General features: G+C 42.1%; 5 protein-coding genes across 7 annotated transcripts; 2 read left to right on the top strand and 3 right to left on the bottom strand.

Annotated features, from left to right (window-relative positions):
- Positions 1 to 230: 230 nt before the first annotated feature.
- Positions 231 to 4,692, bottom strand: ostc (oligosaccharyltransferase complex subunit). The gene is made up of 5 exons (XM_080741748.1): positions 4,662 to 4,692; positions 4,437 to 4,630; positions 3,456 to 3,549; positions 2,584 to 2,781; positions 231 to 1,253 (listed from the first exon to the last, which is right to left on the bottom strand). Exons 2-5 carry the CDS (start codon positions 4,573 to 4,575, stop codon positions 1,235 to 1,237), a joined length of 450 nt encoding a protein of 149 aa, XP_080597874.1. The 5' UTR covers positions 4,576 to 4,630; positions 4,662 to 4,692; the 3' UTR covers positions 231 to 1,234.
- A 1,356-nt stretch (positions 4,693 to 6,048) lies between these two features.
- On the bottom strand, positions 6,049 to 9,410 carry LOC308298738 (large ribosomal subunit protein eL34-like). Its single transcript, XM_080742397.1, has 5 exons — positions 9,379 to 9,410; positions 8,819 to 8,890; positions 8,577 to 8,676; positions 6,500 to 6,603; positions 6,049 to 6,180 (listed from the first exon to the last, which is right to left on the bottom strand). The coding sequence occupies exons 2-5, from the start codon at positions 8,881 to 8,883 to the stop codon at positions 6,096 to 6,098; spliced, it is 354 nt and encodes a 117-aa protein (XP_080598523.1). The 5' UTR covers positions 8,884 to 8,890; positions 9,379 to 9,410; the 3' UTR covers positions 6,049 to 6,095.
- Positions 9,411 to 12,699: 3,289 nt separating this feature from the next.
- On the bottom strand, positions 12,700 to 19,006 carry LOC308298358 (large ribosomal subunit protein eL34). 3 transcript variants are annotated; one of them, XR_013962701.1, is made up of 6 exons: positions 18,955 to 19,006; positions 18,405 to 18,476; positions 18,168 to 18,267; positions 16,142 to 16,245; positions 15,077 to 15,780; positions 12,700 to 14,974 (listed from the first exon to the last, which is right to left on the bottom strand). XR_013962701.1 is itself a non-coding variant. In XM_080741941.1 (5 exons), the coding sequence occupies exons 2-5, from the start codon at positions 18,467 to 18,469 to the stop codon at positions 15,696 to 15,698; spliced, it is 354 nt and encodes a 117-aa protein (XP_080598067.1). In that variant the 5' UTR covers positions 18,470 to 18,476; positions 18,955 to 19,006; the 3' UTR covers positions 12,700 to 15,695. The 3 variants fall into 3 exon arrangements, 1 of the variants encoding a protein (XP_080598067.1); XR_013962702.1 differs by having other exon boundaries at positions 12,700 to 14,723; positions 14,885 to 15,780; XM_080741941.1 differs by having other exon boundaries at positions 12,700 to 15,780.
- A 29,979-nt stretch (positions 19,007 to 48,985) lies between these two features.
- Positions 48,986 to 121,503, top strand: LOC308298330 (solute carrier family 24 member 2; the record flags this gene model as incomplete). The annotated part of the gene is made up of 11 exons (XM_080741911.1): positions 48,986 to 49,900; positions 75,520 to 75,561; positions 78,174 to 78,282; positions 81,728 to 81,742; positions 93,129 to 93,179; positions 101,109 to 101,207; positions 105,657 to 105,739; positions 117,007 to 117,141; positions 117,365 to 117,454; positions 118,814 to 118,980; positions 121,254 to 121,503. The coding sequence occupies 11 exons, from the start codon at positions 48,986 to 48,988 to the stop codon at positions 121,501 to 121,503; spliced, it is 1,956 nt and encodes a 651-aa protein (XP_080598037.1).
- LOC308298331 (protein YIPF5-like) lies at positions 70,044 to 70,745 on the top strand (the record flags this gene model as incomplete). The annotated part of the gene is made up of 1 exon (XM_080741912.1): positions 70,044 to 70,745. The coding sequence occupies one exon, from the start codon at positions 70,044 to 70,046 to the stop codon at positions 70,743 to 70,745; it is 702 nt and encodes a 233-aa protein (XP_080598038.1).
- Positions 121,504 to 139,151: the final 17,648 nt, after the last annotated feature.

Here is a 139,151-nt window from a genome sequence, read left to right on the forward strand (position 1 = left end):
CTGCTGCTATTCAACTGACTCCTCCAAACATTTTATATTATGTACCTTATAGTAAGTTTCTGCCTAGATATCTGACCTGTGACTACTTTCTTCAAAACCGCAACGATGGAACCTTTACTCACAACAAAGGGTGAAACAAAGAATTTCACTCACATGACTTACAACTGTAAACCTGTGATGTGATAAGGTTTCGTGATTCTGATGTTGAGGAAGCAAAGGTCGACAAGACGTAGTGGAAAGAACATTTATTTCACTCCCTCGTACAAAAAACAATTTTGACAGTTTCAAGGCATTTTCAAAGCTTTGTTTACAAAATACACCATACCCACCCCTAAGCCCAACATGTATCACCAGTTGTAATTCACAATTTTGCTCCCTGCCTGGTTGTTTTATGAGGCTGCATCTCAACAGTCTAGAGTCGCTTCCTCTCCTCTTCCCCCGATCAACCATCTGACTCCAACACCATAATCCTCATGATGATACCGCTGCAATATCTTTCATGTTTGTTTAGAGCAGAGCATAGATCGGACAAATCTACCAGAATACACACAAAAAATGTGTGACAGTAGACGTAATAGTTTCAGATATAGTACAATGCAATCTGGACTTTAATTCGATTTTCTATGCTATAATGATCATGTATCATGTTCATATTTTATACAAGGATCATCATCACATCCAACATGGTTCTCATTCATTCATTCATTCAATGCAGCTACAGTAACATAGTTTTGTCACCAGGTGTCATTATAATTGCAAACCACACTACGTTTATTAACCAGAAGTGCATGGTCCTGTATGGTGTGTACATTGATGTATTGTTTTTTTTAGTTGTGAACAAATTCTGACATGTCAGTTATTGTTATCAGTCTTAAAGAAAATGGCCGTGCCCCCACATAACATGTCTCAGCCACGTGACATCAGAATGCCATATTTGTTCAAAGTGGTCATGTTATTTAGACCTGAAAATTCACAGATTAGGATATGAGGATGCTCCATATTGCCTTTTAAAAGTTAAACAAGATGAGGAAAGGAAGACAGATTATACTATTGAGACACAGCCATATGCGAGTCCTGGTCAGATAACAATTCTAATATCCTTACTCCAACCAGTGCCTTCTATCATTGAGTAGTTGATTTCATTGAAGCTTGAGTGAAAACTGCTTTCAGGCCATTTGGAGGTCCTTCACCCATCCAAATCTTGTGTGCTGATTGATGCTCGGTGGACATGCCTTTAACCCATGAGGTATCCGCTGAAAATGGGAAAAGGGGGGAGGCAAAATCGTAAGCACTACTAACACACCAAAAGAGCCATTTGTGTGACACAAAATAAAATATACATTTAATGATTAACGTAACTTGTGAGCGTCCTCATCGTTAACACTGAATATTTTGACAGTGCAGCATTTATTTCATCCATTTTACACTTACACATACTAAGGACTTATGGTTTGAAGCTGGGCAGTTTAGACACATTTTTCAAAACAATGATGGCTATGTTCATAAAACGTTCTTCCTGTTCCTACAGGTTAGTCCCGTCTGCTACTTTGGTGCTCTGTCATCCTTTCATCCAACTGATCCCCAGCATCCCTATTCTGGGTCAGACATACTGCGAACATAGTTAATTCTTCTTTTTTTTTTACCTTTAGCCTATTTACACAGGCTGAGCGCAGGCTTGCAGGCCCGTGAGACAAAGCGCGTCTCTTGGATAGACTGCTGCTGCGGATCCTAAGCTTTATTAAAAAAAGACTCCTAAAATTACAGAGAGGATTGTCTTTATAAGTATTATCTGAATGTCTGCACCCAATATATCCTGAACCTTCCCAGACTGTCCTTGAGTTGAGCGAGCATTTCCCTTGAAGTGAGTTGCTCTTGTTAAGCAACACCCTGCTTCACATTCACAACTGACTCTGTTACAATCTGGGAGCTGCCCAGTACAACCGCAGCTCAACTGGAGTTGAGGCTTCAGTGACTTGCTCAAGGGAGGGTAAAGTGGTGACCATTTGCTTCCCCAACTTAGCTTTTTCCTGCCAGTGCGGAGGATCGAACCAGGAAGTTACTTTCCGGTCACAAACTCGCTCTAACCTTGAGGCCACTGCCGGCGCCGCACCCAAAGGTACAAGATATTTAATGAATAAGGAAAAATGTTAGAACCCTGGGGGACTGCGGTCAACCAAGTGGTTGACTATAAGTCAAGTGGTTGACCCCAACTGCTCAGTGGCCAGCAGTATAAGACTGGGGTTGTACTGGGTAGCTCCCATTTTTTAATTTGTGTGTCTGTGTGAATGTGAAGCAGGCTAAAAAGAGAGAAGAGAGGTGCACTGCTCAGCATACCTACCCTGGGCTAAAAAAGAAATAGGTTGGTTATTTTCACAGCATGTTTGGCCCAGAATAGGGATGCTGGCGTTCAGGTGCATAAAAGGATGACAGAGCGCCAAAGTATTATTAGCAGACGGGACTTCAACTCCCCAGCAGGAAGACAGTTTTATGAAAATAGCCATTACATTGAAACCCAGAGGAGAGTTGGCAGTCTTGACCTCAGGCTGCTGCAGCGGAAGACATTTTGGCTAGAGCAAGACTTACGGTAGTTTCATCCTCATGAACACCCTGGCCATGAAGAAGCTGAGCAGCACGCTGACGAAGCCGATGAAGAGCAACAGGAAACGGTTGAGCTTGGGAATGTTTGGCGCGTTGGAGCGGTCCAGGATGATGAAGCCCAGGCCTCCCATGGTGAAGAGGAAACTGGAGGCCAGTCCTTCCATGATATACTGACCGTTTACTCTGTCAACACAAGCGATGTATGCATATTAGATCAGTGTTTCTCAAACTTTCAAATGTCAAGGTCTCCCCTTAACTCTGACAGTACATTTGGTTCCATGTGTATGCTTTTAGAGTTACAGACTTGTATGGGTCAATGTAGCCCCCCATAAAGGACCCCCACTTTGAGAACCACTGTGGGCCTATTAGTTATTAGATAATATTAATATGCATATCTAATACATCAATAGGTTATCTCACCAAAGTAACATGAATAAAATACAAATATTAAATAAAAGGCAGGTTGCTTGGTGTTTGCAGATTTCAACCAAGCAAAATGTAAAGACTTCACAATTTAGCATTAAATTACACTAATGTGTCAAACATAAACAAAAACAAATAAACAATATACTGTATATATATCTGCTAAATGCCTCGATTGTATATCCTGTGATGAACGCTGCATTTTCTTAATCAAACCTCAATAAATGTACGTTACATGGGGACAATGCAAGAAGGCCAAGACTCTCTCTTCTCTTAGTGTAGTCGTGCAGAAGTCTGATATTGTTTACATTCTGACACCTCTCTCAATAAAACAAGCAAAGTGTCAGAGAGCGATCATGAGTTTTCCTCTCAGCCAAGACAGGGGTTTTGAGATGCGTCCTTGTAACGATGTCCTTGTGTTCTGATTCACTGACCTGTAGGCCAAAAAGGCAACTGGCCGCTGGTGACCGTGCTCATCTGTCATTGAACCCACACTTGGTGGTTCCACAATGACGTCATAGATGATTCCTGCAGGAAAAGAGTCACAGACAAACTTTAGAGGAAGAGTCGAGCAAGAACACAGACATTGAGCTATGAGGACATTACAACACGAGGACCACACTGGAAATACGAGTTGTTATTGTACTTTATGAGTGGTACTTATTTATATATTTAATAATATTTAATACATTTTTATATCCAGATTTTTACCAAATAAAAGATTGACTTATATTTTGTTTGCATAATACTATATTGTTTATAAATTTATATTTGTCTGTCATTTAATGTTGTATGAATTGAGTACAAAGGGACCACAATGCAAACAAGCCTAACAGCTTTCTTGTGGTCTTTATCCTTTTAGTTGACCTTGTATCAGTGAACTGTACTGTGTACAGATGTTTGCATAGGAAAAGCCCGTACCTTTTCATATGCGAACATCTAATAGAGTATTCTATTCAATCAATCAACCAATCATCAATCAATCAAATCAACTTAGAAATCTAGCTAAGCCTAGTAAGTAGGTGAAAGCTAGCCTAGAGCCCACTGAGCAGCAATTCCAACTTTTAGGAAGCTCAAAATTATCATCATTTAGAGTAGACAGTCCAACATTGCCATGCATGCTCTCCCACGATAAAAGCACATTTCTTTTTTTTAATGTTGTTTTATTATTATAAATACAGAACGAACAACGAAGTCAACGAACAATTCCATTTCAACAATGGATCATGGAGGCTCATTAAACGGGTGTTTTATTTCCAACAATGGGTCATGTTGAAAGAGGGCGAGTTTTCTATTATTCATGAAAAGCACATCAATCAGGTCAGTTATAATAAGACCCGCCGTTGTATATTTCAACAGTGGATACACACATTACACATTATATTAGCTCCTGTAGCGTTAGCACGTCCCCTTACCTCCAGTGATGAGAAAGTAGGATACAATAACGATTGCATAGACCGTCATTGCAGACGGCATGTGCAGCCAGGACGGTTTCTTTAGCTTGATGTTTGGACATTCTAGCACAGCGAACGGTAAACCGTATAAGGACTCCATGTTGATTTATTGTATTATAACGACCAAAACCCCGTTCAGAAAATAACCAAGTCTTCTTCGGGATGGAGACGAGTCTGAGTTCGCACGCAGCAGCTGAGTTGACGTGACGTGTCCAGGAAGCACAGGGTCCTGTTTGCTATTTACCTTTGTATACTGAACTGCGACCAATTCACTTAGCGAGTTGCAGATCCGGTCTAGAGCGGATACGGAAACTGAATGTTTGTGTGCTCGCATGTGTACGTGCAAATGACCGGATACAGTATGCGGACTTCAAACCGGATCTAACCACTAAGCCCGTGATAGAAACCAGGCGTTGCACATTGCAGTTTAGAGCTTACAGAAAGCCTGGAGTGTAGAGACGCATTTTAAACCATGTTTGTAATACACCGTTTGTTTACACAAAACAGTGACCTTTTTCTGAAACAAGCATGTTTTATGTGAATACAGTTGTTTTATATACAACTCAAACACGAGCAACATCAGCTTCTTCATGAGATTACATATTTTGCAGGTCTGCAAGGACCTGGGATAATACGTCATAATTGTGCGACACTACAAGTGACCATGAGAAAATGTGTTTAGATTACCATCCAAGTTTATAATTTCAAACATGTCACATTAAAATATATCTGCTCCTGGCTGATTTCTATGTATTGAATTTTTATACTACCAAATACACACATTTACTAGTTTCCTTCCATCTAATGTATTGCACCTGTATTGAAAATACTACACAATCGTTTCTATATTTCAAGATATGATTCTGTCTAGTAAAACATACCTTTAAAGGTTGACATCTGGACTATTTTAATAAGCCTGGCTTAATGCATCTCAACATCTGTCAATACAACTGCAAGTTTGTCCAATTCTGGAGTTACTACTAGGGTACAATATTGACTAGTCCTAGTAGATCTTCACTTTATAACATGTCAATCAAATCGCTTAATATACATGTCCACTTTGACTATTGTGAGATTTATATATTTGATTTCACTCAAAACATTCATAGTAGTTATGACCATTTCCAAGACATTTTGTTTTACCATACAAAGCAATAGCAATAGCACCAATACCATGTGTCAGAAAGCAGGTCAACTAATTTGTAACTGAATGAACAATTTAGTTGAGCATCAGTGAGATGAAAACAATTCATGTTGAACATTTTGACCTCGCTAACATTTGGCATGTTTCAATTCATTCCGAAAGCGTTTACTTTGACAGGGTTAAGGTGAGATCCTGTGCAGGCAGTCAAATCTTTCCTCAATGATCTCGAACCCAATTGTTTCTGTCATTTTCAAACCATCAACTGCCTTCCCTCAACTGTTGCCTCAAAATTGGAAGCACACAATTGTCTAGAATGTTGGGATCACTGTACATTGAGATTAGGATTCACTGGAACAAACATAACTAATTAGAAATGGTGTTTATTGACATTTGGCCATATTGTGTATTTAAAGTAACGACAACCAAGTATTTTTGTTAACAACTGTCAGGGGCATCTTTTATTTAAACAAATACATTTATTTTGCTTTCTGTGCCTGTGCTTGGGCCTTCAGAACCTTGACCACGATTTTCTGCTCCTCAATCAAGAAGGCGCGTTTAATCCTGAAAAGACACAAAACAAAGATTTTACGTCGATGCAGTTGAAATCCAGAAGTTTGGACTACTAGTATATTGACTGAATTCATCTCTATCACTTATGTATCTCAGGATTCAAGGAAAATGAAGGAAGGGGGTCTTCAATTCAACACATTATTTTTTGAGGACACAGGACAGTAAGAAATGTTAAATTATATGTTTGAGACATGACTGGATAACTAACAATTGGACTATACTGCATGAGTTATTTAAGATTCATTTAAACATGCTACCCAAATAATAATAATGAAGTAAAAATCCATGAAGTGGTAAATGTTCCTCATACCTGTCACGCACGCTGCTGGCGCACATGGAGCCACCGTACGCCCGGCTGACGTGCTTCTTGGTCTTGGAGAGCCTCTTCAGCACCTGAGGTCTAACAGCCCGGACCTACAAGACACAAGCACATCCATGTTGAGAACGAGGTGGTGTCGTTCAGATTAGATAAGAGATGATTGATAGCTGATGATAGACAACCGTAATTGAATATGTGATGCACACAGAACAGCTCTCCTGCAGGTTACACACATGTACAACACCACATATTCACATAATGCTACTTTGTGGTGTGGGGATCAATGGGAAGCTGCATTTCCAGACCACTCTTCCACAGCTCATCTCTCCACCCTTTAAACCATTTACACACTTCTTTCAATATCATCCCTCAAATAAGTCCCCACACACACACAGGTCAGAGAGCACTGGCAGACAGTTCTAGCATGACCAATGTTTAACATTTTGTTAAACATTACACTCAGTCTGAATGATGAACAGCCAACATTCAGATGTTCAGTGGCTTTGATGCCGACATGCAGTGATGTTAAACACTGAGCACGGTCTTGCGTCTGATGCATATTAAAGGGCTGTCCATACCATCTCCGACCACCAAACTTCATCGGAAGGGTCCGGTTCAACTACAAAATGACATCACTCACAACTTCCGATAAGCATTACCCCGAAAAGTTTGGTGGTCGGAGACAGTATAGTCAGCCTTTAAGGACATTAAACTGACCAATGACCATTGAAGTTTTACCCTGCTACAACAATCTTCAACATCCTACATATAATTTTAGAGATGAGGTCAGTCACTCAGTCACTCAGTCACAAAATGCATTATACTGCAGTGACCAATACAGCCCAGTAGAGGGCGGAATCATTCCACAACAAAAAGAAAAGAAAGGAGAGTTTGCAGCACATATATTCGAACGGGTAAGGTCTAGTTCCAGCAGACACAGCAATTCTGCACAGACAAACTTTGACAAAGTACGTATTGCTGTTGGGCAGACACAAGGGGAAGTAACATTAAGAGGGGGGCACAAGTTTCAATAACAGCACCCTGAAGCATGATCATCTATGCTTATTTAACAAGTGTACAACCACCAAAATCAATCGCTCGCCAATAATTGATGATATAATATAATAACCTCCCATGGGTACTAACTTACTAAGGACTTAATAAATTGAAAACTGTTTAAACATCACCGATCATAATCTCTGAATCAAAACACTGGTCAATATCCAGCATACATACATGCACACTATTGATGTTTGATCAATGCTTTACATTATGACATGGAACTTCCATGATATGCACAGAGACACCTTGCTAAAGGCTCTGGCACTGATTTCCTATCAAGGTAGAGTGAGTGAGTACTAAGTACACTCACTGACCATCACAAGGTGACAATTAAACAATTGGAACATAGAGACATTAGGGCTCAACATCAATAGCTATGACTGTATAATTTAGAACAGTTATTCTCAAGGCGTTTTCATGTCAAGGATGCACTCAAAGGATTTCTTTCCCCTCCTAGATATAACTTTTATTGTTAGAGCACCCTGGCCTGGAACGGCCCCATTGACTCCTGGCCATGGGGGTCCCCAGACCCACTTTGCAGTGATGCGCATATTCCTTTGAAAGGACACATTAAACTAAGCATCACTGCAACCCGGAGATGCATAAAACTCTTATTCTTTCTGCTATCAGTCATTTTACTGCACCAGCTGAGCTGCATGTGATGGAGTCTCCACAGCTGTGCGTTCTGGCATTATTGATGAAATGATTTTGAACATCTTGTAAATCCATGCTTCTGTCCTTTATTAACTACATACAAGTAACTATTTGCCACCATTCATTTAAATCAAAGTCCTTTGTGATGTGTGATGTTTTCACATTTGATACATGATGCGTGTGTCGTTGCGGGACCCATAAAATAATTCTGGGAACCATTTGAATGACCACCTGTGAGTCCCGGGACCCATTACATTGAAAACCTAGCAACATCAGTACTTTGGCAATCAGATAAATTGTCACAAGTCTCAAATTACAAGGCGTTGTTATATCACATAATTAAATTACTTACTCCACGCAGTCTTCCTGGGCTGATGCCACATCCTGACTTGGGAGCCTTGCCCACCTTCTTAGTGTACAGGTACACAATTTTGTTACCAGGTGTGCGGGACCTGCAAGGAAACGCGTGAAATCACAACGAGTCAAGACGGGCAAAATGATGCTAACGAATCCTTATACCCAAGTTCAATTTAGAGATGATAAAAGAAAACACAAGAATTGTCTACATGTATAAAGAAAGTTGGAGGCACGTACAGCCTGGTCTTGTTAGAACCGGTATTGTAGGACAACCTACGACGGTATGTCAGGCGTTGGACCATCTTGAACCTGATGGAAAACAAACAAAAAGAAGGTTTGAGACATTAGCCGGACTCGGATACATCTGACTGTATACTGTGATGCTACCGGTGTAAATAGCTAGTTGTGTTAGCATGCTTGTTAGCCATCTCCCCCATTAGAGGCAGCTGAGGCACTGGCGTGGAAAACACGATTGAATGGCATTATTCCATACGTCGAGTTAGCTAACGGAGTTTATAAGTGCATTTTGTTGTTTTATTTGTTAGTTAAATACGAATGTGTCAATGGACTGGTAAATGTATTGCCGCGGACGGACGCCACTATTTCGGGGCACCGAGAATCACCACTGGAATTCTATCATTATCGAAGCCAAAAACCCTGTAATATTTACATCAGCACATGCAACGTGTAGTATTATTCCGTACCGTGGCTACAGAATAGTTTTATTTTCTACCAAAACGATAGATTACAATGGATTTGTGAGCAATGTTTTTGGGAGTAAAACGGGGACGCCATACCTGCTATGATCCTAACCGGAAGAGGAAGGGCAAACGTCGGTGTCAAAGTTGAAGTCTCCCCTGGCGGAGTTTTTGCACTCTGCCCCCTACCGTTTTTAATGTATTATTGCATGCAGATGTGGACGTACTGTACTTGGACCTGTATGTTTTTACGCATGTTTCGTGATCTCCGAAATATGGATTTGTGATTGTGTGAGTATTGTATTTCTTTGACCCTTTCTGTACATATAATAATATACAACAATTATTATTACTGGTATTATTATTACCCTTGTGATTATTGCCAATCAAATTTCTCTATCAGGGATATTACTTCACTTTGTTTGTTAGGCTGTTCATGTATTTTAATCTAGTAATAAATGTAGTCATATCATAAGACCCCAGTTTGAGCCAAGTCAATATGTGTGACATATGCAGTTCCCATAGTCTATAAATTAATAACACACTTTTAAAATACTGTAGTAGACACAGTCCCATGAAGGAAACATAACATTTGACATTTTTGTATCATTTATTCTTATTTCATGGTAAGAATAGACAAGGGATAAATCTGTGTTTAATTAGTTTATGATTTATGATGATGTCAGACGTCAGACCACATGAGACAAGCTTGACGTGAGGCATGCACGCACACACAGGAGCTGCAGTTTTTTTTTATAGTAAATGCGACATATGGTTGCAATAATAACTATTATAATGATAATTATTTCTATGACTTATGTATTGTATTTTTTCTTTTTATTCTTTGAAGACCGTACACAGACTTTTGTGACAACTTACAGTAGCAAAGTGCCTTTTTAATGATATACTGTAGCATAGAGTTACGTTTTTTAAATGTTTTGGTGAAATTTATACTATGACATTTTACATGTTCTTTACCATATAGTGTGAATATTAATCTTTTTGAGCGGTGCCAACCGCCTGGCTTTGAGTGTCCCTATGTCTGTAGTACGAGACTGACGTCACACGAGACTAACGTCAAAGAAAGTATGCAGAAACCGACATCGTCACAGCTGATGTCATGAGCAGAACGGCCCATACAAGGAGATATGCACGTGTGTCACCTGTTTCGAATGATATCAACGCACTTAATGCGAAATTCTCACGTGTTTCCAGACGCTTCAATGCAGAGGTATCCGTAGATACCGGATACTGGGTATCCCGGTATCTCACAGTGGATGGTTGAGAAAAAAACAATGAAACAGTGGCTTGATTAGTAGTGAAATGTCGACATCTAGTGGTCAACCTCAGAGGTACACAATAATAAAACCTGAGCTGAATTCCAGCTTCGAACTAGAGGCCATGGATTCTCTGTTCCCCGGTGTAATGCTCCACGCCACAGACCCCGACGGAGCGGCGCGGTATTGGGCGCCGATGACCCCCGTGAGTCGCCACCGAGGCGAGCACTAGCGAGCCGAGTTGCCGCGACGAGCGGTGGGAACGGCGACCAATCCCACTCAGCCGCGTTACCGAGATATGTGCCGTTATGGACAGAATAGTAAATATTCAGTCCCTCACTATCCACGTCTACCCCACTGCACGTCTACCCCACTATCCACGTCAAATATAAATGCACAAAAAAGGAGTCACATCATCCGTTCATTAGCTCAGTCAGTAGAGCACGGATGCAACAAACCCACGGCTTGGGTTGATTCCCGTGAGGGGAATATAATATTCAAGGTGACAGATATCGGCGCATGCGTACATCAAAGTGCACGGAAACAGTATACCCCGTGGATACTCTGTGGATACTCTTTGCATTCAAACGTCTGAGAAATGGTGAAAAAGTCCGATTGAATGGTCTTGTTTGATACCATGCGAAATGAGCACCGCTCACTTCGCACAGGTGCGATTTTTTTACTGTGATGATAGAAAGCACTTTGGCACAGGTTTCTTGCTTTAAGAATACATTTATTACAACTTTAGCGCCATTAGATAGCACAGCAGCAGATCATAAACCAGAAGGACAGAGGACACAGCCAGCCATTAATATTCTTGTTACGTTCAACACAAAATATTCTTTTCAGATTAATGCGCTGCCAGTAAATCTCGTCCTTCCTCTGCAGCCTAGCTACTGACTATATGCCCCTCAGATCAAAATGCCCCGTCACACATCACAGAAGTGCTGCCACAGACATTTACCACTGACATTTGCCAAGCTCATCCAACAGATGGTGAGCTTGGCATTCTTTTAGGGCATACATGGGCAACTGGCAGCACGGGGGCCACATTCGGCCTCAACCTTCACTTAATGCGGCCTGCAGGTTAATATCTGAATGTTACTGATTTCTAGCCGAGTGTTACAATTACAAAAATGCAAACATGACCTGCTTTTTTATGTCCAATGTATTTGTATTTAAGTTCATGAAGTTAACATAAGTATGCATTTTAAATGAATTAAAATTTTTAACTTTCAGGATTCCAATTCAAAAATAGCAAATTATTCAGGATTCCAATTCACAGATCTACAAGCGCAAATGCACCGCACTGTTGTTTGTTTTAAAGACAAAATACAGTGAAATGTTCTTAAAACAAAGGTTTTATCATCTAAAATGTAATCCTAATAGCCCACAGGTTGAGAATGGCTGCTATGTACTTATTGTGAAAGTTGGATATATTTTGAACCATAGCTATAAACAGATAGAATATCCATTTAAAGTCTCAAATCCTATTCCCATGAAACAGAGTAATTACCAAAGAAATGACACCAGAGAATGCCCAAAGTATAGGCTATTTGCAGATTAGAGAGAAGCAGACTGGGTACAGAAAATCTAATGGTAGTCTCTCTCCCACAAGTTTCTCTCTCTGGCAAATTGTACAATCACAGTATATGAATAATAGAAGTTATCACACTTCGGCTCTGACAATGACAGCTGGCCCGGTGGGGCCTCCTCATAGGTGGATAGAGATGGATGGTATCTTGACACGTGCATCCGATTATTGACCATTGGCAAAGTTCATGACCCAGAAGAGCGATGTTGACCCGACTTAACCCATTCAGGCCGGGAACACATTTTGCTGTTTGGGAGGGGCTTACAGTACATGTACAGTATGTAGCAACATATTTGTTTTGTAGGCTAATTTCTGATTTAGCCATATTCTATAGGTTAGGCCTAAATGATGGGCCTGTTGACTTGATTTGGTATCTTATTGTTGCAGAGAGGCAACAACCCTAACACTGCCAGTTATCTTTCTATGGGTAAAGATTATTTGACATGGGAAATGTAATTGTTGACACTTAAACAGTATGTGACAATGTCAGGGCAGAACATGGATAACACATTTTAATAGAGTGAGGAAATGTCATCTCCAATATCGTAAGGCCACTGCAACATTCATTTGACATACACATTTTTTACACAAATCAGTACTTATCAAAGCAGATCCATCAGTTGTCTATTTATGTAGGGATGAAATTCACCCATAGTTTACTTGTCGTCAGCTTCATTGGATTGGTTAAACATCTGTGAGACATTGTGGTGTAACAGTCGTGATAACATCTTGAGAAGAGTCATTATTGATAATTGATAGACATTGAATACCATCCATATGTATATTCAGACATGTTGAAATGTAGTATTGGTAATAATGAATAATGCAAATAATGTATTTGTATAACACTTTTTAACTCATACTGTGCCCGGGCCACAAGGTGCCGCTAGAGTGCCAGACATTTCTGTATAGGCCTTCGCTCTAACATCAGTCTACAGAGGCAGAAGTGCTTTGTGTTTTCACTGCACCCACTGTAATGGATGACGAGAGGAGGAAGTTAGCTAACAGTTAGCTATTAGCTTCTTTATTTTTTAGAAGCCCGATCTGAAGCTATTTTAGTCGCAAAAAAACTATGTCGCTGCACTGGGAACACAGTTCAGAGAAAAAGGTCTCTAAAGATGTGAGTTTGTATTGAAGTGGGCGGCGCGGTGCGGCAGCGTTGCCCGATTACGGGCCGATGTAAACAGTCTCGGCCCCGGCCATGGATGGAAAATTAGAACGGGGCTTTGTTGAGGCCTCCGATTAATTCATTCATTTTATTAAATATCCCGGACTAGTTCGGGATAGGCACCCCGGAATACGTCGCGCTGCCGACAGTATAGATTGAGTTTTTTTGGGGGGGCTCTAAACTTTATTTTAAACCATTTTCAATGGAATAAATCGTCGGACCATCTGGGATCACTCGTTGGAAAGCGTAGGACGAGCCAAGACCACCCACATCTCTACAAAACATTGTATTGGATTGAAATAAAGCCGAACTTGTTCGGGATAGGCACAAAAAGGGTTAAAACATGAGTTACAAAGTGCTGCACAAAAGATGGGACAGAATGAACATTAAAATAGCTAAATAACTCTAATTGGCAATTAACTAACAATTGGAGGAGGAAGCTTAACAAAATATTCCAATCAATAAGATACAATTTCAACGAATGTTCATCATCACTGACCTCTAGAGGTTTAAACACACAATGCACTGTCTGTTAACATTTGATTTGATTAAATCCAGATGTGGCAAGGCCTGGGATTAACCCTTTTTCCACTGGTAGGCCAAAGCTCAAAGACTGAGGTCATTTAATACCACTACCAGTCAGGATTGTGGTGGCCCTAAACAAGATTGTTTGGGCTCAAAACACTCCCAGCACAACCACCAGATCGCGTGCCCGCGCGCACAGCGCGCGCGCACACACACACACACACACACACAGTGTGTGGTAGTGTTGGTAGAATTGAGTACTATTGCTGTGTTGACATGAGATACTTGTGTTGCACTGACTAGTATTGACTGTACACTTTTGTTTGGCACTGCATTGTTAAGTTGTGCTTTGAGTATTGCTATTTGTCTGTGACGTGACACTTACGAGCGTTGAATGTTTCTTGGACACTATTTATATATTCTTCTTTTTTGTGACAGCTTTTTGACACTTTGTTTATATTCTTCTTTTTATTGTGTATTGTGTTGACTGAACAGTTTTTTCTTTTCTTTTTTTAACTTCTTCGTAACTATCTATCTATCTACACATGAAACATGGCTGCTCATCTTCTTGACAGCATCATCACAGAGCTTGATGCCTACATTATTCACATCCCTATGAGTCATCTCCTCAACCCTGCTTGGACTAGTTCCATCTGTCTAGTGCCAGGGAAGGTGTAACAATGAGCAGACGTCTTCATTGGAAATGAATAAAGCTGATCCGCCATCACCAGAGATGACTGAACAGGAGCAGACGTCACAGGAAGAAAGAAAGGCCAAGCGTTCTCAAGAAGTGTGATCTTCTGAGGTGGGAATGTTCACAGGTTTCTCAATTTGTCTGAACAGCTTCCATGACTGTAACAGGCTCCAGAAGTGACTTCACCTATATAGGAGATAGGACACCATTTTTTATTTTGATTATGTCTGTGCGTGTGTGCAAGTGCCCCCCGCCCCCCTAGTGGTTGTGGCCCTAAGCAACCGCATAGACCGCTTATGCCAGCAGCCGGCCCAAGTATATTTACAGTACTCAAGTATTGTACTTACAGCAAGGGTCTTCAACAGGGGGTCCGGGACCCCTAGGGGGTCCTCAGAGTTACAACAGGGGGTCCTCCAAATCTTTCAGTGGTAACCTGGCTAAAGAAAGTAACACCTCTGTAAAGAACCTGGGGGTGATCATTGATGCTGAATTGAATTTCAATACACATTAATCATGCCACAAAGATTGCCTTCTTTCACCTTCGCTGGACGATGCAAAAACGCTGATCCACGCTTTTGTTTTCTCTCGGCTTGATTACTGCAACGCACTTCTCTCTGGTCTGCCAAAGAAAACTACTGACAGACTTCAACTTGTTAAAAATGCGGCAGCCAGAGTTTTAACAAAAACTAAGATAAGAGAACATATTACTCCAGTCTTAGCGTCACTACACTGGCTCCCGGTTGTTTTTAGGATTGATTTTAAAATTATTTTACTTGTTTATAAAGCTCTGTCTGGCACCTTCATACCTCTATGACTGCCTGCATAGATATGTTCCAAACCGCCCACTCAGGTCCTCTAGTGCAGACCTACTTGAGGCGCCAACAATGACAAAAAATATGGTGGAGCAGCTTTCTGCTTCTACGGGCCGACAGCTTAGAATAAACTCCCACTACACCTAAGACAGGCAGCCTCTCTTGCTTTTAGCTGAATGTTTAAATCCCCGTGCTGCTAATTGACGTCCGCACTGTTCTAAAATTGTTCTTCATCTTCTGCTCTGTAAAGCGCTTTGAGCTGCATTTCATGTCATGAAAGGTGCTATACAAATAAAGTATTATTATTATTATTTATTATTATTATTATTATTCAATATAGGGTCATTTATTTAGATTTCTGGCTCTGTGCCTGGGCCTTCAGAACCTTGACAACGATTTTCTGCTCCTCGATCAAGAAGGCGCGTTTAATCCTGAGAAGACACAAAACAAAGATTTAACGTTGATGCAGTTGAAATCCAGAAGTTTGGACTACCAGTATATTGACTGAATTCATCTCTATCACTTATGTATCAACTTGATATCATTGAATGTGTTGCTTAGACAGGACTCAGGATTCAAGGAAAATTAAGGAAGGGGGTCTTCAATTCAACAGTATTTTTTGAGGACACAGGACAGTAAGAAATATTAAATTATATGTTTGAGACATACTGATCATATGACTGGATAGCTAACAATTGGGTTATACTGCATGAGTTGCTTAAGACTCCTTTAAACATGCAACCCAAATAATAATGAAGTAAAAATCCATCAAGTGGTAAATGTTCCTCATACCTGTCACGCACGCACTTGGCGCACATGGAGCCACCGTACGCCCGGCTGACATGCTTCTTGGTCTTGGAGAGCCTCATCAGCACCTGAGGTCTAACAGCCCGGATCTACAAGACACAAGCACATCCATGTTGAGAACAAGGTGGTGTCGTTCAGATTAGATAAGAGATGATTGATAGTTGATGATAGACAACCGTAATTGAATATGTGATGCACACAGAACAGCTCTCCTGCAGGTTACACACATGTACAACACCACATATTCACATAATGCTACTTTGTGGTGTGGGGATCAATGGGAAGCTGCATTTCCAGACCACTCTTCCACAGCTCATCTCTCCACCCCTTAAACAATTTACACACTTATTTCAATATCATCCCTCAAATAAACAAGTCCACACACACACACACACACACACACACACACACACACACACACACACACACACACACACACACACACACACACACACACACACACACACACACACACACACACACACACACACACACAGGTCGGAGAGCACTGGCAGACAGTTCTAGCATGACCAATGTTTAACATTTTGTACAAGGGGACAGATCAAATTGTACAATTTAATATATTTTACAGTTACACCCCTCTACACTCAGTCTGAATGATGGACAACTGCCAACATTCAGATGTTCAGTGGCTTTGATGCTGACATGCAGTGATGTTTAACACTGTGCGCGGTCCTGCATCTGATGAATATTAAAGGGCTGTCGATAACGTCTCCGACCACCAAACTTTTCATCTGAAAGGTCAGAGACAGCATAGACAGCCCTTAAGGACATTAAACTGACCAATGACCATTTAAGCATACACACGTATCCTACTTTACCGTGCTACAATAATCATCAACATTCCAGCAGACAACTTTTACCAAGTACTTATTACTGTTGGGCAGACGTAAGGTGTAACACTTAGAGGGGGGCTCACAAGTTTCAATAACAGCAGCCTGAAGCATGATCATCTCATTTAACAAGTGTACAACCACCAAAATCAATCGCTCGTCAATAATTCATGATATAATAAACTCTGCACAAAAAGAAAGGAAACTTGATTTCGGTCCATTATATCTCCCCTTTAATTATGCCAAATAGTATTGTGATTTGTCGCCTTTACAACAAGGTACAGATTTTAAGGATCTGGCATTTGTGGAATGAGCGACACAGCCAAACGTGTGGGTAGAGCCCCTCAAAAATGTGTCAAAATGGCCTGGCAGGCCTGCAATACTGTTCTTTTGGTGTTCACCTTTGTTGCTTGGTTCATTGAATGATTGCACTCCCTCCCACAATAATAAAGAAAAGAAACACATATTGGCCATTTTTACACTTTGTTAATTTTAAGCTCAGTGTCAGGGAAGCCCAAAACGAGAGTAAATGCCAGCAGAACAGTATTGCATTAAATTTTGGTAGGCACTACCCACATGTTTGGCTGTGTAGCTCATGCCTTGAATGCCTGATGCTTACAAGCTGTACCTCGTTGTAAAGGTGACGAATCAACAATAAAAATAATGATAAAACAATACAAATTGGTATTATTAAAGTGGATATATAACGGACCGAAGTCAGGTTTCCTTTCTTTTTGTGCTTAGTTTAGTTAATATAGGGACCCACAACGACCACCCATGGGTACCAAGAACTCACTAAATTGAATACTGTTAAAACATCACTGTTCATAACCTCTGTATAAAAACACTGGTCAATATCCAGCATATATGCACGTTGCACACTATTGATGTTTGATCAATGCTTTTCATTATGACATGGAACTTCCATGATATGCACAGACTACAGAGACACCTTGCTAAAGGGCCAAGGCTCTGGCACTGAATTCCTATCAAGGTGATAATTAAACACTTGGAACATAGAAACATTAAGGCTCAACATTAATAGCTATGACAGAATAATGTATAACAGTGTTTCTCAAGGCGTTTTCAGGTCAGGGACCCACTCAAAAAGGATTTCTTTCCCCAAGGCGTTGTTATAACACAAATAAATGACTTACTCCGCGCAGTCTTCCTGGGCAGATGCCACATCCTGACTTGGGAGCCTTGCCCACCTTCTTAGTGTACAGGTACACGATACGGTTACCAGGTGTGCGGGACCTGCAAGGAAATGCATGAAATCACAACGAGTCAAGACGAGCAAAAATGATGCTAATGAATCATTATACCCAAGTTCAATTCAGAGATAAAGAAAACAAGAGTTAAATCAATGTATTAATTAAGTGTGAGGCACGTACAGCCTGGTCTTGTTTGAAGCGGTATTGTAGGACAACCTACGACGGTAAGTCAGGCGTTGGACCATCTTGAACCTGATGGAAAACAAACAAAAACAAGGTTTTAGACATTAGCCGGACTCGGATACATCTGACTGTATACTGTGATGCTACCGGTGTAAACATGGGTGTAAACAGCTAGTTGTTAGTAGCTTGTTAGCCATCTCCCCCATTAGAGGCAGCTGAGGCACTGGCGTGGAAAACATGATTGAATGGCATTATTTCAGACGTGGAGTTAGCTTACGGAGTTATAAATGCATGTGTTGTTTTATTTGTTGTTTAAATACGAGCGTGTGAATGGTAAATGTATCGTCGCGGACGGACGCCACTATTTCGGAGCACCGAGAATCACCACTGGAATTCTATCATTATCGAAGCCAAAAACCTGTAATATTTACATCAGAACATGCAACGTGTATTATTATTCCGTACCGTGGCTACGGAATAGTTTTAAACGATAGATTACAATGGATTTGTGTGCAATGTTTTTGGGAGTCAAACGGGGACGTCATACCTGCTTTGGGGAGAGTGTTTTCTGCGGGTGATTCAGTCCGAGTGTATCAAAGGCGTGTATCAAAAAAGCATCCCGCTGCGGCCAGTGGAGAGTCTGGAGACGCCCCTCTCGATCCGCTTGCCAAAGCCCGTTGCCTTGTCAACAACTCCCGACACGTTATTATCTTGAGTATGACAACATAAAACATGAAACATAACATTTGCCATTTTTGTATTATATTTCATGGTAAGAATACCAGACAATTGGGAGACATAAATCTGTTGCGTAAAAAAAAGAAAAGAAAAAGAAAACAAGGTAATTGTTTATGAAATATTTATGAATATGGCAAGTAGATAGACAGAACACTAGGTGGCAGTAGAATATTATACCACTTGTCTACAGCAACATTGCACATTGTCCCATAATATAACTGTCAAAATTGTAAACTGTAAACATAACTTTGAAAGCTTTCTATTTGTCAACCATAATGTTTAAAGTGACGTTTATGAATACATCTGTGTGGTTGCTTCAGCAGCTGTTTATTATATAAAAAAGTTACAGTTAGTATAGTTGTGTACATCTTTGTAATGATATTGTATTTATTTTTTTAATATGTATATGTATTTTAAAGCTGCACTATGTAACTACTTTCCTCTTCTATGCCAGATTTTATAGCTGGTTTCCTGCGCAAGTGCTGAAATCTTTACCATTGAGCTGAGCTGCCTGCTTGCTCCAGGGAAAGGTCGACCTAAAACAAACTCGACCCAAACTCGTTTCCCAACGAGTCTGTGGCCTTAAGCTTGATGCAGAATAGACCGAAATCTAATCTTTGCTTCTGGGGTCCCTGGAACAAAATATTTTGCGATAGGGGTTCATCCGTGGAACAAAATATTTTGAGATGGGGGTCCGCGGCCAAAAACACATTTCGGGGGTCCACCACTGATAGGCACATTCTACAAATGTCTTCTAAATATAACAGTTTTCTGAAAATAAACTTATGTTGCTATCATTGTTTCTCAAACTTTGTCATGTCAAGGGCCACGGACCCCCATCGCGAAATATTTTGTTCCAGGGACCCCCAGCAGCAAAGATTTGATTTTTGGTCTATTCTGCATCTAGCTTAAAGGTCCTACACCATGCATTTAAAAATAATTTATATAACACTGTTTGTGTCCCAAAAACGTTTTTGAAAAGGTTTGAGGCTAAATTACCACTCCTGAATACAGAGCCCCTGTCATTTCTGCCTGGCTTTCAGAGCATTTTCAGCTGCAGTACCACCTTGTCCTGAGTGGGAGGACTGCGCTATTGAGCCAGTTTTGGCCCCACACTCCTCCCCACCTCCTGCTCAGCAGGCCTGCCCACCCCTCCCCAACCCTCTCCCAGCTCCTCCTTCCTGCCTCCTTCTCAGGCCTGCCCACCCCTCCCCAACCCTCTCCCAGCTCCTCATGCCTCCTTCTCAGGCCTTGTGACATCACAAATCTGACCTTTCACAATCAGGACCGTTCTGAGACATGCTAACATAGATCTGCCCATAAACTGAGAAAGACACAATGGTCAGAAATAGGACTTTGTGAGGATAGAAGTTGCTGGTGGGACACCAAGAAAATACATAAAAATTGGAAAAATGTAAATTCATGGTGTAGTCCCTTTAAGGCCACAGACCCGTTGGGAAACGTGCGGTCGTGCAAATGAGAATGAGGTCGACTTTGTTTTAGGTCGACCTTTCCTCCTACCGCTCCAGGTATCAATTTAATCTTGACCATAGAATAGACCTGACCTTTGACACAATCTAAACGTTGCAATAGAAGAGGAGGAAGACCAAATACAACGACTCAAATTATTATTGTTATTATACCATAATGCAGGCATTGACACTAAGGCTTGCCCACCTGCCCCCGGCAGGTAAATACAACTTTGGGGCAGGTGAAGTTTGCTTTCAGGTTGCCCTACCGGGCAAGTCTCATTTGAGAGGGGACGCAACCGTCTATAAACACAACACAAGATATCTGTCTAAACACCTGAACGTGGCCAGAGCGCTCTGTCTTCTGGTCTGTGGAATGTAAAATAAGAGCACTGTTTACCTATAATATGCTGTTTTTACTGTTGCTACACTTAAAATGTAAAATAACAAGTGTGAAACCATATTCAATCATAGCTATGTACTACAGTATGTAGGTATTTGGTATTGAGTATTGAGGTACAGTATGCCATTTTTTATTACACAGCCCCAGAAGGTAAATAAATAAGTGTTAAATTGAGCGGTAATTAAAATCTTAACTATTTACTTTTAGGGCAAGTGGGCATGACTTTTGGGCAAGTAGTGTGCTCAAGTGCCTCTGAGACCTTAGTGTTAACCCCTGCCGTAATGCCACTTTAACGACAGTATAAGATGACTTTTTCATCTTTTTATACAACATCAGATTATAGTAGCCTATGACATAAAAGAGAAGTAATTTGAAAGTGTCTTGAAGATATGGCATAGCATATTATGACAGGTTTTACATTTTTAATGGCATAGTGATAGTAGTGTGATATTTTCTTTCTCTTTTTGACCACCCGATCCCCAAGTTTTCATCCCATAGATTGGGATGAAATCAGCAGCACATTATCCTATAGCTATGGCCGGTTTGGGCCCAATCGCCCCAGTTAGTTGGGGCTTTGGGTCGTTTATTAGCCTTTCCTAACGCTGATAGAATGTGTTGTTTGGGGCAGATCAGCCTTCATTATGGGCAACTCGGTCACGTGACCGATGTCATCATGTTGGCGGTGGTTCGAATCTACTTGATTTTCTGAAATGATTTCCACCCCTTTTTTAATCCCAAAAGCTTTCCTGTGGCATTTTCGTGCCGACGTCTTTATTAGTATCAATACAAATCCAACCCAATGTTTTATAACCACAATTGTGACGTGGTTATTCCTCTGGTTGATTCCCGCACGGCCTGTGGGCCACGGGATCAATAAAGGAATCTATCTACCAATCAGTCAAGTCTGTACAACACGGCTTTTTAATGTACAGTACTTTTTTTTTTTTTTTAAATCGTTTTCGTACGTGTCAGCGTGTATTATGACATTCCAATTCTAATTTTAACATGTTAGATAGTGGTCAGTGCTGGTGGCTCTAAGAATTTTTGCCTCTTACCAAATGCAAATGGTAAGGCAGGTTCGAATCCGGGAGAGGAAAGAGGTGGTCATTTAATGATTTGACTGCAGCGTCTCTGCATTGGCTTTTTTTTTGCTTAAAAGTACATTTGATATAACTAATATGTATAAATAATGTAAATATAAATAGATAATTGCGACCGTAGGTCGCATTTACTACCAAAACCTCCACCGGCTGTCCGTCTGTCTGTCTGTGAGTCAGTCACACTTTTGCCCTGCTCATATCTCCACAACCGTTGCTCCCATCCATGCCACATTTTGCACACACACTCCTTACCTGCCAAACTACAACCTCCAAGGACCCCCGGAGCTTCAGGGACCCCCAGGTCCCTGGGGGACCCCAGGTGTAAAAAATGACCAAATGTGCAAAAATGACCAAATGACCACCCCAACGGGGCTGCTCACGGGGAATTCCTGGGGACCACCCACTCCTGCTGCTCCAGAACAGATGCAAAAGTGGTGACGCCCCCAGTGGAGGACCCCCTCCACTGCAGCTCACATAAAATGCCGTAACTCGGCCTAGGAGCGTCCGGGAGAGCCGGGGCCGGTACCTATTCGTCCGCCAAGGCAACGCGGAGACCCCACCCCTCATTTCTCACATGGCCCTCTTCTAGCGCCACCTTCAGGCCGATTTTTAAAACACATTTTTGGCCACTGCTCCTACAGTTTTGGCCCTAAAATCACACAAATTGCTACACAGTATGTCTACACTCATCCCATCAACATGAATCTGTCCCATATAGCGCCACCTTCAGGCCGATTTTTAAAAACACATCTTTGGACACTGCTCCTACAAAGATTTTGCCCTAAAATCACGAAAATCACTACACAGTATGTCTACACTCATGTCATCAACATGGATCAGGAAGATTTTGGAAAAACACATTTTTGCCCTATTTGTGGAGATAAGTGACCTACGGTCGCTTATCTCCCGATTAGGGAGTCTTACTGGTTAGATATAAATGCAAGCAAGCTGTGACCCTTGTTTGGAATGTTATGTGTCTGTCATTCAATATGAGTTTTTATAAGAGGCTTAATAACTTTTATTCTCAATTTACCATATTGTTAAATGGTGCATTGATCTACTAAGACTATTATTATAAGTGAGCTTGTAGATCAGCTATTTTTGGCAAATAGATTTGGTAGAGAGTGAAAAAAGTATCAAGTACGTATATTATTGCGACCGTCAGGTCGCAGTTACTATCAAAACCTCCACCGGCTGTCTGTCCGTCCGTCAGTCCGTCCACCAGTCTGTCACGTCACGTCACGTCACGTCACGTCACGTCACGTCACGTCACACTTTTGCCCTACTCATATCTCCGCCATCGTTGCCCCTATCCATGTGAAATTTTACACACACACTCCTTGCCTGCCAAACCACAACCTTCAGGACCCCCGGACCTCCACGGACCCCCAGGGACCCCCAGGGACCCCCTGCCACCGCCGCCAAATAGTGCAAACATGAACAAATCGATCAACGATACAGAGAATATTAGAGAAGACGATGAGAACCATGTAGAGTCAATTGTTGTGACCGTCAGGTCACAGTTACTATCAAAACCTCCATCGCCTGTCTGTCTGTCCGTCCGTCCGTCCGTCCGTCCGTCCGTCCGTCCGTCCGTCTGTCTGTCTGTCTCTCTCTCTCTCTCTCACGTCTCTCTCTCAATTTTTGGGCTAAAATTGGAACGATACAGAGAATATTAGTGAACCGCGATGAGAACCATGTAGAGCCAATTTTAGCACCACTTTACCACTAAGGCTGATAGAGACGTACCACATATCAAATGAAAGGTAATGAGGAGCTATGAATATAGGACTTGGTTGCAAATGGCTCCGCCCCTTCCTGTGGACGCGACACCCCTAAAAAGGTGCGCTGAATCTGAATATACAGGTTTTATTTCAATCGAGTAACAGGAAGTGCCTCAAATAGCCACTTCCTGGTGTGTTTTAGGTAGTTCCGGGTCACTAGGTGTTCCGGTATATTTTTTATCCAAAACTACATGTAATTTTAAGCCTCAGGTCGACACTCAGTAAACCAATATTTCTATTGTGATTTTCTAGTAATTAAAAGAAGGCTAAACCTAGCGTCGCACCGGGAATGTCGCACAGAAACGAAAAACATATCCACGCGTGCATCTCAATGCACTCTACAACATATTAAAAGTTGAGCCCATGAGATGCATCGGTTCGTGAACCAACGCCAACCCTAGTTAGCCTAGGGTTAGCCTTTTAGCCTTAACAACTCAAAGACGATAAGACGTCAGAACTCGGTTCTGAGATATGTTGTAGTGCTCTCCGAGACGAACGTTTTGATGTCTCACATGTTCCTCTACAACCTTCTTTCCCCTGGGATCTCCAATTTCACAAGGCTCATAGAGTCTATAGCCCTTAGAGGGCTTTGGCCAGCACGCCAAAGATATCAATCTCCTCACAGGAGTGTATGTGTGCGAGGAGAGTTATATAGGCGCGTTCATCTCTGCGAGACGAACACGCTGATGTGTGTGTCATCTCCCTACGATGTTCCTGTACGGAGTGAACGCTAACCCTAGTTGGAATTAGAGTTATCTCCCTAGGGGTCGCTCAGAAATGAAACACACATCAGCGCGTTCGTCTCGGTGAGCGGATCAAGAATCTGTTTGCCTTTTGTCTCTACGCCCTCTAGAACCCGCGCTAGCCCTTCTAGGAGTGTTAGAAACGGACCGAAAGATTTTCACACAACGGGACCAGCACCAACGGACTTGGCGTCAAAAAGTAAGTCGGAATAAGTGTTTTTTATCCAAAAAAATGTGTCATCGTGTTCGTGGCGCGCAAATTTCGTGTCTTTTTCGCAAACGGAAAGGGTTTAAAGTGTCGGAGAGACACGAAACCAATTCCGTTGGATCGGGCATCCTTCAAACATGAAAAGTGTGCCCTGCCTGAAACAGAAGGATTTTTTTTTTATTTTCTATTGATTTTTAGGACAGAGGGCCCGTTTTGAAGCCTAGATTGACCTTTCCTTGACCTTTGGAGTTAGGAGCGTTGTATAGACACGAGACCGGGTTAGTTGGATTCAGCGTCAAAAGGCGAGTCAGAATAAAGTGTAACTTGCACCGAACTTTGATACTTTAATTTACAGCCCCCCCGGACAGACAGGCGATGGAGGTTTTGATAGTAACTGCGACCTGACGGTCGCAATAATATACGTACTTGATACTTTTTTCACTCTCTACTTCTTCCTGATCCATGTTGATGACATGAGTGTAGACATACTGTGTAGTGATTTTCGTGATTTTAGGGCAAAATCTGTAGGAGCAGTGTCCAAAGATGTGTTTTTAAAAATCGGCCTGAAGGTGGCGCTATATGGGACAGAGTCATGTTGATGGGATGAGTGTAGACATACTGTGTAGCAATTTGTGTGATTTTAGGGCCAAAACTGTAGGAGCAGTGGCCAAAAATGTGTTTTAAAAATCGGCCTGAAGGTGGCGCTAGAAGAGGGCCATGTGAGAAATGAGGGGTGGGGTCTCCGCGTTGCCTTGGCGGACGAATAGGTACCGGCCCCGGCTCTCCCGGACGCTCCTAGGCCGAGTTACGGCATTTTATGTGAGCTGCAGTGGAGGGGGTCCTCCACTGGGGGCGTCACCACTTTTGCATCTGTTCTGGAGCAGCAGGAGTGGGTGGTCCCCAGGAATTCCCCGTGAGCAGCCCCGTTGGGGTGGTCATTTGGTCATTTTTGCACATTTGGTCATTTTTTACACCTGGGGGTCCCCCAGGGACCTGGGGGTCCCTGAAGCTCCGGGGGTCCTTGGAGGTTGTAGTTTGGCAGGTAAGGAGTGTGTGTGCAAAATGTGGCATGGATGGGGGCAACGGTTGTGGAGATATGAGCAGGGCAAAAGTGTGATTGACTCACAGACAGACAGACGGACAGCCGGTGGAGGTTTTGGTAGTAAATGCGACCTACGGTCGCAATTATCTATTTATATTTACATTATTTATACATATTAGTTATATCAAATGTACTTTTAAGCAAAAAAAAAGCCAATGCAGAGACACTGCAGTCAAATCATTAAATGACCACCTCTTTCCTCTCCCGGATTCGAACCTGCCTTACCATTTGCATTTGGTAAGAGGCAAAAATCCTTAGAGCCAACAGCACTGACCACTTCACTATCTAACATGTTAAAATTAGAATTGGAATGTCATAATACAGGCTGACACGTACGAAAACGATTAAAAAAAAAAAAAAGTACTGTACATTAAAAAGCCGTGTTGTACAGACTTGACTGATTGGTAGATAGATTCCTTTATTGATCCCGTGGCCCACAGGCCGTGGGGCGGTGCGGGAATCAACCAGAGGAATAACCACGTCACAATTGTGGTTATAAAACATTGGGTTGGATTTGTATTGATACTAATAAAGACGTCGGCACGAAAATGCCACAGGAAAGCTTTTGGGATTAAAAAAGGGGTGGAAATCATTTCAGAAAATCAAGTAGATTCGAACCACCGCCAACATGATGACATCGGTCACGTGACCGAGTTGCCCATAATGAAGGCTGATCTGCCCCAAACAACACATTCTATCAGCGTTAGGAAAGGCTAATAAACGACCCAAAGCCCCAACTAACTGGGGCGATTGGGCCCAAACCGGCCATAGCTATAGGATAATGTGCTGCTGATTTCATCCCAATCTATGGGATGAAAACGTGGGGATCGGTTTGACAATGTAGCATCAGCATGGCCTTTTTATTGTTTCTAACTAGAAAAAGTGCTCCTCTGAGCACAGGTCTCCGCCAGGCCATATTTGGAATTCAGTCATGTTGAGTCAATATGTTGATTTGTGTAGATAGAATATAGTTTTGTGTTTGAGTTACTGTTCGTGATTTGAGGCTTTTTGATCAAAACAAGCCACTAGATGCCAATCTTAGCCTTTCAGGATGGACTAGGATAGACAGATCCGTCTTGATCACATGATTATAGAGAAAACGCTAATAAATAGCTTCAATTTGGGAAAAAATGAATTTGGGCTTAGTCACGGTCTGTATAATGCTAATGGCCAATGGCATGTGAAAATTGGGATCAAGCGAGTGAATAGATAAAGGTGAAAATGCATTGTGTGACTGACCTACTGACCTACTGACTTCTCTATTTATCTGATAGATAATGTGTACCGATTGGGTGATATTTGTCCAAAATAATGTAGGAGTAAGATAGGCCTCCTATAGTGACGCTATAACTGGACAATTTGAAAACATTGGAGCAGAGGTTCTGCTCTGGTCTCAAGGTTTTGAGGTTTCACATCATTCAGGCTAACAGTGGTAGAGATTCCTGGTTGGTTGTTTAAGTTGGCCAAAATGTGTCCATATTTTCCCAAATCCGGAGATGACGTCAAACATCTATTGTGACAGACGTCATAGACCACACGCACACATAGGAGCTGCAGGTTTTTAAAGTAAATGCCACATATGGTCGCAATATTAACAACTATTATAATGATAATTATTTCTTATTAATTTCTTATTAATTGTTTTACAACATGTATTGTATTTTTTCTTTTTATTCTCTGAAGACCGGCTTTTGTGACAACTTACAGTATCACGTTTTGTAAATGTTTTGGTGACATTTATACTATGACTTTACATTTTCTTTACCATATAGTGTGTATGTTAATCTTTTTGAGTGGTGCCAACCGCTCCTACGTTTGGCTTTGTGTGTCCCTAATATGTCCGTAGTACGAGACTGACGCCACACAAGACTAATGTCAAAGAAAGTATACGCAGAAACCGACATCACCACAGCTGATGTCATGGACAGAACAGCCCATATAAGGAGATTATGCACGTGTAGCCTCGGAAACCCAGACTTTTATTTTGGTGATAGGAAGAATAAAATGCACGTGTGTCTTGTTTGATACCATGCGAAATGAGCACCGCTCACTTCGCACAGGTGCAATACTTTTACTGTGATAGAAAGCACTTTGGCACAGGTTTCTTGCTTTAAGAATACATTTATTACATCTTTAGCGCCATTAGATGGCACAGCAGCAGATCATAAACCAGAAGGACAGAGGACAGAGAGAGGACAGAGGACACAGCCAGCCATTAATATTCTTGTTACGTTGAACACAAAATATTCTTTCCAGATTAATGCGCTGCCAGTAAATCTCGTCCTTCCTCTGCAGCCTAGCTACTGACTATATGCCCCTCAGATCAAAATGCCCCGTCACACATCACAGAAGTGCTGCCACAGACATTTACCACTGACATTTGCCAAGCTCCTCCAACAGATGGTGAGCTTGGCATTCTTTTAGGGCATACATGGGCAACTGGCAGCACGGGGGCCACATTCGGCCTCCACCTTCACTTAATGCAGCCTGCAGGTTAATATCTGAATATATTATAGATTTCTAGCCGTGTTACAATTACAAACATGCAAACATGACCTGCTTTTTTATGTCCAATGTATTTGTATTTAAGTTCATGAAGTTAACATAAGTATAACTAAATGCATTTGAAATTAATTACAATTTTACATTTTCAGGATTCCAATTCACAGATCTACAAGCTTCAAATGCACCGCACTGTTGTTTGTTTTAAAGACAAAATACAGTGAAATGTTCTTAAAACAAAGGTTTTATCATCTAAAATGTAATCCTAATGGCCCACAGGTTGAGAATGGCTGCTATGTACTTATTGTGAAAGTTGTTGGATATATTTTGAACGACCATAACTATAAACAGATCCATATCCATATCCATTTAAAGTCTCAAATCCTATTCCCATGAAACAGAGTAATTCACAAAGAAATAACACCAGAGAATGCCCAAAGTATAGGCTATGTGTAGATTAGAGAGAAGCAGACTGGGTACAAGTACAGAAAATCTAATGGTATCTCTCTCCCACAAGTTTCTCTCTCTGGCAAATTATACAATCACAGTATACAGGTATATGCATAATAGAAATTGTTATCACACTTCGGCTCTGACGATGACAGCTGGCCCGGTGGGGCCTCCTCATAGGTGGATAGAGAATATGGCGAGGATGAGCAGGATGGTATCTTGACACGTGCATCCGATTATTGACCATTGGCAAAGTTCATGACCCAGGAAGAGATGTTGACCCGACTTAAGATGGGCCTGTTGACTTGATTTGTTATCTCTGTTATTGTTGCAGAGATGCAACAACAACCCTAACACTTCCAGTTATCTTTCTACGGGTAAAGATTATTTGACCATCTCTTCAATATCGTAAGGCCACTGCAACATTCATTTTACATTTTTTACACAAATCAGTACAATTATCAAAGCAGATCCACCAGTTGTCTATTTATGTAGGGATGAAATTCACCCATAGAGTTTACTTGTCGTCAGATTCATTGGATTGGTTAAACATCTGTGAGACATTGTGGTGTAACAGTCGTGATAACATCTTGAGAAGAGTCATTATTGATTGATAGACATTGAATACCATCCATATGTATATTCAGACATGTTGAAATGTAGTATTAGTAATAATGAATATTTTTAAAACATGAGTTAAGTGCTGCACAAAAGATGGGACAGAATGAACATTAAAATAGCGAAATAATTAACAAACAATTAGAGGAGGATGCTTGACAATATATTCCAATAACCATAGAAGGTTGTTCATCATTTGAAATACTGACCTCTAGAGGTTTAAATGCACAATGCAGTTAAAATTTGATTTGATTAGATCCAGATGTGGCAAGGCCTGGGATTAACCCTTTTTCCACTGGTAGGCCAAAGCTCAAAGACTGAGGTCATTTAATACCACTACCAGTCAGGATTAGCCCTATTCACGGCCCGCCCACTCAGCATCCCCCTGGTGCTGAAGTCACGTTTTGAAGGGTAAATTTGCTAAATAGAGTTAACACAGAAATCGCAAATTTAATGCAATTTCCGAATAGTAAAGTATAAAATACGGCTAGCATGATCAAGAACACAAGATAGTAAAAGGCGGCTTCCGGGAAGATGGCGGATGGAGTAACAGCCTGAAAAGCAAGCTCCCCGAAAGTCGGAAAATAATCTATGCAAAACAACATGTAAGATAAAAACATTTAAAAAAAAAAAGTGTGTGGAAGAAGCTAGGGCGACTCTAGAACCGGTAAAAAACACATAGTGGTGCTTAAAAACAAGTATTTGAGAGAAATAAGAAGAAGCTAAGATGGCGACAGCCGAGCAAATGGCGGAGGTGATCAGAGGACTCGCTGACATCAAACAAAACATGGAAACTTTTAGACAAGAAGTGAGACAAGACTTTGTAAAGTTGAAAGAAGAAATAAGGAGAGAGAACCAAGAAGAAATAAGGATTCTAAAAGAAGAAATGGACACGCAGCAGCAGAAGGTGAGCGGAGAGATGGAGGAACGAAAAGCGGAGATAGCGGAGGTCCAAAGCCGAGTGTCAGCAACGGAGGAGTGGCAAGTAGAGGTGAGCGAGTCGGTGGAATACCTGGAGGATCGGGTGAGGAGACTACAAGAAAGGCTGCTGGACATGCAATCGCGGCAAATGAGAAACAATATAAGGCTGTTCAATTGTCCAGAAACAGCAGAAGACGGGACAAACATGGTTGACTTCATAGAGCAACTGTTGTGGGCTGAACTCGACCTACCAGAGGACACGGAGCTACAGATCATGCGAGCCCACCGAGCCCTGACGCGAAAACCTCGGGACGACGCGGCTTCCCCACGCTCGATCATTATCAACTTCCACAGATTTGATGTAAAGGAGTTGGTTCTCAGAAAGGCGTGGGCTAAAGAAACAAAGGTGGCCGGGAAGAGGCTCGGATGGGACCATGACTACCCACCAGAAGTGGTCAAACTTAGAAAGGAGTATGTGCCAATTAAACGGCTGTTAAAACAAGAAAAAATCACGTTTCAATCGCCATATACAAAGCTAAGAGTCCAGTGGGACGACGGAACGAAGGTGTATACGTCCGCGGCAGAAGCAGCGAGGGATATCCGAGCCAGAGGCTACAGGGAGAGGACAACACCGCGGACACGGGCACCAGAATCGACGGCGCTGGGCGAGGAGACGACGCAGGATACGGAGAAGATGCAGGACGAGGGGGCGCAGCAAGAACCGGGAACGGAGAGGACGGCTGACACGGCGATGGAGAAGGACAGACGAAGGAAGGAAAACGTGGAGAGATGGCAGCGTGTGTTGAGGAGAAAGACGGGAGAAGAAAAAAGAGGAATGTTGAAAAAGGGGAAAGACAGGAGGCAAGAACAGTCAAAGAATTGGCACAGTGGCCCCCAGCTTGTGCGCCTGAGGACACCACCACCGCCGCCACCACCATCAACGACACCACCAACAACAACAACAACACAGACACGGGTCGTAGACCCGGCGGCGGGGGACGTGGAGGTGTCGCTGGAGACGGGAGCAGAGACGACAGGCGAGGCGGCGATGGACGAGAGACGGAGGAAGGAGGAGGTAGAGAGATGGCAGCGAGTATTGAGGAAGAAGACGGGAGAGAAAAGTGGAACGGTGGAAAAAGTGAAAGAAAGAGACAAGAACAGATAAAAAAGTGAGTGCGGGCACCGCATGCTAAAGGACAAGGGGAATCTAGAGTTGCAATAGAAGCATATTTGAATGACAGACGGGACCGACGAGGGGATGTTTAGTTTAGGGGGATTGTGTAGTTTTTGATATGTTTGTTGTTTTGTTTTTTTTACTCTTCTGTGTAGTTGGCTAGACGCTGGAAGGACCCAAGAGTAGGGAATATTTTCAGGTCTAGAGAGGGGGCCCTGTCCATGATGGGGACAAACCCCTCAGTTTAGTTAGAGAGGGTAGGGGGTAGTCGCCCCTAGGTCGAAGTCCTGTGTGTGTGTGTGTGTGTGTGTGTGTTTGTGTAGTGTAGTAGTTTGTTTGTGAGTGCAGGGTTGTTAGGGTTACTTTTAAAAAGGAATCCCCTACAGTTACAAGTTATTTGCAAAGATAATGTAGTCAGTAACGTAATCTGATTATCACAATTTAAAAAGTAACTACTAGTTACTTTCAGTTACTTTTGGATTACTGTTTAGCAAAACTCTTTAATTAAATAAAACAAGTTTTACCATTGATAACTAGACAAGAATATTGAGCCAATGAAATTAGGAAAAGGACAACAGAATTTTACATAAGCGAAGTGGCAGTACTTTACGCTGATTCGACTTGATTATTTTATTGCTTGGCGTTATAACTTATTTGTAAAATTGATGAGGGTAAGGGGAGAATGTAATCCAGCATGTAACCCCCATCATTCAGATCCGTTACTGTAATCCAGATTACACATTTTAAAATGTAACCTGAGACTTTACAAGTTACCTGTTTTTTTGTAATCTGATTACGTAATCCCGTTACATGTAATCCGTTACTTAACAACCCTGTGTGAGTGCGTGTATGGCATGACATTTGGATGTTAGCATTATATTGGACATAAACAGGTAGAACAGATGAGGGGAGATAAGTGAATAACTGATGGTTAATATTATGGGAATTATTTGAACAAAGGATGGTTAACAAGATGTGTATAGTGTCAATGAATGTAAATGTGATTAACTCTCCAGTATAAGGAGAAAGGGTATAACGACGGATATGATGGTGGAAATGTTCTAATGATAATGAAGATGGACTTGTGAAAAGGAAAAGAGAAAAAAAGGGAAAAAAATAAGACAAAAAAGTAAATCCTGTATATGAACAGTATGATGATGACTAATGTGAAGACTAATGTGAAGAGATGATGGATGCCATGGTGTATTTGTTTGTGTGAAAAAATCAATAAAAATTGAGTGAAAAAAAAAAAAAGATAGTAAAAGGCACAAAGCATTATAATTTACTTAACCGTTTGAAATAATGATTTGTTGGCTTTAAGTCCAGCTTCTGTTATAGTTTCCCCTTCTAAACTGACGTCAGCACCAAAGAAGGTCTCAGCAAGAACAGTCACCAACGTCATCTAGGCTCCATGGGTGGCGGGTGGCCACCGGTGGCCACCCAAAATAACATTAGCGTCTATGAGCACTTCGTCACTTCCGCCACCCAAAAGTGTCATGGCGGCGTACCATGGTGTGCCAACTTCCGGGTGTTGTCTGTTCCTGCCTAACCTTCCTTGGTCAGCACCAGGAAGTTGCTGAGAAATTTGCAGAGTGGGCGGGCCGTGAATAGGGCTAATTGTGGTGGCCCTAAGCAAGATTGTTTGGGCTCAAAACACTCCCAGCACAACCACCAGATCACACAGCAACCACCAGATCACATGCACGCACGCGCGCGCGCACACACATTGTGTGTGTGGTAGTGTTGGTAGAATTGAGTACTATTGCTGTGTTGACATGGCGGTGAGATACTTTTGTTGCACTGACTAGCATTGACTGTTATGTACACTTTTGTTTGGCACTGCATTGTTAAGTTGTGCTTTGAGTATTGCTATTTGTCTGTGACGTGACACGAGCGTTGAATGTTTCTTGGACACTTTATGTATAATCTTTTTTGTGACAGTTTTTTGACACTTTATGTTTATATTCTTCTTTTTATTGTGCCTTGCTTTTTTTGACTGAACACAACAGTACTTTCTTTTCTTTTTCTTACTTCTCTGTTCTTTTCATCTATCTATCTATCTATCTATCTATCTATCTATCTATCTACATACATACATATGAAACATGGCTGTTGAATCTTCTTGACGGCATCATCGCAGAGTTTGATGCCTACATTATTCACATCCCTATGAGTCATCTCCTCAACCCTGTCTTGGACTAGTTCCATCTGTCTAATGCCAGAAAGGTGTACTGTAACTATCACAGACAGTCTTCATTGGAAATGAATAAAGCTGATCCGCCATCACCAGAGATGACTGAACAGGAGCAGACGTCACAGGAAGAAAGAAAGGCCAAGCGTTCTCAAGAAGTGTGATCTTCTGAGGTGGGAATGTTCACAGGTTTCTCAATTAGTCTGAACAGCTTCCATGACTGTAACAGGCTCCAGAAGTGACTTCACCTATATAGGAGATAGGACACCATTTTTTATTTTGATTATGTCTGCATGTGTGCAGGCGCGTAGGCAGCGGTAGGCGAACGAGGCGACCGCCTACAAACTGAGAAATGATCTGGCAAAAAAAAAAAAAATCTAAAAAAAAAAAAAAAAAAGTCTCTTAATTTCCATTGTGTAAAGGCCTGACTGGGCAGTAGGCCTACAGTGTGGAGAAGACCATAGGCCTATAGAATGACGCTCAACCAGTTCCATTCATTGACTAGTAGGCGGCCTGGCCATTGAGAAAGTGTTACCCTTTTAGAGATGTAAATTTGACTCAAGTCGAAACAGCAGAGACAATAACACACTGAACAAAGTCCATTCTGCTTTCCTCCTACCTGTAGGATATCCTCTGTTCCAAATGAATAAAGTCCTTAATGTAGTAGGTAAACAGCTTCCAAACACAATACGTGATCATTGTGTTGTTTAAATCCAGCACTGCTGGATTAAGAATTGACATCTTTTTGTCTCTCCAGCTGTAGCATATTAAAACTCATTAAGCAAGCCTCTTCCATAAATGTAAGGCCCATTCCCACTGGGCCAGATAACAGATAAAAAATATATCTATAATATCTACCACAGATAAAAGTACCTGTGGCAAATATCTGTGCAGTAGATATATATTTGTTTTATCTGTATCTACCATCCACTTTGAATGGAAAAATATCTAAAGAAAGATTTTTTTTATCTGTTATCTGGCTCAGTGGGAATGGCCCTTAAATAAAAAATAAAATGTATTTCATTAAAGGAGTAGTTCACTCTCAAAATTATCGATATTTTCAAGCTCAAGCCCCGCCGCATGTTGTTGTGAGCCATGTATTTTGGGACATATTATGTTTACTTTGAACTAATTTAGCTAGTGTTGTAATCACAAGTTGAAATAGGCCTATATGTCACTATTTGGGAGCAATGTTCGCCTTGTTTGTAATGCTCCATACTGTGCTTTTTGAAAATAACTAGCCCTTACAGTGAATATACTGGAATAGTGTTTTAATTATAACCTTGGGGGGGGGGGGGGGCTGGCATTTCGCCTACCAAAATTTAATTCCTGGCTACGCCCCTGCATGTGTGCCCCCCGCCCCCCTAGTGGTTGTGGCCCTAAGCAACCGCATAGACCGCTTATGCCAGCAGCCGGCCCAAGTATATTTACAGTACTCAAGTATTGTACTTAGCAAGGGTCTTCAACAGGGGGTCTGGGACCCCTAGGGGGTCCTCAGAGTTACTGCAGGGGGAGTACTTCATCCACCACTGTTGAATACAAGAACATACACACCAAGAACGGGGGTGATACTGGGAGACATTCACACACTGAACAACATACTGTACACATGCAAGCATAGATGACGCTTACACTCACACACACACGCACATGCACGCGCACACACACACACACACACACACACACACACACACACACACACACACACACACACACACACACACACACACACACACACAGTCCAAACAGATACAAGCATCTGCAGGCACTAGGCAGTATGATTTAATTCCATCCAATTCAATTAGGCCTAATACAGAAATAAAAATATCAAAAGCAAAGACTGAATGGAATATTCCATTTATGGGTCCTCATCCAAGAGAATATAAGATATAGCAGAATGAGTATAATTACAATTCTGTGTAGATTATCTGAATACATTATGTAGATTCGTATTTTAAAGTGGACATGTTATCACATAACTACTACCATTAAAGGAGTAGTTCACCCCAAAAAGGACTTATTTCCTATCAGTTACACACCCCATGGAGACATGAATTCATGGAGATTTTTTTGTCTATGTCGCATTCTGCCAATAATTTGAGGAGAATAATAAAGACCCTCCTTTGTGTCTCCATAGGGAACCATTGCGAGGCATCAAATTATTGGCATGTGAATGAAATGAATGTGACAAAAACGAAAAATGACTCCATGGGGCGAGTAATTGATAGGAAATAAGTAATTTTGTGGGTGAACTATCTCTTTATGCATGTTAGCACTTTTAAGCACTTTAACCGATTACAGTACACCCTATACTTGGTTGACCGTAGTCCCAGAGCTCTATAGAGACTCTTTTCACTCTAAACATAATATCTCTTCGCTGGAAATAGCTGATCGTCAAGCTCACAATGGATCGCAACATGGGGCATTGTGAGCTTTTAGATCTTTTTCCGGAGAAAGCTTTGCCCAGAATGCGGATGCCGGGGGTTTAAGCACTTCAAAGCACTGGTTAAGCACTTTTAAGCACATAACTACAACTTCATTCCCTCACCTCACAGTCATACAACACACACACACACACACACACACACACACACACACACACAGAGACACACACACACCACTCCACACCCTCTCCCTCAAGCCTGATGTATGGCTACTTTATCAAGGACGGAGTCCGGCCTACAATATCACGATGTTACAACAATATCACGAGTACAAATAAAACATCAGTCCTTGTCAGAAATGGACTGTCACCTTAAGTGCACTTGCTTGCGCAAGCCTCTCTCCATCCCCCTCTCTTCTCTTCTCCTTGGTCCTGTCATGTAATCTGCCCAGATTTAGACCTGCTGCTTCTGTTTAATAAATCCCACTGTGATTAAAATAGGCTTACAGCTTCTACTTTTGCCTTAATAATATGTATATATACACCCTGATATACCGGTATATATATATATATATATATATATATATATATATATATATATATATATATATATATATATATATATATATATATATATATATATATATATATATAGCACATTTATTACACACATTTATTGTGATCGTCAGGTCGCAGTTACTATCAAAACCTCCACCGGCTGTCAGTCTGTCTGTCACGTCACGTCACGTCGCACTTATCCCCTACTCATATCTCCGCCACCGTTGCCCCTATTCATGCCAAACTTTGCACACACACTCCTTGAAATAATTACAACCCTTGATTTAATTTAACAATACTATATACTATTTAACAATACTATACGCGCACGATTTAAATCTTGCCATTAACAGTCATTATTTATCTGAAATATTCGAGTTGTCCAGAGCTCAAAAAAGGTTGAGAACCATTGATCTATTCCGAACCCTAAGTCCGTTCTCTACACTCATGTTAACTGATTGTAACTTATGAGTAGACACATGCAATTATATGGGCACGTTTCCTAATATTGATCACTAAACCAGTCAATCCGGTATACTTTCCCTTCTTGAGATTCTATCAACTTCTTTTTCTGTGGAATTTCTTGACGTCTGACTTCACAGTAACTGACAACACTGACACGTCATCATAGGTCACCGGGTAATTTATTGCACTGTTTCTCAACTAGTCTTCACTTCCCCACATTACTAAATGCATTAGTCAGGGACCGCATGCACTACCTTCACAGACCACCAGTGGTCCACGGACCACCAGTTGAGAACCCCTGTTCCAAATACATCATCTATCCTATGGGTCTTCAACAGGGGGTCCGGGACCCCTAGGGGGTCCTCCAAATATTTGAGTGATAGAAAGTTATTTTCTCCTTTTTTATATTAACCACTTGAACCCTAGTGTCCATATTCTGAGAACTGTAGCCAAAAATAGCAGATCTACAAGCTCACAATGCCTCACAGCACGAGGTGTTGTGAGCTTGTAGTTCGGCTATTTTCGGCAAAGAGGTTTGGTGTAGAGGGGGAAAAGAGCAGTACATAGTAAAATTCAAGTTTATTAGGTAGTGACGGCTCATGTGGTTAAATATCTGAAAATACAAATTGACATGAATCCAAAATACACTGACGATCGTGCTGTCAAACAATGAAACTATATGGAATCTATGAACAGGTTGTGGGGGTCCCTGCTTCATCTCTCTCTTAGTTTCAACTAAGGGGTCCTTAGCCTGAAAACGTTGAAGACCCCTGCAGTACATCATCTATCCTGTACCAATTCTATCCTCCCTCATCACGTCTCGAATGCCAGTGAAAATGTTCAGGTTCCACAAGGATTTGTACTCTTGTCAACAGGGACGTGCTGGCCATTGGGAAAAGCGGGACAACTCCCGAACGGCTGGTTCATTCCCGGACGGTCCAGGCCGGCCATTAGGAAAAGAAATACAAATCAAATGTCGGCCTTCGTTCCATTTTGGGGGCTGTGCGGCCAACAAAGTAAATCGTCACTGTCGGGCAGAAACCTCGTATCTCCAAGTTTCAAATTTGTACATTTTATTCGCAAAGCAAAGCCCTGCTTCATCATACAAGGCTGTCGCACAAAAGTAGTGAAAACAGCAGATCTACAAGTAGATCTACTACTTGTAGATCGGCTGTTTTCACTAGTTTAAATCATTTTTTAAATGATAAATACAAAACAAACGGTTTTGGACATACAAGGTTTCCACCCGACAACGACAAAATATAACTCATGTATAATTGGCCCACTGGCTTGTCACTTGTCATGATCTGAATATGGCAAATCCAATGAGGGCCTCTCCAACTCTTTTTCTGAATCATCTTTCCATGCAACCACTCTATAGATCCAGATCATAAACTTTGAAGCAAAGACATTTTAAACTCAGCATTCATGCTCCAGAGGTCAAAAGGACATGCCACACATGTTTGTCCAGGACCGCCTTTTAGCATATAGGCCTAATGTAATGTGAAATGAGCCACAGGGTGAGCAAATCAATAGGACACCGGCGACCGCTTTGTCCTTCCCCAGTGGGTGAGCATTGAAAAGGTCATAACAATTGAAGGTTGATTGGATTCTTTTACTTTTGCTATGAGCTCATGACCCGGGTGTTAAAATCTATTTCTAGGGAAATATTATTTAATGTGATTACACAACAGCAACTTATTACATACAGATAAATGTCTCAAATTGACTTGTGGAATTCTGTAGCAATCTTCTCTATTTAGTCATCTATTCATTTCTGAAAAACATGTTATTCCTTTGTTAAACCAGGAGACTTGGGGTTAACATTTAGTAAAACAAAAATACAACAAACACCCAATAAATAGTTTCTTTTTCTTTTTTGCACTTAAGTCCTGTTTACTTAGTGATAAGCAGTGAAGCAAAAGTATCAATACTAAGTAAATGTCGGGTAATCAAAATCTGCCTGAGTAAAAGTACAAAAGTAATGGCACCAAAATACCCAAATATCAAAATATCAAAGTACCAAAAGTAAGAGTACTCATTATGCAAAATGTTTTGTTTTACATGGTATCATATAAAATGTATTAAAATCTTTTGAAAATAGCAGATCTACAAGCTCACAACGTGTCATGATGCAACACATTGTGAGCTTGTAGATTGTCTATTTTGTGGTTAATATACGTTTTGTAATAATTCAAATCTATAAAGTACAGTAAAACGAGTAACTAAAGTTTTCAAATAATTGTAGTAGAGTAACAGTACAATATTTCCCTCTGAGATGTACTGTAGTGGAGAAAAAGTATTGAAAATTGGAAATACTCAAAATTTTACTTAATATTATATAGTCTGTGCATGGCCCATCCTCACATACACTATACATATGTGACTGGCACTGTATGTCATATAGAGCAGTGGTTCTCAACCTGCGGGTTGGGCCCCCAGCAGGATTTCCAAATTAGTTTGTGGGGTCCTCAGATGATGTGCATAATGTGCAACATTGTTCTCTCAATCAACAGTAAACAAACAGTACACATTTTGTGCCAATTTTTAAGACCTTTTTTAATTCCTCTTAAATGAAGAGGGGAGTAAAAAGTAAACTATACTATTAAAGAAACTAATTAAAAGTAATCAAATTACCTAAGAAAGAGGCAAATATTGTGAAAATAGCAGAGCTAAGCTCACAATGCTTCGTGTTTATTTATTTATCTGTGGAACTGTGAGACAAACCAAATGTAATGCATCAACTACAAAAGAGGGCTTGTCAAGGTGTGGGATCCCCAGTTCACACTCACACACACACACACACGCACGTGCACGCGCACACGCACACGCACACACACACACACACACACACACACACACACACACACACACACGCACACACACACACACACACACACACACACACACACACACACACACACACACACACACACACACACACACACACACACACACAGCCTATCCTACATAGGCTTGTCCTACAGCCTATTTCAGCACACTTGTCAAACAGTGCAAATCCAGGAGGTCCTGACCTGACCAGGAAACAATTCCCCCTTCCTTGTGTGTGTGATACTGTATCATTTAAAGCGGTGTCAATCTCACAGGACCTACATGTTGTCTTGGGTCTCTCTATATCAACAGTGGTTGAAAATGTCCAACACATAAACCAGAGAGGACATCTCATTTACTGTTGAAGTGTATTGTGAGATTAATGAATTGCTGTAATGCATTGGTCTCATAATAATGGCCCCCTTGGGCTCCCCCCCCCCCCCCCCCCCCCACACACACACACACACACAGAATAACATAACATGATTGATCAGCTGTTTGAAGAACATGTTGTCTTGTGTTTTCATCACTGACCCATCAACATAAAGTATTATAATTAGTATAACTTAGATTGATTGATTGATTGATTGATTGATTGATTGATTGATTGATTGATAGATTGAATATTTATTAACAGGATTGTTAAAGGTAGTACAGTCAAAGGATATGCTAAAAGGATAACACAAAAGGCAGAAGGGCGCTTGTTATCCATTGTAGTCCATTGTACTCAACTAATCAATGTAATATATAATAAAATACAACACAAAACAATACAAATATAAAAAGTAAATAAGAAAGAGAGGTGGCGCATCAGCAAAAGTATAGGAATTGAAAAAATCCTAAAAAGGTAGCACATCCAAAACTTTAATCAGTGGAGGACAAAGTACTCACTTTTTCCACTTTCTTTATTTTATTTCTATTGGCACACACCAACAAACGAACGCTTACACGTTTTGGCTATGAGCCTTCGTCAGAGCACAATAACATAAAATGTTGGAATAAAACTCAGCAGCATCGTGAGGTATATTTACAGCAGGGGTCTTCAACGTTTTCAGGCCAAGGACCCCTTAGTTAAGAGAGAGATGTAGCAGGGACCCCCACAACCTTTTCATAGATTACATATAGTTTCATCTTTTGACAGCACAATCATCAGTGTATTTTGGATTCATGTCAATTTGTGTTTTCAGATATTTAACCACTTGAACCGTCAATACTTAATAAACTTGACCTTTCACTCTGTACTTAGTCAGCTCTTTTTACACTCTACACCTACATAGCAGATCTACAAGCTCTGTGAGCTTGTAGATCTGCTATTTTTGGCAACAGTTCTCAGAATATGAACACTAGGGTTCAAGTTGTTAATAAAAGAATTGGAAGATTTGGAAGACCCCCTGTAGTAATTCTGAGGACCCCCTAGGGGTCCCGGACCCCCTGTTGAAGACCCCTGATTTACAGAGAAAGCAGGTGGTGGGGGAGGGGGGCAGAGGATTCTACTATCAAAGTGTTCAAGGAGTTAAACAATGCTCAATTGTATTGTAAGGTCAGCCGTTAAGGGGATTGAGGAGTTTGCAGCTGTAAAGCAGGCCGCTGTGTGAAGTTCGTGCCAAAAAACCGTAGCTGTTTTGGCCTTAGTTGTGCAACTAGCCTCATTTACAGTACATGTAACTGTAAATCAAAAATCCTATACTTTGAAATATTGAGGGGACTGCACAAAAGGGCCGTTGTAGTGCAACAGCTTTGCTAATGTTTCCGAAAAGACTGCAAGTGTCCTTTCGGTTTAGATGTGACACTTTCATCAAATGAGATCCCATCTTCTACAGTAGGATGTCAGCTCTTTTTCTACAATGGTCCCCTGGCCCGGGCCCGCCAACCCCCGCCCCACCCCACCCCCCACCGCCCCCCTGCCCGGCCCAATGCCTCTCCTCCACATGGCCGCTCATGATCTGGCTGCATTTCCAGCATAAAAGTGATGACTAGTCAGCCGTCATGTGGGGTGTAGCAGGGAGGGTGAGCGGGGCTGTCGGCAGTAGTGGCGGGTGTTAGAGGCAGTTGTTTTGATTTGCCTGAAATCTGCATTCTGACAAAACAACAGAATGATCCCTGACCCCACCACACACCACCAACACCACCCCTCCCCACCTGTCCCCCTGCTCGCTTTGGCCCAACAACTAAATCCAAGCCTTTGTTTCCTGCATGCTTGTGTGGATTTGTCAGCAATTGGGCAGTGGGTGGGGGGGTGAGTGTGGGGGGAGCCAGTGCTCAACAGATGGGGCTAGGTTGGTGATGGCTAAAGCAAGTTGTTTTTGGTACAGAAAAGGTTTTGCCAAAACACTAAATTCACACATGGGCTCGGTCAGGGTTCTCCTTTTGCAGGCCATGACCCCTCAAAATAATCATATGTGAAGTGGGGACCCCCCACTCTGACAAGCACTTGGAAATGTAGGATTTGAGGCATTACATTTAGTTTGACTCAGTTCCCACTGATAAATATTTTCCCCAATGTTTGAATCTTTATATATAATAAACATTGGCCAATAAACATTGGCCATGTTTGACCAGTTTTTATAGTAGGCCTGTATTTTGTTGAAAAGAAAGAAAAATCACGTGGGGACCCCACAGGATGAGAACTGGGCTAGATAACCTTGACACCTCTGTGAACTGGATTCACTTTAACTGTTCTTCATTAGAGTTCAACAGAAAAACTATTGCTGCACCAATTCAATTCCAGTTGGGAACTGTAATTATATTATAATCTGTGAGACCGCGTATGACACTTATTTGCCAATATCAACATAATCCATAAAACACAAAATGTGGTGTTGATGTGGAAGAGATCATTTCGGGCAGAATTAATTGTAGCGATACCTCTGACGGGATTAACAGAGTGATAATCCTCAGGCACCGGTCTCATCACTAAGCACTGGAGCTGATTAGATGCAGTCACAGATGAACGCCAGTCATGGTGCACGCAAACATAACTATGGCATAGGGATGAATTATGATCAACTGGAAAGCAATAGATAGTGATATTGGGTAGTCTGTCAAGTGTCATACACAAGTGTAGTCACACCCTTATGGGCAACGGTGATTGTTTGTGTGTCATTTGAATTATTTATAAATGTTCATAGGTTATTCTTGGTTCCATCAGATCAACTTCTGCATTGGTCTCATTGCACAATGATATTAATTGAAGCGTTATTATATTTACATAACATATACATAGTATACATACTGTACATACATACATACATACATACATACATACATACATACATACATACATACATATACTGTACATGTACATACATGTGATGTGATGGTGTGTGTGTGTGTGTGTGTGTGTGTGTGTGTGTGTGTGTGTGTGTGTGTGCGTGTGTGCGTGCGTGCGTGCGTGCGTGCGTGCGTGCGTGCGTGCGTGCGTGAGTGCGTGCGTGCGTGCGTGCGTGTACTGCATGTGTAAACGTATACGAAATAAAACAGGGCTTGTTTCCATTAAGGTCCTGTGTATTCAATTAATCGAGACATTTAAAGACAGACAATAATATACAGTAATATGCAAAAACATCATATATACAGTACGTTGAGTAGCAATAAAAAATAAAGATAGGCTATATTCATAATAAAACATAAAGATAGGCTATGTACTTGCATATTGGAATGTAAAAAAAAAGGATAAAGCTTGAATCTTACTGTACATCTGCTGCCCATCTGATAGAAAACAACATCTGGTGTCATGGCATGAATACACTGATTACCTTGGGGCCTGCTGTCGCAATGTTTGCCTTCTCCACCAAGTCGTAAATTTCAGCCACGGTAACCCATGGCGTCCCTATTTTGGGGCATGTCACTGTACTGCAGGTGGAAATGTGAAAGCATAGTTCTGATTGGATTAACAGCCAGAGCTGAATGGGTCCAGGGAGGCCATCTGTGAATCAGAAGGCCCCCGGTTGGCCCCCTGGAGCCTGGACCACCCACTCCATGAGTTGAACTGTCCCTGAGCAGGACGTTTAACCCCTGATAGCTCCCTGGGCACCGTATTAATAGCACCCGCTGCTCCTGATAATTAGCTTGTTATATATGCAGAGGACAAACGTGCACGTAAAAGCATCTGCAAATGTACGTACAGTGACAATAATTACCCCAAGTGGGGCATACATTAATCATTAAAATGTTCAAAAATCACAGTGAGTGAGTTGGTAGATCGGCTATTTCCGCTGCGCGACCCCATCATACCACCAGTGGTGTAAAGTACTACTACTAGTATCTACATTTTTAATCAAGTTCAATGGATGCAAACTCAGTGCACTTCACAGAAAAGAATAATACAAAACAGGGTAAATATAATATCACTTTGAAAGTAAATAAAAGTATTATAAAAGTAAGTGATATGGGGCACCTGCTGGACTAGCGGACCAGGCGCATACCACATAGGCTCTGATGCCTGACAGCGTGTCGTGGGTTCGAGTCCTGATCCCGGTGGCCTTTGCTGCTTGTCATTCCCCGTCTCTCTCTACATTTTTCCTGTCTACCTACTGTACTATCAATAAAGCCAAAAAGGCCCCAAAGTATCTTTAAAAAAAGTAAGTAATACTTACTTGTAAATAAAAAACATGAAAAAAGAAAATAAATTTGATAGAAACAATGGCAAAAAAAATGTTTTATTATCTTTTATAACATTTCTGAAATCCAAAGATCCTCTGGCAAGCTGTTCCAAAGGCAGGGACATAAACCGTGACCTTCTTAGTCACTGTGGTTCTCAACTTGTGGGAGTCACAACCCCAGTGGGGGTCACAGCCTGAAAAGGTGGAGAACTACTGTTTTTTAGAACAGTGTGAGAGGATCTAAGCTAAGGGCTCTGCTAGGGCGCGTACCTAAAAAGCATTTCAGATAAGGCAGGTGCCTTGCCATTTAGTCACTTAAGAAAAAACAAAAAAATGAAACGATCGATTCTGAAACTAACAGGCAACCCAATGCAGGGACTTCAAAAATGGGTGCAGGCTAATGTGTGTGCTCTCTTGTCTGGCCTTTGTCAGCAATATTTTGAGCATTGATAATGGAAAAGACAGACAAGTTATGTCTGCCTCTCTGTTTCCTGTTAAGTACGGGGAGGGAGGGGGGGTGGAGAGGAGAGTAGGGCTAATCAATGAGCTCAGTGAATCGTGATTTATACCATAGCCTAATGTAGGCTATATGGCAAATCACGATTCACTGACCACAGACATGGAATTTAAACAAGCATAACGTCACTGTCACTGTCACAAGTTTCAAATGTGTATGTTTTTTTCATAAACTAAAGCCCTGCTTCATCATACAAGACTGTTGCACAAGACTAGTGAAAATAGCAGATCTACAAGCAGATGTAGATCAGTTATTTTCACTAGTTTACATCATTTTTAAAATTATAAATAGAAAAGGAACGGTTTTGGACATTCAAGGTTTCCACCCGACAACAACGATAAAGTAGGCCCTGTGTGTGACTCAAAGGGTGATGTAGGCCCTAGCATCAGCCTTTGAGTCACACATACCGGTACTTTATGCTTCGTTTAGATTGCATGTCTATGTCCAGCCGGTCAACTAAAGCTATAAGCCATGATGGAGAGGGCTTTATATTTGAGATGGAATGGACTGGGTGTGTGTGTGTACTAGGGGGGGTGGGGGGCGGGGGGGGGGGGGGGGTGGGGAGGGATATAATAGTCATGTCAGTAAATCTACATGCATGCATGCACAATGCATGCGTGACCTTGAAGCTATGTGGAAATGTCATGTGACTGTCTGTCCCTCTCCATTTGATTTCACATACAGTGAAATCAACTTAGACTGAATAGCTTCACACACACACACACACACACACACACACACACACACACACACACACACACACACACACACACACACACACACACGGAATGGTACTGTGCTATAGTTAAATGGTTGGCTAGTTATATACATTAGGGTCGCCAGCTGTCATGATGCATTTCCATGTAAAGTTTTGACAAAGGCGTTTGATCTTCCAGCAAATGACCTTGAAATGACAGTAGTTATAGTAGGATGCCTACTGGCCTGGGAAATAAACAAGAGAACTGTACACACACACACACACACACACACACACACACACACACACACACACACACACACACACACACACACACACACACACACTGAATACCACCTGCTCAGTCATCACAGTCACGCGCACGCACGCACGCACACACACACACACACACACACACACACACACACACACACACACACACGCGCGCGCGCGCGCGCACACAAATCCCCCCCCCTGCCCTTTCCTGTGGACATCTCTCTGCCTTTCGCCGTGCAAACCAAACCCAACTCAGCTCCTCCCTCTCTTTAAGTGCAACATCACTGGTGCTTGCGGTCTGGAGCTGCACCACATGCAACAACCTAGCAGGGGAGGAGGAGGAGGGACTGAGGGAGCAAGCAGAGATAGAAGAACGCTTATGTCTCCACAGTTAGTCCGCTCACCACCCTCCACAACACATATACCTGGCTTTATTATGGTGACGATGAAACTACCCCGGCTCGCTCACGTGCTCTGACGGACCGATGATGGTGATATGCCCAGCCCCATCAGCCTTTAAGGGAGCATAATATTCATAGGATTTTAAAAGCCGGGGCATTTTTCTTTTTTGTGGACCAGAAGAATCTCTCTCTCTCTCTCTCTCTCTCTCTCTCTCTCTCTCTCTCACCAACCGAGAAGGACGGACGGTCGGTCGGGTCGTCGGATGATGCTGATGCTTTGAGAGGGAGAAGGTGAGCGCAGCGTGCGAAGCAGTTCTGCAAAAAAGCTCCACCTCTGGTGTTGTGTCGGAGAGGAGAGCGAGAGGACCGTAGAGGAGAGCGGAGGATCGGAGAGGAGAGGGGGGACGAGAGGATCCCTAATTTCTACCTGGCTGCTGGCTGCACCGCGGCTGTTTTCTCGCCTCTGATCAAAGGTAAGGAAGGACATATTATCAGCAAGCTTCTTTCTGCCTGCCCCGATCTCTCTTTAACACGCACTATGCGTCAGTCCACGGTCAAGCGGGCTGTAGCAGCATACCGCTGTGTTAGATAGATACATAGGGACTTGTTCTGGGGAGCTATTTGTTTATTATGACCAGATTCAAGGGGGAGAGACGTTGAAGGGCATGTGCGCATGTAACCATATTGCAACTGACTGGCAACTCTCTACACATTCTGACATATGTGCCGTGCGTGTGTGTGTGTGTGTGTGTGCGTGTGCGTGTGCGTGTGCGTGTGTGTGTGTGTGTGTGCGTGCGTGCGTGTGTGCGTGCGTGCGTGTGTATGTGTGAGTCATTATTCTGGTTAATTGAACATTAGGCTATTCAGAGGGCAGTTTCCCCTAATTTCCCAATAGCAGGCCAGCTAAACATGAATGGTGACATTTTCTAAAAATGAATAAGTTTAAACATAATTAAGTTCATTGATTTGGACATTTAATTTCAACACTGAATGCACAGATAAACAAACAAATCCCTTATGCTTGACCCCCCCCCCAAATTGCACTGTCAGTAATACGCAGGCTATGCTTTCGGGGAAATTCAGGGGCTGTGCTTTATGAAACCACAAGTTCTAGTTCTTATTCACTTATAATAGGCTGCTCGTCAGGGAGCAGTAGGCGTAGGTTATACAGCTGATTGTAATAAGTTGGTAATTTTATGGGGTTAAAATCTTTGATTTGTGGCAACCTTGAAGAGTGACAGGACAAAATCAGGCACATACTGGTGAAGAAATCATGTTTGATGGACAGTCGCACACCCATTGATTGCCCAATATAAAGCAAAAGTATTAGGCCTACTAAAGCTGGCTACTTTTGTCTTCTTCAGGTCAACTGGCCTGAAGAAGACTTCTAGAAATGTGTTTTGCATCGTATAATACCAGTGTAGAGTAGACTGCTCTCCTTCAACCTTGAAGAATGAATGCATGCATCAGCTAATTATTATATGCAGCCCACAGTTTAACATATTCGTTTGTACCACACTATATAGTGTCCTACAATTGAACAATCATACAAAGTCATATTCAGTCATTCTTATAGCTATAATACACAGGACATCACAATAGTAATAATAGTAATTAGCCGAAATCCAAGCGAAAGACAACAATGTGAACACTGTGTGAGATTGGTCAGAAATTAAAGGTGGCCCTTATTTATTTTGTTTTATTTGTAGCTATGTGCTTTAATTATGTAAAGGGCTGGTTACAGAGCCTGTCTGCTTGCTCTGAGGAGGAAGACGGTTTTGACCTTCAGGTCAAAACCAGAAACCGGATTGTGATTTGTGTCAAAGGTTGTGTCCAACCTAGACACAGGCTCTAAATGTCTCAGTAGAATAGCTGGGTCAGAAGACCAGATACAACCACCCCAGTTGCATATACAAAGGTTATATTGTATTAACTTAAAGATTGAACAAAATAACATTTTATTCTCTAAATCAACCTGGGTCCTTCTTTGTGAGTTAGGCTATCGACAAATCATAACAAGTGTGATTTTCTTTTTCTTTTGCCAAATCACAAATGGCAATAATATTTTTCTTTAATTGAGCATTTTTCCATGAGATGTTTCACCTTCTGAAGTAGGTATTCTTAATTTACAGTCTTGACTTCTGTCATAGCTTTTAGATAATAGTGGAGCAGCATTTGTAAACCCTTGTATGTTCACTATCCAAAAAATGTACGTGTACAATAATAACATTTGTAACACTTTCTTTTGTTTTCACACAATATTTGCAGAGGCTACTATGAAGACAGCGTTTGGCAAGCCAGACCCTGGAAAGCACCTGGAGTCCTCTCACCACATTTGAAGCCAAAGACAGCACCAATGTATTATCTCCGATAAGGCCTGTCTGCGCCACTCTCCCTCGTTCCCATCCAGCCTTTGAGAGTTAGGACACAAACAGTTCCACAGCCATGGGTTCGGAACAGCCCAGCATGGATGCCGCAGTGCGGAGACCCATATTGGGTGCCACATGCAAGCGGCAGGCCCACCAGCACCTCCGGAAGAAGCTGCGGCCTGTGCGAATCCTAGGGTTCGTCCTGAGCCTGGTGGCCATCGGCGCCGTCTCATTCTCCTTCAGTGCCTTCACCTGGAGTTCAGATAAACCACTGCTTCCTCAGGAAGCCATCAGCCTCCATCAGTCGGCGCCCCACAGGACTCTACTCTTCACTGAGCGCCTGAGCGACGACAATACGTCGGAGGAGGACATGCCCATAGCCATGAGATCATCTTCATCGGACGGCAACGCGACCCAGCAGGGAGACTACCCCACGGACCTATTCACCCTCGAAGAGAGGCGCCAGGGCGCGGTGGTCCTGCACATGTTCGGCATGCTCTACATGTTCATTGCCTTAGCCATAGTTTGTGACGAGTTCTTCGTCCCGGCGCTGACCGTCATCACCGAGAAGCTGGCCATCTCGGACGACGTGGCGGGCGCCACGTTCATGGCGGCGGGCGGCTCGGCGCCCGAGCTCTTCACGTCCGTCATCGGCGTCTTCATCTCGCACAGCAACGTGGGCATCGGCACCATCGTGGGCTCGGCCGTCTTCAACATCCTGTTCGTCATCGGGATGTGCGCCATCTTCTCCAAGGAGATCCTCAACCTCACGTGGTGGCCGCTGTTTCGCGACGTGTCCTTCTACATCATAGACCTGATCATGCTCATTGTTTTCTTTCTGGATAACGAGATTGTTATATGGGAGAGCGTGGCGCTGCTCTCGGCGTACGCCTCCTACGTGATTTTCATGAAGTTCAACAGCACGGTGGAAAGGTTCGTCAAGGGCTGCGTTAGCAGCAACCAGGTGGTGGAGGTGGAGGTGCAGCCAAAGGTGAGCATTGGAGCTTCTGCGGTCACATGCAAGAACACACACACACACACACATACCGGTACACACACACACACGCACACACACACACACACACGCACGCACGCACGCACGCACGCACGCACGCCACACACACACACACACACACACACACACACACACACACACAGTATACAGATATCTGCAGTCACACACACACATGCGCAATATCAGCACACAGTAAAAGTCATCAGTGTCTTATTTGTTTGACAAACTGGGACCCAAATGTTTATACACTCTCAGCAGAGTATTTGACTGCTTATCCTTCCGACTCGCACAAACAACAGCAGATCTCAGGCTTTGCAACACATTAAATAGTTGAAACAATATACTGTAGTTCTGTTGAAGTGATGGTGCATTGTACGACAGCCCTTCAGCAGTCCCGCTGTGGGATTAATAAAAAGCTGTCAAATGCCAGTGTCATTCTGGGTTAAGCTTGACTAACGGCCTCCCAGTTTGTCAAACAAATTCCTGGAAACCTTTTTATTTATTTCTCAAGTCAAAAGAAATTCAGATCTGCCGTCATATTATTATTAAATGTTGAGGGATTTTTATTGCATTTCTTCACGTCAAAACCGTCCTCCACCTTTCATGTGGCAGAAAACACAAGGTTTTTTGGCAAAGGAGTAGTGTACTTGTAGAAAGTCTTTATTGTCTATTGCTGATCTGAATAGCGATGTACCGTAAGTCATTCAGTTGCAAAATCATGACAACACTGGTATTGCCTCACATCACATACGCATGTGCCCTCAATGACACTTGAGGGCAAAGGAAAAACTGTGTCGCAATTTGATACCGGTGTAGAGATTAACCGGATGGATAGAGGTTTCTTTGTGACATGAGGGTTGAATTATCTTTTTGAGAATATGATCCCAGAAAGTTGGACCGGACTGTAAAGCTTTCACTAAATCAGGATTTGTTCTAAGTACATAAAGTGCCTTTAATCGGCGGGTCACACCGTGTTGGGAACGAAGCAGCCGCTAAACTAGAAGCCTCGATGATTTCAAGGAGGCTAGCTATCAATAATCACCATTCGAATTGTGATTTATAAACCGATACGTGTTACAGCAAAAAGAAAAGGAAAAAAAGCTGAAAAAGAAACTGACTTGACATGCTGGTATTTTGTCTTCATCTCAGTGAAATTGACTGAGTGAATTTGTATAGGTGCACAGGACTCAGGAGGAGTGCAGTCAGTGCTAATAAGACGACCTTGACCTTGAGCTTGCAATGCATTCTGGGTACATTGGGCAAGAATAGAGAATGTGTGTGGGGAGGGAAGATGTGTGTGTGTGTGTGTGAAGTGTGTGTGTGTGTGTGTGTGTGTGTGTGTGTGTGTGTGTGTGTGTGTGTGTGTGTGTGTGTGTGTGTGTGTGTGTGTGTGTGTGTGTGTGTGTGTGTGTGTGTGTGTGTGTGAGGGTACTGGCGGTGAAAAAGCTACTTTTGATAGAAAGAAAGGTAAGGTAGACAGATGAGTGCATGAGATTCTGCCACGTTTCATCCCCCTTATCGCTCTCAGTGGATTTAGCCTTTCCCCCCCTTCTGGCTCAGGCATTGTGGGTGATGCTCCCATGGCTACGCCACCATTACACCACCCTGCTTGGAGTCCCATCACACTCTCTGCAACTGGCTTCAGAAAGCACCGTTTGAAGTCCAGATCCGTTGTGTGTGACTGAACACTAAGTTGTACCGGAGGGGCATTGTTTCAGTGGGAACGTCATGCTAATTTAATAGCTTTTATTGGGTAGGTCGATCTCTTTCTTGGGCTTACATGATTAAAAGGGAACACATATTGTTAGTTTGAAATAATTCTTTCTTAATTTTCTTGGGACACAAGATGCAAGGGTTATTTTGAGATGTCATTGGCAATGCAGTGTTGTCCAAGTGTGTGTGTGTGCGCGCACAAGGAGTGTGTGTGTGTGTGTGCGTGACAAGGAGGGATAGGAAGAAAAAAGGATAAGTTAGCGAGGTGAGAAAGTATTGTATAAACTTGGCCGAGCCACAAGGGCTCGTCAATTGCAATTACACTTTCACATTTTGAGAAGCCATTGTGTGGGTCGCTCATTTAGTTGTTTTCCAAAAAACTTCTATCACAAGGAGGCTATTAACTTTCATAAACAGCTGTGCACAAGCGTGTGTTAATGTGGTGTAAGGATGACAATAATTGGTATCATTAGACACGATGCCCTTGTGCTTGATTGCTTGATTACCTGGAATGACTCCACACACACACACACACACACACACACACACACACACACACACACACACACACATGATGACATTTGGCGCTGGCTTACATTACATATGCTGGCATAGGCAGAAACTATACATAGTCAGCAGGACAGGGAGCGTGGGGGTGGCCTCGGGTCGACGCTTCAAAGACAGAAGCCTGCTGGTGGTATGGGACTGCCGGCAGGCCACCAGCATGCTAAAAAGGACAAGAAGGTTCAGAGGTACGGGCAACACACGCTGAGATTTGGGCAGGCGGTTGGCAAGTGTGTTGGTTGGTACCCATTGTGAGCTAATGAGAACATTATTCAGAGAGTTATAGGGGACGGGGAAGTGTAATGGAGTCTGTAAGTAACATGGCTGACACTGTGACATTGTGCTTCCAGAACTCATTCATCAATAACTTCCTGCTGTTCGGTGACCGCCATGCTTCATGTCATTACATAATTGATGGTCCCTGTGTTCTATTTTGGTCACAAAGGAAAGTATATTAGCCTACCGCAAATATGAAATTTGTTTATCAAGCCAATAATTGATTGCTGCGTTGTCTCTCGTTTCCTGAAAATAATGCCTTTTGCTCTCTGGTCAGGGAGCGCAAAATGCTAAAACCAGGGCTTGCTTTTCGATCGTTTGACAGATAAGAGGTGCTGCTGGATTTGTCTTTCAGCCCCAGGGGTGACACACAATGTTATCGATACTTTTTGCACTCAGATCTGTGTGTCTCCGGCCCTGCTCAGTCAGTGCGTGCCCCTTTAGCAGCATCACCCCCAAATCATGACCTCCACCCAGTGTTGTCTTTGACAGCAAGTTTTAGTCATAGTCTTTTGAATAAAATCTCATTTAGTTTTAGTCATAATTTAGTCACCTGAAAGGTTTTAGTTTTAGTCTAATTTTAGTCGACTAAATATCATAAGATTTTAGTTGACTAAATCTACAGTACATTTAATCGACTAAAATGTATTTTGGCAGGCCTTGATGGTATCGTAATGACACCTGGTTGCATGCTGAAAATAGCAGATCTACAAGCTCACAACGCGTCGCAACACCTGAGAGCAACCAAACATAAAATGACTCTCTTCTCCACTAGTTCCTCCTCAACGTTTTAGTCTAGGTTTTATTTTGTTGACGAAATTGTCAATATATTTAGTCATAGTTTTAGTCATCACAGTTTAGTTTTTATTTAGTTTTTATTTAGTTTTCGTCAGTAAAAAAAACGCAGTCGACAAACATTTTTCGTCATAGTTTTAGTCGACGAAATCAACACTGCCTCCACCACACCCACCTCCCATTGGGTATTAACCAAAAAGAGCATAATATCTGTGCTGTATAGTCGATAATAATATTTAATTTAGTTAAGATGTCAATACAAATACATGTTCACTACAATTTTGCTTCCAAAGTCATCATGACCAATAAAAGGGAGAATTAATTAATACATAATAATAGTAGTAGTAGTACAGTAGTAGTAGTAGTAAACATCAGATATTTAGCTCTCGAGTATCCAAATACTTCTAAAATAATTAGCCAATGAAAACAAATCAAGGCTCCTTATGGTGAGATTTGTATATCTGCAGTGTCCAGACCTTTATGGTAAATACGTTCTGTAAGTCATGTCGAATCACGATAGCAAATCACATCGTCCGAACACAAAGCTGCACTGGCATCTTGTCTGTATATATATGTGTGTGTAAAATATCATCTTGTGAAAGCTGTGTTGTAGTTGATAAACTTTATTTTAATAATTGACTTGTCCATTTACAGACAAGCCTAACTGACCTTGTATTGCCTCGCTGACAAATGGAGATAATTCGCTCTTTATAAATACTTAATTTACAAACTGCTTCAGAAAGAACAAAGTTGGAGTGAGTGATTCACTGCATTGTCACCTTGTCTCTTTGTGGAAATTAGTCATGAAGAGAGCGTGAAACCTATTAATAGTTGAATAGTTGATTTGTGCAATAAAATAAAAATCTGTGATTCTTATAGTTATACCAACAATTGTTCTTGTGAAGCGGTTTCGTTCATAGAGGTTTAGTATTTATTAAGATCATTACGTTCATTTATCCAAAGGGAACAACTAGTTCCCTGCCACACAACACCAGCTCCGACACCTACAATGTACCAGAATCAGACCCACAGCTGATATGCTCATCAGCTCTGTCAGTGGAAAGAAAGATATTATATATTTAATTGAAGCATCTGAATATTGAAATTATGTTCTAACACCAACCTGCTGTGCAAGTATCCAGATATTTGGGGCCAGCCCTAATACTTAAACTAATGATTATTATCATGGTCATTAGAATGCAGCACAGTAACTAGAACTGCACTCTGTCGAGGTGCCAACTTGCGTCTTGAGCACAAGTAGGCGATGTATGGCCTATTTGTGCAACAGCAGAGCGCGCCATGAGTGACATCACCACTGGTATCACCAGGATACCAGTGCGCGCCATGAGGTGGTGATGCCAGTCAGTGCCGGTTCTAGGACTCTAGTGGCCCTATGCAAGATTATTTTAGGTGGCCCCTCACTAACGGATGCGCGCAAATAATCTGTAGCACCAAATCGAAATGTTCTTTTTGGAGGCATATAGACTTGCTCATGAATCAAGTACAGGGCAGCCAGGCCTAGAGTGAAGTTTGGGATTATGAGGAAGGAGGAAGGGGAGCGCATATTAAAATAATAACGCTAGTTTTTGGATAGGGGATACATGACATAATGTAACACTATGTTTAAAAAATATCTTCTTCCTGTGATGTGGCCCCCTTATTGGTTGTGGCCCTAAGCGGCCGCTTATGTTGCTTATGCCAGGAACCGGCCCTGATGCCAGTGACATCACCACTGGTATCACCAGGAATGCTGGTCCCTCATTGGCTGTTAATGATGACATTGCCAGAAATGCTGGTCCCCGATTGGGCTATGGGCTTAAACAAACACGGACACCAACATACGTACATCCGAACGCAGTAGCGTGCAAGTAATGAGGAATAAACACAGTATTTGTATCGATAAATCTGCACCTATTAACTACAGTATGAACTATAGTGGTGGTTCAGTTGGCTAGCTAGTCCCCATTAAAAGGCATTCTTCCTTCGTCAGCTCAATGACCAGATACTTGACTGTGACCTAGCCTCATTAAAAGTGATCCTCAATAAGCCCTCAATCCAATTAACGCAACCATACATATGACAAAATGCAAAAGTTGACCAAAGGTCAGCCGAGGCAGTTTATTCCCTGGATAATGTAAAATGTATGCAAAATCTAGGCTTTTTGTCTCCGCCAATAATTTGATGACCGGCAGACCGATGACTCGGTCGTAAAATGATTGGCTTAGGAATGCGACAAAAAAGAAGATTATGGGGTGCGTAATTGATTGAAAATGAGTTGTTTTTTGGGTGAACTACTCATTAACCTCTGCGTACCGCTGATGGTTACCATGTAACAACCTGGATTCGAACACCCGCATGGGAAACCAGTCATCTACCGCTCATTCAAAGGGGAACCCCCCCTTGGCCACGGCAATATTAGGCTGCAGGGACATGGAGAGAATGTTAGAGAGGCAGGGGCTGAAATTTCGAAAAGGGCCTTTTGGTGAAAATATAGCAGACCTCCAAGCTCACAACGCGTCGCAGAGCTTGGAGGTCGGCTATTTTCGGTGCTTGATACGACACTGAACTAAGCATAATCATTTTCTTCCACCATAGTAAAAGCTGCATTCGTGGTCTGGAGAAACTTTTTACAGACGAATAAAAGGGCAGGGGCTCAAGCCCCGTTTGATGTCCACTGTATGTGTGCACGTGCCTGTTAGGCTGGGCTTAATATAGGGCTGCCCTGCTACATTCACCCCCAAACCCCAAAGCCCCTAACGACTAACGAGAGCCCTTTGCTTCGAATACCAAAGTCACTGTTGTCACCCGTGTGAACCTCATGGTCCCTAGCTAACTATTATATGGGACACAACCTCACAAACTGTCTGCTGTCTGTGGTGCTTGGGGTGCTAACATGCAGTTGTATTGTCGTTCTGTTGTTGTTATTGTTGTTTGAAGATTGGAAAATGGCAGCTTATCCCTCTGTATGATCCCCATGCTAATGAACAGAAAAGGATACAGACACTTAATATGTAGATTCAACAATCGGTGTCAGATGGAAATTGGCAGCCAACCTCATACATTTCTAATGCCTTAATTAATATCTTATAGAATGTAAAGGCGAAATCTTTATTTTTAGTTCACCCCGCTGTACTATATTGTCCAACTGTGCAATCTGTTGATGTCGCGTTGCTCAATGCTTGTCGGTACAGCACATGTCACATCTGTCACAAGTCTAACCCCTCCCCTCCCCCATTAGTATTAGTGTTTGCCTGATTAAGTGGACGTCTTAGGTGACCTCTGATTCTGTGATCTAAGTGTGTGTGCTATATACACTATATGCACAGAGAGGCAGTAATGGTGCCATGGTCAGAATGTCATGACCCGGATGGGAGCCATAAGATTGGACTGGACAAAATTCAATTTGGTACATGGTCCAATTCATTCATCTGAGTCTGGTTGCATGGCAGCTTAAGGGGACACTGTTGGCTCATGCCCATATAATGTACAGTATGTAGGGTTTTGAGCAGTAAATTGGGCCACCACTTGGAAGGTCAGGAGAGAGAGACTCGACTGGCTTCATACTAACTCAGAGACTCTTTCTCCAGAGTCATTCTCAGGTCAGGCGGTTTATGAATTGTGGTTTATATGCATAAACATTCTACCCTTGGTTATCTCTTGCATCTACTAAGCTTTTCTTACACGTGACGTGAATGAATTAATTAATTAATTAATTAATGAATTAATTAATGAATGACATTAAATGCATTTTCGTGAAAGGTTATGGGGAAACGCAAATGGTTAATGTGACGGTATAGTTTCATTGGTTTTTAGAGCAGGGGTCTTCAACGTTTTCAGGCCAGGAACCCCTTAGCTGAGAGAGAGATGAAGCAGGGACCCCCACTACACATTGTATACAATTGTGTTGCAGAAGAAAGATTTTCATAGATGTCTTAGACAGCTTAGACTTGTTTGACAGCACTGATATCATATTGGAGCAATGTGTATTTTCAGACATTTAACCACTTGAACCATCAAATACTTTAGTCTGCTCTTCTTTGACAGAAATAGCCGATCTGTAAGCTTGCAGATCTGCTATTTTTGGACAATTTTCCACTCAGAATAGGGATGCTAGGGTTAATGTAAAAAACTTCCTATCACACAAAGATTTGGCGGCCCCCCTGTAGTATCTCTGAGGACCCCCTAGGGGTCCCAGACCCCCTGTTAAAGACCCCTGTTTTAGAGATCTCTTGTGTCTTTCGTTTTGGCCCAAAGGCATGGGGCTAACCAAAATTGGTAGGGTTCATCCTCCGGGAAGCATGAAGATGCACGTACAATTCCACACCAATCCAGCCTGTAACTTTCCAAGAAATGTTATTTGGTACTGAAGTGAATGGATGGATGGATGGATGGATGGATGGATGGATGGATGGATGGATGGATGGGCAGGGCAACCGGCAGATATTGCCTCCCTACGTGGCATTAGAAAGGTCTTTCATCGGAGGGCAAAGACCCCCACCCCTCAAACCCCCCTGCTGGAGCACCTAGCCAGGCAGGCCTGAGCTTATCTTGTTATCTTGTGGCCTCTCTCATTGTTTAGCTGATGGACTGAATGGATGCCTTTGAAAATACTGGCTCAGGCAGATCAGATTAGCCAGCACTTTGTGCACCACGGTTTTAGGGAAAGGCAGCGAGCAGAGTTTGCATAGAGAAGGATTGTCGAACCCCCACTGGGTTTTCATTATCGATTCCAAAATTATTCCCTTGTAGTCTGTCCTTTTTACTGTGTGCTTACTGGACTGTTTCCGTCTGGGTTTGTTCTTTAGATCCTAAGACCCTTTTCCAGTTGCCAAACTTGAGGTGCAATAGATTTCATTCACAATGTACTGATTTGGTTCTGTTTTGTAATGCTAGCCAGATAATTGTATATTTATGTACTGTAGTGGGATACATCTGTAATTACTGGGGTTAGTATCTCCAAGCTGGGATCCAAACATGTGCCATTAGAATGTCACAAATCACAATTCACTGCAGCATAGAGATGTAGATTGGCTATTTTAGAAACTTTATGAATAGGGCTTAAGTGAAAAACAGTTCAGTTCATGGGTTTATTTTATATTTACTTACCTTTGCTTGTTCATTGTATAATTAAAGTTCATGTTCTATAGGCCTACTACATTTTGATCTACCAAAACACTATTTGTGCAGCAATTGGTGGTTCAAAATTGGGATCACATCGGACCAAAAACATCTGAGGTCGAACCAATGCTCAGTACCCCCCTTGAATGACTAAGTACTAAGTAGAACGTCTCAAATACTTGTTGGAATGGATACAGCAGGTGATATGGATGCAGAATGAATGTTCCACGCACAAGCACAATATTCGAGGCATGTTATTTTCTTGTTCTTCCGTGTTGGATAGGCCAACGTCATGCACAGAGGCAGCTGTTGGTTCCACAGAGATGGAAGGTGCAACCTCTGATGCATTACCAAGCTATAAATAGCATCACGGAGCGGAGGCAAGACCCCTCCAATGGGAGGACACGCTTCAAAGATCGGTTACAAAGAGGATTCTTTGCAGGCAGCCAAACTATTTCCTTCCTGGTGGATTTTGCCATTTGTGCACAGGTGTGGGCGCATAATGTATACATGCGAGCCAATGCTGTGAGTTGTTCGGGGGGCTGTCATGACCATGAAATTTGAAGATGAATTGTTGTGTAAATAATTGCGATTAACATTTGCATTGTTGGCTTTGGACATATTGTAAGATTACATTTCTGTTTGCCTTTTAGCTGTACTGGGCAGATAGAAACAATAACTTAAATATACAAGAAATTACTGACAATTACTGGTACCCATGCCATGATCAAAATAGGCCAGAACAGGCCATGCATTAACATAACTTGATGCCTTCAAAATGCCTTAAAAAAAATAGTGGAAATAGACGATTTACAAGCTTGCGTTGTGAGCATCTGGATCTGTTATTTTCGCTATTTAGATTAATTCATAAACTCGATTATGACGATTATGCAAAAATAATTGTGATTATCTCAGATTATAGTGATTATGTAATAATTGCGACGCAGGCCTAGTTGTGCGTGGTGACGTATGTATTCTGCTAATTTTCCACCTTTATCCAGGCGGCTCTAGCTAAAGCCCTTCACATTGTAGATTATAATTCCAGGCTACATGGGATGAAGTCACTACTCATTACTGATGTATTTTAATCATGCGTGGGATGATTATGGGAGTTTGGCCCTGTTTATTGTCACTGTTTTTCAGTGACACCCAGATGTATAACAATGGGCAACAACTCTAGAAATGATGATAAACTCCCATCTGTTTGAGATCGCTACCATTGCCATCTGCAGTTGCCGTACAAAAGCAGCTGTCAAGATAATTCGGTTGGTAAATATTTGGAACTAAACATATGTCCTTGTCCTTTAGAATGTAAATTATGTCCTCATGTACAAGCACTTACTGTATATACCGGTATACAGTTAGTAGGCATGGAGGTGATAAAAGGGCCGTGGGCTGCATAAAACCCTGTCTTTTAACAATGTGGTGGTAGCGATAAAGGCCGACCAGATGAGAATTATTTTCTTTCTTTTTATCTTTTTTCCCCCCTTGCCTGCTACAATCACATTCTCAGATCTCGGCAAGGTCACTGACTTGAGGAAATACTTTGAGAATGTAGTATGTGCGGCATGCGCTGGAGTATGTGTGTATTATTTTGTTCCTGAATAGAGAGATTGTCGTAGTAGCAGGGGCGTCACAAGGGGGGGGGGGGGGTAAGTGGGACTGAGTTACTAGGGCCCAAGGTGGAGGGGCACTAGTAATTTTAGCTATTGAGTGCCGCGCTGCAAGCTTGTAGATCTGCTATTTTTTAAAAGTCGTGAAAATGTGTGCAAATCTTTGAATATATGTATTTTTTAAGCGGACATTTGTAACTCAAATTTAGCTTCTGGGGGGTCCCTGGAACTAAATATTTTGAGATAGGGGTCCGTGGCCAAATAAATATCATCTTCGGGGTCCTTGACATGAAAACGTTTGAGCACCACTGACATGGAAACATATGTTTCTTGCACACATTTTCACGATTTTTCAAAAATAGCAGTTCTACAAGCTCGCTGTGAGCTTGTAGATCTGCTATTTTTCAATAGTTAACATTCATGGGGGGCCCACAGTGAATCCTTGTACCCAGGGCCCAGAATGTGGTGTGACGCCCCTGCGGTAGTAGTAGCAGACTTGAACCGAGCCGAAATAGAGTTTCTTCTTTTGAAGTAAGAAGTGTCTTTGTGCTTTATCTCTAGACGGTATAAGGCTAGTGATGCAGGAAATGAAAAAATAAATGCAGAAGAATCTCACAGTTCCATGCGGTGGATTTAGAAGCATCGGGTGCACAGAATGACGAGGCGGAAAAAAAAGAGGAAGGAGGAGAGAAACTCTGTCAAGGACAAACACGAGGCATTATGACCAGAGTTGGGTGTAACGCGTTACAAAGTAACGCGTTACTGTAATAATACTACTTTTTCCGGTAACGAGTAGTGTAACGGTACTACTCCTCCGAAATAGTAATAACACTACAAATACTGCCTGGTTGCGTTACTCGCTACTCGCTACTTTCGTGCTCCTGCTTCATGCCTTCAGCAGGAACCGATTGTAAACATCACCACTTGTCTTTTAGAACATTGGAACTGTCATTTCACTAAAATAACTATCCAGAGAAAAGGTAATCAAACACAAGTCAGTCAGTGCAGCAGGTCACGGCGACTTGCCTGCAATCAACAGCAGCAGCCAGCAGGCACCCGACATTTGATAACAGTCACCTTATAGATTAATAAAAAGACTAAATACAACAAAAACCCCAACTAAGGATATTTATAACATCAAGCTAAGAAATGAATTAGCCTACTTTAGGAAGAGAGAGAGAGAAAGAGAGAGAAGAGGGGAAAAAAAGTCACTCAGTAGGCAGCGCATAATACGGTGCGCAAACCCGACAGTTGCTTTAACAACCTAGATTAATATCCTACATGTGATACAATAACCCAAAACCCCGAAATAAGCAAGCCAAAGGAATGAATTAGCCTACTAATCCATGTAGGCTGAGAGAGATAGCCTAGAGAGAGAGGGAAAGAGAGAACTCTGACGACACGACAAGTGAACTCACTCTGACATGATGTCCTTGTGATGACGGAATAAATATAATCCTTAATCCTTATGCAAAAAACGTCGGTGGTATCGCTTTTTTAAGCATGAAGTTTCAGCAGGTATACAATCAGTTTGATACTGTTTGAACTATTTGAGTGTACTGGCCTACACAGTAAATCAATCGCCTCGTTGGTCATTCATTCTCCCCAGCTGCTGTGCTGCGCAGAGTGGTTAGGTCAGGGCCGGCGGCAGACCACAATGGCTGAGGGTGCCCACAATGGCTGAGGGTGCTATGTTTTAAGTGAAGGATAGACTACCCATCTCAAATCGGCCAGGTGAAAACAAAAGGCTACATTTGCATACCAATGGGAGTGTGTGCCAAACCTGTTGTGGCCAGCCAATGCTGATCTACTGTATTATAATGTACATTTCTGGAATTACTGAGAGCTAGGTGGGGGTGCTCCCTCGCCAAAATGAGGGTGCACCCCCCCTGGCCTGTAAAATCCATAGGAGCCAAATGGAATGAAATCTGCTTAAACTTACTGACAATTGACAAACGGAACAGAACCATATATAGGCTATATAATGTCAGGTGGATAAATGAATAAACTCATGAATGTATGGCAGCTGTTTTTTTTTGCTGCACAATGGGAGTCCAAAATTACAACAAGGCACCAGAGGCTCAGAAATAATTACACTATCATTTTTATTTATTGTTTTTATTATTATTATTATTATAATTAAACTAATTCAAATGACCACCAGTAAGCCCTGGGACTCAATTCATTTTCTTGAAAAAGAGATCATGTCTCAATGTTTTTTACTGGTTAAATAAAGGTTAAATAAAAAAATAAAAAATTGAACAATATAATGCATTGTATTAGATATTATTATATCGAATAAATATTAATATGTCTAATATATGTTGGCAATGCATCTCAGACTTTTTTTTATGGAGTAACGCAAAAGTAGTGTAACGAGTAGTGTAACTAGTTACTTTCTCCATGGAGTAATGAAGTAGTGTAAGGCACTACTTTTTTCAAAGGTAATATGTAATATGTAGTGCACTACTTTTTTGAGTAACGGATCCCAACTCTGATTATGACTCCATTCATACGAGTCATCAGTGAAATGTCGCTTCACATGAAGCCTGCCATGCTTACAAGAGCAAAAGGGGAATTCAAGCTGTCAAGGTCACACGTGCGTGTACTCATGCACGCCCCTTCACTCACACACACATAAACACACACACACACACACACACACACACACACACACACACACACACACACACGCACGGCACGCCGCGCCGCACACTGACTTGTCACACAGAGAAACAGATTCACTTGGGTGCATGAGCTCGTGCCAGAGAAAACAGAGCCAAAATCCAATAAGGTTTTAAAAATAGAAAGCCTGCTACTTTGATCTCACCATGACGATGAGGACTCCAAGTTGTATCATCCATTCCAGCTGTGGCTCCTTGTGTGTGTGTGTGCGTGCGTGTGTGTGTGTGTGTGCGCGTGTGTGCGTGCGTGTGTGTGTGTGTGTGTGTGTGTGTGTGTGCGCGCGCGCGTTTGTGTAAAGTTATCTCTCTTTATATAGCTTTACCTTGTTGTGTGCTTGGTTGACTGGACAATAGAGATACAAGTATTCTTGGGATTTAAGTAACAGACCAACCAAATGTAAGCACACACACACAGACATGTACACACGCACACACACACACACTCACACACACGCACACACACGCGCGCACACACACGCGCGCGCACACACGCACGCACGCACGCACGCACGCACGCACGCACGCACGCACGCACGCACGCACGCACACACACACACACACACACACACACACACACACACACACACACACACACACACACACACAGGAGAGTGGGCTTGTAACAAAACAATACAAACTAGGACACAGCACTGTTTGAGGCTAGATCTACATTTGTTGTTGTCTGCAGTTACTTTCCTTGTGCTTGAGCTCTCCTTGTGACGTTATTCACTGTCGGTTCCCTCTTTCATCAATCATTTGAATGGGAGTAATTGTGTAAGCGTTGCGCTCATTTGCATCATAAGTGATTGTGGCTGTTTTCTAAATGTTGCCCTCAATGGGGTACTGAGAAGCTACATAGTTTACTCATAGCTTATCATCGGGAAGAAAACCTTTACCTTTTGTAAATATCTAGCGTTCAGTGGTGGTTGAGGTCCGCTTATAGTCACTGAACACACAAATAGCCTGGACAGACACCTACTTAGTGTTAAGTAAAACTAGAACTAGTTCATTTACATTTCTAGTTTGACCTCTAGTAGACCCAGCGCTTCTGGTGTTCACATCTAACATGCTGGACTATCACTAGGCTTCTAATGCAAGTAGACCTTCCAAGGTCATATCCCCCAGGTCACCCCACATCTTCCATTGGACCATAGCAGTCTGAAAGCTCACCTCTTCAGACTCCATCTGATCCCCTAGTGCTGGGGTCGGCAACCCAAAATGTTGAAAGAGCCATATTGGACCAAAAAACAAACAAACAAATGTGTCTGGAGCCGCAAAAAATTATAAAAGTCTTATATGTTGTCGTTGTCGGGTGGAAACCTTGTATGTCCAGAACTTCATTTTGTATTTATCATTTAAAAAATGAACTAAACTAGTGAAAACAGCCGATCTACAAGCACACAACGCCTCGCACGGCGAGGCGTTGTGTGCTTGTAGATCTGCTGTTTTCACTACTTTTGTGCGTCAGTCTTGTATGATGAAGCAGGGCTTTACTTTGCGAAAAAAAGAAAATACAAATTTGAAACTTGGAGATACGTGGTTTCTGCCCGACAGTGACGATAAAAAAATCGTTAAAACAAAAAATACATACTTTTTCCATTTTCATACATTTTTTAAAAAGCTCCTGGGACCCACTAGGGTGGCACTAAAGAGCCACATGCGGCTCTAGAGCCACGGGTTGCTGCCGTGCTAGGTAACTAGAAAGATGCAATTGGAAATTGCAAGTGTGGTTGCCGATATGACTATATTCTGCAGCAAGTTAACTGTCATGTGAAGCTCGACCGATACTCGAGCTAGCACCACTCCTCAAATGTTTTTCCTTCAATTTCCAATTGCATCTGATTTCCATCAATTTCCAATGGCATCTGATTCACAAAAAAATCTAACCTCGGTTCGAAGTGAAGCGGTGAATTCTTATTCTATGTGTTCTAGAGCTATGAAATCTGTGTTCTAGATCTATACATTCTATCTTCTAGATCTATACTTTCTATGTGCTTTAGTTCTATATTTTCATGAATTCTGAATGAATGAATGATTTTGTCTGGAGGGCCAAATTGTCATGTGAAGCTTGACCAATCCTCAATTCTGCATGCAGGGGACAGACATGGGACAGACATCGGACAGACAAAACCACACCTTGGAAGCGGCTTTCACCGCTTCAAAAAGTGGTGAAAATAAAGTTTCCCCCAGAACTACAGTGTGTTGCCCGGTTGCACACTTGACCAATACTCGAGCTAACACCTCTCCCATTGATTCCCTATTGACTCACCTCTCCCATTGATTCCCTATTGATTCACGCCTCCCATTGATTCCCTAATGATTCACGCCTCCCATTGATTCCCTATTGATTCGCAAAAAAAGTGTATCTAGATTGAAGAAGAAGAAGAAGAATAAGTAAAGTTTCCCCAGGACTACAGTGCGTTGCCCAGGCTGTCGGGCAACCACACTAATAATAGCATTAAAATAGACAGACAGACGGACGGGTGGATCAGGACAGGAGACACAGCTAAGATTAATAACACAAAGAAACAAATACAGAAAACAAATTGACTTAAAATATAGTCATACAATGAAGGTCTCAAGGTGGTGTTTTGTCTATATTGGCTGTAAAAGGAACACGTATTGGCTGTATTATTAATCAAACAATCCACTTCTAGTGAGTGAACGCTTTCTTTGTTTTCTCTCTCCGTGGTTCAAGTTCAGCACCATGGAGAGCAACACAAGAAATGCTCCATTATTTAGCACATCGTCACTGTCGGGCAGAATCCTCGTATCTCCAATTAGTTTTTATGTTTTTATGTTTTTGAAGCGGTGAAAACCGCTTCCTATGAGTGGCTTTGTGTGTATCACGCCCATATATGGTGATTTTAGTCCAGAATGAACAGGCTTTTTCAAAAACAGAATGTCCGTTTAATTACCATATATGGTGATCTCAGTCCAGAATGAACAGGGTTTTTCAAAAACACAATGTATGTCACCTCATGTCCATATATGGTCACTCCAGGCCAGAATGAACAGGTTTTTTCTGTCCCGTACGTACAGAATATCAGTCCAGAATGAATAGGCTTTTTCAAAAAGCAAAATGTGTGTCCCATGTCCATATATGGTCATTTCAGTTCAGAATGAATAGGCTTTATCTGTCCTGTACGTCCAGAATATGTGTGCGGTCAGATGAATGGATACTTTGAGGATTGGTCAAGCTTCACATGATAATTTGGCCTTCAGGTTTTAAATATAGTAGGCCGAGTTGAAAAATGTAGTAGGCCACAAAGATAACAGGGCCAGATAACAGACCTGGGAAACTGAAATAATTATAGAGGGATGCAGTTGACAAACAACTAAGAGACCAGCAAGCAGGATTTTTTATATATTCTTTTAAAACCTATTATACGGGCTGTCATACCGGCTCTCCAGACAATTCTATACTAAGATTCACCGCTTCACTTCGAACCGAGGTTTGATTTTTTAATAAATTAAAACCTACTTCATTATACAAAAGTGTCACACAAAAGTAGTGAAAATAGCCGATCTACAAGTTTAAAATGATAAATACAAAACAAACGGTTTTGGACATACAAAGTTTCCACCCGACAACAACAGCATCTTAGCTGTTGGGAAGAAACCTTGTATATCCATATTTCCGCTTTTTTAGTTTTAGTTTTTTAAATGAAAGAATATCCTCCGGTTTTGGACATACCGGTACATGTTTCCGCCTGACACCGATGACATTCAAACATCACCCACTAGCCACTACTAGACAACCCACAGATAGAGGATGGTTTCCTGAAATAGATTAGTAGCTTTGGCATAGATTACGGACCTTGCGTCATGATATGGACGTTTTGATAATCTAGAGCTGGAAGACTAGATCCAGAGACGCAAGATGGTCAAAAGCGGCTTCGCTGGATGATGGCCCACGAAGAATAGCGTGTTCCATTTAAGGGTCAGACCACGGAGCCTCTCTCTTTGATGATGCCTAATGAGTGTGGGTGTGTGTGTGTGAAGTGCTCCGGGCAGCTCTGAATAGCTTAAACTGTTGTCTTTTCAACAGAGGCCATTCCCATTGATTCTGGTCATTTGTTTTAGGCCTCGGTGTTGTTTCAGCTCTTCGGGGAGAACAGATGGTCGGATGAATTTTTGCTCAGCGCCCATAGATAGAAGTCTGTACATTTCTATCATCCAAGATCCAAACAACGTCATGTTCAGACTCATCCTTTGGGATAAATGGAAAACGGGCTGACTAATTGTTGTTAGTCATTGTTTTAGGAATAAGTTACTACCATTTCCCGAATGCAACATAATTTGGCCACTATGGATCACACTGAAATTCATTCCTTTAACAGTCTTTTACTCTAGGAATCAGATGTATGCATGCTAATTTCCCAAGGACAACAAGGTTAAGACATTCTTCTCGCATCCATATTTAGATGTGCGGGCACCTCTGATGCAGGTAAAGCTATCCAGTGAGCTCCAGAGGGAGGGCTTGTTTTTTTCCTCGTGTACTGTCAGGGATATATTTGGTCAGGAAGGGAGAGACTGAAGCTATACGGTCAGGGTCTGGCGATGAAGAGGAGAGACTGAAGGTGAAGCACTGAGGCTATAGCAAGAAACTGAAAGCCCTATTGATTAAGGGCTATTTCTGTGAACCGTGGTCGAATTAGCTAATGTAACCGCCACTGTAAAAAAAAAAAAAAGAAGAAGCGAAGGACACTGATATCCTTATCTCAGGGGTGTATGAGATGACACCCAGGCTCATGAGACGGAGAGACGGAGAGATCCTACCGAGTTGTGGCTAACATTACTTCATTCGTCCTCCGTCGTTGGGCCACATAGATGCAACCTCCCACAGACGGCCACCGTTGAGTTTTCACCAAATGTCAGATAACGAAGCATACAGATTTCCATTGCCCTACGAAATGTGCATGATTGCAATCAGACGGTCTCTAATGAGCTAATTAGGAAAAGCTCCGTACGTGGCTCAACGCATTCGCCATGACCCTCTCCTCCCGGTCCTCTTCTCCTCCAAGAGAGCTACCACTCGTCTGGTCCATCTATGAATGAAGGAGGAACATGAGCATCTGGCTGCTCCGCCCCCCCTCCCCTCCCCCCACACACAATTGACCCCGTCCCCACTCCAGCCCACCAAGGTGACCCGTGCGGTTTCCGGCAGCAGCAGCAGCAGTCCCCCTCCTTCCCCACATTAAGTGCTGCACTGGTCAGTCTGGCCATGGGCCGCTGACAGTGATGGAAGCAGACGACGATGCTGTCTTCCTCTTCTTCCCCTTCCATCTCCGCCTCCGAGATAAGGCTCTTGATTTTGCTTAAGTTCAAGTGCTTTACTGTCACGAGCACAGCACAGCACGCGCACACACACACACACACGCACACACACACACACACACACACAATACAGCAGCCTGCGCAGCAACATTACAGGCAGTGGAATTGTACTCTGAGCTTTGTGTGAAGTAAACAAATACTATAAGATACGATAAGATATTAAAATAAGGGTAAAACACACATGCGCGCGCACAAACACACACACTCACACACAATTTGAGGAGGATATGCATTCAAATAATACACCCTTTAGTAAACTAACTAATCAATTTCAGCGTTCCCATTATATTATCAACAAAAGACAAAATACACATAGCTTTTGTGTCTTGCAGGTTATAATTTCAGGTTTCAACTAAACCTACAGTATATGGATACACCTTGAGATGGTTTTCGACTGTAGAGCTTGACGCGAGGGGTTCCTCTTTGTCTCGTGCACACAGTTTGCCTAACCACTGGACGACAACAAAACACTGGAAGGGGAAAACATACACAGGCCACCTTGATTAAACACCGCTTTTGGGGATTGCATTCATTCACTTGTGAAAATGACACAGCAGTTTTTGTTCCCCTACTTGCCTCCTAGCAGCCAGAGGTTCTGTTCTGATTGGCTTGTGGGCGGAAGGTAAGAAGAGGAAGCAATTCTGGTTTAGTCCTGGTGGGCATATGGAGCACCGCCTTGTGGGAAATCAGCACTGTGGCAGCTCCTGTAATTAGTTCTGCTTGTTAGAAAAATGAAGGGGTTACTAATTAGAAAGTAGATGGCTTCTTGACTTGTTGTGCATCTTTTCCCTCCTTCCTTGAAGATCATCATTATCGTCGCAAAACGGGTGAGAGAGGGTGACAGAGAGAGAGAGAGAGAGAGAGAGAGAGAGAGAATTGCTGGTGCTGCTCAACGGTTTTGCCCTCACACGATGCGTCTAGATGGACAAATCTCGAAGGAGCTACTGTCATGCTCTGACAGACAGGCTGCCTGAGTCCTCGCACGTGCCGGCAAATGCCTAGAGCTGTGCAAGATTTCAGCAATCCAGGTCCAAGACCGAGAAAGTACACAACCCTCACATGGACTGAAGTGACAGGATTTTAGGTTGAGTGCAAATAATATGCAATTGCTTTGGCAGCAGGTTTTTAAAGCAAGCACAAACGCACACTAATATATTTTTGTGCACTTTTAATACACTGAATATATACGCAAAGATATCTAGCAAATGAGTCATTTGCTAGATATGTAAGAGCTGCGATTATTATAAAGTAATGTTAATGAGACAGGGTCTAAATGCATTCTGTCGAGGTGCCAACTTCTGCCTTAGCACACTAGCAGGCCATGTATGGCCACAAGTAGGCCATACATAGTGCGCCATGAGGTGCGCTCACCACTGGCATCACCACTGGCGACGCCAGTGACATCACCACTGGCATCACCATGAATACTGGTACCTCATTGCCTGTTAATGATGACGTTGCCCGAGATGCTGGTCCCTGTTTGGGCTACGGTCTTAAACAAGAGAGGACTCCGACATACATACCCAGCCGATCGCAGTACTGCTCTGCTCGTGCAAGTATTCACGGTTTGGCTTCTACTGTACAGGTATGTGGATCTCTGACATCATGTGGCCAGTCAATGACGTATGACTCTGAATTTGGGAAATTTATTCTATCAATGATGTCATCGTGTGATGTCACAATGTCATTTAACTACTCTTGACATTAGTTGGCGACACAGACAGACTGACTGCTTTCTCCTGACACATGGTGACAAAGTCAACAGCAGGGCTTTGGAGTATATTTGGAACACAGAATACAGAGATGGTTGGGTTTGGTTTCTACCAGTCCAACTACAACATGGATGATGACCAAGGGCAGGGTGCCTTTGTCTACTGCGACATAGAAGACCAATTCAATTCAAACAAACCCTGCGGTGGTCAGTACACAGGACAGATATTCCGGCCCCATGAACAGACCTACACTCCCTCCTCATCACAGTGCAGCAACTTTAATAGAAGCGGTACAGAGCCAGAGATGGTTGGGTTTGACAGCTCCCGCACAGATTTCTACCAGTCCAACTACAACGTGGATGACCAGGACCGCTACTGCGACCTAGAAGACCAATTCAATTCAAACAAGCCCTATGGTGGTCAGTACACGGGACAGATATTCCGGCCCCAGCAGACCTATACTCCCTGCTCATCACAGTGCAGCAGCTTTGACGATGAGCCGCCACTTCTGGAAGAACTGGGGATCAACTTGGACCAAATCTGGCAGAAGACTCTGACTGTGCTCCACCCCATGAAGGCGGCTGACGGCTGTGTCATGAACGAGCCGGACCTGGCCGGACCGGTGGTGTTCTGTCTGGCTTTCGGGGCCACGTTACTCCTGGCGGGAAAGATCCAGTTTGGCGACGTGTACGGCGTCAGTCTCATCGGCTGCGTGGGTATGTACGCGCTCCTCAACCTGATGAGCAAGGTGGGCGTCTCTCTCTGTTGCGTGGCCAGCGTCCTGGGCTACTGCCTTCTTCCCATGATCCTCCTCTCCAGCTGCGGAGCCGTCTTCTCCTTACAAAACACGTTTGGAATGGCAATGGCGACGGCGATCCTGGGCTGGTGCAGCTTCTCCGCCTCAAAGATCTTCATCTCGGTGCTCGCCATGGACGGACAGCAGCTGCTAGTGGCCTACCCCTGTGCTCTCCTCTATGGGGTCTTCGCTCTCATCTCCATTTTCTAAACGATCCCGGGAAAAAAAAAAAGGAAAATGACTCACGACCACCCTGCAATCTCTGTAATGTCCGTCCAATAAGGCCCGTTCTTGATGAGTGTAGTCATTGTCTTAATAGAGTGATGATTACAGAATGTAAACCGGTAAACAAGCTTTACTGTTATTAGGATGTTTATGGCAGGGCGAGCCAGCTAGAAGATGGCATGACTTGTGTGTCCGTCCACAGCTAATCTCACAAAGTGCAAAATCGATCAACAGCATTTTTTTTTTGTGTGCAGGCCGCCAACAACGTAACCTGCCCCCCGATGTTGTTTTTTGATAGTTTTATGTTGTATGAACTCTTTCACTTAAAACACATTTTTGAAGCGGTGAAAACCGCTTCCTATGAGTGGCTTTGTGTGTCCCACGCCCATATATGGTCATTTCAGTCCAGAATGAACAGGTTTTTTCAAAAACTAAATGTGTGTTTAATTTCCATATATGGTGATCTCAGTCCAGAATGAACAGGGTTTTTCAAAAACACAATGTATGTCACCTCATGTCCATATATGGTCACTCCAGGCCAGAATGAACAGGTTCTTTCTGTCCCGTACGTCCAGAATATCAGTCCAGAATGAATAGGCTTTTTCAAAAAGCAAAATGTGTGTCCCATATCCATATATGGCCATTTCAGTTTAGAATGAATAGGCTTTATCTGTCCTGTCCTGTCCTGTCCTGTCCTGTCCTGTCCTGTCCTGTCCTGTCCCGTCCGTCCGTCCATCCGTACGTACGTACGTACGTACGTATGTGTTTAGTGTCCGTCCCGGTCTGATGATTGGATACTTTGAGGATTGGTCAATCTTCACATGACAATTCGGCCCTCCAGATAAAATCATTAATTCATTCAGAATATAAAGAATGTATAGATCACAGAGTTCATAACTCTAGAACACATAGAATAAAAGTTCACCGCTTCACTTCGAACCGAGGTTTGATTTTATACTGGACGTAAACTGTGGTCTAATCGGGCTGAAACCTTACCCAAATATGGAGTTGACTGGCATCGTAGTACCAACGTTCTAATTGATACTGATAACGGTTTATATCATGGATCATAAATAACAAGGACATAAAGTGGATATTCACCGTGCGATCACCCAGAAGAGGCTGTGTTTTTAGAATGCTTCGTTTCGTGCACTCGATTTTCATGAGACAAATCTATAATCTGGCTCTGATGTCTGAAAGTCAGGGCTTATATACAGTATATACAGTGCAATATGGCTCTCAGCGATTCGCGGGGGCGTTCGCATTTCCGACCAACCACCCCACCCCCCACACTATAAGCTGTGGGCAATTTGAGGCATGATAGCGGAAGCTGTATTTTTTTAGCATGATGTCACTCACTCCAGCTCGGTAATTCCCCATAATACCGAATTACACGCATTGGGCCCTCCAAGGGGCAAGCGCCCCCTCATGCGGCGGCTGATCCGTTTCCAAGAACGGTGTTGATGTGTCCATTACATAAGAACTGGGAGCCAGATCTGCTGGGATTAAAGCACATACACAGAATCCAAAGAACATACTCATCTCCCCGGGTGATTATTAGTCATAATATTTAATGCTGGCTTAATGAGTGAACTGTGGCATAATCCTTGTCTGGCACGATCACCTGTTCTCTCCCGACGTGCCAGAATTGCCTCAGAGGGAAAAGGGAGCGTGAAAGAGATTAACTACAAAAGCCACAAAGAATTATCCGTGATATTTGAAATGACAAATCTCTGGAGCCTGTTTAAAAAAAATAAAAAAAAATAAATGATGTCAGTGAATACTTTTGATAAAAGAAAATTGGTATTAAAAACACACACGCATGCGCACGCACGCACACACGCACGCACGCACGCACGCACACACACACACACACACACACACACACACACACACACACACACACACACACACACACACACACGTGCACACTGCACACATAGACATCAAAGGGGGCTTGAGCCCCTGCCCTTTTACCCTGTCTGTAAAAAGTGCCCTCTCCAGACCATGGATGCAGTTTTTACTGTGGTGAAAGAAATGCAAATGCCCTCTTTTCCATGCCGTACCTGAAGGCAGCGTTCAAGAGAATTGCCTTGTCCAAATTCTCCTAAATTTGAATGCAGCATCTTATGTTGAATCTGAATCTGAAACATTCTCTGCACGTCCCTGTACAGTGAACACACACACACACACACACACACACACACACACACACACACACACACACACACACACACACACATGCACACAAATATATACCGTATACATAAATACTGTACATACAGTACATTCCTTAAGCATCTAATCTAATCTGATCTGATCTAATGTGTCATTGAAACACTGCACTGGGGTAAATTGCATGTGAATGTGAAAACCGCCACCCTCTCGTCCTTGTTTTAGGCGTTACTCTTGGTTGCTCCGAGTCTGAATCATGTTTTGTTCGCTGTGTTTATGGCAAGATAACATAAGATATGACTCGGTAATAATGGTGACCTTGGAGCTGAAGTTGTAGGAATTGTCTGAAAGACCAAAACTATAACACATACCTGTAGGGGAACTATTGATGCTTCTATAGACTTTGATAACCATCTGCAATTAGTCCTTAATTAAAGTTTTGTTGGCGTTCCGTTACACATGGAAAATAAGCAATAATAATATTAAGAAACCCTTTCGTTTGAATGCTCACAGATTTTGGTGCTTGGTGATTTCATCCAGTGCTATACAGTAGATGCTCAGCAATGTACGTTTTACAGCATTGCAGATGAGCATTAACAGCATCTCCCATCTTTACTGACACATTGTACACATTCTGCCTGAATGTCCTGTTAAATTGATTACAAGCCACTCAGCACTGGAAGGCTTAATATGCTAAGATCGGAACAAAAGCGCGGTCCCTTGCGGTTGGGAACATAGGCCTCAAGTGATTGCTAATTCACCCACACATCACACTCACACAGCCACATAATATAATAGATGAATTGGGCACAGTCTCGTAAAGCAGTGAATAGGCTACAAGGCTTTTGTTTCGAAGATTGACTGACATTTTTCTACCCGGGTCAAGTACAACCTTTATGAATGACGCTGTTAACAATACACCGGCATCACTTCATCATGATTGGTTGTATCGGCTCATGTGATGTCCTCGTGAGGATTAGGTGTTATTATTCGTGTTTGTGAGAATAAGGCCCGACCGAATGCTGAGAGCATTTTCTCCCTTCTTGTAGTCTGTCACGTTCCTGTGGGGTTTCATAGACCAGTGGTTCTCAACCTGTGGGTCGGGACCCCCAAGGGGGTCCCCAAATTATTTTTTGGGGGTCCCCAGATGATTAACTTAATGTGCAACATTGTTTTCTCACTCAACAGTAAACAAACCAACATGAAGTTTAAGTGTATACAGGATATCTGCACATTTCTAAAGTGGCAATTTAAGGACTTTAAATACCTTTTTTGTACCTAACATTGGTAAAATTGTCAAATACTAGAGGCAGAAAATGTGAAAATAGCAGATCTACATGCTCACAACGACTCGCGTTGCGAGGCGTTGTGAGCATGTAGATTGGCTATTTTCACAATGGAATAGATCGAGTCAAACTAATGTATGCCAACTGACTACAATTCCAAGTGCTTGTGCAGGGTGGGGGTCCCCTGTTCAAATAATTATGATTATTTTGGGGGTCGCGGCCTGAAAAGGTTGAGGACCACTGTCATAGACAGTAGGTTCATTGACATGCACCTGCTGGTGTGGATAGCGAAAAGTGTGTATCCAAAGTCAGCCTTGGGTCACAGCTTGCATGCCTGTCCTTGGACAATATTATATAATGGACTTAAAAAGAGGTCCATGTTTACCGGTTAGGTCACCAAAGGTAGAGGTTTTTTATCCCTGATGTTGAAGGTGGGATGTACAGTACTATGTCTATGACTCACAGCACAGAGGGCAGAACTGATGGCACGGGATGTTTTCCCAACTTGAAAAGACTGCAAGGTCGAAGCGCCTTAGCTTGTTGTTAGCTGCTGTTGGGAATAAAGTTTGGAGAAATTAAAAGTGCGTTTTGAGCCGTTTTGTCAAGGGACATTTCAGTATGTAAAGAATGAATGTTTTCCCTTTATTTTAGTAAAGTAATAGCATCATTCTAAAAATAGATGTCCTTTATAAGCCTAGGTAATTGAGTTTATGCTTTTAGCATAACTGTAGTCCCAGGTTTCTAGAAGGTGGCATACCCATTTCCTGTTCCGGTTCGGTGTCCTATAGCTTCGTTTTATTGGCTTGGCAGCGGATATGGAAACCAGAGAACACAGTTCTGCACAGAGATTGTTGTAATAAAAGTAATCATATTTAAATTAAGTGTATATTTACCGGTATGTGTATAACTACTGACTAATTTCAATTGGAAGACCATATTTTAATGAAACTTTGAGGACACACTGAGATCACGCATGAGTTTAGTTTACCACTGATGCAACTGACTAGCACAGCACAGCACAGCACAGCACAGCACAGCACAGCACAGCACAGCACAGCACAGCACAGCTAAACAAAACACAGCACAATGCAGGGGAGGTATTTGTCCTTCAAGTCTACTGTTCGACCACATCACAGTCGATCATCACCATCATATGTTGCCGCAATGTTATGTCTTCTCTACTGTCGTTTCATCTGTCTGTCTGGTTTTGTGCGGCATGTTCACATCTATGTCCTGTTTTCTCTTTTTCTCCCCCCCTTCCCCCCTGTTTTACTTCCGTTCTCTTTGTGTTGGATGAGAAGCCAAGTCCTGGGGCACCGGAGGATGACAGCAGACTGTCGGTACGTCCTGTCTGATTGACGTTCTCTTTCTCTCTGTGCTCTTCTATGTATATGTCGTCCCTGTTTCTGTGTAGGTGTAGCTCTTTTTTCTCCCACCATACCGTGAGGAAGATGTATATGTTCTCTGTTATCGCCAGACCTCAGCCTCCCTGCATGCAGACAGTTTAGCCACTCTGCCGCAGAGTCGTTCTCCCAAGAAGGAGACCCAGTTTTCAGGGAAACGTTCTTGTAGCTGAGGCGACAGGTTTGAGTCCCCAGTGCAAGTCCTGCTGTCCTCCCGCTGTCCTTGAGGGAAGAACCCCTATACTATATACGTGCTCAGACATGAGAGCGTCAGCGAAATGCCTTAATGTTTTAAATGTCAATGGGTTCCTCCAGGATGCTCTTACCTCAGCTAATTCTTGTATACACAGCATGCAAAACAGAAAATAGCAGCATAACAATGTGTTGATCCATGCCATGTCTATCTATCTATCTGTAAATTCCAGGAATCTGTGTATGTACAGGTATGTACATTATGTCTGTCTGTCTGCATAGCTCGAGAACCGACCTCATCCGATCTGCTTCAGTCGATCGGGATGAGCGGTTCTCCGGAACCAGCCTGCTCCAAACAGCCACGCGGTACAGTATCTAGCGAACCGCTCATCCAATCGACTTCACACTCGGCGGGTGTTTTGCCGACTACCCGAGGAAGTGCAACGTAGAGTGTGGAGTCGATCCGATGAGTGGGCACTGCACGATTACTTATGAAAACACAGTGAACTGTGTTAATTTACCTCTTAGAGTGTAAAATGTTGCATTAACACTGCAGATTTTACTGTGTCTTTCATCAGTACTCTAACCTCTTCAGACAGACTTTCGATTCGCAATGAAAGTCTGTCAGCACGATCGCTGGATAGTTGAATAGAAGCTCTCCTAGAGGGCATGCCTTTTACCAGGAAGCCAGCTTAAGATTTGCATAAAGGGGCTCGGCTAAGCCTTATTTCCTGTTATTCAGGCTTTGATACAAGCTTGCCCCCGGAGGTTAAAAAATATAGAGATTTTTTTAACCGAATGGGTTCCCAGATTGTCAAAACACTAACGTCAATTCCTCTAAAAATAAGCCAATGGTTTTTCTTTCCATGAACACAGGAGCCAGATCAGCCAGCATTCTCAGTGGTCGCTACTAAACCACCTTCTTGTGTCATTTGGCAAGCCGTGCCAGGGTCTGTGTCTCTCCCTTGTCGCCCGCTCACACCCATATGGGCTTGTGAATTAGTAGCTGACACCTCCAGACTGTGCCCACGCATCGTCAGTGGGGGAGCCAAAGGCGGGCACACTCCAAACAGCTGCCCGCCTGCAATGGTGGCCGATTTCCCACAGTTCTCAAGTTCAGCTTGAAACTGCCAGAGTGACCTTGTGAGGAATCCCTTGGGTTAATTTGAGAGAAAACCCAAATAACCCAAAGGTGTACTTAACTGAGAATGCATGCCTTCAACAACTTAGTGGAGTATAGATTTGTCTGTAGTTATAATGGGTTGCATGTTACACTTAATGGGATTACTGCAAATGAGGATTTTGTACTTTCCTCAATAGTGCGGATAACAATACAAATAAAATAAAGTTGCAATAATAAAACAAGGTAAATTAATAATTCATCATTATTTTTATTATACTGTATAATAAATAATAGATGGAGTAATCGAATTGTGAGCAAATAGCTGTTATACATATTTTTGTAGGATGAGGAAATGAAGTGAAAGTGAAATGAAAATGTGGGGAAAATAATCAAAGCTTGCTTTCCTATCATGCTTTAGAATGTGACATTAAGCACCTCAGGAAAATAAGTACTATAGTGTTAGTATCTATACTTGGCTTTGTTGGCAGACTGCATTGATGCATAATCCCGGTGTCGTATTCATGAATTCATGAGAGAATTCATCTTTGAATGGCCCACACAATGTCCTTTGTTTAACCCATTTTCTGTAGGCCTAGAATTATTTAATGCTTTAACTATTGAAAAATAGCAGATATACAAGCTCACTCGGTGCCGCGCTGCAAGCTTGTATCTGCTATTTTTGAAAAATCGTGAAAATGTGTGCACATTTTTCAATATATATTTTTTATCAAAGCAAACCTTGTAACTCAAATCTCTGCTTCTGGGGGGTCCCTGGAACAACATATTTTGAGATGGGGGTCTGCGGCCAAATAAATGTAATTTTGGGGGTCCTTGACATGAAAAGGTTTGAGAACCAATGATTTAGAGGAAGGATTTAGAAGTCGGGTCAAAGATATTCAAAGACTTGCACACATTTCCAAGATTTTTCAAAAATAGCAGATCTACAAGCTCGCAGCGCGGCACTCTGTGCCACGCTGTGAGCTTGTATACCTGCTATAGTTAAAGCATAAAATAATGGTTAAAGTGGTTAAAATCTAACGCGACTCGGGCGCGTTCCAGGTCTTTGAGGGTTGAATGCATAATAATAGAAAAAGAAAAATCACAGTTCACAATAAAGAATGTTTTTAAGACTATTGTTAAACAGGTTTTTTGGCGATGCCTCTGTGAAGCAGATCCCAGGGTTCGCAAGTCGTGACGTCAGTGATTGACACTTTGTTCCCCGTCCGTCCGACAGGCCAGGCCCCGCCTTCAGAGGGGAGGGAGCTCTGCCTCTCTGCACAACAGCCTGATGAGGAACAGTATTTTCCAGCTGATGATCCACACTCTGGACCCGCTAAGCGAAGGTAAATCTGTCGCACAAACACAAAACCTCTGCTGCTTTAACGACGGCTCTCCTCCAGCCCCCACGTCTCCTCTAGGTCCCAGGAGATAACGGATGATCTCGCTGAATCTTAACGATAGCGTAAAACAATATGTAATTATAATGCTGAAGCTCCTGTTGCACATGAAGAATGTACCGTTGCTCAAAGGGGCCATTATTGTCGATGATATAGCGAGAAATGATGATCATTATAAAAGATGAATGAGTTAGAAAAGGAGGTTGTACCTCAACCGTGGGCTTTTCAGTGGAATGCTAAATCTCAAACCCAGTAAGCAATATTCCAAAAGATGAGAAATGACAAGGAGGGAAACTGCTCACATTTACGCTTGTTTATTCGGCTCACATCTCACACACACACACACACACACACACGCAACGCACACACGCGCACGCACACACACATATACACACACATCTTACATGTTTTGGCAAAGAGCCATCCTCAGAGTGCCTGAGGAAGTTTCTTTGTCGATACGCTTAAGCATTGTTTTTTGGTTGTTGTTTTTTACCGGGTTTCTTCTTTTTTTGAGAGCCAAATAAATATATGTAAATGTGACTATGTTTTCCTCCTTGACTAGTCTCAAAGACTACTTTTTTTCATATCTTTTAAATGGTCTTCACAGCAGTTAAATGCACCGGAAATTGTTACTGTGCAAAAGTAAACAGTAAAACGTTTCATAGCGTTACAGTAAGCCGCTGTGCGTGTGTTTTCTTCTGATGCGGGTACTTAAAGTCTCTGTCCTGAGAACATATATGGATGTTATGTGCCTAACATTTCCTTTTGAATCTGATATCATGATACGGAAATGGTCATATCGTCTTCATTTTCAGCTTGATCACTTTAGGGATAGATAACAAGATTTCTTTTTTACAGGCTTGGTCTTGCTCTCTCAAAGTAGGATAAAGGATAAAGATTTGGGGAATCCAAGCTGTTTAAGGGACTGTTGTTGAGCTTCTTGTTTAAGCTCCAGTTGGCGCGGCAATAATGTACGGCAGCTGTTGATCACTGTCTCTTTCACTGGAAGCAAGGCATTTTATAAGCAGCTAAAATGTCGATGGTTTGAACGTCTGTATTGCTAATAGTCAAATCAATGACGAATGTGACATCCTTGAATACCAAGGCCAAATCCAGTGTCTCTGTTAGCAGTTAGCAGGGATGAGGGTGTTTCAACCGCGTCAGCCCTATGTACAGTATACCTAGTTAATCCATATGGTATGTCACATTTATCCCTCTGAAGAAGAAGACCCTTTAGAAAGTGGCATCTGTGAGCAGATGCGGGCTCGGTCCCGCATCAAGACCAAAGTGTTGGGAAGAGACGATTTCCCCTTTAATCCAGGATGAAAGTCTATTAGCTTAGTGCCGAAGGAAATGCTAAATGGCAGTGTCGTAGCTTGGCACAGGGAATAAATATGTTAATACACCTGGGAAGACGTATGTGTCACCATATTCCCAAGCTAATGGGGAAAAGGAACGTATAGCATGCGATAAGCAGACAGCTATGCTGTACATGAGCCAGGCTGTAAGAAACGAAAGATATTGTCAACCTTTTTCTTTTTCTTTTTAGCTTTGATGAAAGTACAGTGAGTCACTTGTTGATGTGATTGGTGTTAATCCTCGTAAAACAAATATTAGTGTTGATATTAAGCCTGCTCACAGTTCGAGAGCACAGAGCTTTTTTAGCCTTGCCTTTTCTTCAGTGATTTCTTTGAAATGTGTGCATGTATGTAGTTTGATTATCTAGGTGAAAATTAGTCGATGATATGTCTTGTATTGCCCATACCATCTAAAAAAGGCACACAGGTAGATGGGAAAGAGATGACTACTCAGTCTTGTACATATAAGTAGGGCATTGGGAAAAGATATGTCCTCAAAATATGTGCTCAAACTGAATTGCATTATCCTTACGGTATCTATCAAAGCAATGCCTAATTTATACTCCTTCGCACAACGGTGTAATTTGCTGAAAAAGAACAGCTCTTCTACCAAGCATCAGCTTGAATATCTACTTTTCAGTAAGTGACACTGTCGTACAATGGGGTATAAACTGAGCGTAGGCCTACAGCACACAGTAGAGTACATGCTTCACATTTATTTTCTTTTTTTACTCTGTCTGTTCTGCAAATGACTGTCCACACAGTCGCCCTTGTCCAAACTATGTGTTGTCCCTGCTGATCAATGGTTTGCATCCTGAATTTAAAATGGTTTAGTAGGCAAATCTGCTTCCAACAATAGAACGACAAAATGGTGTAGGGTTTCATACTTCTTTCTGGATTTCATTGATTAGCTGCAAGACTGTGCGTGGGAATTTGCAGACAGAACAAACAGAACAAACTACTTATTGGTTAGATTATACTGTACCTTCTCAAGAGTCGAGCGAGCCTGTACCATGTGCATTTACCAACATAAAGACTGAAAAGGTGCGTTTTGTCTGTAATCGTTGCCGTGAGAATGTAGGGGGGGGGGGGCGAGAGGGAGAAAGAGAGAGAGGTAGAGCATTTCCAAGTCAGTGCTAAACTCGTCCTTGCGTGCTGTGAGTTCTATAAGTGTAGTTCAGTGGGGATGCAGAGAGAGCCAGCCGTGCTGCAGCAGCTATGCATTTTTCATAGACAATTCTGAAAATAAGTTGGTTGCTGGAGACTGGTTACTGTCCGTTCCACTGTTTCTGGTTATTAGATGTTAGAGAAAAGTGTGTGTGTGTGTGTGTGTGTGTGTGTGTGTGTGTGTGTGTGTGTGTGTGTGTGTGTGTGTGTGTGTGTGTGTGTGTGTGTGTGTGTGTGTGTGTGTGTGTGTGTGTGTGTGTGTGTGTGTGTGTGCGTGCGTGCGTGCGTGCGTGCGTGCGTGCGTGCGTGCGTGCGTGCGTGCGTGCGTGCGTGCGTGCGTGCGTGCGTGCGTGCGTGCGTGCGTGCGTGCGTGCGTGCGTGCGTGCGTGCGTGCGTGCGTGCGTGCGTGCGTGCGTGCGTGCGTGCGTGCGTGTGCGCGCGTGCGTGTGTGTGTGTGTGTTTGGGTGTGAGTGCGTGCGCTTACGTTTGTGTTGTGTGTGTGCGTGCGTGCGTGCGTGCGTGTGTGTGTGTGTGTGTGCACGTGCACGCGTTGTGTATGCTTCAGCATGCATGCACATGCACGTGTCACAAGCTCAAATCCCTGAATTAACATATCATCTGTTTTTAATCACCTGTTAATTAACCTAACTTGTTTAATTGTTTGGTTTCTTCTTTTCCAACTTTCCTTTCACTGTCACCTTTAATTTCATCTGACAAAGTTGACCTGTTCAGAATGTACTCTTTTCCCACCAACTGTAATGCGCTCCAATGATGCAATGTTTTCCTATATCAGCTTACATTACCGTGTGGTTTTATCTTTTTCTCTCTGTCTCTCTCATCTCTATTTTCCTCTACTGTCCCCTCAGAATTTGCTGACTCTGGTGAGTTCCTTCTCTAATTTCTGTTTCCTCTATCCCCCTTCCCAAAAAGATATGTGTGTGGTCATTCCAACAGTCTGGAAACAAACCATTTGCCAAAACCCCGTCCAACATGTACTGTACAACATCTCTCGAGTTATGTCCACTCTCTCTGTACTGTCCGAGTACTGTACTTACTCTCGTCTGTGGACTTTATTCTCTCTCTTGAAAACCTCCATGACCATCGTGTTCCCCCATGATCCCTGTTTCTCTCTCCTTTGTACCTGTTTAGTAGTTAATCTATGTGTTAGTGGTTCTCAAACCTTTACATTTCAAGGACCCCCAGAACTCTGGGAGTGTACAAATGGAACCAAATGGAATTGGACCTGTAAGCGGGTCCATATGTGTACTTTCAGAGTTAAGGAGTGCAGGAAACCTGAGGGTCCCTGGAACCCACTTTGAGGACCACCGTGTTCTACTAACCCACTTGGTCTGTCTGTATATTTTAATATCTGTCCCGTAGTTTACGACCACTATCATGTAATGTACCAATTAGGCTTTTTTTTTATTATTATAAAGTCAAGTGAAATACAGTGAAAGACCAGCGTTTCAAGAAGTTGGCAATGAGGGGTTGAGGGGGAGTTCAATAATCATTCAGCCTTGACGTGACACGGTTGTTGTTTTCCTATTCGTGCATAGAGCATTTGGAGAGAAGGTGTCAGCCCTTTTTCAGTGCCATTCCTTTGGACTCAAAGTCAATAGGAGCTTGACATAGCAATTAATGGCAACGGGCTAAAATTAGTTAGTCCTCAACAAGCTTTTTACCCCAAGCTGTTCTCATCAAACTATTATTGATTTACGGTATTTGAGCAGTCGGGCACATTCTGTACCCACGGTCTCCCTGAGAAACAAAGGATCTTTATTGAGCGGTGTAATTTTGTCGTTCTGTCTCCCAGAATTTGAGATCAAAAGACATCCGCAAATGAACGAAAATGTCCTGCAAATCCCTCAGAGAGAGAGAGAGAGGGGAAAAAAACAACCAAACTGACAGACATAATGAATCCTTTCTGATTGGCTCCTGATTTGTGCATTTCATTAAGGACCAATTCACATTTTATAAAAAAAATTAAATCCACCAATCCGTGCCTCGAAACCATCGTGCCTAGAAACCAAGGACTATCTTCTCTGACACCAAGCTGGAGAGTGAATGATGCTGGCTGTAAAGCCATGGATCTTGGTGGGAGAATGGTTAAAATGTGTTGTGTTGTTACAGACACAAGCTATATGGAGAGGACACATGCTCCAGAACATTACCCCATGGCCCAAACCCAAGTTGAAGAAAGAGAACCAGACTCTCCCGGTTAGCATGCCTGTTACATGTCCTTTTCCTGGAGATTTGGGGCTTTACCGTTGTTTCCTATTGAGATTGGCACATTCACTCACGTCACTTTGTCTGCTGACCTCACTCAGCAACGAAATAAACAGAAAAGAAACAAAAAATAAAAATAAAACGCTACATTGCAGGCACTTTTTTGAGAGGGAAAAAATAAGAAGACCCGTGTGACATGTGTGATCTGGGCAGCTTGCCCCAGGAAATGTGCCAAGCTCAATAGGGAACAACGGTAAGTGTCCTGAGGTGCAGTTCCTACTGTTTATCTCTATGAAACAGTTTCTTTGCATGACGTTTCATTGTTTTGGGAGAAATACCTGTGAGTTTCTCGCTGGAGAGAACCGACAGAGTGGCTTGTAGCAGCAAACACCAAGGGCTCAGCTGTTGATGTTTACCTGCAAACCACATACCAGCCTCTTTTGCCATGTAGATCCTCTGTCACCCTTACTTTGATAGGATTTAATTCTCAAAACAGTTTTTACATTATATGTTTCTGACAAAAGCCTAGTCATGATTGTTATTGAAGTCTAACGCCTGTCAAAACATATCTCTGCTGTCGGGCCGAAACCTCCTAACTCCAAAATGTTAATTTTCGGGAAAATTAGCTCAAGCGGAGATTTTCTTTCTCTTTTTTTTTGTACTACATTTCATTGGTTCTATATTATTTTAACCAACACACAGACGTAAAGGATGTTCAATAGCACATATTTATGAAAAAAAGAGAGGGCCAATCTGGTGGAGTTAGCTGCATGGTTTGGCAGAAAGTGTGGAGTTAGGAGGTTTTGTCCCAAGCACTTTTAACTACTTTCCATTGGTTCAATATTATTTTAACCAACACTCAGATATAAAGGTTGTTCATATAGCCCTGATTTAAGCAAAAAAAAAAAAAGAAAAAAAAAAACTCAAAAATGGAGTTAAGAGGTTTTGGCCAGACAGTGACGATATCTTAAAACTGTCTGTAGGTTTGATGCCCTCTCTGGGTGGAGAGATTTAATTGTAACACCAGGGATTCGAACCCAGATCTCCCTCACGGGAGATCAAAGATCTACCTACCGCTCATACGGGAGGGAATCCTCGCTTGTCAGGGGGAGATATTGGGCTTTATGTGCTCCAGGCAGGGCTACTTGTCAGTCAATAGGTGTCCCACCCAACACCAAGGTGAAAAATCTACATTGGAAATGTAGGGACACCACCTTCAACCACTGCAGGTGTGCTAGTTATATTGCATTAGCATACCATACCGATTGGTTAAAATAACATCCTATTCATTCAATGCATTCAAAGCATGGGATGTTGCCCAGCAATAATTCAGGTCCAGTCCTATACTGTAGCCTACATGCATGATGCTTACTTATGGATGGTGGGTTTGATGAATGAAATCCTATCAAAGAGGGCCACATGTCAAAAAGGGCTGGTATGGTCCTTTAAGCACGCAAATATTAACATTTCCCGTTATCATATAGAGTTGTTGTTAGTTTGCTTGTTTAGTTATGCTGGTTATTATTCAGTTTGTGTGAGTACAAGTGCAGTGAACATCGCAGATCATCTCAAACCTATACTGTATGTCACCATAGAATACTGGTTGAATAATACTTTCTTACTAGGCCAACTAAGAATTGTATTTTATTTATCTAAGTGAAATAATTGTTTAACAGTTTACTATGAGAAACGTCACAGCGTTTCCGCGTCCGTGTAGACGTGTACATATTTTCACAGTCTATGGAGATCCCTGATGTCCACATCACTGTGGCGCGACCTGTCGCCCTGAGGCGTCTTACTAATTATATCTTTAGGATGTCTTAATTAGTGATCTTAAAAACAAGAAAGAAAAAAAGAAAGAAAGGATAATCTTGTAGTTTTTTTCCCTTTTCTTTTGCTCTATTACTGCAAGGGAAAACCTTGCACTCTATCTTTTTTCTTACATTCATTGGCGTGGAGCTACAAAGAATATCACTTAGGAGAGACATCAAATATTGAAGTACAAAGAGGGATGGGGGGAAAGGGGGTGAAAAGGAGAGAGTAGTTGCTCTCACCATGCTGAGCTCTGAGCGAATGGACAAAAACAAGCCATCCGAACAGCACTCACATGGACAATGTTGACTTTGAAAGTGTTCACCTTTCACTAAGCTCCTTCTGGCGACACACATTTACAGATGTGAACTCTGCCCACGCACTGTGATGTCTGTATTGTTGGTGGTAACATTTAAGTTTTACTTCAGTGGCACAACCGCATCGCTCAGCAAAAATGCCACGTTCTCAACTAAGGAAAAAAACAACAACAACAAAAAACGTTGATGCAACTTCATCACTTTTTACAGTCGAAAGGTCACACTGTATTTGTGTAGCAACACTGGCGTACAACAAAGTATATATCTGTCGTAAAGGCTTTGCATATTCATTGCCAAAGCTGACCTCACCATAAAAACAGGCTGGCTTTGGCAAAAGTCAAACCAGGCTTTGACTTTGCCTTTTGCCATTTTTACTAATATTGAATGCCCCAATGTGTACATTGGATGTTTTTTTTATTTTTTTATTATGAACTTTCTCGATATTTACAGTATAGAGAGACAGGAAACAGGTAGAGCGTTGGGGAGCAACATGCAGCAAAGGTCCGCCTGGCCCGCTAAACAAACTGCTAACTGGCGGTCAGGCATCAGAGCATATGTGGCACACGCCTTAACCACTCAGCTCCAATGCTGAACTCCTATTATCAACTATTGCTATATATCTTGATTACAAACATCTGTTGCTCGCCTACCAAGATCTAGCCTCGCAACAGCCAGACTCTCCCAGGGGATAATCTGGGACCTGGCAATAGACAACTCATTAGGATGACGTAGTTACTCACTTTGACTGTCAGGTCCAGTCAGTAGCCATTAGCGCATCAAAACATCGTCGGCAGAACAGCAAATACGTCCTTTCCAGACAGAAATTCCAAAAGTGCAAACTGTTGTTCTTTTTAAAGTTCTGAGATGCCGTTGATTTCAGATAAAACATCTCTTAATGCAGCTTTTATTTGCGATTGCCGATTTGTGAACGCGCTCCCTGTTTGTTTACAAAATTGTGAGAGGTGCAGCAGCCACTCGACCAATCAGGAGCGGTGTGAGGCGGGTCGCTCCAAATGCAGCCATTTGATTGGAAATTAGAAAAAGATTTCTCGTAATGAGACTCTATGGGAGGGATCCCAGACCGAGAAAGGAAGCACATTGTTGATGACGTAGCTCGGGATGGCCATGCCATACCAAGACCCGCCTTGCGAGAGGTGCCTTCCCATGTTTCTGGGCTAGTGTAAAGCCCTAGGCTAAGGGTAATGTTACTGGCTTAGCCCAATGTTCACACACATTTTGTGCTGGTCCAGTACCTGCTACTTACTTAGTGTTGGAGTTGGCCGTGATCAAGGCATTCACAAATGAAGCTCTGGACTAAATTCTGCTCGACCAATTCATGCTGACCGAGCAGGTGCATGTTCAATACTACAGTTCAGCCACCCCGTTTCACAGCAGCCATTCAGTCACCATCCTAATTGACTGGGTGATTGTGGAGATAGCCGTGCTTACTCAGAGATGGGCAGTATTTGAAATACTTGAAATTTGAAAATACAAAAAAGTATTTAAAATACGTATTTCAAATACTTTTTTGTATTTTGAAATACGTATTTCAAATACTTTTTTGTATTTTGAAATACGTATTTCAAATACTATTTTGTATTTCAAAAAAAAAAAAAAAATTTAAAATACGTATTTAAAATACATGTATTTCAAATACTGCCCATTTCTGCTTACAGTACACTAGTCCTATGTAAATCTTGAGTGGATGTATGATTTTAATTGTTTACAATGGGAGTGTGTTTTTGGAAACGCCAGCAGCTTGACAAGGCGCTGATTGTGTATTTTGCACTGCAGTTTCATTTCTCCCGTTTTTATTGGGGTGCCGAGAGAGTTGAAGTTGAACTGAGAAGTTAAGTGTTAACCCTGCTCAAGAGTAGTGCCAACAATCCTAGGGCTAAATAAGTCAGTGCTGGCCCGCTTCAAAAGGGAAGTGTGAACATGCCCTTAGCCATAGGCTAAATTCTCCCTTTGGCTACGAACTGACTTACTGCTTTGCTCGTGTGAAATCATTTCCTTAGTGCATGTGACGATGTGTGACAAGGAGTGTTTCAATGTGACCACTGATGATTGAGTGGTGAAGACCTTTGCCCCTGATGCACTCATATACAGTATAGTCCCTCTAGTGCAGTGGTTCCCTAACTTTTCAGGTCGAGAGACCCAAAAGAGAGATTAGACGTTTGCCCGGGACTCAAACTAGAGATAATAGCTGATCTGCAAGCACACAACGCGTCGCTTCGCTCCATGTCGTGAACTTATAGATTGGCTATTTTCACTACTTCTTAATTATTATTAATACAAAAATGATATAGGCCTATATATATAGGGCTGTCACGATTATGACATTTTACATGACGATTAATTGTCACTCAAATAATTGTGATTAACGATTTAATTGTGTTTTTGTCGTTGACAATTACATTTCTGTTTGGCTTGTAGGCTTTGAAGTTGCACATGGCAGATATGACACATAACCTAAATATACAAAGAAATGAAGGGCATATTTGACAACTTTACACTTTAAAAAGAACATTGATAGTGGAAATAGCCGTTTTATGACGATTATCACAAAATAATATAGACGATTATGTAATAATTGTGACAGCCCTACCTATATAAAAAATACATTTGAAAGTATTCTTTTTTATATACAGTATATATGAAAAGGAAACGGGACTTTTTACTCAAGTCGTGACCCATAAAGATTGGTCCGTGACCCACACAAATGGGTCCCGACCCACTGTTTGGGAACCACTGCTCTAGCGGGGCATTAGGATTCAGTCCCTGTCCCCCCTCTGCTAGCTGTCTCCCTCCACTATCTATGTACCCGTCTCGGTGCAGGGACGAACAATGAAAACCACGAAGAAAGGATCACCTAAGCCCAGATAACGTGTTTCACTTTCAGCTCTGCTTGGCGTTAAATAGATCACATTCTACCGCGTGTGATTGGGCTGCAAGGTTGAGCGGGGCAGTGACCCCATTGGATGGCTTACGACAGATCATTATGTCATTGTCCCCGGCCTTGAAAATTGCTGGTGTCGTTATGTCACTTGTATTGACTGGACATTATGCAGTGTGTCCTGTATATGGGCTGAACATTATAGCCACGGTGTGTCCTGTATGGGGCTGAACAGACAGGGCAAGGTAATTTCTCTTAGCCGCGTATAGTAACACATTTTATGGCGTCTAATACTATACATTTACTATAAGTTTAATTTGTATTGTATTAAAAAAAACACCTGTCCCTAAATAAATATGGTTCTAAACCCTTAACCACTGCCAGCGCCTCCTCACTTGTTATTTCTTTCTCATGTTAGCTCTTTAGCAGCTCGTGTTGAAATCGTTAGATAAATAAGGTTATGTTATGTAAGGACCCTATCCTATCATTGGACAACCAGCAGCACCCAACATCCCATATAGCCCCCCCCCCCCCCCCCCCCCCCTTCCTGGCTCCTCCCAGTTTGCCGGCTGGGTGAAAGAATCAATGTTAAAAGCCTTTCGCTCCAGTACAGACTGTGAATTTCCCTGACACCCCCCAACCCCCGGCAGACAGACGCGCACGCGCTTACATGCATGCACGCACACACACATGAGCCTGCGCAGAGCACACGCACGCACGCACGCACGCACGCACGCACGCACGCACGCACACACACACACACACACACACACACACACACACACACACACAGTCAAACACTGTGCTCAACAGAGGTTTAGAGGTCATATCCCTGCAAGGACACCACACGAGGCATTTCCGTAAACAACATCAACTTGTCTCCGTCAGGGGTGTCGCACCACATTCTGGGCCCTGGGTGCAAGGATTCACTGCGGGCCCCCCCCGCACACTTATTTTGTGCTTTTAACTATTGAAAAATAGCAGATATACAAGCTCACAGCGCGGCACCGAGTGCCGCGCTGCGAGCTTGTAGATCTGCTATTTTTGAAAAATCGTGAAAAGTCTTTGAATATTTCAAATCCTTCTACGTTTTTTTGGAAAAACCCTTATGTCAGTGGTGCTCAAACCTTTTCATGTGAAGTACCCCCTAAATTATGTGTATTTGGCCACGGACCCCCCATCTCAAAATATTTAGTTCCAGGGACCCCCCAGAAGCAAAATTTGAGTTACAAATGTTCACTTAAAAAAATACATATATTCAAAGATTTGCACATATTTTCACGACTTTTCAAAAAGAATTGCAGATCTACAAGCTCGCAGCGTGGCACTCGGTGCCGCGCTGTGAGCTTGTATATCTTTCAATAGCTAAAGTATAAAATAATGAAAGCCCCTCCACCTTGGGCCCCTAGTAACTCAGTCCCACTCCCCCCCCCCCCCCCCCTTGTGACGCCCCTGTCCGTCGCTGCAGCTCTCGTTGCAAACAAGATGACTCCGAGTCTGTATGCCCAGCGATGGCATTGCGGGTTAATTGCCCTCAGAGCGGGAGTCAGCGCATGGTCGCTTGTTAAGAGGCCAACCTCGCGGCAGTAGTGCACTTCAGAACCAATTCGCCCCAATTTGTATGGGATTCAAGGCACTTGTCCGGGGGAGCCGGAGATGAACAGGATGCTCTTTGAGAGATGGGATGTGTGTTTGTGTGTGGTTTTTATTTTCATTTTTTTTTTTACTCATTAGATTGTGTCTCCTGGCTCTGCCAACAACACTTGTATCTGGCCTCAGAGTCACGCTCTAATCCCATTCTCTTGCACATGTCAGTGAAGTGGGAGTTCACTGCTGTGTTGGGGGGAAAAAGCTCAACCAATTACGGGCGTATGTGTACAGTGTGTGTGTGTGTGTGTGTGTGTGTGTGTGTGTGTGTGTGTGTGTGTGTGTGTGTGTGTGTGTGTGTGTGTGTGTGTGTGTGTGTGTGTGTGTGACCCTGTACATGTCCTACTTGTAACTACTGACTGTAGACTAAACGTGCCAAATTCATGTGTTTTGAAATGATGACCTACCATTGTACGTCTTGGGTAATGCTGGGAAGAATAGATGATGAAATAGAAAGCATAGGGAACAACAAGTAATGGTAGAGAAAGTATAATGGAACACAGGGTAATGGTATATGAAGTATAGGGAGAAACAGGTGATAGTAGATAAAGTATATGGACCCATACATACGTTAGATAAAGCATAAGGAAGGACCAGTCGATAATGGTAGAGAAAGTATAGGGAACAATAAGTACAGAGAAAATAACTTTATGGTACAGTATTGGGAACAGGATTTAGTGGTGCTGAAAGTATAGGGGACAATACGTAATGACATAGAAAGCAAAAGGAACAAATAATTATGGTCAAGGAACCGTGGGGAACAAAAATGTATAGTAGCAGACAACATATCGTCACTGTCAGGAAGACAAACCTTGTATCTCCAAGTTTCAAATGTGTATGTTTTTTGGTCAATTAAAGCCCTACTTCATCATACAAAAGTGTCACACAAAAGTGAAAATCGCGATGCGAGGCGTTGTGAGCTTGTAGATCGGCTATTTTCACTATTTTAAATAGTTTCTAAAACAATAACCAAAAAAAGTAATGTTTCGGACATACAAGGTTTCTGCTCGACAACTGCGATATAGAGAATAGAATACACGATGGTAGATAAAGTGTACTGAGCAATATGTAAGCGTAGACTCTATAATAAGTAACTCTGTATATGAGTAGCACAGCTTGGGTAACAAAGATGTGCAACAGTAAGTACTGTCTGTACTGTTCTGTTAGATGACGATAGGTGTGGCACTCCACCTCAGCCATCCATCTCCCAGGGGCCTAGCGCATTGTGCAAGGGACAGACACCCTCATTGCTCAGCTGATACAGACGAGAAGCCACTCCGACCTACTTACTTGTTCAAGCAGTGGTAGAGAGGGCACAGAGAGGAATACTTGATGGTAGAGAAGGTATAGTGAACTAGCCTCACATAGCCAGACAATAGCACTTTGCGATACGTATGTTAGTCTGGTTCTTCTCTGTGTTATTATTTTCCTCCAAGGGGCGGTTACAAGCTGCGTCTCAAGTCCTTAAATCAAATCCTATTTCCCATTTCCTAATTCCTTGCTTGTATGTTAGTCCCTTCCGTTGAGGAAATAGAGAAGAGGAGACGTCCCATTTCTGACAACATCACAGGTGATAGGGCCAACTCCCTTGCAGGGGCGTTCTATTGTTAGTGGGCGGGACTAACATACAATGAAATAGGAAAGAAGTGTAGGAAATAGCCTGTGCTTGTAGATCTGCTATTTTGACTAGTTTTGTGTGACGGTCTTGTATGATGAAGCAGGGCTTTACTTTACGAAAGAAACGTGCAATGAAACATGGAGATACGAGGTTTCTACCCGACAGTGACGATATGCTAATGCCACCATAGATAGTTTAGTTGGAGTCTTGCTGAAAAAGAACCAGCTCTTCCCTTTGGTTATTTGCTGTTTGGACAGCAAGGGCAATACGCTTTGCAGTACAGGTGCTGACTCCTTCCCCACACTAGCGAGAGAGAGAGAGAGAGAGAGAGAGAGAGAGAGAGAGAGAGAGAGGGGTGGGGGGTGGGGTGGGGCGGGGGGAGGTTATACAGTAGCACTCCTGCAGTGTCTTCTATTCCTGTGTTCCTAGTTCAGCTACTGCGTCAGGTTTTAATTCCCGACTAATTCATCACATAGATGTGCTGACTGTCTACTTACCGTACCATGAGGGGATCGCTACTGTAAGGGAATCAAAATAATTGTTGTTTCACTGTACACAAACAAAATGCCAACTCATCATCAATACCCCCCCACCCCCCCACCCCCTTCCCCCCCCCCTCCATTCCCCCCCCCCCCCCTCTCTGGCTTTGAACAACCCCATGTGTGTGTAGAGGAGTGGAGGCCTCATCTCTTTTGTTGCATGTCCAGTCTCACCCGGCGAAATTTTCTGTTTTCATCCTCTTTTACAGTATGGTACGTTATGTACATTAATCAATTTTTGGGGGCCCACACTAAGTGCCCCCCCCCCCCCCCCTTCCCTACGCCTGCTTCTGCTGGCGATCAAAACTGGGCCATTCATTGGCAGAGTCCCCATTGGACACATTTTTCAGTACTGTATATTGCATATCATTCAGTTAATGGAGCTATTTTTAAGCATTATACTGTGTTATACGTGCTATTTGTCATTGAGTCATTGCTGCTTTGTTTTGCACTTATGCAGTACTTGGGGAGGTCTTGCTGTATGTCCAGCACTACTTGTGCCCGCACTGCAAAATCCCGTGGGTCAATGTGGCTGTGAGAGAGCTTAAAAATAGACCTGAGTTTCTACACCATGATTTAAAATTGACACTCAGGACTCTGCAGTGTGTGCCACTGTGCCAGGGTTATTATAGTTTAGAATTTTTCATTAGTTTTTATTTTTATTTTTATATCATTTCTATTGCATGTTTTCGATTTCAGTTTAGTTTAAATTATTTTCTTTTTTTTGTGCTAGTTTTAGTTTTTTTTTTGTTAAAACCTTAGTCTAGTTTTTATTACGTTTTAGTGTCAGTTTTATTTGGATTTATTGTAATATGGATGAGTCAGGAGCAAGTCCACAAGCTAACAAAGTGTTGCACCATGCTGCTTGTGACCTGCTTTTTTTCTTTCTTTTTTTTTTTGCTATTTCGGAAGATGACAAAACTAAGGACATTTTCTTTATGATTTTTGTAAGTTTTGTAAACACAATACCAATTTGGTTTGCTACATTTCTTTTGTAACGCCCCGTTTTCATTTATATTTCAGTCAACTCCAGTTACAGTCGTCATTATTTCCTTTGTTTTATTTCACTATAATAACCTTGGTGTGTGCTTGTGTGTCGTTCTTGTGATAATAAGAAACCTGCAGAAAATGTTGTTTTTCTTGTTTTTTCATGTTCACTTTTCCTGTCTCTGTGTCGCTGCCTTACCCTTGTCTTTTGCTGTGATGTTGTAGAGCTTGGGACTTATGGAAAACTAAAATATTATCACACAATGAATGAGGAAGGTAAGCCTGAATGTTTTCACTCGACTTCTTAACCTACATCCCTATATTTTGGATTTTTCGTTTTTTTGCATTTTCCCCCTCCCCATTTTGATCACATAACAGTATCTCAAGCCCTCATTGTTTTGTGCTTGTGACATACGGTTTGATCTTTTAAGTTTGACAACCTCTCCTTAAGAGATTTCACTGACATAAGTGCAAATCGCAGTAGCCATGCCCATTGTATGGTTTTGTTCTCGTATGTTTTTTTCTTCTTTTATACATAACAACCTGGGTTTTTCTCAAAAATGTGCTTGATATAAAGAAATGGTTGCTGTGTGTGTAAGTGTTTGTTGAGAGATTGAATTCTGTTTGATGACATGGTTACCGGTACATAATTATGAACACAAGTAATGGCATCATATGATGCATAACTCTAAATAGATTAAGCTTTAGTTTTTTCTTTACCACAAGACACTTTAGTGGAGAGTTTCAATTTACGCCGTTGTGAGCTTCTTTCATTGATGTACCACAACTTAATGTTAATATGACTATAAATGAAGCTCAGCGCACGTACATACACACAGTAGAAAACACACAAGGGTTATTAACCACTTAAACCATCTTGTCGTTGTCGGGTGGAAACCTTGTATGTCCAAAACCGTTCGTTTCTATCATTTAAAAAGATGAACTAGTGAAAACAGCCGAACTGCAAGCACACAACGCTTACTCTTGTGCGAAGGCCTTGTCTGATGAAGCAGGGCTTTACTTCGCGAAAAAACATACACATTTGAAACTTGGAGATACGAGTTTTCTGCCCGATAACAACGATATGCTTTGTTGACTAGGGCCCCCCAGGGGTCTATACTAAGACCCCTTCCTCCCCCCCCCCCCCCCCCATAACAAATGTCTTTGCCGAAAATAGCAGATCTAATCTCTTTGCCAAAAATAGCAGACCTACTTGAGCTTAGAAGATCTGCTATTTTTGCTGAACTCGTTTTTCACCCCAGAATAGGGTTCATGTTGTTATTGAAAGTATATGAAGTATTGAAATATGGGAACTACTCAAGTAAAGTGAAATTATACCTCAAAATCGTAGTAGGCTACCTCAAGTGCAGTACGTGTACTTGAGTAAGTGTACCAGGCACGTGCACACATAGACATGAAAGGGGGCTTGAGCCCCTGCCCTTTTAACAGTCTGTAAAAAGTGCCCTCTCCAGACCATTTTAGTTTTACTAGGGTGAAAGAAATGCAAATGCCCTCTTTCCATGCCATACCTAAAGGCAGCATTCAAGAGAATTGCCTTGTCCAAACTCTCCTGAACTAGAATGCAGCATCTCATGTTGAAATCAAGAAATGTGTAGAAATCAAACGTCGAAAATAGCAGCGCGATGCGTTGTGAGCTTGGAGGTCTGCTATTTTCGATGTTTTCACCAAAAGGCCCCTTTAGAAATGTCAGCCCCTGCCTCTCTAACATTCTCTGCACGTCCCTGGAAGTATTGAAATATGGGAACTACTCAAGTAAAGCGAAATGATACCTCAAAATTGTAGTAGGTTACCACCTCAAGTGCAGGGCGTGTACTTGAGTAAGTGTACTTGGTTACTTCCCGCCACTGAGTGAGCGCGCGCAAGACGCACGTCACCGAACATGGCACAGTAGAGTGACTCATCCTGCCAGGAGTTGCATAACAGGCTGACGGGGGAGAAAACAAGGCGTGTGGGAGAGAGACAACCTAATGATGGTCAGGCAACAGCTGCTAATAACTGCCTGTCGGCGCGGTGTGGCCTGTCAACTATTGTTCCTCCGTATCAGGGGTCTTCAATCAACGTTTTCAGGCCAAGGACCCCTTAGTTGAGAGAGCAATGAAGCAGGGACCCCCCACAACCTGTTCATAGATTCCATATAGTTTAATCGTTTGGCAGCACGGTCATCAGTGAATTTTGGATTCATGCAAATTTGTGTTTTCAGATATTTAACCACTTGAATAATACATATTAAAGTTGACCTTTCACTCTGTACTTGGTCTGCTCTTTTTCCCCTCTACAAAACCTCTTTTCTAAAAATAGCTGATCTACAAGCTCACAACGCCAAGCTCACAACGCCTCGTGCGAGGCGTTGTGAGCTAGAGTTCTCATAATATGGACGCTAGGGTTCAAGTGGTTAATATAAAAAAGGAGAAAAAAAGGTTTCTATCACTCTAAAGATTTGGAGGACCCCTGTAGTGACTCTGAGGACCCCCTAGGGGTCCCGGACCACCTTTTGAAGACCCTTGCTCTATGTCAGTAGTTCTCAAAGTGGGCTCCAGGGACCCTCCTTGAAAGGGGTTCCAGGGGGTCCCCATCAAAATGAGAAACGGTTTAGTATGTTCTCGGTTATTTTCTTCTTCTTTTTTTTAATAGGGCTTGCAGTAAGTGGTTAATTCACAATGTGCGTCTTGAGCTGAAAAGCTTTTTGAAGCCCTGGTCTATATGGCCACAGGCAAAGTGTGTAGAGGTGTGTTTTCAAAGGTGCGTTGCCGCAATGCACACCTCCTAATCAATATGTTGCTCCTGATCAATATGTATCTTTGTGTTGAACCATCCACATGGGTCGAACCATGTGGTTTATCACTTCCTGTTATTCCCCTGCTTATGATTTGTTATACTTTTAAGACTTTAACATATACAGCAGGTTTTTTGTTTGTTTGTTTTGGTTAGGCACCAGGGATGTGCTGGCCATTGGGAAAAGCAAAGCAAAGCCCTGCTTCATCATACAAGGCCGTCGCACAAAAGTAGTGAAAACAGCAGATCTACGTTGTGTGCTTGTAGATCGGCTGTTTTCACTACTTTAAATCATTTTTAAAATGATAAATACAAAACAAATGTTTTTGGACATGCAAGGTTTCCACCCGACAACGACGAAATATAACTCATGTAATTGGCCCACTGGCTTGTCACTTGTCATGATCTGAAATGGCGAATATTTGAGTAGCAGCAGCGCTATAGCGCGCAATGAGGGCCTCTCCAACTCTTTTTCCCGGGCTGAATCAGGGGCCCAGCATGTCCCTGTTAGGCACTGCAAAATCCTTCACGGGTCCATTCTCAGATTTAAATGAACACTTCTACAGTGGATCAAGTAGCCTATAGCAGCAGCCATGATTTGCACAGGAGTCATTCGGTTGGAACAATGTACAGTGTTTACAGCGGTTACTTACGGTTTGCCAACCGGTGTGCTGAGGGCCACTGGTGTACCTTGGAATTGTGTGACAACCACACATTATTATTGAAGTATACAACTGTACAAAAAGTTATTGACCCGTTTAGGCCTAAGTCCGATTTTAATAAAGCCTTAAAATCCGATTTGAAAATTATTTAGTCTGAAAATAAGTCAGATTTTAAAATTACCCACTGTTTTTCTATTACGTATTACTCAGCCTCTGTCGCAGTTAGAAACAAAATTCCGAAACGATTTGATAGCGCCTTACACCTTTGGCTTTCATAGAAAAAAAATCTGAAAAACCTTTGTATTACATACTCTACATACTGTAATATACAAAAATGTGTTCCCAGCCTGAGGGGGTAATACACTTTAATGTGTACCCGTCCAGATTTTTTTTTTTCCCCCGATGTAACTGTGTAAGTACATTGTTGTACACCCATTCTCCAATACATAGGCAAATTCCATTACTTTTTTTTTTTTTTTTTTTTCAATCTGCCTGTCTGATTTTGGGCATCGAATTATAATCTATAAAAGCATGTCGCATCCTGACAAGTTGTGAGTTTGTAGATCTGCCCCCCCCCCCCCCCCCCTCCCCGATATGAATATGTTATGTTATGTTTTATTTATTTGATATGGACATCACAATCACATTGGACGAACCAGATGCATTGATATAAGTGATCTGACCCTTCAGCTTGTGGGACATACAACATCATAAATAGCCATAATCAACAAAGTCACACAGCAGGTAGAAATTCAGAAACTGTTCATGTGAACACAGTTGATTTGATTTCAACCATAACTTGAGTCCTCTGTAAAAAACATTACCATCCGTCTCTAGTTTTAAAACGGTAGGCAAGGAGTTCCAAAGGTCTACCCCCTTAACTGAGAAGGCAGACTGTCCAAATGAGTTACTGCAGTTAACTTAATACAGTTGTGCCTGTGAGATTTTCACCTGGCCCTTTGACGTGCCCCGGGCACGAGACGTTTGAAAGACGTGCTGTAGCTATTAATACTCCCTGCAGTCATAGAGGTCCATTCACCATGAAGCACAAAGCTCTCGTCCCCGCACCCTGCACAGTGGGGGTGTCGCACCAAATTCTGGGCCCTGGGTACAAGGATTCACTGCGGGGCCCCCCCATGAATGCTTTTGACTATTGAAAAATATAGCAGATATACTGCGCTGCGAGCTTGTAGATCTGCTATTTTTGAAAAATCATGAACATTTGTGCAAGTCTTTGAATATTGTTTTTTTTTTGAAAAACCTATGTTTCTATGTCAGTAGTGCTCAAACTTTTTCACGTGAAGGACCCCCAAAATGATCCGTATTTATTTGGCCACGGACCCCCATCTCAAAATATTTAGTTCCAGGGACCCCCCAGAAACAAAATTTGAGTTACAAATGTTCGCTTATATACATACAGTATATTCAAATATTGCGCACATTTTCACAACTTTTTCAAAAATAGCAGATCTACAAGAGTGCCGCGCTGCGAGCTTGTATATCTGCTATTTTTCAATAGCTAAAGTATAAAATAATTAAGTCCCCTCCACCTTGGGCCCTAGTAACTCAGTCCCACTTTCCTCCCCCCCTTGTGACGCCCCTGCCTGCAACAATCCATAGAGAACGACCTTCTCACACTGCAAAACACTTAGTGGCCATTTAACTCTGGGAGAGGGTTTTGCAGTGCATGCATGCATGTGCGACTACACGTGTGCTCACACGCGCACGCACGCACGCACACCCACACGTATGTGCCATTGACCTTAACAACAATGACATACCTATAGCAAGGTGAGTGATGCCATGAAGGCAGTGGATATGACAAATGTGTGATCGCTATCTCGACAAAATGTATTAGTGTGCATGGCCTGCATACCTGCCCTTGTGTGCGTGCGTGCGTGTGCGTGCGTGGCGTGTGTGTGTGTGTGTGTGTGTGTGTGTGTGTGTGTGTGTGCGTGTGTGAGAATATGACCGATGAGAGACATTGAGAGAAAGAGAGAGAGAAGGAGACAGAGAGAGAGAGAGAGAGAGAGAGAGCGAGAGAGAGAGAGAGAGAGAATGCCTACAGTTGACATGGTGGTGGTTAATGATTTTGCCAGAAGGTCACAGACAGTGTTGACACGGTCGGGTGGAGCATATATATCGATGCGTCACTGTGGTCGAGTCCTGACAAATCAGCATCTGTACCGTTTTCAGTAAGAAAGAAGAAGAAGAAGAAGAAAAAAAACTATTCGCCCTTTCGATTGCAAAAGGGCCGATTGAGAATTGGCACGTCGTTGTTGCGTGTGCAAAACGCCACCGCATGTGGAGGAAGGAAGGTCAATCGGTTGGACATTGGTTCTTGGACAGCCTCCGGGCTATGATCCTACAACTAAAGGCAGTTAAACTCTGCATTTATATTCCGGAGGGGAAACATTGACCAAAAATAGCAGATGCACAAGCCCACCGTGCGTCGTAATGCTTGTACATAGCAAAAAGAAAAAAGAAAGAAATAGCAGCTTGTACTGCTGTGAATTGAACAGTGAGTTGCAACTCAGGAATGTTTTACTAAGAACTGTATAGGGTTTTGAGAGGTTAATTGTGTTGATGGTTCCTAAAGGGGTGAGGGCGCACATTCCTCATCGGCACACGTTCTTCGTTTATTGAATATTGACCGGTGTACAGCGTACACTCTATAATCCCCAGTGTTAGTTTCGCTATGCAGCCAGGCATACGCACTGCTGCCATTATCTGGCGCAGTCAGGTTAACTTTCGCTCTGTGACTGTAAAGAATTGACCCAAATAGACCTGGTCGATTTGGCTCCACGTTTTCCACTCTCAGAGTTAAATTAACACTGAGGATTTGACTGTGTTGGGCTTAAAAAGTCGTTTTTCTCTAAACAGATCAGTAAGGGTGGGGGATTCTCCTGTTCATCCATTAACAATTGGGTTTGTTTCGGAGATTACATAGAATTTCCTAGCTGGCTGTCAGTAATTACAGCCTCGAAAGAAAGCAGTCACTGTTATATTACTGCAGGCCCAGTCCACATTCACTGACTGACTGACATGGAGAACGTCTTGTGAATCGATCAGGCTAATTGTATACCTACTGTAACATCTGCGGACTTGGTGTTTTGGTGTAACATTTTTGTGTGTGTGTGTGTTTTAAAGCTGCAGTGATTTCTTGGAAAAGTCATTGTTCCACAAGGCAGCAGCAAGTCATTGTCTGTGGTGTGGGCCAAATTGCCTCTGCTTACATAAGCCACTAGGCGATATTGTTCACATGATGACCACCAGCTCCAATCTAATCTTCAATGTCCCTGCTTCATCTTATATGAAGTATCGTATGAATCTTTTTTTGTTTGGTTATCATTATTGTTATTTTTAAATCCCAGTAAATCCTATCAGTTCCAGCTGCATTATGTAGATTCAAGTGTTATTTTTGAAACGGGATGATTTTCATCCGATTCTTATTCTGTGAATAGTGTACATGCATTGCACATGCTGGAGATTTTTTTTTTTTTTATGAAAATAATATTTTTCGAGAGCCACTGCACATATAATAGTTATAGATTATTTCCCCCCCACACAAACCAGGAGGCATTCAATTCTCTTACAAAAGAGGTTATAGTAATATCTACTAATATTATCTACATTTGTGGATATTAAACAATACAGGCATTTCCTTAATGTATCTACAGTATATGTATTTGATGGTCTGTGGTGCCGCTCTTGGTGATGTCTCCATTCCTTCTGGGTTTGTTGTTGTTGTTGTTGTTTGTTTTTTAACAGTAATATTCTGCATCTAATAGTTTTAAATGTTGGTCTGGTATCGTCCATGTCGGGCAGAAATCTCGTATCTCCATATTTCAACTTTTTAATTATTATAATTTTTTTTGTGGTAAATTTGATGCCCTAATTTGTGATACTACAGTGAGTTGCAAACGCGGCACAATATCCTTTTTTTAATGTAGATATTATTTAATAATATCTACCTTGGATCAGATTGGAACATCATTTATTTGTATATTATTTTTATTTTTAAATTTCTAAAAAAAGTGATCATTTTTGGACATACCCGATGTCTCTGGTTGACATTGGCACATTTCACTCAGGTTTTTTCATCTCACTCATGTCACTTTGGCTGCTGACCTCACTCAGCAACTAAATAAAAATAAAATAAACAAAAATTAAATTAAAACAATTCACAGGAGGCAAGCAGTTATCACCCCATGATGTGCACTGCAATGTAGTTTCAAATGCACTACATTGCAGATGCTTTTTTGAGAGTAAAAAACTAAAAAAAGAAGAAGAAGACATGCATGACATACATGATCTGGGCAGATAGCCCCAGGAAATGTGCCAATGTGAACCAGAAACATCGGGTACAAGGTTTCCACCCGACAGCGATGAGATACAACCTGCCCAGGAGGACAGGAGTCAACCTGACCTCCAGGGAGTCAGATCTCTGGAAGAGCGTCTCTCCTTGCTGGCTCGCCACTCGGGGTGGATGCAGCAGCACACTGCAGCATCATCAGTATATGATATGCTCTATCATATCGACTCTCAGAGTTGTTTGATCTGCAATATTTCATGAACCCCGTAGCCTTGTAGGCGCTGTATAGGAAATGTGAACTGTGTGTGTGGAGGGGGAGGGGAGGGGGGTCAAAGGTGACAGCGGGAGGAGTTCTGACACTTTGAAGGTGAGGCCGGGCGGCGCGCGTCCGTTCCGCTCAAGGTTTAACCTGGCATTGTGTTGATTCTCTTCCAGGCAAATTTCGAGAGAAAGCGTCCATCCTCCACAAGATTGCTAAAAAGAAATGCCAAGTAGAAGACAGTGAGAAGGCCAATGGACTTGCAAGTCGTTCAGGTGAGTGGCTTTCTAAACCCTGATTTGCGATAAAGTTAACTGGTTAGTAGTAGCTGTTATCACAATTCACACATCTTTTGCTCTCGAGGCGAATATGGTCAATTCAAGTTTGCGTTAAAGGTTCTTCAATATTTGAAATACCGGTATACAAATAACAACTAAATACACTTAGCAAACCCTTTAGAATGATTGATTGATTGATTGATTGAAGACTTTATTAGACGTTTGCATAGGAAAAGGTACAGTTTCATGACAGTACAGTTCACTGGTACAAGTTTTTATCCGTGTTGGATTATGGAGACATAATATATCGTCATGCAGGTACCTCCATACTCAAGCCTCTTTGGACTCAATTTACCATTCAGCTTTGAGGTTTATTACTGGTGCAAATGTCAACACTCATCACTGCGACCTGTATGGTATGGTGGGCTGGGGTTCTTTGTCGGAGAGGCGCAACTATCATTGGCATCTCTTCATTTATAAAGGCCTGGTTGGAAAACTGCCACCATAGATCTCTTCCATGCTACGTGAGAAACCTAGTTACATTCAAACTCGCTCCAGCAATTGGCTGGTCCTTAAGGTCCCCTTTGCTAATTCGGAACGGGGAAAGACTGCCTTTAGCGTTAGTGCACCTGATTCTTGGAATCTCTTGCAACAAGATTTTAGGATGAGTACCCTAGCATCTGTTGGTCATTTCAGGAGTTTACTTAATAACCGTGCTTTACAAGTATGTAATTGTTTTAACTGATTGTTGTCAACACTGTTTTCTTTTTGTATTAATTCTGTTTGTAATCTCGGCATCATTGTAAATGAGGATCTCCCTCAATTGATCTTTTCGAGAAATTAAATAAAGGTTGAATGAAAAGTTCAACTAAAAGGATAAACACCTTAAGAAAGCTTTGAAGCTTTTTTTCAATTGGGGCCCTTTTTATGACTTCTTATCTTTGAATAAGAATGACATTCAATACCTAAATACACTTAGCAAACCCTTTAGAATGATTGATTGATTGATTGATTGATTGATTGATTCATTGAAGACTTTATTAGAAGTGTGCATAGGAAAAGGTACAGTTTCATGACTGTACAGTTCACTGGTACAAGGTCAACTAAAAGGATAAACACCTCAAGAAAGCTTTGGGGCTTTTTTTTTCAATTTGGGCCCTTTTTATGACTTCTTATCTTTGAATAAGAATGACATTCGATACCTAAAAGCATCACCCAAGTGATTGACAGTAAGAAGAAAAGCTGACAGTTTTACATAATTAACACAAAACATAAGACCTTGGGTGACAATGATATTACATGATAAAGTGCAAGATTGGTTTCCAAACAGGATTTACTGTAATGGATAGGTTATAATTTGGAAATGAGTGCATTGAAGTGTTGTACTGAAGTACTGTGAGTACTTACTATTCAAAAGTACTTTAAAATACTTCCGTATTCAAAGGTACAAATAACAAAGAACAATATCTTACAGTACTTTAAATGTACTTGGTTACGTCATGCGTGTGTGTCTTTCCACATCAAACAGCAGCTTTGGATAAACACAGGGATATAGATATTTATCATCAGATTAAATTACACTACTAGTGCTACTTTAATGTACTCCAAACACATGACTGCTAGTAGTAACTGTTCATTTTAATAATCACGTTTATCAAGATTAAGTTATTATCCAAATTGTATTTTTTACTCTATATATCTTTAAACAATCGTTCATAAATCCAGGCAAAAGTTTGAAATAATACAATAGTGGTATTGAGTTAAAGTCATATCGACCAGCCTTATAGCCATAGAGCCTATTTATTAGTGCCCCAAACTAAATTAGATTTATTTTGTCAACCATGTTAAGGATGACAAAAATTGCATTCTAAACATCACTATGTCCTCGTGGAGACGAGCCTACTGCCCTCCACCTTGCAATTCCTGTCTACGAAGAGAGAGAGACATAGCGCTACAAACTGAGAGAGAGAGAGAGAGAGAGAGAGAGAGAGAGAGAGAGAGAGAGAGAGAGAGAGAGAGGTGCAGTGTGTGTAATCCTACACCATATCCTAGCACTATTGACTGTTTTACAATTCTTCTCGGAGAGCAAAAGAGAGAGAGAGGCTGGCAGAGAGATACAAGCACAGAGAGATGCCTTCTGTTTAATTCCGCATCTGAACATACATTTATAAACTCGACTACATACCATACGTACTGTACATGTGCGCATGGTAAGTTGTCATAACTTTACATAATATTAGTCAAATAAAACTGAGAGTCTGTGGCCAAATACATATCATTTTGGGGGTCCTTCACATGAAAAAGTTTGAGCACCACTGACCACCACTGTAACAGGTTTTTCAAAAAACCTTAGAAGGATTTGAAATAATCAAAGACTTGTAGTACAAATTTTCACGATTTAAAAAAAATAGCAGATCTACAAGCTTGCAGCGCGGCACTCGGTGCCGCACTGTGAGCTTGTATATCTGCTATTTTTCAAAATAATGCGTAAACATGCGTTCCCAGTCTAAATGCGTTAAACCCCCTTCCCTATGAAGAACATTCGTGGGGGGCCCGCAGTGAATCCTTGTACCCAGGGCCCAGAATTTGGTGTGACACCCCTGTTGACATTACTATTAACCTCAGATCCAGCATGCATGACCTGGTGGATTTGAGGTTCACTGAGCGTGCCTAGTTTGAGCTGAGACTAAAATGCTTCAGACCAATTTTTCCTAAATGTTTTATTGTTCCAAACAAAGCAAGGCATAAATATAACGGCATGGACAGCCAGTGGTGTAAAAAGTATTCAATCAAATACCGCAGTGCAGAAATACTCTGTTACAAGTAAAAGTCCAGAATTCAAAATGTACTTGGTTGAAATACAAAAGTATTGGTATCAAAATGTACTTGCTGTAAAGTAGTAGAACCCAGAAGTAGAAAGTACTCATTATGCCCGAATGTTGTTTTCAAATGGATAAAATGTATTCAAATCTTGAGAAAATATCCCCATAGATGTCATTGTTAGGCAGGTTTCTGAACTGTCCACCGGCCCACCAATGAGACGCAGAGTGAATAGACAGAAATTGTGTAATCTTATAATGAGCATAAGGGCTAATTATTCGTAGATGATGATAAAAATTGGTGAAGTACTCCTTTACATGTAACTTCAGTGTGTACAGTATGTTCTTTTTCAAATAAAATACAATGAAATTTGAAGATCTACAAGCTCACAACGCGCCGCATCGTGACCCGTTGTGCGCTTGTACATCAGCTATTTTTGCTATTTGGCATACAACAATGTCAATAGGGCTTAAATAGGGAACAGAAAGTGCCCGCCCTGTCTTTTTTTTTTTCTTCAACTAATCGAACACCGGATCTGCATTCAGTCAAAGTCAGGGAATGTCAGTGAATGATGCATGCTATAAATACTGTAGTGTAAATCTCTGGGTTAGTTGTGATATTATGCCATCCAAGAGAATAAATGAATCCGTTTGTCGGATGATAATGGTATCGGGTTAAGGCATCTCTCTGAGATGCGCAATCAGGCGCTTTGTCACAACCATACTAGGATCAAACCAATTTCCACGGCAATTATGACTCAATCATCTGGCTACACGACTTTCGGCTCATTGTATTTTAATAAGGGCAATTAAGAAATTCTGGCCCTGAAATGAATTGGAGTCATATTAGCCAACAAGGGAGAGGCGCTGTAATAACATTGTCACAGATGAGTGTGATCTTGCGCACGCACGCACGCACGCACGCACGCACGCACGCACAAACAGATACAGTACCTTCAGTGCTGCAATATATTTTTATGTGATTTATTTTTGTCCAGTTTACTAACACTGACTAAAGGTTTCCATTCCCTTATTTAAAAAAAAGGTGTCCCCAGCTAAATGAGTTAATATAGTGTGCGGCACCGAGTGCCGCGCTGCGAGCTTGTAGATCTGCTATTTTTTAAATGTTTTAAAAATGTGTGCAAATCTTTGAATATATGTATTTTTTTAAGCGAACATTTGTAACTCAAGCTTTGCTTCTGGGGGGTCCCTGGAAGTAAATATTTTGAGATGGGAGTCTGTGGCCATTTTAGGGGTCCTTCACATGAAAAGGTTTGAGCACCACTGACATAGAAACATAGGTTTTTCAAAAAACCTTAGAAGGATTTGAAATATTCAAAGACTTGCACAAATGTTCAAGATTTTTCAAAAATAGCAGATCTACAAGCTCGCAGCGTGGCACTCGGTGCCGCGATGCGAGCTTGTATACCGGTATCTGCTGTTCCATTGCAAGAATGTCACGCAGGCCATGATGACCATGGCCGTCGTCCCTCTGTTTGGCCTTTAATGCCCTTTAAAAAAAAACAATCTGCCCTGAGGACACAGTAGCCTTGACGTCACTGCAATCTGTTATGCTCCGTTATATCCTCCTCACGTTCTGCATGTGTGTCTTTACAATTTCAAACAGACAAGAACCTGCCAAACAGCTCGAGTGTGGAAGTCGAGGTAACGCCGCCGATGAACGGAACAGCCGGACAAGAGGGGGAAGCGGTAAGATGTTAAAACACACGCACGAGCGTGCATACACACTCAAAACAAATATTAATCACCCTGTTCTGGGGCAAACATTTGGTGAAAAACAGCTGCTCTACCATGCTCACGAGGTACACCATGTGTATCTCTTCGGAGGACCCCCTGTAGTAACTCTGAGGACACCCTAGGGGTCTCAGACCCAAGTGACAGTTAATAGAACAAATCTATCTAATCGATTATCTAAAAAAAAGGAGAACAAAATATATACGGTATAATGATAATAAAAATGTCAAAATAAATGTTAGAAAATAGCTAAAATCACCAATCTACAAACTCATGATGAGTTGCATTAAGACGCGTTGTGAGCTGGCAGAGATGTCTTTGCTAGTTTTGTGTGACACTATCTAGAATAATCGCTAAGAAAATAATTGATAGTTGCAGCCCTAGTCTGAACCCAGCTTTAAGGCCAATACATAATACTTATGAAGTTTCGGGCAGACTTTCCGGTAAGTCAGGACATCAGAGTTCTGACTGAGACCGCCCATCAGAAGTTCTGAATGACATCCATTTGTAGTTATATCACCTGCCTGTGACATCGTTTCGGCCGTCAGAAGGAGGATGTATTGCGCTTTAGTCTTACTACTATGAATATTCAGTTGCCTCAGTCGCAGCCGTGTCCTTATATTGTGCTTTTTGAACGGTGTGATTGATGCAAAGGTTGGACTCTCTGCTGCACAGGTCATTACTGCTGATAATTTCCCAGCATGCCGTTCTTCCGTTGCACACGCTGGCCTGCCAAAGACCCACCCACTCCAGCCGAGCTCTGTAATCACATTCTTCACTCACCTGCTGCCCTCTGCAACCGAGTGCCAGAAACGCAACACACACACACACACACACACACACACACACACACACACACACACACACACACACACACACACACACACACACACACACACACACACACACACACACACACACACACACACACACGACAAGACTCACAAATGCCAACTACCGCAGTTTGTGCCAGCGTGAGTGAGAACAGTGGAAGGCTGCCAGACCAGCAGAGGGCACAGTGTGGCTGTTTGGGCAAAAAGGACACCAAATCAACAGACGAAGAATGAGTCAGCATTGTGTTGCGCGCGTACCTCGCATGTGATTCTCTCCTTCCCAGTACAGTACAAACACTGCTGCCAGGACCAGAGAAGCTTTAGAAGAGCTCTCTGTCGTGTGGAAACATCATTATGTAAAAAAAAAAAACTGTTACTTTTTCAGGATTCACATCACTTTTTGACCTTGCAGGCTACTTTTGATATGTTTGTGTGACCCTGTTGTAGTATGATCAAGTAGCAGGGACGTGCTGGCCATTGGGAAAAGCGGGACAACTCCCGAACAGCCGGGCCAGGCCGGCCATTAGGAAAAAAATGTCGGGCAGAAACCTCGTATCTCCAAGTTTCAAATGTGTACATTTTTTCGCAAAGCAAAGCCCTGCTTCATCATACAAGGCCGTTGCACAACAAGTAGTGAAAACAGCAGATCTACAAGCACACAACGCCTCGCAGTGGGAGGCGTTGTGTGCTTGTAGATCGGCTGTTTTCACTATAGTTTAAATCATTTTTAAAATGATAAATATAAAACAAACGGTTTTGGACATACAAGGTTTCCACCCGACAACGACGAAATATAACTCATGTAATTGGCCCACTGGCTTGTCACTTTGTCACAAATCTTTGAGTAGCAGTGCTATAGAGAGAGATCTCTCTCTATAGCGTGCAATGAGGGCCTCTCCAACTCTTTTTCCCGGGCTGAATCAGGGGCCCAGCATGTCCCTGTCAAGTAGGGTATTCATTTAACACACAAAAAGTGTTTCTGCCAGATATGATGGTTGCTGTTGCCTGGAAACCTTGTATGTCCAAAACCTTTCAGGAAATAATACGCTGTTTTCCAATGGATACAATGTAGTTATTATTCAGTCACAAAGCTCTTTCACTTTCACACACAAAGAATAGTAGACAAATCGTGAACATTTGTGCAAGTCTGAATATTTTTGAACCGATTCTATAAATGTCTTCTAAATCCTTCTTCTAAATCAAACGGTTCTCAAAAGGTTCTCAAACTCATGGCAAGGACCCCATCTCAAAATTTGTTGTTCCAGGGGGACCCACCCCCCCCCCCCCCCCCCCCCCCCCCCCCAGAAGCAAATATTTGAGTTACAAATGTTTGCTTTTATAAAGATATATTCAAAGACTTGCAAAGAAAATCATGATAAAAAAAAAAAAAAAAAAAGCAGATCTACAAGCTCGCAGCGCGGCCCACGGTGCCGTGCTTTGAGCTTGTATATCTGCTATTTTTCAACAGTTAAAGCATTAAACAATTCGAGGCCTATAATTAGGTTAAAATACTGCTCTCGTGTGCCACGGTGGTAAAGATGGAATGATTCTTCAAAAAAAAAAAAAGAAACGGCTAATAATGAAACTATACAGCTGCATCAGTCATCTCCATCCACTGGACCACGTCAAGAGTGAGAGGCTCTAATGATGCTGAAAGCACAAGGTGGCCCCCATATATCACCGCTTCTGTCCTCTCCTGCAAAGGATGATGGATTTGACTCTCAATGCAGACTCCCCCCCCCACCCCCCACCGCCCACACTTTCTTTCACTTTCTCGTTAAACATTAAATGACTGGGGGGAGAATAGAAGAGATTTCTCACAATAGACCCGCAGAAGGAAGTCACTGAAAAGTGAACCCCATTTGGCAATAATGACCGTGTGTTTATTGATCAAGCCCAGCTGCTCTGGTTTTTGAGATTGATTTATCGCTCTTCTTGAGTTAATAATAGTCTTTGCCTGGTGGAACTGCCATCGCTCACACTGTAGCCCCCACCCCCCCCACCCGAGGTTCGATGTGTTCCAAATGCAGACGGGGAAGAAAAATAATTAAACATAATTTTTAGGGGAATCAAAGCCTTTGAGGTCAAGCCAACATGCCAGGCCCTTCCTCTAGGGGTGTGACGATTCACCTACCTCCCGATTCGATACGATCTCGATACCTAGGGGGCCGATTCGATTTATATTGTGATTCTTAATTATATTGCAGTTCAACGATTTTTGCGATTCGATATTACGATTTATTGCGATTTTCTTTCCCCCAAGTTACTTTGCTTTTTATACACTAGAACATTTTAAAACAATTATAAACAATATAAACCACAACAAAGTTGAATCAAAAAATTCAATGCAGCCAGATAACATCAGTCAGACTTATTCTAACATGAGAAAATCAATAAAAAAAAACGTTTTCAAAGGAAATCAGCGACGTGAAGATGCAAAGCTACAAAGTGACAGATGTCGTCTCGTGTCGGGTGGAAACCTCATGTCCGAAACTGTGACTTTTCAGGATTCAAATTCTAAACGTATAAAAAATAGCAGATCGACAAGCTCAAAACGCATTGCCGCCGCAGTATGATCACGTCGCAGGGCGTTAACTTACGATATTTCTGCCTGACAGCAACAATACGCTGTGTCGCTTTGTAGTCTTCTAGCTCAGTGGTTCTCAACCTGTGGGTTGGGACCCCTACGGAGGTCCCCAAATTATTTTGGGGGGGTCCCCACTCCCCAGATGATTAACTTACAACATTAGAAACATTTTTTTCTCACTCAACAGTAAACAAACCCAACATAAAGTTTAAGTGTATAGACTATAGAGGGTATCTGCACATTTCTAAAGTGACAATTTAAGGACTTTTTAATTACAATTTAACCATTGGCCAAATTGTCAAATATCAGAGGCTGAAATTGTGAAAATAGACGATCTACATGCTCACAACGCCTCGGCGTTGTGAGCATGATCGGCTATTTCACAATCGGCTATAGATCACAATAGAACCAACCGTGTTTTACAAAATGTAATGTAACCCTCAACTCTTAGTGCTCGTCAGGGTCCCCAGTTAAAATATGATCATTTGGTGGGGGGGGGGGTCGCGGCCTGAAAAGCTTGACAACCGCTGTTCTAGCCTGCCTTTGTACCCTTCAGTGTGTCCACGGCAGCCTAATAGGTCCATCTGGGCCCCTGCTGGTCCCCGCACCTGATGTTGAGAAGCGGCGTCCTATGCGTTGCTATTTTTAGGCCGGCCGTCCCACGGTGCACCCTCCTGAGTCAGGCAGGAATAGGCTGAAGAGCAGCTCACGCCTTCCACCGCGTCGTCAGAGCTAATTGTTCAATTCCTCCTGGATGCCTTGGTAACCAAGGCTGGGGAATAGGGAGATGGCAAAGGTCAAATTGAAAGATATCTCCCTGTTCCCTTCCCTTTTTATTAATGGCTAAAACCGTCGGGACTTGAAGCTGACAGAAATGAACATCTCACAGCCCTAAACAAGATAAATTCAAAGGGATTCTTAATCCAATGTTGTTGTAGCAAGCATTATGTTTATCGCTTCTTCGATCTTTGAATTTTCTTCTTCAAAGATTAATTAGACTTGGTTTAACGGATGCGTTACTTGCCTTTGGATGCACTTTTTTTCCCCCCCCCCTCCTTTCTTTTTATAAGAGGAAATGTCCCTATATTTAACTTCTTTGAATATTCATGAGAGCATAAAGCTGCCCCTAATCACGTTTTCCTCTAAGCCACGTAGACCGGGAACGCAAACCGCTTTAACCATTATTTTATGCTTTATCTATCGAAAAATAGCAGATATACAAGCTCACAGCGCGGCACCGAGTGCCGCCCTGCGAGCTTGTAGATCTGCTATTTTTGAAAAACCATGAACATTTATTTCGTGAACAAGTCTTTGAATATTTTTGACCCGATTCTATAAATGTCTTCTAAATACTTCTTCTAAATCAGTGGTTCTCAACGACCCCCAGAATTACATGCATTTGGCCGCCGACCCCCGATCTCAAAATCCAAATAACTGCTATTTTTCAATAGTTAAAGCATTAAATAATTCTATGCCTAAATGGGTTAAGAGGGTGTGAAGCATGAGGTAAAAAATAACCAACAGGCTTTATGAGTCACCCTAACCCCTGCATGATGGTGTCGGAGCCACGGTGCTTTCAGAGCACCCGGTGGGTGTCACGGCTTGGTGGAGCCATCAGATCTCAGTATGTTTGTTTTCGTTTTGGTTTTCCTCGCTGCCAAGTTGTAATCGGAATTCACAACCAGATGGAGCTTATGTGTCAACAAGACCATGCCGATACTCGTAAAAAGCAATTTCTTGGGTATAGCTGAAAGAGAAAATATGTTCCATCTCCAATCGTTTGGTTCCAGGAAGACATAGCCACAACATATGACGTCTGCTGTGTCAAATGATTATTTGAAGAAGAAAAAAAAGGGATGAAAAAGGATCATTTTGAACTTAAAAAGATAAAACAGATTATGTTTAAGGAATAATATTTAACATACTCTAAGTCAATAACACAATGCTTTTACGGACTGGATAATCAAAATGTCAGATTGAACGATGAATGATTATTTTTTAACGTTGTACTTGGTTGTGTGCCATGTCACACACCTAATACCTGATTTGCCAGCTCACCACGCATAGCAGCGCACCAGCGCGCATCTAAGTATGAATCACTCTTTACAGATCAGTTTATAGTGCCGTTTTACTGCTTCTAGTATTGGTGGAGAGACTAATAGAGCCGTCATAAGTTTATTAACAGCTACCGATAATGCTCAGGTTGGTAGCTGCAAAGCTGCCATGATGTTGTGAATGCTGCACCTTTGGACCATTTTAAATCACTTCAGCCACGCCACTCAGGGGAACAACAAATTTAATAAATGTCAGACCCCCTATGTAGCTCTGTAGGGCCTGGTAAAAATCAATGCCTTAAAGCGTGATAGTGGCACCAACTGAGGCACCACAGGACAGGAAGGGAACCCAAGGTGTTGACATTTTGGGAACAAAATCTGCACGGGGAGCACCAACTCCGTGGGGCACTTCAGCCTGCAAGCGTCAAATTGTACATCAATCAATGCATCAATGAGTAACGAGTGTGACAGAACAATGGCATGCATGACAAAAGTTACGTGTAGACTCCTGGACAGTTTCTGATGCCACGTCTGCGCCAGCCAGAAAATAGCTATAGCGGGTGTTAAAATCGCTCAATAAAGTTATGGGAAGAATGCGAATGAGAGATCACCGTAAAGGCTGCTGATCTTTAACAATTCTAAAATAGATACGTATATACATAGACTATATCCGCTTGTAAACTGTGCCTTGATATAGCAATATCGATGGGGAGATAAATCTTTCTAGAAATCGAATCATGTGGATCTCGGTATCCACATGGGATCAGTGTGGCTCCAATGTCGATCTCGGACTAAGCTCCGATGTGGATCTTGGATTTCATGTGGCCAGCCAGTGACATCAGTCCTCTATGTCTATGACATATATGACGAGAGACTGCAACTTCAAAGACAGCCCGATCAGAGCCACGTTTAATTCCATTTGAAATTAAAAGTTAAAATACATCAAAAAGTATAAAACACATGCAGGGAAAGTAGTTGAGATACTTCTGTGGCATACTGGCATTGTGTGCAAGACACTGCGTGCTGAATGGTCCGGCGGGTTGCGAGATTAGCTCCGGACACACAGACGCTCAGGCAGACACAGATGACTAATAGAGCTCTGTTTCCCGAACAGTTCAAACAAACAAACACATCTAGGAAATTCCATGAATAAAATATATTTAGAAGTAGTGAAAATAGACGATCTTCGCGCCGCGTTGTGAGCTTGCAGATCTGCTGTTTCCACTGGTTTGGTTTCCGGGTAAACATATGATTAATTAATTTTGGGTCACAAGCTAAAAAGTTTGAGAAGCACTGCTATAGAGCCTCACAGTAAAAAGGACCGTGTCAGGCAGATGAGGGGGCAGGGAGCAGGAGGGAAGGGACCTCTGCTTGTTGACCTTGCTAGCTACAGGAGCAAGTACTGATCCTAATTACCCCCAACCTGTATCCCAGTGGACGAGGGAAAGGACTGATGACCGTTGGGACCACAAGATTACGCTGCGGTCCTTCTTGGGGGTCTTTCAGGTCAACTTAGCTAATGATCAAGGCCATTGATTAACATTAGCCACATTAACGGCTGCCACTAAGCTAGCCAAATTCAGGATATAATTGCAAGTCACGGTGATGATGATGTTTTACTTGAGGTGTCGCTTAAAAATGTTATCCCCTGGGTGGATACTTTCTAAGGAACACAGACGGCTTGTGCACACATTTGAGAAATGATCTTTAGAAGAGGCAGGTGGTCAAAGATTTGCCAACTTCTTACTGCCTTCTGTCCGGCATAAATTATGCGGCAGTAACAGTATCCACCGTCAGATGTGATATGACTGATTAGATCACATTTCAATCATGAAGGTGTTCCATGTGTGTTACACCTTATGCTCTTTTTACAGTATCCAGGTAGCATCTCGATCTTGAATATTAATACCAGCTCTGTAAACTCGCCACAGAGACAGTCGTCTAAATGAAATTCATATTCAGTACGGTAGCAAAATGTTGTCATTCTTGACATCGTCGACTGTAACATCTGTGAAAACCTCTCAGTCAGGCCAGCAAAAACCTCTTATCTCCAGTAAGAGTAGCAAAAATAGACGATCTTCAAGCTCAAAACGCATCGCTCTGCAACGCGTTTTGAGCTTGTAGATTTGCTACTTTTGAATTGGAATCCTGAATTATCTTTTGTTATTTTTTAATTGGAATTCTGAAATCTAACATTTTTGTTTAATTTCACATGCATTTAGTTATACTTGAACTAAATGAACTTAATTACAAATACAATGGACGTAAAAAATACATTTTAATACTACTAGTTATTAAAGCGGGTTTGCATGTTTGGAATTGTAACAGCTGAAATCAAATAATAAAAGTTAATATCAGTATTCTGATATTAACCTGAGAGCCACATTACAGTAAGTGAAGGTGGGGGCCGATTGTGGCCCCCGGTCCGCCAGTTGCCCATGTATGCCTTTGAGGTTTTGGCGGCATGGAAATGGCTCCGACAAAACCTGAGATTTGGGGTTTATACCCACTGATAGATAACAATACCGCCATCTGGATATGAAGAGGGGACACAATACAGAGTGCTGAGCATAGGCAATGCCGGTCCTTTTGTGTTGCGGCAGCCGATCGCCAAGGTTACCGCGGGAAGGATGCAACTGCAGTGTCTCCATTCAAGGACAAGCCATGCGATGCGCGTTGTCCTCAGTAAGGCCATCTTTAAAGTCCTCTCCCTCTCCCTGCCACCTGTCTGTTTGATGTATCTGATAAGGTCAACACTTTGGCTCTCATCCTAGAGACAAAGTAGATGCTCGCCTCTGGAAACACAAATATCCCTGGATCAGATCCAGCCTCTAACCTGAACCCTTCTGAACCTCCTCTATACACCGTTTCCCTCTCCGCTTTCCCTTCTGCCTGTCCCAATAAAGAAGACAAACGATACAGGGAGCGGACTGTCCACTCACCTTATTAAAAATAAACAAAAGAAAACTTTGTGTTTTTCACAAAATCACTGGAACTTTGTGAGATCGTTGTCCTGGATTATAGATTCTCATTATGGCTTTCTCACTGTAGTCGGAGGAACTAATTGGCTTAATGACAAAATGTGTTGAATAAAATGGTAATTGGCCGCTCTAAATTAATAGAATAAATGTAACTCAAAATCGTACTAAAGTACAGTACTTGAGTAAATGTACTTAGTTACTTCCCACCACTGCCTTAATGGTTAATACTTCTGTCCTTTGCCCAGTACTCATGACTCCCCCCCCACCGCACTTTTTTTCACCAAGTAAAGCCCAGCTTCATCATACAAGGCTGTCGCACAAAAGAAGTGAAAACAGCTGATCTACAAGCGGATCTACAAGCACACAACGCCTTGTGTGCTTGTAGATCTGCTATTTTCACTAGTTTGGTTCATTTTTAGAATGATAAATACAAAACAAACGGTGTTGGACATACAAGGTTTCCACCCGATAACGACGATATCTTTGTTTATGCGTTTGCTTGGCATGGCTCAGAGGAGGGCAGGTGACAGGTTTTGGGACAGCGTTGCCTTTAGATTCAGAAGTGCATGTGTGGACCTGCTCTCTGTAAGTCCCAGAGGCTCTCTGTCCTCCTGTATAATTGGATACGAAGGGACCTTTGACAGGATCTCTACTCTCAGAAGGGCTTGTGTTTTTGTTTTGTTGTTTGTGCCCATTAAAGTTTTCACAGTATGTTATGTTGTGTATGATTAGCAGATTTGACCGCGATATAGCAGCACCAAATACAATCTATATTTCACATTTTTTGGTAGATGGACAGAGGCCATATTTAAACACGTGAACCCTAGCATTCCTATTGTTGTTCGACATTTGGCGAAAATAGCACGTCTACAAGCTCATCGGCTACAAGCTATTGGATATTTTTGGCTTGTATATTGGTTATTTTCACCAAGCCAATATAGGGATTAGTCCTTCAATAATCAATAATATTTTTTATGATTATTCTTTGATGTATAAGAATAATAATCAATTGTTTGATTAACCTACATGAGCAAGATTAAGTCAGTTATTGGTTTTGAATATTGATTTTGATATATATTGTTTGCTTGATTGCCCAGCCCTACATACTACAGACATTTTGTCCATAATGCTGAGAGAGAGAGAGAGAGTGAAGGGAGTAGGGATGGGACAATACGCGATATTATCGTTTATCTTGATAAAAAACACTCACGATAATCGTATCGTGGAGATTTCATTTATCGTGATATCGTCCTCCGTCATGCACTGGGATCAATTCACCTTTTATTTGCCGAGCTGCATATCTGGTACCACTTAAACCCTCCGTAATTGGTAAAACGTACTTATAATATACATACTTGATACATTTTTTTTTTCACTCTCTATCAAATGTCTTTGCCAAAAAATAGCCGATCTACAAGCTTACAACGCGCCGCGCTGTGACGCGTTGTGAGCTTGTAGATCTGCTATTTTTTGGCAAATGTTCTGCCCCAGGATAATGGATTTTGATTATCGTGATATGAAATCTTCATATCGTCACCATCCCTAGAAGGGAGTAAAGGACTTTGGCTTGAATTGGCATTCAGATTCCAGCCATTCCCGATAAATCCACCCAAGGTTTGTGCTGCTGCTGATGTCTTTAATCGCAGACCTCTCCAGGCTCGGTGCAATCTCCGAAAATCAGTCATTAAAACGGCTCCTTCCCAAAGTCATCCCCGAGCAAGGACACGCTGGCTGCCAGGTCTTGCATCAATCTCTTTGCCAGTCCACTTTGCTGTCTGTTTTCTTTTTTCTTTTTTTCCTTCAATCCTGAAGTGCCCGGCATCACAAGTGTTCCGGGTGCGTCTCAGGACAGTCGCTAGGAGAGCTATACCCCCAAATGAACTGAGTAAGCAACGTAGAAGAAGTTGACTGTTGTATGGATGGGAAGATTTGAAAATTTCATATCACGATTATTGCGACAAAATAAATCCCGATTTACGATATTATCGCAATAATCAAAATCCATTATCCTGGGGTGGAACATTTGCCAAAAAAATAGCAGATCTACAAGCTCACAACGCGTCGCAACGCGACGCCTTGCTCTGTTTGTCCCCCCCCCCCCCCCCCGATGGAATGACGCTTCAAAGTTAAACGCATCGTGAATAATCCATAGATACCATTTTGCCTGAACTTTCTTCTGGAGCAGTCAAGTGAAACAATAACAGAAGCAGAAAACGGAAACTGTTCTGTTCTCTTACAAAGCAATGGTTCTCAAAGTGTGGTCCTTGAGGGGGTCCCTGGTGAATGAGTTAATATAGCATCACAATCAGTTGAACCACTTTAACCCTATTTTATACTTTGACTCTTCATACAATCGAATGGGGGTCTCTGGCATTCTATTGATTTCAGGTGGGGGTCTGAGGCCAGATAAATATCAATTTGGGGGGTCCTTGACGTGAAAATGTTTGAGAACCATTTCCCTACAGCAGTGGTTCTCAAAGTGGATTCCTGGGGCTCTGTGGGTTCCTTTATGGGAGTCTAAATTGGCCCATACAAGTCTGTAACTCTAACAGTATACAAATGGAACCAAATGGACCTGTTAGGGTCAGAGTTAAGGGGAGACCTTGAAATTTGAAGGTTTGAGAAACACTGCCCTACAGAATTGAATGCAATGTTTTGAACCATTTATTTACTTTCTCTCTCTCTCTCTCTCTCTCTCTCTCTCTCTCTCTCTCTCTCTCTCTCTCTCTCTCTCTCTCTCTCTCTCTCTCTGTCTCTCTCTCGTCAGACCGAGGACGAGGAGGAGGAGGACCAGCCTCTGAGCCTGTCCTGGCCAGAGACCTGCCGCAAGCGCTTCACTTACCTCTTCATCATGCCCATCGTTCTCCCCCTGTGGCTCACACTGCCTGATGTCAGGAAAATGGTGCGTGTGTGTGTGTGTGTGTGTGTGTGTGTGTGTGTGTGTGTGTGTGTGTGTGTGTGTGTGTGTGTGTGTGTGTGTGTGTGTGTGTGTGTGTGTGTGTGTGTGTGTGTGTGTGTGTGTGTGTGTGTCCTTATCTTCTTCTTCTTTGTATGAAAATGGACATGTACACTTTGTGTAACCCTTCAGTTCATCACGTTGACTTCTTTCCCTCCACATTTCTCAGAGCGCAAAGAAGTTCTTCCCTATCTCTTTCATTGGTTCCATTTGCTGGATTGCAGCCTTCTCCTACCTAATGGTGTGGTGGGCTCACCAGGTATGTACATGTGTTGTATGTTTCACAACTTTGAGTTCCGACCACATATTGTGGTTGGAGGGGGGACTGCACATAAGTCTGACTGCCCATAAGTCTGACATCTCATTACTCAGACAGTGGTTAGGTTTAGGGTTAGGGTTAGGTTTAAGGTTAGGTTTAGGGTTAGGGTTAGGTTAAGGCATAGTTTTACTGAGGTTAGGACTAATGGGACGTCGGGACAATGACATGGCACCGTTGGAGGAGAGAAACCAGTCCACACGATATTTTATTATCACATCAAAGCATTATTACAACGTGTGCGCCTTGTTAAAATTAATTTGACAACCGTTGCACTCGCCCACCGCTCTATTGCTACACAGGGAACTATTTCTTCTTGGAAGGGAACCAGTATAAAACAGTTTTGTCCTCAGAAACCTTCGTTTCAGCGAGACCTGCTGAGTCCGAAAAAAACGGTTAGACCAGCAATTCCCAACCAGTGGGCCGCGAGGATATTGCAAATATAAAACAAATAATATATACAAAATAATCTCATGGTATGTTATTCTTTTAAACCTGGAAAGAGTTGTGTTTGTGATGCAGAGGGCCACAAACACTTTTGAGATTTTCAAGTGGTATGCTGCAGGTTATAAACATACTCTACTACACAAAGTACTCTGGGTACTGTGGTGGTATTGTAAATATAATAATAATTTAAAGAATATGAAGCTAAACCATATGGATGGTTCTTGGGTTTCTCTGAATATCACATACAGGACTGTGTATCGTTGCTGTCGGGCAGAAACCTTGTTTCTCCACATTTTCAACTCTTAACATTTCTTTCATAAATTAATGTTTATCATGCAAGAGTTTCACTCAAAAGTAGTGAAAAGCCTACAAGCTCACAACTGGGGATGTCCAATATTATCGGCCGATATTAGCATAAAAATGTAATATCTGAAAATATCTGTAAAAGTTTTTGGAAATGTATCCAGCTGACCCTCATTGATGCTCGTTAATATTATATGCATCAAGGCAATTATGCTTCTGTGCTGTCAAATAGGCCACTATCTAATCTAAGTTTAATGGGATTCAAATGACCATCAGTTAGTCCTAGGGACTCATCATCACTGTATTATATATTAGATATTATATTAGATATTTTATGTTATTAGATGTGATGTAAATACTTGACAATTAGTTGACTTTTGTTTGAAAAAGCCTGCATATATCGGTCATATCAGTTGATATTGGTATCGGACATCCCTGTTCACAATGCTTCGCAGGTGCAATGTGTTGTGGACGATGTCATGTCTCTCTTGGTGCTTTGGCCCCAGTAATCGCTACTCACATCCACGTGCTTATTTTTCCCCCCATCCGCAGGTTGGAGAGACTATTGGGATTACGGAGGAGATTATGGGCCTGACCATATTAGCAGCTGGCACCTCCATCCCTGACCTCATCACCAGTGTCATTGTGGCACGCAAGGGACTGGGCGACATGGCGGTCTCCAGCTCAGTGGGCTCAAACATCTTCGACATTACAGTCGGGTACGTGTCTGTACGCAGCAGCCACCGTCTGGGATACTGCAAGGGAGGGTGCATCATAGGGCTGTCACAATTATTACATAATCGTCTAATCGTGACTTTTGGACATAATCGTGATTATTTTTCATAAATGTCATAATTGGTTCCATGTTGAAAGATTTTCATATATTAAAAAAAAGGTCAAAAATAGTGGAAATAGCAGATCTACAAGCTCCTTGTGAGCTTGTAGATCGGCTATTTCCACTATCAATGTTTTTTAAGTATAAAGTTGTCAAATATGTCAGTAATTTCTTTGTATATTTAGGTTATGTGTCATATCTACCATGTACAACTTCAAAGCCTAAAAGCCAAACAGAAATGTAATTATCAACGACAAAAACACAATTAAATCGTTAATCGCCAATTATTTGAGTGACAATTAATCGTTATGTAAAATGTCATATCGTGACAGCCCTAGGTGCATGCACTGCATAGTGGAAGAAGTACTCAGTAGCCTACTTATTCCAATACCAGAATATCGTTGTTGTCGGGTGGAAATCGCTTATCTCCATGTTTTAACTCTTTAACTTTTTTTCGTAATTTAACGCCCTACTTGATCATACTACAAACCACAGTGTCACACGGCAAGCTCGAAACGTGCTTTGAGCTTGCAGATCTGCTAGTTTTGCCATTTCTTTTATTAGAATCCTGAAAAGTAACAGTTTTGGAAATACCGGTATGAGGTTCCCATCAGACAGAGACAATATGAAAATATTCTCTACTGCGTTCACAATTTTACTGGAGTGAAAGTATTTACAGCACCAAAGTAAACATGCTCACAACATGAGCGTGCAGATCAGATAAAATAGGACTAAAGCGCATGCTTTGTGACATCTAAATATCGTCACTGTCGGGTAGAAACCTCCTATCTCCAGGTTTCAAATTTGTACATTTTAGTAGTAAAGTATGTAGTAAAGTAAAACCCTGCTTCATCATACAAGGTCGTTACACAAAAGTAGTGAAAACAGCAGATCTACAAGCACACAACACCTCGTGGTGCGAGGCGTTGTGTGCTTGTAGATCGGCTGTGTTCACTAGTTTAAATCCTTTTTAAAATGATAAATACAAAACAAACGGTTTTGGACATACAAGGTTTCCACCCGACAACGACAATATGCAAAATAACTACAGTAGTAACTAGAGCTGTCAATTAATTACAGTGGAGTGGGAAAAAAAACTTACAATACCGTATATTCGTCTCTGAGATGTAGTGGCGTAGGAGTATGATCGAAAAAAAACGGAAATACTCAAAGTGAAGTAAATCTTCAGGATTCAATTGTACTTATTAAGTATGGTACTTGAGTTAAAGTACTTCCCACCGCCGTACGGAGCCATATTAATTTGAAAGGCTCGGTTTGGAGGTCTGGTTAGTTTATGCTTGAGAGAAAACAGCCTTGGTGTTTTCATTACCTCCTTCCTTTTTCCTGCAGTCACATGACTTTTAGCACAAGATTTAGAATCACTGCTATACTTCATTTGTACAGAACCGCTTGAGATTCAACAATACAATTTATTTTATTTTAGACGTTGGCACACCCATATTATGAACATGAACAATGCAGCTGCATATTATATTTTAAAAAATGCATGTTGCCAGATTTAAGATGGCAAAAGAGTATTGGATGAAAACATGTTAAAGATGATATTTTGAGATGGGGGTCCATGGCCAAATACATTTTGGGGGTGCTTGACATGAAAAAGTTTGAGCACCATTGATATTTTTCAAAAAACCTTAGAACGATTTTGAGTCAAAAATAAAATAATGCATAATAATAATAATGGTTTTAATGTCTTAATGCAGGGGTCTTCAACGTTTTCAGGCCAAGGACCCCTTACTGAGAGAGAGATGAAGCAGGGACCCCCCACAAACTTTTCATAGATTACATATATTTTAATCGTTTGACAGCACGATCATCAGTGTATTTTGGATTCATGTCGATTTGTGTTTTCAGATATTTAACCACTTGAACCGTCAATACTTAATAAACTTTCACTCTGTACTTAGTGTGCTATTTTCCCCTCTACACCAAAGCTCTTTGCCAAAACATTTTGACTAAAGTTCTCAGAATATTGATACAAGGGTTCAAGTGGTTAATATAAAAAAGTAGGATTTGAAGGACCCCCTGTAGTAACTCTGAGGACCCCCTAGGGGTCCCGGACCCCCTGTTGAAGACCCCTGTCTTAATGAAATGACTTTTTATTTAATGAATTTTATTGTGTTGTTTTGTTTCCCACAGTCTGCCGTTCCCCTGGCTGCTGTGGGCCTTCATCAACGGCCTCAAGCCGGTGCAAGTGAGCTCCAACGGCCTCTTCTGTGCCATCGTCCTCCTCTTCCTCATGCTCCTCTTCGTCATCATCTCCATCGCCGCCTGCAAGTGGCGCATGAGCAAGCTGCTCGGCTTCATCATGTTCCTGCTGTACTTTGTCTTCCTGGTGGTGAGCGTCATGCTGGAGGACAAGGTCATCGCCTGCCCCATATCCGTCTGAGGACTGATACTCCCCCAACACACACACACACACACATACTCCTTCCCCTTCCCCGCCAACCGCGATCGCAAACTTGTCATTGTCCAACGCAACAGCGATCGCCGACCACACACCATCCAACAACCCTGTCCTCCTGACCCACCACACGCTCAACGTTCACTCTGTCCTGGATACCTCCCACGCCCCCCATCCCGCAAAACCCCCTGACCATTGTGAACCTTGACGGATTTAAAAGAAAGCCAAGGGAACAAATCAAGAGAAGGACTTGGGCTTTGGGAAGGAAACGAAAAAAGAAGAAAAAAGAGAGAGAGAGAGAGAGAGAAAAAGCCAAGTTTCCCTTTATTTTTAAATAAATCTAAAACTGCGAGTGCTGTCCTTCTCACTGGAATGTACATTGCTTTGTTTTGAGCCAGCTGGGTGGGTGGGTTGGGGTGGGGTGGGGTGGGGGGTAGTTGACGCCAGCTTCAGCGGAAACCCGAGTATACTTGACTTTTATTTATTTATTTTATTTATTTCGAGGGGAAGGGGGGTCGTGGTGGTGTGCATCATCATCATCGTCAGCGAGGCAAAGAAACACTGGTGTTTTCCGCGCTACGCCTCGTAAGGTTGAGGAGAAACGACCTCCTGTGAAAAAACTGGAAAAAAAAAACTGGAAGATGCACTGTGCTTAAACACTTTAATAATATATGCAGTGGGTGGAGCTTAGCTACAGAGGAGCAGGAACGTCAGCTCTGTCGCTTTAGAAAAAAACGCGCGAGGGTGCGGCCGGCCGATGCCAAACACTGGGAGTAGGTGGAAGGGGGGGGGGGGGGATTGTAAATTATAAGGAGGAATACTGAAGGTGACTTCTCTTCTAACGGACAACTGTGTGGATTTAAGAGGGTATTGAGCAAAGAAACTCTCCTGCCGGTGTCAACGCGGACTGAACAACGAGGGATGAACCACTGGGCTTTGCATGCGGAGCTCACCTGGGCAGATGAACTTCTTTGTTTGACTCATTTGAAAATCCATCTTTGCGATCAGTCTGAAAGACTAAAATCACCCTCTTCCCCTACCAGGTATCTTTTTTTTCTTTTCTTTTCTTTTTTTTCTTTTTTTTTTTTTTTGATTATTGAATAACTCATTCTTATCTAGAAGTAGCATCTGTTGTACTGTAGGGGTATGAGGTGCATCCCTCGGGGTTGAGAGCCTTTTCTTCACATCTTCATTTGCCATTGAAATACAAACGTTCTGATTGTACAGAGCTCGTCATCCCTCTCACACACATGCACTGACTGATTACGATGACCTCTATACAGGAAGTTAGGAAATTTTTAATTATAATAATAAAGCATTAGTGAATTTTTAGCCACTCAAAATATAGGCAAGCCTTTCAATAGCCTTCACTGACTAAAAAAAGAAAAAGAAAAAAAGAAGCATGAGTACCGTAGATTCAGATAGGACGTTCATAACCGAGGAGTCAATGTTCTGAAAAGAATTGACGCTTGATGTATGAAAGAGTCATGGGTGATTTAGACTAGTCGATGTGTAGTGCTTTGTTCACGTTAGGATATTGGTCAGCTCACTGGCTATTCAGACTCCCGTGTAAGTAGTTTCAAGGCATAGAATGCATGTAGAAAAAACGGCATTTCGAGATAAATACCAATCAACCACTTAAAGAGTTGTATACCGAAATGTATACTTTTTTCAAACATGTTAAATTTCGTAACTTCTTAATGCAAAAGAGTGCGCAGTCTCTATGTAGAAATGTCAACATGTATGGTCAATGATATCTATCAATCTTGTGCAATTTATTTTCTAATCAAAGGTGCTTTCGTCTTGCATGTGTGCAATCTGTATATTAAAGGCATCACACAGTTACCATTCCTTAACTCTACCTAGGAATAGAGATTATATTGCCAGTATTTTGCAATCTGTGTTTTTTTATATCGGAAACTGGAAAAGTTACTTCATGAGCAAAATCGGATACGGTCATTATAAAAAGCGTGTGGACATCACGAAAAACTAACAGCAATATACTGTGTGTCGTCGTTCTCGTCGTCTAGAACTGCATCTCCATGCGTGCGTCCCTGCTGTCCTTCCTTGTCTTAGTCAAGTGTGTACCCACTCTCGCGTCCCACGGCAAAAAAAACGTGGGAGAAAAACGTTTTAATCCTTAAAATGACCCCACAAACGTTCCTACTGTGTACCCCGTCTTCTCCTTAGAGCTCCCAAGATGGCCAGAAACACCTGCTTTACAGTACCTCAGCACCGCCTCTGTACAGTAGCTTAGTAGGAATTGTCTGTAATATAATAGTAAATAGATCATGTGAATGTTTGAGGAAAAATGCATGCAAGGGACTTGGGCTGGTTACCCATCGACATGTACAGGTGAGCTAAACCAACTAATACCTATGTATACGTTAACTTTTATGCATCATTCAGGAAATAATTATGAAGTTAATCGATCTTGATTTTACTTTGTAAATATGAAAATTCCTGCTTTGGTGAGACTCACTCCTGGGAAACTGAGACAAATTGTATTTTGTTTAAATTTATTTTTTAATTCACTTTATTTATTTTTTAAAATAGAAGGAAATGGATATGATGATATGCTGTTCCCTTAGTACCATAGTATTTATTGAGCGCGAATCAAAAACATCTCAGACTTTTTTTTTTTAAACATTGAAACATTTCCCATTTGTGTTCAGATTTTGCCTTCTATGTACATTTCAAGTGTGTATTTTCTTTCTAGTATGAAAATGAGGGCTTTAAATACCATATTGCCTCCTCACAATCGGCAAGCAGAAAACTTTACCATGCTTTTCGTTTTCCAGTGCCACATTTCTTCCCTTCCTTTTTTTCTGCTGGGTACGGGCACCAAAGTTTATGGGCAATTTAAGAAACTCTCTGTCATTCAGATGCACAGAGAAAGGAACCTACACATTGCACAAAGCCCAACTTACACTTCGTTGAGCAACATGGTCCTGTGACAAAGTAAAAATTGGCCTTAAGCTGGACTCCTGCTAGTATAAAGAAGCTCTGATCTACGTATGTTGTGTTCTTATACACTAACCTTAAACCAAGGACATCATTTAAGAATGGCTATGTCTGTCTGTATACTGTAATTAGTCGAGGGTACTGCGAAATGCAGGTACAGGTATTTGCAGTGAAGCCTGATTTATACGTATTTATGCGCCGCGGATGCACGGCAAAGATAGCAGGTCTTCAAGCTCACAGTGTGTCGTGATGCAACATGCTGTGACCTTGCAGATCTTCTATTTTCGGTGCCTGACATGGCGCCCAACCAAGTATTAATCAGGAATGAAAACACACCCACAGGCTCTCTGTATTCTCTACATACCTCACCTTTCCACTCTTCCTGCGCTTCACCTGGTAGGAGGTTATTTGCTTGTGTTTACATGTAGGCTCGCGCGACATGTCATTTTGACAAAGCTATCATTTTCAACAGGAAAGACAGTTGAAAGATTTCCTGCTGAAAATGCGACATGTTTGTACGTCACGCGACACTGTCGTCGCAGAGGCATCATTCGGGCCTCGCAGGACTGCCATTTCACATCTCACCACCGCATGTACTGCTGAGTCAGCCTCGCTTCTTTGTCTGGGTGTCAAACGTGCGCTCTATTCCTCACGTCAAAGAAGAGATCTCACAAGATGACAAGATGGTGTTGTTTTTTTCCCTTTTTTTTTTCCTTCTTATTTTATCTGTCTTTCTAAAGTTCAAAGGTGTATTTGTGTGAGAGCATGAATGGTGAGTGAAAAAATAAATGCAAAAACAACACGTTTAGCATGTGAGCTTGGCATTGATTGTAGATTACTAAGGTATGCGAACGTGAGAGTTGACCACTAATACACTCTTTTTTTTTTCTTTTCTTGGTGTTGATGTAAGATTTATTTAAAGTGTACATATATACAGATACAAATTAACCATATAATCTATATGTGTAAAAGGAACATGTCTCTTTATGTAAAGACACAAAGAATATATAATAAAACAAATAAAGATAATGATGAAAATATGCAGAAGGTGATATTTGACCATTTATTTTCATTTTCCATCCTGAATTTGATTACAGTTTGAGTTACCTCCGACTAACCGGCTATGATGATGTATTTATTTTACGGTTTGGCGCTGCATGTATGTAAGAATGCATATGAACAGTCCCCCCAATGTTGGTGTTCCTCCACAGCTAATCTCACATTCTTAAACGGTTATTTCCAATACTTGATTCTGATTGGCTGGTTTCTGATTAGACCAGTGTCTAAATCACACGATAATCCACACCTTGAATCAGTTAATACTAGTATGACGCCTCATGGGCGACAAGCAGGGCAAGGTCGCGCCATGTCTTGGCCGTCTGGCCAGTGATGTGTATCGGACCAGTTACCCATATATGGAGACCCCAAACATGCTTACTCAGTTATTCGTTAAGTGAAAATCCTATGACATCTATCACATCTGACATCATACATACAATCCCTTTTATGCCCATACATGGAGAAGTGTCTGATCCAGCCACACAGATATGGGCTGTCTTCCTCCATATACAGTATGGGCATTCCCATATAAAGTCCTGTTAGATATGGGCTTAATATTGATGACATCAGGGATCTTCATATATGGGCATAAAAGGGATTATGTTAGAGTTGTTCCCATGACATCACAACATACAATCCCTTTTATGCCCATACATGGAGATCCCTGTCTGAACCAGCCACACCACTGTGATATGTCACCTGTTTGGAGATCCCTGCTCTGAGTATTTGACATCACCATGATGTCACCTGTGATGTCACAGTGATGTGTCAGGGGAACCACAGTGTCAGGCGTGACAGAGATACAGACAAGATGTGCCGGTTTCATAGTTAACTGCGACCTATGGTCGCAATCAAACCCAGGAGCGTTATTTCTTTCCACAGTGTTGTGAAGCTGAACTAGAGAAGGAAGCGCTTGATTTTCTCTCAAATCCTGCTGTGTGGGGCTTCTAAGCACCGCCCGCGCACATAGGACGGTTTTGTCCAACCGCAACTCAAATCACACTTGCAAATAAATTCCGTCCTGGGTGAATTCCGTCCTTTTGCTGTTAGGGCGTCTTACTGGTAGATATATACAAGCATATCATCTTCCTTTCTAAACTTTCAGTTGAAGTAACAGAATGTGTAGCGTTTGAAGTTTGTGGAAGGATTGTCTGGCTCGAGAGACTATGAACCAAGCAAACCAGAGTTGTGCATAAGTTGAGTCGTCTGGATCATCGCCTTTCATCCTACGTAAGCATGGCCTGAATGGTCAGTGTCATGATGTCCCCACAGATTTCAGTTCCTCAAAATTCCAACATTCCAACAACTAATCAACGTTTTCATTTTCCATCTTTCATTGTTTGTTGGCTTCTTCGTTGATTAGTTGGTTTCAATCAGGTTGAAAACCGTTTCACACCGTTTTTCTTGGATGACGTCACCCTTTGTTTCTTCAAGGGTTTTCCCATTGGATGACGTAAACACAGACACCAGAGCCTTCTACCTTCGGAGAGTTGCGTCACTCCCGTTCACTTCATGGGGCCAGGTCTTCTACGCACACATCTATTGGCGTATAGTGACAAACGGCGAACCGGAAGTTTACAAAATGCATTGAAGTCTATGAGGTCGGTGTAAAGTGACAATGAACCACGTGACCAGCGCTGTTTCTGACCCCGCAGTGGCAGGACTCTCTGATTAGACGACTCTGACAGACACACACACACACACACACACACACACTGGGTGACTTCATCACCCAGTTGATGACGTCACACGAAAAGTGCTTGAAATCAGCATATTTCAAAGATTCCATATGCTAATTTCCATATGTTTTCTGTCGGAAGTGAACAACTGAGCCTATTTTTGTTAGGCATACATATTTACCTGACTAATGTTCATTACCAGAGGTTATTGGGAAATTTAGAAATATTCTATTCTCAGTCAAGCAAAGGTGTATCCTTATATTGCCTGTTAGTTTAAATATTGATGGTAAGGATTATGATAAGCATTTTTAAGAACAAAATAATATTTTTTTGACTGATTAACCAGTTACAAATCGTACAAACCAAACCTAGCAAGTTCAAACTGTTGGGCGTGACGTGTAGCCATGTCCTAAAAACAGACCTCACACCCACACCCATGTGTAATGTCATAGAAGATATAGGGAAGTTATCTTCTGCATTACTAAAAATGTTACCTACGTATGTGTCATATACGTATGTAGTGTGTTTATGACTTCATTTGATATTGTTGTGCCTTTTGGTTCTGTACGTACATGCTGTAAAGGCTTTTGAGTTGAGCACAGGGACGTGCTGGCCATTGGGAAAAGCGGGACAACTCCCGAACGGCTGGTTCATTCCCGGCCGGTCCAGGCCGGCCATTAGGAAAAAAATACAAATAAAATGTCGGCCTTCGTTCCATTTTGGGGGCTGGGCGGCCAACAAAGTAAATCGTCACTGTCGGGCAGAAACCTTGTATCTCCAAGTTTCAAATTTGTACATTTCTTTTCGCAAAGCAAAGCCCTGCTTCATCATACAAGGCTGTCGCACAAAAGTAGTGAAAACAGCAGATCTACAAGCACACAACGCCTCGTTTAAATCATTTTTTAAATGATAAATACAAAACAAACGGTTTTGGACATACAAGGTTTCCACCCGACAACGACAAAATATAACTCATGTAATTGGCCCACTGGCTTGTCACTTGTCATGATCTGAAATTGCAAATCCAATGAGGGGCCTCTCCAACTCTTTTTCCCGGGCTGAATCAGGGGCCCAGCACGTCCCTGGTTGAGCACATCCTCTCTTGTTTCTTGTTTAAAACCAAAGAGGGGGAAAGTATGAGTATCGACACTAATACTTTTGTACTTTTACCAGGCACGTGCACACATAGACATCAAAGGGGGCTTGAGCCCCTGCCCTTTTATCCGTCTGTAAAAAGTGCCCTCTCCAGACCATGAATGCAGTTTTTACTGTGGTGAAAGAAATGCAAATGCCCTCTTTCCATGCCATAGAAGGCAGCATTCAGGAGAATTACCTGTTCCAAGCTCTCCTGAACTTGAACGCATGCATCTTATGTTGAAAGAATTGTCCTCTCTGTGTAGAAATCAAGCATCAAAAATAGCCGACCTCCAAGCTCACAACGCGTCGGAGCGCTACGCGTTGTTAACTTGGAGGTCTGCTATTTTCGATATTTGCACCAAAAGGCCCTTTTAGAAAATTCAGCCCCTGCCTCTCTAACATTCTCTGCACGTTCCTGACTTTTACTCAAGTCAAATCTTAATACAGGATTTTTACTTTGTAACAAAGTAGGCTATTTCTACATTGATACTTTTATTTAAGTAAAACATTTGAGCACTTTTTCCACCACATGGGAACAACTGATGTAATAGTACCTGCTTAAAGGAGGACTTCACCACTTTTCAACCTGTCTTCATATAATAGGTCCTCACTAATGTTCATAATAAAATAGAATAAAAAAATAGAATAAAATAAAATAGCAAAAAAAAAATCTACTCAGTCTGGGTCTCATAGGAGAGCTGTCAAATCCTTCCACCAGTGACATCATTGTTTGACAGATTTTTTCTAAACAATATTTTTGAAAAAATATATTTTTATTTTTATTATCACGAGAACAATGGCTTCCACTTTAACATTGCAACTTTTCAGGAATGGAAAGCCTGCAGTTTCTATTAGCTTGCATTTCCCATTGATGATGTCACCGGTGGAAGGATTTGACCCACCCACAGCTCTCCTATGAGACCCAGACTGAGTAGAACAAAATTGTGATATTTTATCATGAACATTAGTGAGGACCTATTATATGAAGATAGGTTGAAAAGTGGTGAAGTCCTCCTTTAACCACGGCAGCGTACCAATCAGTGTGCAATCTCAAGTGCCATCGCCCACTGCTGTCATTGTGAGCGACCTTCACGCTGCTGAAAGAACGATGACCATGTCAAAACCATAGGTCAAAACATGGAGGCAGGTAACCATAACCTGCCCAGCATTAAAGCGCGGTTGCTGCAGCAGCAGACGGTGAGCTTATATTCTCAGCTTCAAGGCGTTTTATCCGTGCTCGAAGGAACCAAGAGCGACCTTCAAAGTGTTCACAGAACATGGCAGAGGGCCAGCAACACACCTGCAGTGCTGTATTAGTCTCTGCCAGCTCTAACGCCACACTGTCAGGAAAACACCAGGGGAACTACGTCATTACATTTGCCTGGGCAGTTTAAATCTATTTATTCACTTAAAGTGATCCCTGGCTAATACGACAAATATGCCTTAATACATTATATTTGTCCTCTATAACTACAATGTAAAATTAAAAACACCTTACATATTTTATTTCTCCTAGAAATAACAAATATTTCACTCAATAGGGGAAATGCCTGTCACAAGTTGATGATGTCATAAATGTCCCTATGGAATTTACGGCATGCATGTGCAAAAAACACATTTGAAATATTGATTTGATGCTCATATTAACCATAGGAAATATTAAGTTTGTTTTTATTTTCACATGCATGCCATAAATTCCATAGGGATAGATCACACATGATATTTATGACATCATCAACTTGCGACCCTGTTAAGTTAAAGATTAGCTATTTCTAGAAGAAATAAAATATTTAAGGTGTTTTTAATTTTACTTTGCAGTTATAGAGGACACTTATAATGTATTAAGGCATATTTGTCGTATTAGCCAGGGATCACTTTAAAGTTTAGCTCTGATGGTATTTTCTTATTATGGTTCTTAAAGTGGGTTCCGGGCATTGATTGATTGAATACTTTATTTAAGGTTCGCATAGGAAAAATACAGGACAGTACAGTTCAGATTCAAGGTCAAAGAAACCCTTGCAGAATGTGCATTTGTACACTCACACTTATGAGTGTCCTTTTAAAACTTTGAGAACCACTGCTGTAAAATAATCATTGCCCATAAAATTCAGCAAGTAATTAAGTGCTCTTTTTTGGATCCCTGAAGGGTGTACATGAGACCAACAGCCAGTAGGGCTATGACCACACACAGGCCTACAGGCAGTGTGTTATAACTAGTGGGCCTCTACAGAAAGTGCAGTGTCATCACAAAGAAAGACAAACACACCTGGTTTACCTAGACACCTTAAAGGTGGGTGGGTTGATGCTTGTTACGGGTGGTCTGCTGCACCTGCATGTCCTCCCTCCATCCAAATCTACGTCCACAAAAAACGATGCCCTGTCCAGGCTCAACTTTGGACTGCAAGCACAGCGGGAAGTTGGTGAGCTGAGGAAGAAAATCATATTATATATAGGCCTATAGTAGTATAGTATAGTATAGTATATAGTATATTGTATAGTTGCAACCGTCAGGTCGCAGTTACTATCAAAACCTCCTATGACCACCGGCTGTCAGTCAATCCGTCAGTCCGCCTATCTGTCCGCCACGCCACGCCACGCCACGTCACGTCACGTCACGTCACACTTTTGCCCTACTCATATCTCCGCCACCGTTGCCCCTATCCATGCCAAACTCATGTCATCAACATGGATCTGTCCCGTTTAGCGCCACCATCAGGCCGATTTTTTTAAACACATTTTTGCTCCTACAGATTTTGCCCAAAAATCACGCAAAGCGGTACACACTATGTCTAGAGTCATGTCATCAACATGGATCTGTCCCCATTTAGCGCCACCATCAGGCCGATTTTTAAATGTGATCTGATAGTATAGTATAGTATAGCATAGTAAAGGGTAAAGGATAGGATAGGAATAGGATAGGATAGGATAGGATAGCAGTATCCCAAAGTATATGGGAAAACAGTTTTCCTTTCCTGCATTAGAGGACTACAGTATATTTATGTACCATAGTATATAATATATATTCAATCATAACATGAAATACATTCTGTTTAAAACATCAGTTACAGCAGTTATGATTATATATCTATTCCCATTGGTCAGAGACTGCACCTTTCACCTTTTAAATGAATACTGTCAAATATGTGACAGTATTTACAGTCAGTCTCTTTAAATCACCATTATGATTGTACAGCTTATTATGGATTACAGCACCCTCTTCTGGTCCAGAGTTATTATAGGGCCTGGTACAGTATCACCACCACCCCGTGGATGTAACCGCAAATGTATTTCTGAGGCTATTGAAGAAGTGGACAACGTAGGCTATATACATTACTCTAGTAAATACTCAAATCTTTTCAAGTGTAGTCCTCAATAATCAAGTATTCAAAAGTGCAAGTTATGAAGTACATTCTCCATTTAATATCAATGCATTGGGCTGTTTTCAAATGTAATACATTTACACACACACACACACACACACACACACACACACACACACACACACACACACACACACACACACACACACACACACACACACACGTTGTTGGTTAGAGCTCATGCTTGCTTACTCTGCTTATTCCGATCTCACACTTGTAGTCGATCTGGAATTACATTCCTAGATTGTAAATTGTTGCTTTATGCTTTGCCTTTTTCTGTGTGTGCAAACATTTCACTATTGGAGGAACCAGGGAAGATGAGAGGTTTTGTTTTCCCCACTGCTTTGAAACTGATACAGTACCAATATTTTTTATATAAAACTTATTTGGGTCAACAGCAACTTAAAATGTTTCTGGCAATGTTAAATCCCCTGGCCGGGTCATAACAAAGACCATAAAAATGGTACCCAATGCCTCTATGCTTGGCACTCAGCATCAAGAGTTGGATTGGGGGTAAGCCCCTGTGACATACTATATATAGCGTCATGTCCAGGGGGTGTTGTTACATCAGGGCCGGTGGGATGTACTTGTACATCAAGCCGCCTCACGCTAAAGAAACATAGGCTCCTGCCCTTATGGGCCAGATGACACAGGACATACTGCTTCCCAAGGCTACACACTACCAGGGACGTGCTGGGCCCCTGATTCAGCCCGGGAAAAAGAGTTGGAGAGGCCCTCATTGGATTTGCAATTTCAGATCATGACAAGTGACAAGCCAGTGGGCCAATTACATGAGTTATATTTTGTCGTTGTCGGGTGGAAACCTTGTATGTCCAAAACCGTTTGTTTTGTATTTATCATTTAAAAAATGATTTAAACGAGTGAAAACAGCCGATCTACAAGCACACAACGCCTCGCGGTGCGAAAAGTTGTGTGCTTGTAGATCTGCTGTTTTCACTACTTTTGTGTGACAGCCTTGTATGATGAAGCAGGGCTTTGCTTTGCGAAAAAAAATGTACAAATTTGAAACTTGGAGATACAAGGTTTCTGCCCGACAGTGACGATTTACTTTGTTGGCAGCCCAGCCCCCAAAATGGAACGAAGGCCGACATTTTATTTGTATTTTTTTCTTCTTTCTTCTTGGACCGGCCGGGAATGAACCAGCCGTTCGGGAGTTGTCCCGCTTTTCCCAATGGCCAGCACGTCCCTGCACACTACTTTTACTTATTATGACACATTGTTCACAATCGGTGTGTTTGAATGTTATGCAACTTGGTTTAACCTTTTCCTCGTGTTCCTCAGAATTGTGACTCATATTAAGCAAGTGCTCTTTCGCGTTCATACTATTTATATAACGGCAGTGAGTCAAGATTGTATTTATTTATTTTATTTTTTGAATGATTGTAGGCTACTACTCTGACAAGCTTTGAATAAGAGGCTCGTACAGTGAAAGTGTAGTTTAGGTCAAAACTTAGGTCAAATTGAGCAGTTTTGGAATGAATTATAATCAATATCTTATTTTGTATTTGTTTATAGCCTACAAAAGGATAACAAAGGTTAAGTGACACTGTACGTAATTCATTATTTGGAGAAAAAAAATTGCAATCATAGGCCTGGAATCATATGCAAATACACATGCAGCATATTATTTTGAAGAGTAGTAGGCCTACTGGCCTCACTTGAACCCTGGTGTCCCTATTTTGGGAATGTCATTATGAGTAGGTGGTGGTGGGGTCCCCATGAAAATGCCAGATCTACAAGCTCACAGGGCAGTGGGCATAAAAGGGAGACAAGACAGATTGATACAGATATCTCCATTTAAGGACACAAAGTGGACACTGGACACAGACGGGTACACTGACTAGTGACTACGCCCCCGAAACTATATATTGGTCGGATTGGCATGGCGACGTAGGTGTGAGGGCTGCATAGTGGCAAGAACCTCTAGTAATATACAGTAAAATGCAAATGAATAAATCTTCATGAAGTTTTGAGGGTTTCTGATTCACTTTAGAAGGTGATATCAAATGTCCTTTTTAACTTCTGAGTCAGTTAGCCCTGGCATTGTTTGTGGGGAATTTCCCTTGTACAACTCACATTTTATTAGAGACCAAGTCACTTTCTCAGTAACTCATGCAGCCGGCGCTTAATAAACTCCATATGGCCGGGGTTAGTAGTGCTGAGGGTGGCTTGTTCAGAAAGCGTGCTTAGGCTACTACTATCACCAGACTTTGTTCAGTGACTTCTCTTCACTGTTACAGGGTGTGCTCACTGCTGACTCAGCAAAACGTCTCTGAAGTGGCGCAGGGCCAAATCCTCCACCTTCGTTTCACTCCTGTTCCTCCAGCATTGCGAGGAGTGAGACAGAGCAACGAATGAGCAAATGTCTCCAAAATATCTCCATGAGAGGGGGAAGTCATCGACAAAACATTTTGCGTCCGTAAGGGATTGAAAATGACCCTCAGCGGAGTAAGACCGATGACTCACAAGAGGGTCTGTGTTGAACTAAAACTGAATGTACTGCACATGTGGTGGATGCAGTCTGTGACTCCCAGGGCAGCTCAGGCTGTGTGATTCATTCAGTCATTTCAGCAAATTTCAAGTAAATTATGCCGTAACAGACAAGTCGTCATACACTGTCATACACTGAGATGTCCTGAACATACTGTGTGTATCTCCAAACAATTATAAGTGAAAGAAACTTTGAACAAACTCAAAATGATGTTGTCTAGCCTTGAATGGTATGATATTTTGTATTCGTTCATGCAAGCCAACACTGACCACAGTTTGTCTTCATCAAATCAAGTGCAACCTTTTCAAATGACACCTCAACTAACAAAGGTGGCTTCCATCCTTATTTTGATTTAATTTTTTAAAGTTTTTTTCTTGAAACATAATAATTAGATATATTATGATGTGTCTGACATACTGTACACTTACTTGTGACGACAGTGAATTATTTATTTAGAACTTTCTGCCTTACCAATTTCTTAAGGTCAATAAGCGGCTCCTTTTGTGTACTTACAGTATGTTATGCTTCATTCATCCTCCTAATTGTATCATCATTCATTATTCATCAGTTAAACTAAGGCTGATTAGTAAGTAGCTAGTCGATGTGCTAACAAGACACATAGAAAGAAAAACATTTTCATGCCTTTTCTTTTCCCGGGCGGTCAGATCAGTAGTTCTCAAAGCTTTGTCAAGGACCCACAAAATGATACATACTGTGTTAGACCCCATTTGAAAAGATGTAAGGGACCCCCATAAGATAAGACTAATACAGCTATAGCAGTGATTCTCAATCATTTTAACACCCATTTGATATGCATTAGATTTAGACCACTGACCCCTATTTATGCAATCTTTTTCTCTGGGAAGGTCCCCAATCTACACTGTGTAATCACCAGTGTTCATTTAACTTTGAGAGTGTACAAAATGCAACCAAATGGACACATTTGTACTACTCTCTGAGTTGCAGACCCATAGTTACCCATAGTACGTTCCCATTCGGTTCCTAACTATCAATCATTTGGCTGTGGAACCCCTGGAACCCCCTCAAGGACTTGAGAACCACTGGGTTAACTTCTGTAATAGACCATTACAGCTGCCTGACTTGTAGCAAAAACAAAACAAGCTGAACACCAATTCTCAAGTCTGCCCTGGCTTCCAGTGAGCCAAATGATTTTTAAATGTTGCTGCTCGTCTTCAAATCACTGAAAGGTTTAGGGACAAAATATATCTCAATACTTGCGTTTACCTTATGAAATCTCTCTGAAGAAGTCTATCAGGACGTCTGGGACCATGCATGCTTATATGCACTTTAAAGCACTTTGAATTGTTCTGTATGAAATGCGCTATATGAATAAACCACTGTAATACTGACTGTAGGCCTATTGTATCATCTGCACAGTGGAACATTTCTAAGACAAGGGTAGGCTACAGGGGCGGTTGAGGCTGATTCTACAAAATTGTCTTCTAAATCCTAACAGTTTTCTGAAAAACTTATGTTGCTATATCAGTGGTTCTCAAACTTTTTCATGTCAAGGATCCCCAAAATTTATTTGACCACAGACAGCAATCTCAAAATATGTTGTTACAGGGACCCCCAGAAGCAAAGATTTGAGTTAAAAATGTTTTAAATGCTTTTAAAAATACAAATATATTCAATGTTTTGCAAAAAAAAAAAAAAAAAAAGCAGATCTACAAGCTCATAGTGCGACACAAAGTGACGCGCAATGCACTTATCTGCTAATTTTGAATAGCCAAAGTATAAAATGACAGAGATGCTTCCCGGGTTTTAATGCATTGTTACTTGTTAACTTAACCTGCAGAAAATGAGTCACCATTATTCTGAAATCCCTGAATTCATTAATCACCTATAAAGTTCTCCATGGGCCACAATGTATACTGTATAATTGAACTACTGCGTTCAATGTGAGATGACTTAGGTCTTCAGAAAAAGGCCTGCTCAATGTCCCTGCAACCAAGTTGAAAACAAACAAACAGCTGATTGAGCTTTTGAACTGGTAGCACCTACTATCTGGAATGAGTGACTTACCATTGTCCTTAAAAAAAATCAGTCAGTCATGCTTCTAAAAACGAATTTGTTTTGCAAACCTTTTGGTTTGTAGGCTAATATCGTTTATTTCTATATGTATTGTTGATGTATAGGCTACTGTTTTGCTGCTTTGCTTGTAACTTATTTTTTTATTGATGCTCTATTTCAATGTGACGTTCTTGTTTTATTACAGCGTATTTATTGTACAGCGCTTTGTAACATTTGTTTTGAAAAGTGCTTTATAAATACATTTACCTTGCCTTACCAAGGGAGGGTAGTCATGCGGAGAGCTCCTGTCAGCGAGCTGTTGAACGGGAGGAATAGGACGTAAAGTGCTACCAGGGGCGTCACAGGGGGGGGGGGGGGGGGGGGAGTGGGACTGAGTTACTAGAGAAGGTGGAGGGGCCCTATTAACTTTAGCTATTGAAAAATAGCATCTCTACAAGCTCACAGCGCGGCACCGAGTGCCGCGCTGCAAGCTTGTAGATCTGCTATTTTTGAAAAGTTGTGAAAATGTGTGAAAATCTCTTTGAATATATGTATTTTGTAACTCAAATTTTGCTTCTGGGGGGTCCCTGGAACTAAATATTTTGAGATGGGGGTCCGTGGCCAAACACATATCATCTTGGGGGTCCTTGACATGAAAAAGTTTGAGCACCACTGTCATGGAAACATAGGTTTCTTGCACACATTTTCACGTTTTTTTTTTTTCAAAAATAGCAGATATACAAGCTCGCATGCAGCGCGGCACTCGGTGTGAGCCGCGCTGTGAGCTTGTATATCTGCTATTTTTCAATAGTTAACATTCATGGGGGGGGGGGGGGCCCGCAGTGAATCCTTGTACCCAGGGCCCAGAATTTGGTGTGACGCCCCTGAGTGCTACAGTACTTCATGTCCATAATGTCCTCCCTGTGGATTCTCCTATTTGGCAGGTGAAACAGTGGGATACAACAGCAGTGGGAGGAATTAATTGGCATGACAACTAAAAAATTGGGAGAAGAAAGGGGGGTGGGGAGGGGGCGGTTAAACAAGAAAAGAAAGTAGAGCACAGTGTTCTGTTCACAATGCAACTTTCTGCATACACTTATTGGTTGTTTGGCCTATTTTAAAGTGGGCTATGTCACATTTTAAGAAGTTTTGCATATGCTGTTTTTATATGACATGATGACGTTGCTCCATAACAATGATAGCCTTTCTAACACTTATAGCTGAGTCTCCACATCACAAATGAAATTCATAGGGGGAGTCTCTCTCCATTCCGACATGTCGCCACTCCTAAATTGACTTCTAATTGTCGGAGTGGCGACACTCCCATAGGGGTTAAGTTTAGGGTTAGGGTTAGAGATAGGGTTAGTGTCGGAATGGAGACATGTCGGAAAGGAGACATGTCGGAGTGCCGGGATATATGTTACAGAGTATAAGGCCTATACTGTCAGTTTACGTTGACTAAATGTGCTCTATAAACTGGATACTGTCACAGCATGTGTTAAATCATGTCAGTGATGCCAGGCAAACTCCTTTCTCTTGTCTTTGGACCGTATAGTGAATGTTCTTTAATACAGTTCTGTTCTGGGCTGATGGGAGTCCATAGTTCATTTAAAGTTTAAAACATTTTGGGGTCCAATGTGATATGTTGACAGACTTGACACCACAATTGACACTTTTTGCTTCTAGGTACCAAGTAAAATATAACCTATAGGCTACTTATGCATGCCATATCTATTTCCCACTGTGTCCAATTGTATGAAAATGTCTTATGAAGGAGGCATAATTTACTGATATGGCACACCCAAGCTAGCATAGGAAACAAAATGGCAGAGGTTTATTTTCTCAGATGCCATGACTTGCTAGTCTAGACTATTTTTGAATCACAGAGTGATTCATCAAGGAACAAGATCCTGTATGACTTATTTTGTGTGTGATCAGCAATGCAAGTCAGATTTTGGCCACTGATTTCCCGCCACAACATCTGTCTAGTACAACATCTGTCTAGTGCATTGCCACTTTCTGTCTTGTGAGACAACGCCCATCATGACCCATGCAGTTTCCACAGGCCTAACTACAGATAGCTGTTTTCACCGGCAGCTCTCAGAACATAGTTTGTTATTATCTCCATCTGTTTTATTTAGCCATTTTGATTTTAAATCCAGACAAAATACATTCTAATCTTGTGCTTTTCAAACCTCCATACTCATTGTTCCTCCAATAATGTCATATTTATTTTGTTGTTTTGAACATTTTTGTGTAACAGTGTTGGACTCATGACACACGCTACAGTATATATCTGTCTGTCTATAGTATCTATCTATCTTTTTTACGGGGATGAAAATTCAATTCTTTAGGCCTATATGCAATTTGAGGGTCCTTGACATGAAGATGTTTGAAGACCACTGCCTATTACAGTCCTACATGTGTTCAATCCGATGACACATTCCCAGAGCAGTGAAAACTAGGCCATTCATTTTATTGTAGTCAGCGCCAGGACCTGCCCTCACTGCAACCCAACACATCTACCGGTGACTAGGTGAGTCATATGGACTCTTCACCGCCCTCAGGGGGCGGGCGGACGGTAGGAGGAGGAGCAGGAGGCAGACCGACTCTACAGTAGTGTTTTATCTCTTTACAGATTCGATTTTGCGGGCACATATAATATTTGATAGTTGGCGCTAGGAAGGCCCTGCCTGAAGAGAGGAATGGATGTTGACAATCACTGTTTATTCATGAAGCCTCAACAGGTAGGTTTGATTGTGCGTGTGTGCTTGTGCGTGTGCGTGTGCGTGTGTGTGTGTGTGTGTGTGTGTGTGTGTGTGTGTGTGTGTGTGTGTGTGTGTGTGTGTGTGTGTGTGTGAGCAGACA

The sequence above is a fragment of the Nannobrachium achirus genome (genome assembly GCF_963921795.1).
Source record: "Nannobrachium achirus genome assembly, chromosome: 14".
Taxonomy (NCBI): domain Eukaryota; kingdom Metazoa; phylum Chordata; class Actinopteri; order Myctophiformes; family Myctophidae; genus Nannobrachium; species Nannobrachium achirus.

Bases quoted from the DNA above. Each gene is read 5' to 3' on its own strand.
- ostc (XM_080741748.1), bottom strand. From the start codon at position 4,575: ATGGAGTCCTTATACGGTTTACCGTTCGCTGTGCTAGAATGTCCAAAC. The intron at 3,550-4,436 runs GTAAGGGGACGT...CTTTTCCTGCAG, and splicing joins CTACTTTCTCATCACTGGAG to GAATCATCTATGACGTCATT. The intron at 2,782-3,455 runs GTCAGTGAATCA...TTGTGTTGACAG, and splicing joins GTTGCCTTTTTGGCCTACAG to AGTAAACGGTCAGTATATCA.
- LOC308298738 (XM_080742397.1), bottom strand. From the start codon at position 8,883: ATGGTCCAACGCCTGACATACCGTCGTAGGTTGTCCTACAATACCGGT. The intron at 8,677-8,818 runs GTACGTGCCTCC...GTTTCCTTGCAG, and splicing joins GGTTCTAACAAGACCAGGCT to GTCCCGCACACCTGGTAACA. The intron at 6,181-6,499 runs GTATGAGGAACA...GTGTCTTTTCAG, and splicing joins GCCAGCAGCGTGCGTGACAG to GATTAAACGCGCCTTCTTGA.
- LOC308298358 (XM_080741941.1), bottom strand. From the start codon at position 18,469: ATGGTCCAACGCCTGACTTACCGTCGTAGGTTGTCCTACAATACCGCT. The intron at 16,246-18,167 runs GTAAGTCATTTA...TGTGTCTTGTAG, and splicing joins GCCCAGGAAGACTGCGCGGA to ATCCGGGCTGTTAGACCTCA. The intron at 15,781-16,141 runs GTATGAGGAACA...GTGTCTTCTCAG, and splicing joins GCCAAGTGCGTGCGTGACAG to GATTAAACGCGCCTTCTTGA.